Raw genomic sequence first — 121896 nt, 5'->3', positions numbered from 1 at the left:
TCTTGCATTGTGTCCAGAAGGGCAATGAAGCTGGTGAGGGGTCTGGAGAACAAGTCTTACGAGGAGCGGCTGAGGGAGCTGGGATTGTTCAGCCTGGAGAAGAGGAGGCTCGGGGGCGACCTTATCACACTCTACAGGTACCTTAAAGGAGGCTGTAGCGAGATGGGGTTGGTCTATTCTCCCACGTGCCTGGTGACAGGATGATGGGGAATGGGCTAAAGTTGTGCCAGGGGAGGTTTAGGTTGGATATTAGGAAGAACTTCTTTACCGAAAGGGTTGTTAGGCATTGGAATGGGCTGCCCAGGGAAGTGGTTGAGTCACCATCCCTGTGGAGGTCTTTAAAAGACTTTTAGATGTTGAGCTTAGTCATACGGTTTAGTGGAGGACTTGATAGCGTTAGGTCAGAGGTTGGACTAGGTGATCTTGGAGGTCTATTCCAACCTAGATGATTCTGTGATTCTATATCTCAGCACCCTCCTCTTCATCTAGGAGACCTGTATGTTCTGTTAAAGCAGAAAAATACAGCTAGGGATAAATGTTCAGTTATTTGTGGAACAGCTCTCTCAGACCCTCATCGGAGAGGTGCTGCTCCACCTACACCATTTTTACTCGGCTGCTGCCACACCCACTCCCGCCCCGCCCCGCCCCGCCCCGCCCCGAGGCGCGGCCGCCATTTTCTGGGCCGGATCCCCCGAGATGGCTCCTCCCACCGCAGAGCCCTCAGCGCCTGGGGTTGGGTATACGTCTCGCCTTCTAATTGGACAACGCGCTTGAAGAGACAGCACCAGCGCCCAATCGCATTCCAGAGATGGCGTGTGGGGGCGGGACTTCTCGGCGTGAGGAGGCGGTGCCGGGCGGGCAGCGGCGCAGAGCAGGCCGTTAGTATGGCCGCAGCCGCCGCGTCGCTGTCGGACAAGGAGAGGTAATGCGGGTGGGTTGGCACCCTGCGCCCCGCCGCCGCCCCTCGCGTCGTGGCCAGAGCCCTACGGGGGTGGGGGGACTGCGGCAGAGCGAGGCCGGGGCCTGCGGTGGGGCAGCGTGAGGGGCGTTATAGCGCGTCCGTTAAAAATGGCGTGCTGTGGTCCGGGGACACGCTCCTCTGTGGTCTCGTCCCGTCATGGTCGTTCTTCGGCCTCTCCTTGTGGGCCTCAGCCGCGGTTTTTTGTGCCGGATGGGAGCGTAACTGGGGCTTTGTCAGTGTTGTCCCTGTGCTTGACATGATGGGATGTCTCAAAAAATCTCAGTTTAACGTAATCGAGTCTTTAAGCATGTGTTTTTTCACTTACATAATTTATCAATGTAAGTTACCTAAACCTGGCTAGCATTGCTGCGTGAATAGGCAAATTGCTAATACGTAAGAAAAAAGTGATTCTCACTTTTATCAATAACATAATCATCAACAAGGGTACTACAACCCTTTGAGGGAACTTTCATTAATTCTCAGTGAAAGGGAATGTATCTGATATATTTTCTTCTCATAGCTTTCTGGGTTTTAAGAAATGGGTTAAAACATTTTTTTTCAGTCTCCTTTTCTTCTCAGAGCAAATATCCCCACCCTGCGTGCGCTCTCTGCCCCCAAAAGTGGTGTCACACAAATGGGGTTTCTGCCAAATGGTCAGGCAGCGTACTGAGTAACTGAAATGGGGTTTTGCAACATCTTAAAAATAAGTGAGGGAAAATAAGTGGTTGTTTAAAATTGCTGTGGAAACTTCATATGTTTTAGCAGTAACATTTTTTTTTTAACTAGGAAAATAATGCATAAACGGTGTTAGGAGTTGATGTTACTTAATTAAAACTTGCTGTTTTCTCTCTTTTTTTTTCTAGATTTATCTGCATTTATCCAGCATATTTAAACAACAAAAAGACAATAGCAGAAGGAAGAAGGATACCTATAGACAAAGTAATTTTGTGGGTGGCAGGGAAATATGATGTTTTGTTTTGCTGTGTAGTGGTGTGCAAAGAACTAGAAAATGAAACTAAATTTCAAAGTTACTGATCTTTCCTATCCCCCATGGCAAGTAGCTTGATAACTAGAAATTACAGTATGTTTGACAATAATCTAATGTGAATGTGTTAATTTGGTAGAGGAGTGCAGGGTTAATGCATCAATTTTCATGTGAGCAGCAACCTTGGCAAAAAGGTGAAGTAATGAAAACCAAACGCGCTCAATCTATTACAAAATTGATTTGCCAAATAAGAGAGTGATGCAGAAAATAATACTTAGCTAGTGATTGCGTGCTTGGTGACTGGTTTGTCAAAACATGCCCATATTCTGTGCTCTGCCCTCTTTGCTGCTGTCTGTCAAAGATCAGAGCTTATCTATGAGCTTAGGCCATGCTGTGGCATGTAGATTTGTTAGTTGCTCTTTCAATCTGTATGGAAATAGTTTTCATCATGTCCCTCTTTATAGCATTTTTAACAAGCAATGCTGGGAATTTTAATGGCTTTTCTCACTGCTTAGGAAGTTTTGGTGGTGTTTTGTTTTTCTTTCTCCTGATAATAGTTTAAAAAAAAAAAGTGAAAATTAAAAAAGTGAAAATAATTCTTGAGCATATACATTGCCAAAGATCTATTTATGGGATGAATCTGCTGCCCCAGGCCTAAAAAGTTTGCCTTAAAAGAGGAAAAAAAAAGTTTACCTGCAATCCTTGCTGTAATTTTGCCTTTATTAATTTATATTTTTTTGGTTCTGTATAAATATAATTAATGTTGTTTCAGTTATTTTTCACAGGCAATTCTATTACCTTCTCCTGAGTCCTAAACAATTGTGTCTCATCTGCTTTGTTTTACTGATACCTTATGTGTTCTTTTTGATGTTTTCTAATCTGTAGGAGGGCAGTAGATTAGTCACTATTTGAAGTGTCATTTCTTTGCCCATCTGCTTTTTCTAGCTATAAAGGTATAGAGTGGGAAACCACTAACTATTTCTGTATAGGTAGTTAGTTCATCACTGAAAAATGTGTAACAGTAGTATGTTGTTTCAACAGGCTGTTGAAAATCCCACATCCACAGAAATCCAAGATGTGTGTGCAGCAGTTGGATTCAACGTGCTATTAGAGGTAATGTGAAACAAACAAACAAACCTCCCCCAAACAAAAAACAAACCAATCAAAAAAAGCTACCTTGGTGTGTGTCTCCTATCATTTTGTTTTTTGTTGCAGGCAGGATAAGTTGCAACTGAGAAGTTTTTGTTAGTAGCCATAAAGATATTTGATTGGTTTTGAGTAATAATGAAGGAAATGTTTGAAAACTCTGTGCAAGGCAAGAATAACTTGAATCTCTGAGTTAATGTCACTTTTTAAGCTTATAAAAAGATCATTCTTAGTTACCTATTCTGGAAAGATTATCTTAGTTTCTTAAAAGTTCTTTGTAGAGTAAGAGTAGAAGGAAATTTTGCAAGGTGTAACTCTAAAAACATGCTTTTTAAAGTTTAATTTGCAATGAGAGTTCATTATCTGTTGGAATGAGTGTCTGATAGGAATAGGATTCTGCTGCCACTTAAAATTTTCAGGGTCCTTTGGAGTTACATTATAGCTAGTGGTGCAAATAGCATTTAAGCTATTAACTGCAATACCTGCTTGGTATTTAATTGGTTGGTTACTTTCTCCTAGTGGAATGAGTCTGCATTTGTAGTGAGGTAACTTTTCACATTTCATTTTCTGAAGTGATTATTAATTTATCAATTTAAAATACTGTTGGCAAAATACTTGGGGGATGACATGGCTGGAGAGCTACAGGTCTGGGATGGATCCGCTCAGAATTCCAGTATGCTGTGACAGATCAGATGCCTGACAATTTTTGTAGAAAATGACTCCAGTACTTCATACCTAAGCAAGTTTCTCCTCCTTTGTGACAGAAAAATAAGATGTATCCCAGAGAGTGGAACCGTGATGTGCAGTACAGGGGTAGAGTACGAATTCAGCTCAAACAAGATGATGGCAACCCATGTTTACCTCAGTTTCCAACACGTGAGTAGAGTATCTGGGTTAGACGCTTTACCTGTTACTAGAATAGAAAGACTTTGTTTTGTTATCAGCTTGTTTAATTAGTTCTACTGTTAACAAATTTTAGAATGTTACGTTAAATCTCTTCACCTCTGAAAATCAACAAAATCAAGTCCATGTATGAACAGTGAGAGGAGTTTTTAAAGATGCTGTTGTCTTTGATAGTGCTCTTTCTTCAGTGCTTGAATCAAAAAGAAGTTTGTGGAGTGTTGTGTGATAACTATAGTGAATTAATCACCCTTCCAGTTTTGGCTTACCCTTTTCTTGACAGTCAAAACAGAAGATTTGGGATTAAAATGGCTCAATTCCACCCCTTTTTCTTATGCTATGTACATCAATTAGGCGTCATTACAGGTGCCAGATAGGTAAAACACAACACTGAGTGCACAGTTCAGTTTTCTACTGGCTGTTTTCAAAAACTAACAATGAAGGGCAGGTCATGAAGCAGCTCCCTGTAAATTACGTGTCATTCTTGAAGAGCTATTCTTGTTAATTGGACTTGTGCATTTTTCTTGACCAGGAATCAAGTTGTAAAAGGCAAGCAAATATGTATCTGAAGAAGCATGTATCTTAAGGAAAGAGCAAGAAGAATACTAAAATGAGAGCAGCGGAAGAGTACTGTTAATCAGAAGGAAAAAAATTCAAACCATGTTACAGTAGGAAAATGGTAGTGTCTTTGTAAAAATACTTGTAGCTGTTTGCTAGTCGTTTTGTACCAAGTATTTCAGGCCATTAAGAATTGAGGGGAGAGAGAAACAGGAAGGATGTGGATACTTTGGGTATTGTCAGGTGATGTGCCAGTTCTGGTCTGCTGTAATACCAATTTCTGACATGACTGATTCCTGTGCTTAAAAAATAAAAAATAAAATTAAAAAAAAAGACGTTCCTTCAAAACTTCCAGCTACAGATGGAAGGAAACTGAACTCCTAGGCTTTATATCGAGTTTAACAGAAATCTGAATCTGAAATGCGTTTAATAGAAATCTGAAATGGGGTTGAAGTTTCTGTCTGAAGATGATGTGGATGCTGTTAACACAGCAGGTGTATGCAGTGATCTCTCTCTGTATTTTTAGGTAAATCAGTGATGCTATATGCAGCAGAAACCATTCCCAAACTGAAAACAAGAACCCAGAAGATGGGAGGTAGCGATCAAAGTCTTCAGCAAGGAGAGGGAGGCAAGAAAGGTAAAGGGAAGAAAAAGAAATGATCCCACATCTGGAGTAATTGTAACATCATATAGTTGTGGTTATGACAGACATGGATGTACACGTTACCCTACTGCAACTTTGAAGTGAAAGATACAGGAAAGAAAGAAACAGGTCAAGCCAAATTGAACTGCTGGCTTATTTTGGAAGTGGAATGCATGTACCTGCTTTGCATCTGTAACCATGAATCTATCTTCACACACAACCTGCGAGTCTGAAGCTAGCTTCCAGTTTTAAAAGTGGAGCAACATAAGCAAGTCATGTGGAGGGGGGAAATATTTTTTCCAAAAGAAATATGCAGCTTTTTTTAAAAAAAAATGTAAAATCTTATGCAGACTAGATAGGCAAATGTTTTTTCAGCCTGGTTAACCATTTATTTTTGCTAGTCTTGTTTCTGGAAGGTCTGTATCACCAGCTACAAAATGTACGTCAGTGACATTATGACTTTGTAAACTTCCTTGCTAATCATCTTTCACAATTGTCAGTATACTAATAAAGGTGGCACATGAATTTTGAAAACTTTGTATAGTTACTTTTGTCAAAAGTGTTAACTTCCTTCAACAACCCGTTTAAATAAGTCAATGACATATTGTAGTGTTTATTATTCTGTTTATGATGACTGAAAACTGAACACAAAAATTAGCTTGCTCTTTTTTTTGTCTTTTTATAGATATGAAATACTGTATTATCCTATTTTTGGTTGTTATTTGAGAGTTTATGAAATGCACTTTCTAGATTTACTTTCTACCTGTCAAATACTATTTCAGATGTCTGAGCCTTGCAATATCTGGTAATGTAAAAAATACATACTCCAAATATATATATATGTAGTGCATGGATGGGAACAGGAATTTATCTGGAGAAGATTAATTGATCCGAACAGCTGTCAGTAGCAAGGAGCCTTAGAAGCATTTTAAATATGTACTGTACAAGCCGAATGAGGGATACTTAATATAACAAGACTGAAAAGGAAACAGTGCTACCTGTTGCGAGTTTAAAAAAAATTCCTCGTGAGCTTTTCTAATACTTACTGTATGAAAACAGAGTCAGTTGAATGTTTACGCAGATGAGTACTAGAAACAAGTTATCTGAGTAGTCTGATAATTTTTTCATGTAGCAGTATTCTCTTTTCGGGTTTGTTTCATCTGTCTGTCAGGTATGTTCTCCGGCATCCCTTTTTTCCCTGTTTTAAAGATAAGCAGCATTCAAAATTCATCTAAACATTTAATGACCGTGAGTCTAAAGTAATGAAAGTTGTTAAGTTCTTACTTGATGGTATCTTTGCTCAAGTTACTCATGCTTGTGTTCTGGGTTTTATACTCTTCCTCCTTGTTCCACCCAACCACTTTTTTTCAAGTGGGCAGTAATTTACCAGTGACCCTTGAAGCTGATGCTGGTTGGTACCCACAGCAAAGGACTTGGAGTCCCCTGCCTGTGAGTGGTTCAAAGTATGCTTTATTTCCTTTCTGTGAGGCTTTTTAAGTGTGGCTCTTGTATGGCAGTGCTGCACATAGGACGCATACTTAATCTCACAGCAGCTGCACCAAATCCTGAGGCTGCCATGATGAGTTCCCCAGCCTGAGCCCCATGGCTGTGGGAGGAACAGAGGCTGCCTCTGCAAAATGACTTTGCAGAGGAAATCCTGTGCTCTAAGGCTGTAATTGGGTATGGCTCTGTAGGAGCAGATACTTTTTTTTCTGCTGACAAAACAGTTTGCACAAGCTACCTTTGGATTAGCCGACCTTGAACATGTAAATGCTGAGATGTCAGCTGAAGGGTGTTGCTGTCTGAGCTGATGGAGTGCTGTGTGGCAGAGACAGCAGCATGGACATTGCTGGGAGCAAGCAAAAGGTTTGTTACAGGGAACAACTGGACGAGGTCAGAGGTTACTTAGTCACTACTGCTCTGTGAAGTAGAAATAGCAAGTGAGAGAAGCAAGAATGCAATATACAGTTGTATGGAAGACAGTAACTGCTCACTGATTTGGGGCCTCAAGTTATTCCTGGCTTTTCCTGATCACTGAGTAACTTTTCTGAAATATTTAAAGTGAGAGCTCTGTGAAAATTAAAGGATTGTACAAACAAGCTGAGATCAATTTCTCCAAAGACTACTATTAACCTCAGATATATAAAACTGATTTAATAAATGAAAAAAGCTCTGGGTATTTTGGGTAAGGCTGGCTTATTTTAAGCAAATTATGCACTACTAGGAAATCAGCTGATTAGTACCATTAGGGATTCAAAACCTAATTCTCACAACCTCTGCCTGCTTCTCCCCTCATCTGTGAGCTGAGGGGAGTTCTGCTTCTTTTGGTCTACATTTTGCTTTTTCATTTTCTGTTTGGCTTTTAACTTGGTACTCTGTGAGCAATGCTGGCTCTTTTGTCTCATTTGAGACATTGGACAGTGCAGCACAACTCCCCCTTTACTGGCAGAGTTAAGCACACAAACCAGTCTTCCATTTGTGGATTTCTTAATTTTTAACAAGTAGAGTTACTTAGAGGATAAAAACAAACAGGCCAAGATAGAAAGTCAAATTCCTCTGCAGGGCTTCCCTTCTCTTCAAAACCTTTCTTCCCTCTCCTCAGTTGCTGGGAATAGAAAAAACTGGAAGAGTCCCATGGGACTGGAAGTAGAGGCAAGGGTGCTGTAAAATCCAGAAAAATACTGGAAATGTTGGTCTCAGTGCTATTAATAGAAAACCACCTTTTCAGGGAAAAACTGGCCGATAATTGATTTATTTTTTTTAAAGGTATCTGGAGATCTTTTTATTTCAACTGTCTTGCTTTTACTGTCTTCCGTAAGAATTTGCTGCAGTAGTTGCCGAGAGGACGCTAAGACGTGTGGTTTCCAGTAGGTGGCAGCGTTAACAAGGATACACATCGCTCGGTGAGAATTTACGTCCAAGATGCGAGGAATCTGGATATAGGGCTGGCGTTTCTCCACTAGTCAAGATTTTTGAAAGTATATCCTCGTTATTTTCCTTTACTTCTAGGGGAAGGCACCTAGGCAGAGGTGAAACATTTGAAGCGGACGTGCAAGCTCCAAACCCTTCTAGCAGTCCTTACAACCGTGACAGCGCTAGGTGGGGAACACTGAGGTAGCCAATGAGCAGCTCTGGAGACACAGACAAACAGCAAAGAGGTGACTAAAAAAATGAAAATTCAGTGCTGTTTTGAGATAGATGCTTTGTTCTTTCAGCTGCGTGAAAGGTTGCACGTAGCTGCTGTCACAGAAGCACAACCACTGTTACTCAGTTCCTAACATAAAAAAAGTGAGTTTCCAAAGCTTAGTTTGAAATATGTTTTAATTGGAAGATGACACCAGTGTATGAGCGTATATAGTTTTCTACCTTCAGTCATGAAATAAATTTCACAAACAGGTTTGGGGAAAACAGCTGTTCTTAAAAAGACGTGTGTGTACATCCTGTTCGTTGTGCATGTTTAACGATTGGAGCCTTTTAGCTAGCACTGCCTTTTGGGGCAGCAGCTGCAGCTGGGATGTTCTTGTGTGATGCACTGAGAGCATGAGAGACCCAGTGGATCTCGTTTCATTCTCTGTCAGCAGCTGCAGGTGTAGCTGTTCTTTAATGTATTTAGCTTCTTCCTGTTGCAAACTCGACTTTATGTCATATGTGTTATTTTATGTCTTAGTATAGCTTTTCAGAGACATCTTTTCCTAAAGAAAAAAGGCTTGATACAAATGCTCTCTTCATCTATTGCATTATAACCTTTGAGTTATACCTGTTGATTCACTTCGTTGAAATAATACAAAGACAAGTTCACGAAAAGTTCACAAAAAGACAGTGAGTTGTCTTAAGTGACGAAAAACCATTCTATGTCCCAGATGGAACATGGAAAGTCAAGGAGAATGAACGTTTATCCCTTCTGGTTGGCACTCCTTTTTATAGGATTTTATAATAGAATACGTGTATATATATATATATTTTTTTTAAAAAAAGAATAAAAGCACGTAATTATATTCACAATTATTTTTTAAATACAGTAACAATAGCAAGGATGAGATGAAAAGTATTTATACACCATTATAGTGTCAAGGTATGTCCCATACATTAGTAACAGTCAGAGGATTCATTTTGGAGAACAAAAGATATCTTTAAATAAGTAAATAAATAATTAAATATATATGCATATATATATATACGTACAGAAACCTAAGAAACTGCTATGCAGGTTAGCTTCTTGCTCTCTTTTCTGAAAGTTACAGTCAATACAGCATCAGTGTGTGTTACAAACATTACCCTCAGTCCACCACAGATACACACGAGAGGTCAGTCTGCAGGTTCCGGAGGCAAAGAAACTGCTCTGGCTTGATGCGAAGAGCCAAGACATAAGTTGCTGTCAGAGAAAAGATGCTGTCAAAGTGTGTCACGTATATGCTAGAGCATCTCTACCACCATCTATACTGCATCTATATTCAATCTATACTAGAGCATCTCTACTTATCCAGTCTGGGTGATCTTAGGAGCATTCTGAAGACCCAGAGGAGGGTCTGTTTGTCATTTCTGTTTTTATAGCCAGTGAAAATTCTTATAATTTTACACAGCGTGAATGAAAAACACTAAGCGTACTTGCAATTTTCACAACTTCTAAGCAAGTGGAGATGAGGTTGTGGAATAAGCAAATAAACTGTTGATCTGGAAGCAGCCTAAAGATTGTCTTTAACCAGGGCCTTGTATTGTCCTTATGGCTGATCTGCCAGGAATTAAAGAAAGTCTCCCTGGGAACCCAGCCCTGGAGTCACCCAAAACTTGTTTAAACCCATGAGATTTGAAATGAGACAGTTGGACTCAATAAACTGCATGTTTATTTTTTTTTTTTCAGAGCTTAATTTGATTAGCTGTACAGGTTGGCAGCTGCCTACAGACAGATACCTTATCAGTAGTCTAAACAACGTGATTGCTCTAACTGAGAAAAATGAATTGTATTTGACGGACTTATGAAGTGTTTCCAACTAAACTTTCTACCACTACAGAAATGCACCTGCTCCTTTCACAAAACTTACGGGTGGTAATTGGAAATATTCATCAGCATTCTCTATTTCCTTCCTCATCTCAATTCTCTTCTGGCCTGTGAAGCTTTTCAGATCAGAGATGAAGATCAGCTATAATATGGAGTTTTGGATGCTGCAAAGGAAAAGAAGAATCATACTGAAAACTCTTTTCAACCTCACCTGCGATCATCAAAGGAAAGAATACCAAAAGAATACCGCTTTATCATGGTAAGCATAAATTTGAGCATAGGTCTCCTATAACAGTAGCGAGGTTAAACAGGTTCCAGACAAGGTTAAGGAGCACACCCAAAATCATTTCCATAGAACCGTGTTTTCAAACAAATGGTTTAAAGATTTAGATTTTCTTACAAGTGAAGAAGAAAAAAATAAAAAAAAAAAATACCAGGACATACAGTTTTCCTCTAGCTTGCTTTGCCTCGTTCAGAATCTGAGTCGGGTCACAATCAGGGAGCAGCATTGTACAGAAATGCCAAAGCCTCCCCAGACTTGTTATATCTTCATCAACAGGGCTTTGATACTGTTGCCTCCTCAGCAACATCAGCAATTTACTAGGAAAGTTGGTGTCCACCGGGTCACATTAGGAGTAGGAAATCCCTCTTGCCACAACTTCACGCTCACACCGGAAGCCCCCGTGGCGGTGGCGGCTGTTGGCGTTGGCGGCGCCGCTCCCCCGCCGATGCGGTGCGGGCAGAGGGCTGCGGGCCCGTGCTCTTCGGGGGCGGGTCGGCTGCCGCGGCTCTGCCATGGGGCATCCGCTGCGGGGCTGCTGAGGCGGCGGGGGGGCTCCATGGCGTAGCGGGAGGGCGACGTGCGCTGGGACGGGCTGTGTGGCCACGAATGAGGCAGCTGTTCCAAAGCGCCACTGTGACATGATTCAGTTCTGTTTCGGAAGTCGTTACCGTAGGCCCCTTGCAATGACAACCAAACACTCTCTGTTGCTGATGTGTATGTCTCAGAAACAATTAGAGAAGTACCGCTATCCCCCAATTCACTTTAATTAGATTAGTTCAAAAATTATTCTCTACTACCATACGTCTGTGGAAGGCGTGTGATAAATCTTTTCCTTAAGAAAGGATTCCAGACAAAAAGAGCTTGATTCTGATGCATTCCTCTTACTTTTAGAGCTGTTGACCTTTTATTTCCCTGTAAGAAAAAAGAAGGTGAAATCAACAATTCTCTTCCTCCAAGTTGGGAATATGAAATAACCACAGTTACCCAGGAAGCCTTAAAAGGAAACTACATACTTCCTTGTTAAACACCTTGTTTCTCTGAAAAATTTTCCAGTATTTTGTCCCTCCCACGGGATGCCATCCTTCCCGAACTGATCCTGAGGGCGCTGCCCACAGGCAGCAGCTCTTCAAGAACTGCTCCCACATGGCTCAGTACCACGGGGTCCATCCGTCCCCCAGGAGCAAACTGCTCCAGCACGGGTCCCCCCAGGGTGGGCGGCAGCTCCCGCCAGACCCCCTGCTCCTGCGTGGGCTCCTGTCCACGGGCTGCAGCTCCAGCCCGGGGCCTGCTCCTGCGGGGGTCCTCCACAGGCTGCAGCCTCCTCCAGGCCACATCCACCTGCTCCACCGGGGGCTCGTCCACGGGTTGCAGTGTGGAGATCTGCTCCATGTGGGACCCATGGGCTGCAGGGGGACAGCCTGGTTCACCATGGTCCTCACCACAAGCTGCAGGGGACTTCTGCTCCGGCGCCCGGAGCACCTCTTCCCCCCTTCTTCTTCACTGACCCTGGCGCCTGCAAGGCTGTTTCTCACTCCTCTCTCTCTCCCAGCTGTTGTGAAGCAGTCTTTTTTGTTATTTTTTTTCCCCTTTCTTAAATGTGCTCTCACAGAGGTGCAAACAACATAGCTTATTGGCTCAGCTCTGGTCAGCAGCTGGCCCTTATCTAACGTGGGGCAGCTTCTAGATTCTTCTTACAGAAGCCACCCCTATGGCCCCCTGCTACCAAAACCTTGCCACGTAAACCCACCAGAGCAACCCTTTCGGTGAAGAAATTTTTCCTAATAACCATCCTAAACCTCCCCTGGCGCAACTTAAGGCTTTTTGCTCTTATCACTTGGGGCTTGGGAGAAGGCAATGATCCCCACCTCTCTGGAGCCTCCTTTAAGGTTACCGTAGAGCACAATAAAGTCTCTGCTGAACCTCCTTTTCTCCAGGCTAACCAACCCCAGCTCCCTCAGCCGCTCCTCACAAGACTTGTTCTCTAAACCCCTAACAAGCTTCAGAGCCCTTCTCTGGACACGCTCCAGCACCTCGATGTCTTCGATGAACACAGTACTCAAGGTGCGGCCCTCACTAGAGCCGAGCACAGAGGGACAATCACTTCCCTAGTCCTGCTGGCCACTCTATTTCTGATCTCATTTTTGAGGGTGGAAAAACCGTCATTCGAATAGAATAACAGAAAATCAACACTGCATTACACCTGAATTACATTTTAGCAAGTTTAGAAATAAAAAAGTCTTAACAGCATACGTATATCATCTTCTTTATTTTTTTACATACGGGTAATATACAACTGATTCTTGCACGTGTGATAAAACTGTTTCCTCAGCTGAGTGTCTCTGAGCTCCACCTTCCCTTGTGGCTGTAAAGACCATTACTGAGGTATAGATTTCAGTCTCCCTAAGCTCGCTGTCCATGATAAAACAGAAGAAATCCCTGTGTACTTGACAGAAGCATGAATGATGTATTTTGTTAGAATTTGGAGATTTTTGAGGAAACGGGAGCCTCCAAAATACGGACTGGTTCAGAAGAAATGAACCTGATCTTGCGAGAGCAGTCTGTTGTGCTGGATCATGAAGAATGCTATCAGAGTGATCCTGGCTTCACACCAATGTTTTAGTTATTGCTGAGAAGGCCTTGCACAGTGTTAAGGCCTTTTCCTTTTCCTTTTTTTTTCCTTTTTTTTCTTCACATTGCCCTGCTTTTGATGCAGCCCAGGATACAGCTGGATTCCTGGGTTGCAAGTGCATATTGCTGGCTCCTGTTGAGCTTCTCATCAACCAGTACCCCCAAGTCCTTCTCCACAGAGCTGCTTTCAAGGTATTTCTCACCTAGTCTATACTGGTGTTTCAGAGAGCCCCTCTGCTCATGCATTAGATTGGGAGGCTGGGCATCTGGTTTGGATTGCTGGGACCCGTAGCTTTAAGAAGAATTAAAATTGAGTGTTGGACATCTAGAACAGTAAAAAGGCATTTTCTCCTGCTTCTGTGCTAGGCAATGGGCATAGCTGAAACACATCTGAAACAAAACTATTACCAGCTCGTACTGTTCCAGACAGACCCTGGATGATATATGGGTCAACCCCTGTGCTGCCAATTGTACAGACCTCCTAGTATTATTTTTTCAAAGGCAGTTAAACTTAATAAGCAATGACTTTTACTGGAACACTAAAGAAAGTCTATTCATCAAAGGCTGCATCTATATTAGATGTGGAGATGGAGCAATAATGTAGTTTTGCAACAAACGAATATTACAGCAAGGAGTATTTGTTATTGGTGCTCTGTGAGTGAATGAATGAAGTGGCCCTGTGGCTGCCACACCTTCTGTGATGATGGTAGCAAGGGAGACCCATGTTCCTGCTGGAGCTCTTTCTAGACTGTGAATTTATCCAAACTGTGTTGTGTTCCCTTGGAGGTATAGCAACAAGCAATGTAGTCCAGTTGGAGAAGATCAGTAGATCAAAGCAGCTAAGGCTAAAGGCCTTACATATTCGTCATGTGGTTCCAGCATCTAGGAGCTTTGGACTAGATTCATTTGGAGCCATTGGACAAAAATGCCTGCAAACTTTGATTCAACTCTAGCCGAAGAACAGGTGATTAGTTTGGGTTTTTATATCCCCTTTCGGGGTTGCAATACATTGATCTTGCACCTGAAACAGATCTTTAATTTCTGTTTCTTTAGAGAGAACATTCATTCAAGTACCACTAATCCTCTGTGAAACTGCAACTGGATGGAGTAAATGTGATTACTGGAGTTTTATTGCAAAACTACATTCTTGCTCCATCCCAGCATCTAATAGAGATGCAGCCTTTAGTGTTCTAAGAAGAGCTGCAGCTAAATAAACTGGGTTTCTCCTAGAGCAGTCAAGCTGGATTCTGCCATTTGTCAGCAGAACTTTACATAAACTTTTACTGAGTACAGTCTATATGGATAGAATATAACTTCCTCCATCCAGCCAAACGAATGAGTATTTTATTTTAAAAGACTAAGCATCTTTCTTTCTCTTTTTTTTTTTTTTTTTTTTTTTTGGAGTGGGGTCTGTTTTCTAGACTTTACAAAATAGATCACGGCAACATTCTATTGAAAAATATGAAAACAGTTATCTTAAGCAACAAAAATGTATACCAGCTAAGTGTACTAACCAGTGAAAAGCTTTTTACCAGTTGAACTTGAACCAAAAGAGACAGGAGAATTCTGCAGAAAACAAAGACAAGGAATCAGGGTGTCTTGGTCAATCTGATGTGACGGAAAGCCAGCAAGATTTAGAGTGAGCGTTTTTTCATCTGCTGTAATAAAAATAATAAAAAAATCTGTTTAATATGCAACAAATTCAATTTAGATGATCAAGCTGGGGATTGGTCTGCATGAAAATGATACACAATCGGTGGTAGATATTTTAAAGAAAAAGTTAAATAAGTCTGGGTTGCTGTGATATCATTGACGCTGCCTGAAGAAAGTTATTGACCAGGAGGTTTCTTAAGTTTTTCACAGGTGTCTTAATTCAAGGATTGCATTGCTTTGCCAGAGAAATGAACTTTAGGAAGAAAAGAAAAACCGAGGGCAGTGAGAGCAGGAAGGCTTATACCATGTGGAAAAACCGAATATCCCGGGATAAATGCTTCGTTTTACAGATGAAATGAGGTTTCCATGCAGGGAAATTGTTTGCCTGAATTTTCTGTAAGAGTTTCCCAGTGACTAAGGAAATTAATGGGAAAGGACTCGCTTGAGAATGCACTTTGTTCTTACAGGTCCCATTTCAATACATACTATGATACGTCCAGAGGTAAATCTGCTTCATCGTCATTTGGTTTACTTTCCTGTGAGTCTGATCAATGGAGACACAGGACAGCCATACACAGTAGTCCTCTCAGGTAAGAAAGCGTTCTCCTTCCAACAGGGAGGTTAGAGTGAGCTCTGCAGGGAGATGGGGAACAAAGTAAAGGATGGTGATTCGTAGGTCTTAGCTAGCCCAATTGTGTCTTAGAAACTGAAGTAGAAGATTCTGAGATCGATAAGCAATTAATTGAAGATGTAAATGGAAAGTGTTACCTACAGGTTTAACAGAAATAAGTGGGACGTTTGGGAAGAAGATTGGGAGAAGGCGGTAAAAACGTGCAATAAAAGGTTTGGGTGGAAACTGAAACAAGGGACAGTAACTAATAAGGAATAGAAATGATAAAAAAGGCGGGATAGGAAATCAAGGAAATGGGCAATACCCAGAACAAAGCCGTTTTAAAGAAAAGCCCCCTTGGGTGCATACTGGCACATTGGAAGGATATTGTCGGATGTGGGGGCGCAAAAAGCAAGAGGACTCTCATCAAATATTGCAGTCAAGGGTGGCCACTATACAAGCTTGAGGATGGAGCTAAATGGCCACTTTATGGATGAATCGACTATAATGCTATCTTGCAATTAGTGCTGTTTTTGAGGAGAGAAGGAGAATGGGATGAAATGTTGTATACTGCTATGTTGTTTCACCATCCTGGAGGGAAGAAGGTATGGAATTAAGTTGGCCCCTGACTGAGCCTTTGGTGAAAGTACAGGCTGGAGAAAGATTAAAAAAAAAAAGTGTTGGAAGGGTTATTGAAGGTGCTAAAGGTGTGGCATGTAGTATTTGACAGAGCTGTATTCGAACACAAACAGAGGCAATTGGCTAGCCTCTTTCTAGGACAGTCGTCCCCTGATATCAGAAAGAAATTGTCTTAGGTTGCAGGATAAACTTGCAACGGTCAGAGCAGGAATGCTGGGGACCTGGGGCATGTAGCCTAGCAGATCCACTGGTTGAAAGAAAGCTAGGGAATGAAGAGAGAGGCATGGATTTTTAGGTTGGATATGGGAGCTTCTTTCTTTGTGTTAATCCAAAAGTTGATTCTGGAAAAGCGCTAGGTCTGTCAATGCAGTAGGAGCAACTGGCCAAAAGGAAAAGGCCTTTTTTTTTTTTTGCAGTGCTTAAGATTGGACTTGGGGAAAAATGATGGGAATCCATCCGTTTTTCTACTTACCCAATTTGCTTAGGCCCTTCTTAGGAAGGGACGTGCTGGAAAAATTGGATGCAAAAGTTTCTTTGGAACAAGGGAAAATGGAAATCAAAGTAACATCTTAAGCTCTGAAGTCTATCTATCCGTGGCGAGTCCAGAGAAAGCTCCAGATAGGACTCCCTGGATGGGTGTAATTATGAAGCAAGTGTATCTGGGAGTTTGGGCTACAGGACTAGCTGGGGGAGCAAAGAATGTAGTACCTGTAAAAAAGTTGATTTAAAGGAAAATGCTCCGAAGGTATGCTAAAAGCAATACACACTAAAGGTGAAAGACAGAAGGGGAATGGAAGGAATAATCAATAACTTGCTTAAGTATGGACTATTAGTAGAATGTGAGTCAGAATATAATACTCCATATAGGCCCGGTTAGAAAGGCAGATGGAACCTACCGTATAGTTCAGAATTTAAGGACCATCAATAGGATCACAAAAGATTTATACCCTGTAGTAGCCAACCCCTACAGCCTTTTGGCAAAATTAGAAAAGAGTCAAGTTTGGTCCACGGTACTAGATTTAAAGGATGCCTTTTTGTGCCTGCCAGTGGCACCTGAAAACCAGAAACTCTTTGCCTTTGGATGAGAAAATCCTAATAGAGGACGAAAAACTCAGCTTACTTGCACTGTGTTAGCACAGGGGTTCAAGAATAGCCCCACCATATTGAGAAACCAACTAGCCTGGAATCTTGAAGCTTGGAAAAGCCCTTCAGGGAAAGGGGACACTTGCAATACGTAATTGACCTGTTGATAGCTCCTCAAGAAGAAAAGGAATGTGTAGAATGGGCTATTAGTTTCCTAAATTTTTTTGGCATTAATTCTGTGAACGCAGCCTCTTTCCTTAGGAACAGAGTTTACTGCATCAAGACCATGGACACGATATACTGCAGCCGACCACCCCTAGAAGATGCAGAGGATTGGTACGTAGATGGCAGCACCTCGTCCGCCAGGGATATGCGGTACCTCCCAGGATATGCGGTAACAACCATCAGCCCAAAAGGCTGAAATCATCGCCTTGGTAAGAGATCTTGAGCTGGCAAAAGGGAAAAGAATTAACATTTGGACAGATTAGAAATATGCCTTTGGTGTGGTGCATGCACATGGGGCAATTTGGAAGGAGAGAGGGCTCTTATCATCCTCAGTTAAACATGCAGAAGAGCTACAGTTGCCGTTTTGCACTGTAAAGGACATCAAACAGGGGATGCTGATATTGAAAGAGGAAATAGATTGGTGCGGAAGCCAAAGGGGAAGCAGAACGGGCATCTGAGAGTCAAATTTCAGTACTAGTAGCAGGAACAGAAAAGCAGGCATTAACAAAAGTCTTAGAAAATGAAGCAGAATATTCTAAGATTGATAAGCAATTAATTGAAGATGTAAACGGAAAGTGTTACCTACAGGTTTAACACGAATAACTGATGGGAGAATTGTGATACCGTATGATATTGGATGGTAATTGGAGAACATAAGAAAGCATGCTGGGGAGCTGAAATATTATAACAGTTTTTAAGTATGAAAATGGATAGGACCTAGTTTGTATTCCATTGTTTGACAGGCATAAAAGTAAACCACAGACAGGAATCAAATCCCAGACAGGAACAATAGGGAAGGGAAATGTTCCTGAGAAACAGTGGCAAATCAATTTTTTCGAACTCTCAGGAAAAGCGGGGTTTAGATGCCTCTTGGTACTACCAGACACTTTTTCCAGATGGCCAGGAGCATTCCCATGCAGAACTAACAAAGCCAGAGAAGTGTCCAAAGTATTGTTGAATGCAATTATACCGAGCTTTGGCGTACCCTCAGTAATGTCATCTGACAGGGGACCACACTTGACTGCAAAACTGACCCAACAAGTCAGCAAAGTGCTGGGGATCGATTGGCAACAACACACTCTGTACAGGCCACAGGCAAGTGGCCAAGTGAAAAAACCACGAACCATTTGATAAAAAAACAGATTGGTAAAATCTGTCAAGAAAGCAATATGTATTGGTAAAACTAAGCCCCTTTTGAGATATTGGATGGCAGGCCTTACCAAATGCTGTACAAAGAAGCTCTAACACAAGTAGGAAACCAATATTTGTAACAACATATTATAGTTCTGGGCAAGCAACTAGAACAAATCAATAAGAACGTTTTAGGCACTAGACCTTTGATTTGCCTCCCAAGGAGAAGTATGCACTTGAATAAATATTAGTTGCTGTATGTATGTAAATGAGGCAGGACGAATTGAGAATGATCTCTCTCTGTATATATATATATACGAATTTGAGAAGACCTATATACGTATATTGAAGACTACCTACATAAGGTAGCTCAAGATGACACCTCACGGGGTTTTCGAGAATTATGCAACAAAACAACCTCTTGGTTAACGACTACCCAAGGACTCCAGTACCCATACGAGTAGAGACGGGAACCTACCTGACTGATTCTTCAGAGACCTGATGACTATGCAAGAGACTTACGGGGAAATGAAAAGAAGATGGATTTGTGCCACTAACAGAAGCACACTGCCAGCAACTGTTGGTGCGCAAGTTAGGTGGAGCTATCCCCCTTGCGGCCAGCGTGTGTGCGCACGCCGAATAAACATACCTGCTTTATAACCATTCTGAGGTTACAGGTAGAGTCTGACTGCCACAAGTCAGTAGCTGACCAATACTGTAGAGCTCAGAACAGACTTCAAGCGACTGATCAGGGAATTTGATTAGCTAATATGACTGATTAGCTCTAACTACCAGGACTAAAAGTTTGGTATTTCTGGAGAATATCATGTAGATGAAGGAGTGTTCAAATGATGATGTACTGGTTTTGAAGCCTACAAGTATATTCTACCACACTTTCTAAAAATAAATTTCATGTTAGGCCAATTGTAATGAAATTTTTCTATTATTTCTACAAAGCTGTCGCAGTCTGGAAACTTGAGACAGTTCAGTGTTGGGTAGTCATCTGTCTCAAAATGCTGAGAAGATGGGGCTGCATTCATTTGCAAACTGGCTGTCATAAAGGCCTTAAACTTTGCATTATGTTGAGGCAGTGGTGATCTCAGCCTTCTTGTATTTGTCTGAGTAATGTAGCTCCCAAAAGAGATCCCAAGGTCCAGAAAAGACATGGAAATAATTGGTGGCTTGTAAGGAAAAATCATATTCCATCACACAGCAACACCAGAGCTGTCTGTAGAGTTTAGAAGTCAGCTGAAGTTATTTATGTTTCATCTGAAGGGAGTAAGACAAGAGCAGTTAATATAAAAGAATGCATGTCTGACAATCATACAAGCGGATGGGAGCCTGTTTTATCTGGGTCTGTGGATTTTCTATCTGTATGCTGTTGAGGAGATTGTCAGAATTCTGATTAGAGAATAAGGAACCTACAGAAAGTGCAGTACGCAAATGCTGGAGAGCACGGGTCAAAGTTTTACGCTTCCTGGGACTGCCTAGCATATTAAGAGGTCTAGGGAAAAAATGGCTGTGTTTCAACATTAATAGCACATTGACAAGTGTGATTTAAACCTATCCACATCTAAATCAGTCAGCCCTACTGAAATCTTCAAATACTTAAGAGGTAACCCGTAGCCAATGGTGTCAAAAAGTGCTGTGAGATTTGAGAAAGTAACCTGCATTTCTCTCCCATAACAGTTTTGTCCTTGTGTGAGAAGCAAGTGAGGGATTTTGCTGCCCTTGTGTCTTTTGTTTAACCTCTGTCAGCACCACGTGTAGTAAACTGCTACTGTCTTAACTAAATGTTACATCTTTGAGAAACAAATTAGATGGCAAATAATGTGTTAAGAGCTGACTGCCTTCTTCCCCCCAGACAGTTGAGATGCATCTCTCTTTCCCTCTCTCAAGCATTTGCTGCTTTGCACTTCCTTTTCTTTCATTGGAGAGTCAGATAAATCGGTTGCTTTGCACTAGTATATGTTCCTTGGAAAGCCGCTTAAACTCTCTTCAAACACTGCACTACCTATAAATTGATTGCTTCCTCTAAGTGGCACTTCTGCTCTAGCTGGATCCTCTAAATCCCATTTTACTGCTTCTGCTTACTAAGCAGGTGAGAGAAACTTTCATAACTGGAGAGCAGAGAAGGAGTTGTAGTTCTGTTTAAAGGAAATGTTTGGAAGTTTTGAAGCTGTTTCCCCTGCTCAGCTGCCATCCCTATGTTAATCAATTACCTGATCTTTTGCATTACAGCAGAAGTCTTGATTCAGTTATTAAGGAAAGTTATTTCTGAAAATACTCAGCCCCCTCTGTGCATGCCAAACCTTTAATGGCACTGTGCAATACGCACATTGCAGTGATAAATCAGGTTGTGGAATGAATGGCAACATAAATATTTGGCTCCAGATCCAAAATGTCATTTATTTGACCATTTTATTTATGGTAGCACTCCCCTCCCATTCCCTCCCTCCCCTCCACTCCCTTGCCCTATGATCCCCTCCCCTACGCTCCCCTCCCCTACACTCTCCTCCCCTACACATGTCCCTTCAGTACCCTACCCACCCCTCCCTTCCCTTCCCTTCCCTTCCCTTCCCTTCCCTTCCCTTCCCTTCCCTTCCCTTCCCTTCCCTTCCCTTCCCTTCCCTTCCCTTCCCTTCCCTTCCCTTCCCTTCCCTTCCCTTCCCTTCCCTTCCCTTCCCTTCCCTTCCCTTCCCTTCCCTTCCCTTCCCTTCCCTTCCCTTCCCTTCCCTTCCCTTCCCTTCCCTTCCCTTCCCTTCCCTTCCCTTCCCTTCCCTTCCCTTCCCTTCCCTTCCCTTCCCTTCCCTTCCCTTCCCTTCCCTTCCCTTCCCTTCCCTTCCCTTCCCTTCCCTTCCCTTCCCTTCCCTTCCCTTCCCTTCCCTTCCCTTCCCTTCCCTTCCCTTCCCTTCCCTTCCCTTCCCTTCCCTTCCCTTCCCTTCCCTTCCCTTCCCTTCCCTTCCCTTCCCTTCCCTTCCCTTCCCTTCCCTTCCCTTCCCTTCCCTTCCCTTCCCTTCCCTTCCCTTCCCTTCCCTTCCCTTCCCTTCCCTTCCCTTCCCTTCCCTTCCCTTCCCTTCCCTTCCCTTCCCTTCCCTTCCCTTCCCTTCCCTTCCCTTCCCTTCCCTTCCCTTCCCTTCCCTTCCCTTCCCTTCCCTTCCCTTCCCTTCCCTTCCCTTCCCTTCCCTTCCCTTCCCTTCCCTTCCCTTCCCTTCCCTTCCCTTCCCTTCCCTTCCCTTCCCTTCCCTTCCCTTCCCTTCCCTTCCCTTCCCTTCCCTTCCCTTCCCTTCCCTTCCCTTCCCTTCCCTTCCCTTCCCTTCCCTTCCCTTCCCTTCCCTTCCCTTCCCTTCCCTTCCCTTCCCTTCCCTTCCCTTCCCTCCCGTCTTCTCCTCCTCTCTGCTCTCTTCTCTCCTGTCTTCTCCTTTCTTTCATAAATTTGAATGCAGAACAGGGAGAAGCGTAACTTCAAATTGCTTCAGTTGTTCTCGTAGCTTGTATCACTAGCTGATTCATGGGAATCCATCAGCAGTAATCATAAGCGTTCCGGCTGCTGTCTTACTAGTCAAAGAACAGTCTCAAACTGGGAATCGCCGACTTCTTTCTGTAGCTCGGACAGTTGGTTTTCAATTCCACCCTGCCTTGGCCATGTCCTCTTGCTATGTCCCCACCTACAGTGCAGTTCTGCTTAGAAGTAGAAGCACGGTTTTGAAGTAGTTCCACTACTTCCATTTTCAATGAAACTTGGCTTGGCTATCCAAGTGGTTTCTGTAAAGAGAACACAATCAAGAGATTTTGGTTAGAAACAACTAACTGAGCAGTTCCTTTCCACATGGGCAATGAATATTTACCCTTTCCTAATGGAGACTACAGTGTAAGAGATAATGACAGATCATTCAGAGAGCTTTGAAATAGCCCTTGGGGATGCTTAGTCCAGAGGAACAGAGTAAATCTGCCTAAAGTACACCATGGGATCACTCTGAATTACTTCCTAACAGAAGCATGTCCTTACTATGTCTGATATGGTGGCTTCAGCTGGTTTTGGGCTTCTTTTTCACCTAATACCTAAATTAAGCTAAGAGTTCTAAATGAAGATGGAAAGATTGAGAAATATAGAAATCACTGATGAAAAGTGCTTTGAGAACTTTGGCCATTAGCCCTGGAAAGCATCAAAGTACTGTCCTACGAAGCAAATACCTTATTCTCTTGATATCTAAGGAGGTAAATAAATCCAAGGTTGGAACATTAAGGATAGGTTAGAAAAGTAAACACTAAAAACAAGTTAAGGAGAAGACCAAGTAAGCAATTGCAATGCCTATGGGGTAACTGCAGGGTTAGGCAAAGAACTATTGTGCAATGAAATCTTGTTATAAAAGAAATATGTGAATTTTTACTGTTTTTACTTTGTTGAGCTATATTTGGAAGGGAGTGAATCTATCAGGATTAGATATCTAATTTAGAAATAAAAGTTGGTTTCTCTTTCCTTTTGAGTTCAGTTTGCTCTGGCCGAACTGCATTTAATGTACTTAGGGCTCTGGGGAGGCCTCATTGCAGTCTTCCAGCACCTAAAGAGGGCCTACAGAAAAGCTGGGGAGGGACTCTTTGTCAGGAAGGAAAGGGGAAATGGCTTTAAACTAAACAAGGGTAGGCTTAGATTAGATATAAGGAAGAAATTCTTTACTCTGAAGGTGATGAGGCAGTGGAACGGGTTTCCCAGAGAAGCCATGGATGCCCCATCCCTGGAGGTGTTCAAGGCCAGGCTGGATGGGACTTTGGGCAACCTGGCCTGGTGGGAAGTGTCCCTGCCCATGGCAGGGGGGTTGGAACTGGTCTTTAAGGTCCCTTCCAACCCAAACCATGCTCTGATTCTGTGATTCTATGATGTTACATCATCCTGCAAAGATGCAATAATAAAAATAGAAGGTATATAAAGCATTTTTATTTGTTTTGTGGAATTCCATTTGCCTCACCAAACACATCAACCACGTATCCTTCCAAAAGATGCTAAATTCAACGAAGTTCATCTTCAATTGCTTTTACTTGACTGTGTCATGGGATTGTGTATTTGTGCTGGGTCTGGCTGGGGGGGTGAGTCACCTTTCCCTGCAGCAACCCATACAGTGCTGTGCTCTGCACTCGTAGCTAGAACAGCAGTGGTATCACACCAGTGTTGTGTCTGCTGCTGAGCAGCGCTGGTGCCACATCAGGACTCCCTCCAACACCCCCAAGAGCCAGCAGGCTGGGGGTGGGCAAGAGATGGGGAGGGGACATGGCCATAGCAGCTGACCTAAACTGACCAAAGGGAAATTCCATGCCATGTGGTGTCACACCTAGCAATAAAAGGTAGGGAAGTAGCGGGGGGGTGGGGGTGGAGAGGGTGGTGAGCTCTTGTTAGGAAGACATTCATCCTCCCAAACAACCATTACACTCATGGAGGCCCTGCTTCCTGGGATATGGCCAAACATCGCTCCTTGATGGGAAGTAGAGAGTAATTTCTTTTCTGCTCTCTGTGCTTCCATGCAGCCTTTTTTTTTCCCCCTCTTCCTGTCCAAAGGAACATTTAATTAAAGGAATTAAATTATCCTTATCTCAACCTATGAGGTTTTTCTTTTTCTTTCCAGCATACTTTCTCCTCCCCCTCTTCTTAGGATGGTTAGTGAGAGAGCAGTTGTGGTGGAGTTCAGCTGCCCAGCTGGGTAAAACCACCACAATAGTCAATAGAGGTTTGTTGTTTGTTTGTTTACTTGCTCAGAAACATCTTACTGGTTTATGTGCTAGGAAGAAATCTATTCTTCACAAAGTAGGTGGTTGCACAGCCAAGGGACTCCCTTAGTATTCTCCAGGTGGGTATTCCTTAAGTACTGCTTCATTCCATCACACTGGATGTAGAATCTCTCTGGAAATACCAGACTGATGTTCACTCTGATTACATGCTTGCTAAACTTGCAGTTTACATAAAACACTGTTTCTGAATAATCATGGATTTAGCACCACAACCTTCCCTCTAAGATCTGCTGCAGGAGTGTAACTTCTACAAGATTATCCTTTGTCCATAGACAGATGATTGTTTTAACCTAAAAACCACAATTTAATATACTTCTGTGTACTATCATGAAGTAGAGGAATTAGTAATTTCATTTTATTAAACTTTGTTCTTCCTGCTTTGTGTAAGGAAGTCGATGGAGTTTGAAGTGGGGATTAGGGAGTAAGTGAGGAATTAGTCATACGTCTGTATTGATTTAACTAGACTGTTTAAACAGAAGGCTTGTACAGAGTTAGTAAGACTGGAATGGAAACTCAAGACACTTTCTTAGTCAAACTAAGGAAATGGTGAGGGTTTGACTTGGCAATTAGTCACATCTTCCACTACTTATAAGAATTTTTGTTTGTCAACTATCTTGCTTTGGTTTGAAGAATTTAGTTTTGTTTTAGTATCTTTAGTGGTGACTGAATTATGTTTTCTCACAGGTTTTTCCTCTAAGAATGTTTTTCTTTTTTGATGAGTTTGGAAATGTGCGTGATAAAGGTGAAGAAATGTCCAACTTACACTAGTAGCTGGAGGAACCGTAAGTGCAACCACCCTCATCTGCCCCTGTGAGAAACACTCCGTAGCCAATAACTTAGGCTCAGGTGAGGATCTCAGTGAAGTAGTAATTTATTCGCGATTGCAATGGCGGGCGCCCCACAAGCAGGAGAGCGCCCCTACTAGTTCCAAAACACGGTTTATATACTTTTTGATGACAGAAACCTCCCCTGTTTCCCCACTGGAGTGGGTAGTCCGGGTTCACAATCTATCTGATGCTTCATAGACAATACATGGCCTTCAGTTGCCGGTCTGTTTTTGAGATGGTAATGTCTCCCCTTATCTGGCTTGACTTAACATAGTGATTTTCACCTGATTGCTCTAAGGAGTCTGGTTGTCTGCATTTTACGAGGTCACCTGCTGAGCTTTCTTATCACTGTAAGCATATCTCAATACCACATTCCTTCCTTCTAAACAATGTAACACTGCAAAAACAACATTTCTATTCCCACAAGCCGACCACCCCTAGAAGATGCAGAGGATTGGTATATAGATGGCAGCACCTTCGTCCGCCAAGGACTTCACCTCCCAGGATATGCGGATGGTTATCAGCCCAAAAGGCTGAAATCATCGCCTTGGTGGCAAAAGGCAAAAGAATTAACATTTGGACAGATTAGAAATATGCCTTTGGTGTGGTACATGCACATGGGGCAATTTGGAAGGAGAGAGGACTCATCATTGTGGAAATAAAAATGTTGTTTTTGCAGAGTTACATTGTTTAAAGGTAAGGAATGGGGTATTGAGATATGCTTGCAGTTATAAGAAAACTTAGCAGGTGACCTTGTAAAATGCAGACAACCAGACTCCTTAGAACAATTAGGTGAAAATCATGGTGTTAAGTCAGATAAGTGAAGAAACATTACCACTTCAAACAGTAAAAGAGTCAAAAGAAATTTGAAATTTAACAGGTCAGCAACTGAAGGCCAGGCATTGTCTGTTAAGCATCAAATAGATTGTGAACCTGGATTAGCCACTCAGTGGGGAAACGGGAGGGTCTTGTCACCAAAAAGTATATAAACTGTGTTTTGGAACCAGTAGGGTGCGCTCCTGCTTGTATGGCACCTGCCATTGCAGTTGCGAGTAAATTACTACTTCACTGAGATCCTCGCCTGAGCCTAAGTTATTGGCTACGGAGTGTTTCTCACAATCTGGGGGCTCGTCCGAGATCCAGTCACCTATCGGGGAGCCCCACGACCGTAGCAGCAGGAAGGCATGTCCCGCCGATTTCAGCGGTCCTGTGCATCGACAGTGGCGGTGCTGCAGAGAGCTGACAGAGGGCTCGAGACTGATTAAAGAGGCAGGATCCGTGAAGTAGTGGGTAAGGGAAGAAGGTAGGCACTCCGGGTTTGAGAACTGATCCAGTAACTCTGTGCACAGACCAAGGTAAGAAATATTAAGTATTGCCTTGGGGGTCGGGTGTGACGTGTGATTGAGACATACTTTTGTACGAAGCGAGTGTGGAGTCCTGATCCACGGTTCCGTAGCTCCGCGAGGGGCACGGCCGGAGACGGACGAAGCGTGAGATAAGGGAGAGAAAAGAAGAGTCTCGGGAAATTTGGTGTACGGTAAGCCCTTGCACAGGGAAGTGCTTGGGAATACGCCAGGGAAATTTGGTGTACGGTAGCCCTTGCACGGGGAAGTCCTTGGAAGTACACCAGGGAATCTGGTAAACTCATAGGTGTGCAGTACCTCTTGCACAGTGAAGTGCTTGGCAGCACACCCCCACTTTCCAGAATTGGAACGTTAGTGTGTGGTACCCTGCAGGAGGGAAATTTCTGTAGCAGCACACTGACAAGGGCTAGGAAAAATGGGAAATATGAGTTCCAGGGGACAGGGAAATATCCCTGGGGGGAGTGCCTACCAAAAGTTCTTCGTGAAGAATTATAAGAAATTGGAAAAATAATCTCAGAATTAGAGGAGATGATAAAAGAAAAAAAAAAAAGAAAAGGTTAAATATTGTGTATTAGTCTGGACAAAAGAACCAATTAAGGAAACAGCAGTATTTTGGCTAAAATACGGGCCTGATGAAAATTCAGGCTTTAAATTTATGTGTAAAAAATAAGATTCCTTTTTTTTCGGAGGAGGAGCCAAGTTATGCTCCCTATAATCCTAATATTGCACCGGTGGCAGCAGCAGTCGCTCCAGGAGGGGAGACAGGGACTGCAATTAACACTGTCCCTAGAGAAGAGCGTACTCTAGGCTCTTGCAAGAATTAGAACAAGGTAGAAGAGGTACTGAGAATTTTGCCTTCCCTGATACTAACAGTACTCACACTAACTGTGTCTCCTCTTAAGTGAACTTCCCCCCTTCCTTACCAGCAGAGAGGTTAGGCGTTTTCAGGAGATGAAGTTTTTAATTGAGGACCCCAACAGGCTAGCTGAACTATTAGACCAGTTCCTAGGACCTAACTTGTACTCTTGGGGGAGGAATTATGTATAAAAATATGTTGTTTACAGGTGTAAGAAATGGTCCAGCAATTCGTGCCACTAAGGGGTTTTGAAGGGTTAACATTGAGGCCTGGGTTTAGGCGAGAAAAGAACAAAGGGATTTCTTCGGAGAAAAACTGCTGACTTTGCACGGATGTGCAGTAACTTCTGACAGCCGGCCAAGAGACCACTAGATAAGGAGGAAGAATAAGAGCCTTCCTGTCTCCCTGTCTCCCTGGACCACTAGATAAGGAGGAAAAATAAGAGCCTTCCTGTCTCCCTGTTCGAGCGGCCCCTGAGAAAGTAACAGAGACTGATAAGCAGGCGACATCGGATTCGGGAAACCAATTATAATAACCTCGCCTCTTTTAGAAGTAGTAATAAATATGTATTAGCCTAGGAGTATAAAAAAGTAGATGCCTTACGTAACGGGTGTGCGTCCCGGTGGAGCAGAGACTCCCGGCGCACCCAGCGCTGTTTGCTTGCCTCTATTCGTTTAATAAATTGTAAACTCTGATTGTAATCCTATTTGGGACTCAGTCATTTATAACAATTGGGGGCTCGTCCGGGATGGTCTTGGTTCCTGAATTCTGACTTGATCTAGGAGGGGCGCCCCCACCATTTGGTGGCTCCTGTTCGAGTCAGGTCAGGGCTAATGCCATCCTGAACCTGAATAAGGGCAAGCAAAGATTTAGATTTTTTTATGAGCTCCCTTTGCCGGCTGCAGCACTATATTTTGCCCGTAATTCTGCGCGCGAAGATCCGAACGAAGACGACGGAGTCGTAAGTATTTAAGGCGTATACCGTTCGGTTGGGTGGGTTTCGGTTGCCTGTGTGTGTGAGAGTGTGACTGAGACGGAACGTAGTTCCGAAGCGATTGTGGAGGTCTTCTAACCGCGGTTCCAATCTCCCGCGAGGGACTTGGCCGGTGAAGGACCGAAGCGATTCCTATAGGATTCGTGGGTGGGTGATAGGTCCTAAACCCCCTGCAAGACACTCTCACTAAGGCAACCAAGGGCTGTAGGAATTGCCACAGTAAAATTCCTAGATGGGTCAGACAAAATTGAAGACCCGGGACCAGAGAAAAGGGAGCAAATTACCAGACATACCACCAGAAAGTCCATTAGGGATAATGATTAGAAATTGGAACGATAGGGGCCCCAGAAAAGGAAAAAAGTAAATTAAAAATGGTTCAGTATTGTATGACAGAATGGCCGAAGGAGCCTTTAAGACCACATGTCTTTTGGCCCGTTTTCGGATCCTTTGAAGACTGGGTTTGCCAGGCCTTAAATATACATGTTAATTCAAAGGAACCTTTTAGCCAGGAGGAAAGTGATTATGCAGGATTATGGATCAGGATCTCACGTCCTTTTCCAGCCTCAATATTTACACTAAAAGCAGACGAGAAGTTTGATGAAGAAGAGAACAAAAAAAAATAAAAAAATAAAAAAAAAAAGGAAAAAGAAAAAGATGATGAATGGGAGTCATTGGATAACCTACCACCTCTATATCCTAACAATCCACCCCCGGTGGTGCATCTTGTAATCCTGTTTTGTTCTTAAATGTTTTGACTGTGTCAAGGAGGAAGGTGGGAGCATTATCTAAGTAACAGTTTAGAAGTTTGGGTATATTCGCGGTGGTGTTCGGTCAGTTTCCCAAGTATCGGGGGAGGGGGGCTGACTGATTATCAAAGTGGTAGAACGGAGAGTCACTTCTTTGGTGGTTCGGGCCTGAGCCCTGGGAATTCGGTAAGAAGGGGGAGAGCGAATTTATTTAGGCCTCAATACCTTTTTAAACCCCCATCTTGACGGATACACAGGAGTGATTCCTTGTTTGGTGTAGGCTTACTAACAAAGTGCATGAGAAAAATTAGCATTTGGCTTGAAATTCGGTCTTATTGAAATGTAAATTTTGTGAAAAAGGTGGTATTGTTTGTCTAGAAGACAGAAGGCTGAGTGCTTCAGGTGTTTTTCCGAAGTCCTGCGGATTTATGATTGGAATGGGGCTCATTAATAATCTGAAATAGTGAAGTTTGTATGTGGAAAGAAGAGTTTAATCCCAGAGGACTGGGACATTTGGGAAGAAGATTAGGAAAAGATAGTAAAAACCTGCAATAAAAAGGTTTGCGTGGAAATTGAAACAAGGGACAGTAACTAATATAAATAAATAAAAGGGAATGGGAAATCAAGGAAAAGGGGAAAATCCAAAAAAAAAAAGACGTCCTAAAAAAAAAAAAAAAAAAAAAAGCCTCCTTGGGTGCATATGGGCACATTGGAAGGATATTGTTAGAAATGGGGGCACAGAAAGCAAGAGGACTTCCACTAAGTATTGCAATCAATGGTGGCCACTATATAAACTAAATGGCCACTTTATGGATCAATCGACTATAACAGTGTCTTGCAATTAATGTTTTTGAGGAGAGAAGGAAAATAGGATGAAATGTTGTATAGTGATATGTTGTTTCAGCATGTTGGAGGGAAAAGGTTTGGAATTAAGTTGGCCCCTGACTGAGCCTTTGGTGTTGGCATTAGAAAAGTACAGGCTGGAGAAAGATAAAGGAAGTGTTAAAAGGATTGTTGAAGGTGTTAAAGGTTGTGTGGCATGTAGTATTTAACAGAGCTGTTTGATGCTGAATGAGCAGGGAAAGAGGATGTAGGAATGTTAATAGTTCCGTCTCAACCCGAGGCTGAGATCTCTAAATCGCGGTGTGAGCCCTCTGGGGCAGGGGGACCGTGATGGGTCCGAGAGAGTTGTCGTGGAAACAGAAAAGCAGCTAACTCTTGAAACAACCTGAGTTCCTGTGTGAGCTCAGATTGCCAATGGGACCGCTCAGGGAACTGTCAACGATTGCATTCCCCTGACCGACCCCCTCACTGAGACCCTAATCACCCCGGAAATTATGTAAATACCAAAATCTGGTTAAATTGGCTATTGGGAATTGAGAATCTGTTCCAACAAGGTCCAAAAGAAACCCCTATGGAATTTTTGAATTTTTGGACCAACTTTGAAATGCAATGAGAAAAAAAAATGGACCTGGCTTAAAAACAAACAAACAAACAAACAAACAAACAGAGGCAACTGGCTAGCCTCTTTCCAGGGCAATCGGCCCCTGATATCAGAAAGAAATTGTCTTAGGCTGCAGGACAAACTTACAACAGTCAGGAATGACGGGGACCTGGGGCATCTACCCTAGCAGGTCCACTAGTTGAAATAAAGCTAGGAAACGAAGACAGGCTTGAATTTTTTGTTGGTTATGGGAGCTTCTTTCTCTGTGTTAATTAGGCTGTAAATGTAATAGGAGCAACATATTCAGTGTTAAATAGTTTAAAAGGACGATTAGGAACTAAGACAACTACAATAATTGGAGCCACAGGGAAAGAGGAAGAATGGTCATTCTTACAACCCCTTGATTTGCGTTTTGGGGGTGAGGAACTAACCCATAAATTTTAGTATGTACCAGAATGCCCGATGCCACTCTTGGGACGGGATCTATTAGCCAAATTAGATGCAACAATAACCTTTGAGGACGGAGAATTAATAATGAAGGTACCTGAGTCCAAAGTAGGCCAAATCCTAATGATCAAAGATAAACCCTTTGTTAATATTCCAAGAGAAGTAGAAAATGCAGTTATAGCAACAGTACGGGAAACAGATGTACCAGGGAAGTCGAAACTGGCACAACTGGTAAAGGTGGAATTAAAGGAAGGAGCCAAACCTGTTTGAATCAAACAATATCCACTTAAGATAGAAGCTAGGCACGGGAATGGTGAAAATTATTGACAAATTTCTCAAATATCAGATTCTGGAAGAATGTAAATGGGAATACAATACTCCAATTTTTCCAGTAAAGAAGCCGAATGGCGAGTATAGATTTGTACAAGATCTTAGAGCAATAAATGAAATAACAAAGGATATTCACCCGGTAGTAGCTAATCCTTACACATTGTTAACATCTGTAAAAGAGAAATATAAATGGTTTACCGTGATAGATTTAAAGGATGCCTTCTTTTGCATACCTCTTGATAAAGATAGTAGAAAATTATTTGCCTTCAAATGGGAAAACATATTGAAGTTTTTGGACCACATATGGTAACAACCGTTTTGGAACAAAGGGGGGGGGCACTGGTTATCACCCAGCCGGATGATGAAATATCAGGCAATCCTAACTGAACAAGATGACATAACCTTGAAAACGACTAACCTGTTATATCCAGCAGTATTTCTAGGAACCGTTCCAGAAGAAGGACCGTTGGAACACAATTGTGTGGAAATAATCGAACATACGCCAGCCACAAAGATTTGAAGGATGTACCCCTTGAAAGGTATTCAGTGGGAATACCACACTCCGTGGCACCCACAAAGCTCAGGGAAAGTAGAAAGGATGAATCAAACAATAAAACAACAATTGGCTAAGTTAATGATCGAGACACAGCTGCCCTGGACGAAATGCTTACCATTGGCACTTTTAAACATAAGAACTAAACCACACAGTGAGACTGGATTATCATCATATGAAATGTTATATGGTATGCCTTATTCTCAAGGGATGCCCCTAGGGAACAATGTAGTTGAGGATCATAGTATCCAGAAATACATAATTACCATTGGAAGGAGATTACAGGAGATAAGAGAAATTGGGATGATGACTCAGACACCACCTTTAGGATTTGCTATTCATAAAATAGAACCAGGAGACAAGGTCTTAATAAAAACCTGGAGAGAAGAATCATTGAACCCCCGATGGGAGGGACTGTACCTTGTTTTACTTACTACTGAAACAGCTGTGAGAACAGCAAGAAGGGGTTGGACCCACGCATCCAGAATAAAAGGACCAATAACTACCGAAGCCTGGAGGGTTGAGTCCACTCCTGGGGAACTGAAACTGAGACTAAAGAGGAACTGATATCCCAGCAATGAGGTTCTGCATGAATTAAGGGCACTGGATAAAGAGGACAAGGCTGAAGGGAGGAAAGGGAGAAGGCAAGACCGGGGTAGGACCCTCCACTGCGGCGTGTATGGTCTACCGAGGGAGGCAACCCCTATGGGTATTGACCGCCGAGTGAGAGTGCCTCGACCGGACTTCTCCTACACCAAGATCAGTTTGTCCTGAGAAAAATAACATGAGAACCTTTTAAACCCATAATAAAATTGTGATTAGTTTTTCCAGGAGCTGGATCACCCTGAAGGGCTGAATGGTAACACAAGCTCTGAAAGCGGGCCCAACCCCATGATTGAAGGCGCTTCCCACACTCTCAAGATTGGACGGCGAAAAAGGCTTATAATATGACAGGTCGCCAAAGAGAACTGAATTGTGACTGTAAGTGGAAACCCAACGTGGGAGCTTGGAAGCGTGCATATACGAGTACAAACGGGGCAGACATTGTAACAGGACCACTCGGTAACAAGGACACTCTGTATTATCACGCCCCAAAGGGTAAAGATGGATGGGATGGTCATTTTCCAAACGGGACGTGGGCCCTAAAGGGACATTATTGGGTGTGTGGCAAACATGCTTACAAGAGGCTACCTGGAAACTGGTCGGGAATATGCTATGGGGGGTACATAAGACCCTTGTTCTTTTTATTGTCACAAACACAAGGAAATCATTTAGGAATAAGATTATATGATGACCTGAACAGAGTAAAACGATCTATTGATACTTCCTTATCCGGGGATAGTGCCCAAAAATGGGGAAAGGATGAATGACCTCCTGAAAGAATCATACAGCATTATGGGCCAGCCACCTGGAACTCAAATGAGTTGATATCAGGAGCCCGAGAACCTATTTATAATTTGAACCGAATAATTAGGTTGCAAGCTATCCTCGAAGTTGTAACAAATCAAACAGCGACAGCCTTGGATCTTTTGGCTGACCAATCCACTCAAATGAGAAATGCTATATTCCAACATAGAATGGTCTTAGACTATTTACTAGCAGAAGAAGGGGGAGTATGTGGAAAACTGAACGATTCTAATTGTTGTCTACAGATTGATGATAATGGAAAAGTGGTCAAGCAGATAACAAAGGAAATTAGAAAGCTAGCCCACGTCCCAGTACAAAACTTGGAAGGGTATGGATTGGGATTTCTTTTCATGGTTGCCTGGTGAACCATGGGTTAAAAGGATGCTGTTTTTATTTTTATGTGGTGTAATGACATTATTGTTTATACCTTGTATGATACCTTGCTTTACGTTGTTGATACGGCGAGTAATAAATAGCACCCAATTTGTGATGACTTCAGTGGAGAGAAAAGGTGACGTGTCGATAATGATGCTTAAGAAGTGGACACCCCGAGAACTGACTGATGAAATCCAATTGTTACTGACAAAGGTTGAAGGAGGGACACGAATTGATGATTAAAAAAAAAAAAAAAAGGAGGAATTGTAAGAAATGGTCCAGCAATTCGTGCCACTAAGGGGTTTTGAAGGGTTAACATTGAGGCCTGGGTTTAGGCGAGAAAAGAACAAAGGGATTTCTTCGGAGAAAAACTGCTGACTTTGCACGGATGTGCAGTAACTTCTGACAGCCGGCCAAGAGACCACTAGATAAGGAGGAAGAATAAGAGCCTTCCTGTCTCCCTGTCTCCCTGGACCACTAGATAAGGAGGAAAAATAAGAGCCTTCCTGTCTCCCTGTTCGAGCGGCCCCTGAGAAAGTAACAGAGACTGATAAGCAGGCGACATCGGATTCGGGAAACCAATTATAATAACCTCGCCTCTTTTAGAAGTAGTAATAAATATGTATTAGCCTAGGAGTATAAAAAAGTAGATGCCTTACGTAACGGGTGTGCGTCCCGGTGGAGCAGAGACTCCCGGCGCACCCAGCGCTGTTTGCTTGCCTCTATTCGTTTAATAAATTGTAAACTCTGATTGTAATCCTATTTGGGACTCAGTCATTTATAACACAGGGAAAGAAATGGGAATGATCAGGAGGAGAGTTGCTATACAAAAATGGGAAAGAGCTCATCCTCCAGGACCGGGGGTAATACCGGCAGGGCAGGGGTGCCCACTTGCCAGTCCTGGCTGGAATAATAATAGTGTGCAACACAGAAATCATACAAGAGACTTGGGGTCAGAATGAGAAAGTACTCGTGGATGAATCCCGAGGACCCGGTATCCCAAGAGCTCTTGAAAGTTCATTTTGTGATTAAAGACTCGCAAGATACACAGAAAAAGCTCCAGAAGGTGGGGGGATGTAGTGAACAGTCACTGTGGGGCCCTCCTGCGGGAGGCCCTGAAGGTGTGTGTCAGTAGGGGAGATGAGAAGGAAAAGCAGAGAGTGAAACTAATGGTATTGACAGTGTAGCAGGTAGTCAGGCAGAGGGTTGGAGAAAGAGGAAGAAAATTTTCAGGAGTCAGGGCCAGGATGGAAAGAAGAGGAAGAGAGATTAAGAAATGGCAGACAAGGAAAGAATAGGAGGAGAGAAGGAAAATGGGAAAGTACAGGCTGGAGAAAGACAGCAAGAAGTGTTAAAAAGGGTTATTGAAGGTGTTAAAGGTGTGGTATGTAATGTTTGACAGAGCTATTTTTTGAATGAGTTGGGAAAGTTGAATGAGCAGGGAAAGAGGATGTAGGCATTATCTAAGTAACCATCTAGAAGTTTTGGTATATTTGCTGTGGTGTTTGGTCAGTTTCCCAAGTACCGAGAAGGAGGGGGGGGAGGGGGGGGCAGCCTTCTCCACCAGGGGCTTCTCCACAGGCCGCAGGGGACTTCAGCTCCCTCGCCTAGAGCACCTCCTCCCTCTCCTTCTGTGCTGACTTTGGTGTCTGCGGGGAGGTTTCTCGCTCCTCGCTCTCCCACCTGCTGTTGAGCAGCAGGTTTTTGTTTGTTTGTTTGTTTTCTTGGATGTGCTCTCACAGAGGCACAGACTGTGTTGCTCATGGCTTGGCTCTGGGCAGCGGTGGGCTCTTTTGGGGCGGGATGAAATTGTCCCTTATCTGACATGGGGAGGCTTCTGGATTCCCCCCCCCCGAACCTTGCCATCGAACACAATACACTGGGACAGCTAGGTCATCACTGGCTTGTAAACTGTCAGGGATTAAATTAACTAATGAAACCCTAAAAAGTGGTGGGGGTAGAAGGGGCTGGGATAACAGTGCCACCTTTGGGGGATACCAAGCTGAGACTAGGGGATAAAATGATCTCTGGGCAATTATTGTATGTACCTAAGGCAGGGACTAACTTGTTGGGAAGGGATTTGATGATGAAATTGGGCATTCAAATAGTAAATTGTTAGACTGGAATAACAGTGTTATTAATGGAGTGCTCTCAGGCCCTGAAAGCAAAGATATATTCACCTCTGACTGGAAAGACCCTGAAATGGGGGCAGAAGCAAAAATACAGATGGACAGTTTTACCTCAGGGGTTTACAGGGCCACCAATTTATTTGGGCAAGTTCTAGAACAGATTTTGGACCAATTACAACCTCCCGAGGAGGTATTACTGTTACAAATATGTGGATGATCATTTATTGTCAGGACAGGAGAAAACAGTTGTGAAGGAAGCTACTAACAAGCTATTCAACTTTCTCGGAAAGCAAAGCTTGGGCGTATTGAAAAATAAATTACAGTATGTAGAAAGAGAAATCAGGTATTTAAGGCACCTAATGTCTGAGGGAAAACGGAGAATAAATCCAGAGAGGATTCAGGGAATTGTTGAAAACTAAGAAAGAACTAAAAGGTTTTAAGAGAAAGATTTTTTTTTTTTTAAGGAATCAGGAACCACGAAGTCTGAGGGAAAATGGATACTCCCTGATGGGAGAGAAATGCTGAATAAAGCGCCAGTGAGGCAAATATGATGTTTCTCTTCAAGAGGGTCACTGGGAGGTGCAAACAATGTGTGATGTTGTGCTAAAAAAAAGTATGTCTGTGTAGGAATATACACTTTAGTGAAGCAAATATGCAGAGGATGTACCATATGTCAAAAGGCAAATAAAAAGGTCATTCGTAACTCACCTAGAGGGGGACGGGAGCCAGGGATTCGACCTTTACAAAGTATACAGGTAGACTTTACTAAGTTACCTAGAGCAGGGAGACTTAAGTACTTGTTTGTCCTAATTGACCACGTGACTGGATGGGTGTAAGCTTTCCCCTCCGTATCTGCCACTGCGAACACAGTGGCTAAGGTATCACTGGAGCAAATAGTCCCTAGATATGGGATAGCTGAAAACATTGATTCAGATCAAGGAAGTCATTTCACTTCACAAGTACTTCAAGTGTTAATGCAGGTCTTAGAGATTGAGTGGGATTTTTAAACCCCCTGGCACCCCTCCTCTTCTGGGAAGGTAAAGCGAATGAACCAGACATTAAAGAAGCAATTAACTAAATTAGTGTTAGAAACTCAACTTCCTTGGGTAAAATGCTTACTCCTACAGGTTCAAACAGCACCAAGAAAGGATATAGGAATTTCACCATATGAGATGCTGTTCGGATTGCCCTATCTAGGCAGAAGGGATGAGATATCACAATTCGGAACAAGAGAGTTTTCTTAAGAACTGTATTCTGGGGTGTCCTCTTCTTTGTCATCTCTCAGGACCCGTGGGTTTTTAGCTCAAACCCCACCTTTGGAATTCCGCATTCACCACCATCACCCGGTAAATTGGGTCCTGATTCAGACTTGGAAAGTATCAACTCTGGCCTGAATGGGAAGGACCATTACTAACCGCTGAAACAGCCGTAAGGACTGCAGAAAAAGGTTGGAATCAGTATACTCGAGTGAAGGCATCCGTCGACCCTAGTACCTGGGAATCTGTTCCTACAGAAAACTGGTTGAAAGTTAAAATCAAAAAGAAAAATCGCATAATAGACTCTGAGCAGGATAAAAGCTTGCAATCGTAAACTAACCTTTTATTTTCACAGGTAACTAGTGAGTGTGACTTTTGATTGAGAGAAAGGACAGACCTATAGTGAATTGAAGTGCTCCCAAGGGGGGGTTTGTTATAGTAGTAGTGTACATCTTATTCTTTGCATTGATAATTATTTGGAAACCTAAGGTTTAAAAATAATGACAGGGAAAAATCAGTTATTAATTTTGTTTTTAGTGATTGTAGGCCTCAGAGAAGGCCTTCATCAATTGGCAACTTGGAAAAGGCATGACCAGATAATAGTAAGACGGGATACCCCGTAAAAATATGAGTGAATGTGACAGAGGGTTATGTACCACAATCTGTCATATTTGATGCTTGTGAGGTGTTAGCTTGTGGAGATTTAAATGCCCAACGACAATTGAGCAGAGAGAACAAATAACTGGGAGAGACCCAACAGCCAGATTGAGAATAGCTGTATGGAAACGATCCTCTATTGCCATCAGAGAAAGGGAGAAACTCAAGGAGAAAACAGGAGAGAAAACAGGAGTCCCTCTTTGAAATGCAGCAGTTCAAACATTTGAGATTGAAACAGGGTATGGGCATGTGAATGCCTGGATAGAATGGATCAAATATACTGTCCAGAGTCTCAACCATAGCAATTGCTATGCTTGTGCCTCGGGATGACCGATTGCCCAGATAATGCCCTTCCCATTGGGGTGGCCCAAGGATTCCCAGGGGATGCGATGTATGAGTGCATTGTACCAAGAAAAGACTGCCTGGAGAAATGAGGCCTATAATTCTCTCTCTTTGCTGTTCCCTTCCTTGCATGATAGCAATATCAGGGTTCCCCCTGCATTCTCTACAGCTGTAGGTAACCATACAGCTTGCCTCTCACGGCAGGGTGTGAGCGCTACCCGGCATCTGGGAGAATTTGCCTTGTGCACGAGGACCTTGAATGCTACCAAGGACTTGATGGGAAACTACTCAAGACTTGAAATCCCCAAGGCAGATCTCTGGTGGTACTGTGGAGGGAAGACCTTACGGTCCACCCTACCATCTAACTGGGGAGGCACTTGTGCACTTGTTCGATTAGCTATACCCTTCACCCTGGCATTTGAAAGAGAAACATCACAAATACCCAGAAGAAGTAAAAGAAGCTTAGGAGTATCATTTGATGATAGAGCGTACATAGAGTCTATTGGGGTGCCTAGAGGAGTTCCCGATGAACAGGAAGCCAGCAATCAAATTGCTGCAGGGTTTGAGTCACTGTTCTGGTGGGTAACAATCAATAAGAATGTGGATTGGATTACTTATATTTATTATAATCAGCAGAGATTAGTAAATTTTACAAGGGATGCAATACGAGGAATCGCTGAACAACTAGATGCCACCAGCAAAATGGCTTGGGAAAACAGACTAGCATTAGATATGATGCTTGCGGAGAAAGGAGGTGTGTGTGTGATAACTGAGCAACCATTGTTGCACTTTTATACCTAACAATACTGCCCTGGATGGCACAGTAACTAGAGCATTGCAAGGGTTTACCACCATTGCCAGTGAATTGGCAGAAAAATTAGGCATATTTACATCCTTGATCGTAGTAGCAAGAGTTTTGACAGCCGTTGGTTGTTGCATTATCCCCTGTGTAAAAGGACTAGTACAGTGGTTAACTGAAACTGCACTGTTGAAACAAATGACCGTGGAGCCACCACCTTACTCAGATAAGAGGATGGTATTAGAGGAGATGGAAAGCAAAGAAGGTGAAGAAGAGGAAGATACCTACCAAATTACACCTTAGGGAAAAATCTTGCAAAAATCAACAATTTATAAAAAAAGAAAAGGGGGGAATTGTGGGAATGAAAATGTTGTTTTTGCAGAGTTACATTTTTTAAAGGTAAGGAATGGGGCATTGAGATATGCTTGTAGTGATAAGAAAATTTAGCAGGCGACCTTGTAAAATGCAGACAACCAGACTCCTTAGAACAGTTAGGTGAAAAATCACGGTGTCAAGTCAAGTCAGATAAGTGAAGAAACATTACCACTTCAAACAGTAAAAAAAAGTCAAAAGAAATTTGAAATTTAACAGGCCGGCAACTGAAGGCCATGTATTGTCTGTGAAGCATCGGATAGGTTGTGAACCTGGTTTACCCAGTCAGTGGGGAAACAGGAGGGTCCCAGTCATCGAGTAATGAAGTATATAAACCTTACTGTGTGACTAGTAGGTGCTCTCCTGCTTGTGGGACGCCCGCCATTGCAATCGCGAATAAATTACTACTTCACTGAGATCCTCGCCTGAGCCTAAGTTATTGGCTACGGAGTGTTTCTCACAGGGGCAGATGAGGGTGGTTGCACTTACGGTTCCTCCAGCTACTAGTGTAAGTTGGACATTTCTTCACCTTTATCACACACATTTCCAAACTCATCAAAAAAGAAAAACATTCTTAGAGGAAAAACCTGTGAGAAAACATAATTCAGTCACCACTAAAGATACTAAAACAAAACTAAATTCTTCAAACCAAAGCAAGATAGTTGACAAACAAAAATTCTTATAAGTAGTGGAAGATGTGACTAATTGCCAAGTCAAACCCTCACCATTTCCTTAGTTTGACTAAGAAAGTGTCTTGAGTTTCCATTCCAGTCTTACTAACTCTGTACAAGCCTTCTGTTTAAACAGTCTAGTTAAATCAATACAGACGTATGACTAATTCCTCACTTACTCCCTAATCCCCACTTCAAACTCCATCGACTTCCTTACACAAAGCAGGAAGAACAAAGTTTAATAAAATGAAATTACTAATTCCTCTACTTCATGATAGTACACAGAAGTATATTAAATTGTGGTTTTTAGGTTAAAACAATCATCTGTCTATGGACAAAGGATAATCTTGTAGAAGTTACACTCCTGCAGCAGATCTTAGAGGGAAGGTTGTGGTGCTAAATCCATGATTATTCAGAAACAGTGTTTTATGTAAACTGCAAGTTTAGCAAGCATGTAATCAGAGTGAACATCAGTCTGGTATTTCCAGAGAGATTCTACATCCAGTGTGATGGAATGAAGCAGTACTTAAGGAATACCCACCTGGAGAATACTAAGGGAGTCCCTTGGCTGTGCAACCACCTACTTTGTGAAGAATAGATTTCTTCCTAGCACATAAACCAGTAAGATGTTTCTGAGCAAGTAAACAAACAAACAACAAACCTCTATTGACTATTGTGGTGGTTTTACCCAGCTGGGCAGCTGAACTCCACCACAACTGCTCTCTCACTAACCATCCTAAGAAGAGGGGGAGGAGAAAGTATGCTGGAAAGAAAAAGAAAAACCTCATAGGTTGAGATAAGGATAATTTAATTCCTTTAATTAAATGTTCCTTTGGACAGGAAGAGGGGGAAAAAAAAAGGCTGCATGGAAGCACAGAGAGCAGAAAAGAAATTACTCTCTACTTCCCATCAAGGAGCGATGTTTGGCCATATCCCAGGAAGCAGGGCCTCCATGAGTGTAATGGTTGTTTGGGAGGATGAATGTCTTCCTAACAAGAGCTCACCACCCTCCCCACCCCCACCCCCCCGCTACTTCCCTACCTTTTATTGCTAGGTGTGACACCACATGGCATGGAATTTCCCTTTGGTCAGTTTAGGTCAGCTGCTATGGCCATGTCCCCTCCCCATCTCTTGCCCACCCCCAGCCTGCTGGCTCTTGGGGGTGTTGGAGGGAGTCCTGATGTGGCACCAGCGCTGCTCAGCAGCAGACACAACACTGGTGTGATACCACTGCTGTTCTAGCTACGAGTGCAGAGCACAGCACTGTATGGGTTGCTGCAGGGAAAGGTGACTCACCCCCCCAGCCAGACCCAGCACAAATACACAATCCCATGACACAGTCAAGTAAAAGCAATTGAAGATGAACTTCGTTGAATTTAGCATCTTTTGGAAGGATACGTGGTTGATGTGTTTGGTGAGGCAAATGGAATTCCACAAAACAAATAAAAATGCTTTATATACCTTCTATTTTTATTATTGCATCTTTGCAGGATGATGTAACATCATAGAATCACAGAATCAGAGCATGGTTTGGGTTGGAAGGGACCTTAAAGACCAGTTCCAACCCCCCTGCCATGGGCAGGGACACTTCCCACCAGGCCAGGTTGCCCAAAGTCCCATCCAGCCTGGCCTTGAACACCTCCAGGGATGGGGCATCCATGGCTTCTCTGGGAAACCCGTTCCACTGCCTCATCACCTTCAGAGTAAAGAATTTCTTCCTTATATCTAATCTAAGCCTACCCTTGTTTAGTTTAAAGCCATTTCCCCTTTCCTTCCTGACAAAGAGTCCCTCCCCAGCTTTTCTGTAGGCCCTCTTTAGGTGCTGGAAGACTGCAATGAGGCCTCCCCAGAGCCCTAAGTACATTAAATGCAGTTCGGCCAGAGCAAACTGAACTCAAAAGGAAAGAGAAACCAACTTTTATTTCTAAATTAGATATCTAATCCTGATAGATTCACTCCCTTCCAAATATAGCTCAACAAAGTAAAAACAGTAAAAATTCACATATTTCTTTTATAACAAGATTTCATTGCACAATAGTTCTTTGCCTAACCCTGCAGTTACCCCATAGGCATTGCAATTGCTTACTTGGTCTTCTCCTTAACTTGTTTTTAGTGTTTACTTTTCTAACCTATCCTTAATGTTCCAACCTTGGATTTATTTACCTCCTTAGATATCAAGAGAATAAGGTATTTGCTTCGTAGGACAGTACTTTGATGCTTTCCAGGGCTAATGGCCAAAGTTCTCAAAGCACTTTTCATCAGTGATTTCTATATTTCTCAATCTTTCCATCTTCATTTAGAACTCTTAGCTTAATTTAGGTATTAGGTGAAAAAGAAGCCCAAAACCAGCTGAAGCCACCATATCAGACATAGTAAGGACATGCTTCTGTTAGGAAGTAATTCAGAGTGATCCCATGGTGTACTTTAGGCAGATTTACTCTGTTCCTCTGGACTAAGCATCCCCAAGGGCTATTTCAAAGCTCTCTGAATGATCTGTCATTATCTCTTACACTGTAGTCTCCATTAGGAAAGGGTAAATATTCATTGCCCATGTGGAAAGGAACTGCTCAGTTAGTTGTTTCTAACCAAAATCTCTTGATTGTGTTCTCTTTACAGAAACCACTTGGATAGCCAAGCCAAGTTTCATTGAAAATGGAAGTAGTGGAACTACTTCAAAACCGTGCTTCTACTTCTAAGCAGAACTGCACTGTAGGTGGGGACATAGCAAGAGGACATGGCCAAGGCAGGGTGGAATTGAAAACCAACTGTCCGAGCTACAGAAAGAAGTCGGCGATTCCCAGTTTGAGACTGTTCTTTGACTAGTAAGACAGCAGCCGGAACGCTTATGATTACTGCTGATGGATTCCCATGAATCAGCTAGTGATACAAGCTACGAGAACAACTGAAGCAATTTGAAGTTACGCTTCTCCCTGTTCTGCATTCAAATTTATGAAAGAAAGGAGAAGACAGGAGAGAAGAGAGCAGAGAGGAGGAGAAGACGGGAGGGAAGGGAAGGGAAGGGAAGGGAAGGGAAGGGAAGGGAAGGGAAGGGAAGGGAAGGGAAGGGAAGGGAAGGGAAGGGAAGGGAAGGGAAGGGAAGGGAAGGGAAGGGAAGGGAAGGGAAGGGAAGGGAAGGGAAGGGAAGGGAAGGGAAGGGAAGGGAAGGGAAGGGAAGGGAAGGGAAGGGAAGGGAAGGGAAGGGAAGGGAAGGGAAGGGAAGGGAAGGGAAGGGAAGGGAAGGGAAGGGAAGGGAAGGGAAGGGAAGGGAGGGGAAGGGAGGGGAAGGGAAGGGAGGGGTGGGTAGGGTACTGAAGGGACATGTAGGGGAGTGTAGGGGAGGAGAGTGTAGGGGAGGGGAGCGTAGGGGAGGGGATCATAGGGCAAGGGAGTGGAGGGGAGGGAGGGAATGGGAGGGGAGTGCTACCATAAATAAAATGGTCAAATAAATGTTAAATATAAAATATAAGTTCCAACCTTGGATTTATTTACCTCCTTAGATATCAAGAGAATAAGGCATTCTTATTATTATTATTAATTATTATATATTAATATTTTATATTTTATATATTATATATTTTATATAATATTTTATAAATACTTATTAATTATTATTATATAATAATTAACATTCAACTCATGGGCTATTCTCACCCAGTATTAAATCCCCTTGAGGTACACACCGGACCTCCCTTCTTTTGCATTACCCACCAAGTGCATCCAGGTCCCTGAGCAAAAGCAATTCAACGAATGGGTTTGCCTTTTCCTGAGGCAGGAGTAGCCCAGACTGTTTTACCCAGCATGTTTCTTACGTGCACTACAGGAACTTTATCCCCTTCTACAGTGCGTAACAGGTTTGATTGGGCAGGTCCAGCTCGGTTGGCAGATCCCCTAGTATTGACTAACCAGGTGGCCTTTGCCAAATGCGTATCCCAATTTTTGAATGTCCCAGCACCCATTGCTTTCAGTGTAGTCTTCAACAGTCCATTGTATCGTTCAACTTTTCCAGAGGCTGGTGCATGATAGGGGATGTGATACACCCACTCGATACCATGTTCTTTGGCCCAAGTGTCTATAAGGTTGTTTCGGAAATGAGTCCCGTTGTCTGACTCAATTCTCTCTGGGGTGCCATGTCGCCATAGGACTTGCTTTTCAAGGCCCAGGATAGTGTTCCAGGCGGTGGCATGGGGCACAGGATATGTTTCCAGCCATCCGGTGGTTGCTTCCACCATCGTAAATACGTGGCGCTTGCCGTTGCGGGTTTGAGGGAGTGTGATGTAATCAATCTGCCAGGCCTCTCCATATTTATATTTCAGCCATCGTCCTCCATACCAAAGAGGCTTTGACCGTTTGGCTTGCTTGATTGCAGCACATGTTTCACAGTCATGAATAACCTGTGCTATAGTGTCCATGGTCAGGTCCACCCCTCGATCACGAGCCCATCTGTAGGTTGCATCTCTACCTTGATGGCCTGAGGTGTCATGGGCCATCGGGCTATAAATAATTCACCTTTATGTTGCCAGTCCAGGTCCACCTGAGCCACTTCAGTCTTAGCAGCCTGATCCACCTGCTGGTTGTTTTGATGTTCTTCAGTAGCCCGATTCTTGGGCACATGAGCATCTACATGGCGTACCTTTACAACCAGGTTCTCTACCCGGGCAGCAATATCTTGCCACAATGCAGCAGCCCAGATGGGTTTGCCCCTGCGCTCCCAGTTGACGAATTAGCTTATGGATGGGAATCAGGGAGTCTCGGTTGGTGCGATATTGCCGCCGGTGCACAGTTGTGGTAGCGATTGGCACTTGCTGTTCTTCAACCCTCAGCAACCCCACAACAGAAGGGTCCTCTGAGAGACCGGGCAAAGTAGACAGCTGTTTAATGTCCTCTGTCTCTAAGGCAGCTATGCCAAAAGCCCAGCGGAACCCTTTTGGGTCCCTGAAATATCCTCCTCTAAGATAGTCTATGCCAAGGATGCATGGAGCATCCGGGCCAGTCACAATACGGTGCTTTTGCCACTCATTACCGGTTAGACTCACTTCAGCCTCCAATACAGTTATCTGCTGGGATCCCCCCGTCACACCATAAATACAGATGGGCTCTGGCCCTTTACAGCTTGATGGCATTAGAGTACATTGTGCACCGGTGTCTGCTAAAGCCTTATACTTCTGTGCATCTGACGTGCCAGGCCATCGAATCCACGCAGTCCAATAATCTCGGTTGTCCCTTTCCTCCCCCTGGCTGGAGGCAGGGCCCCTCTAGTCCTGGTCAGAATCTTCGTTTCTGTGTTTAAAGGACTGCCTGCTGGAAGTTGGAACAGCAAACCTTTCAGAGAACCCCTTTTTCCCAATTGTTTTCTTTTGCAACTCACGTACCCGTGCCTCTAGGGTCGCAGTAGATTTTCCATCCCATTTTCTCACGTAGGTAAAACCACAGGGTGGCGCGGGGGGTGTGCCCACCATATTGTCTTCCTTGCACAGATGAACGTTTACCCCTAATAGCTGAGACACTGGTTTGTACAGGTGGGGAGGAAAATAAACTCTCTTTAAGTCGGCGGACCTCTTCAGAAAGTTTCTCCAAAGTATTCTCTTTTAGCTGGTGGACACTGGTGCGTTCAGGTGGAGGGGAAGATAAATTCTCTTTGAGTTGGTGGAACTCTTCAGAGAGTTTCTCCACAGCTGAGACGCAGGCCTGTAGGGAAGAGGAGAGACTTTCTTCGTACTGCCAGAGTTGTTTAGCCACTTCATCCACTGTGGGTCCCTCATTCTCTTTCCAGGTTATTATTGCCAATGAGCCGGCATATGAAGATTGGTGCACTCCGTACAAACTTCTGCCACATGGGTCGTGTACCCTGGACTTCATCTGGATCTGTGGATGTTTGTGCGCCGTCTAGGTCCTTATAAATTACTTCCCGTACGGCTAATTCCCTCAGGTACTGAATTCCCTTCTCCATGGTGGTCCACTTGCCTGGTAGACATACAAGTTCTTCCTTGAAGGGATACCTTTCCTTCACAGCTGACAGGGGATGCCTCCAGAGGCTGTGAGATCGTGCTCCATCTTCAATTGCTTTGTCAATGCATGCGTCCCTAGCAAGGGATCCCAGCCGCCTGGCTTCCCTGCCCTCTAATTCCACACAATTGGCTCCGGTGTCCCAGCACTGGAGCAGCCAGGTGACAAGCTGCTCACCTGTACAGCGACCAAAATCTTTTCGCACGTCTCGTAGCTCACGCTGGTATAGGGTTCAGGTAGTTACTGTTGATTTTTCGACATCCCCATCCTCATCTTCATCCTCCTGCACATTTGATGGCCCAGCCTCGTCTTCTCTATACCCAGACCTAGCAGAAGACTGTCTGCGTTCTAAACGACCTGAGTATACCATTTTTTCACCTTGTCTACAGGGGCAACTTGCACTGCTACAGCTCGCTTCTCTGACCCAGCCACAGGGTCTGCCACAGGGCTTGGAATACCCTCTGCAGGGGCAACTTGGACTGCTACAGCTCACTTCTCTGACCCAGCCACAGGAGTGGGAGCAGCTGCAGGAGCTGGAGTGGCTGCAGGAGCTGGAACTGGGACGGCTGCAGGAGCTGGAACTGGGACGGCTGCAGGGAACTGGGACAGCTGCAGGAGCTGGAACTGGAGCGGCTGCAGGAGCTGGAACTGGAGCGGCTGCAGGAGCTGGAACAGCTGTGGGAGCTGGAGCGGCTGCAGGGTCTGTCACTAGGTTGATAGTAGCATCAATTGCAGCTCGATAGGCACAAGCCAGACCCCAGCACGCTACAGTGTTTTGTGTCACTTTGGAACTGCCAGAGTCATGACGCCTTTTTTTCAAGCATTCTGCCAGCTTTTTAGGATTTTGCAGTTGTTCAGGGGTGAATGTCCAAAACACTGGAGGTGACCACTGCTCTAGAAACCTGCCCATATCCTCCCACACTCCGTGCCACTCGCAACTATCCCGCCTCAAGACAGATCTCTGGATGAGATTCCTAAGTAGTTGTCTAACCCTCAACAAAACCTGAAGCGCATTCAGGAGACATAACAACAAGAGCAGGCTGGTCTGAGTATCCCAAGGATATTCAACATCTCGGAGAACCACCATAACTAGCTCGGGGGATAAGAGGGTGGTGAAGGAGAAAGGGAGAGTGAACAGGTAGGGAAAAATGTCTTCCCCTGTCCCCTCCACGGCTTGGCTCCCTGATGAAAAAAGGCAATAGGTGTAATTGCTAATAGTTTCTGAGACATGGCTTCCAAAGTATAGAGTCGACGACAGTGCTGAGTACAAATACCAGGTTAGAGTCATGACCAGAAATTTCATCATTCCATAAGCCATTGTTACACCGCACAGTACCATAACAATCTTAAACCAGGGCCCAGAAAGGATAAACAGTGCAACAGGGAGCACATACAGAAAGTAACGTGCTAAAAAACTCAATTTGGAAAACAGGCACAGCAGACTGGAGATTAAGGCAACCAACATTGTGACTAGCAACTATTAAGCAGGTCCAATACTTATACCAATTGTAGTTTAACACACTCTGGTCAAATCTGTCGATATGTCAACCCTTCGAGCCCCATGTTGGGCGCCAAAAGGACTGTTGTGGTTTAACCCAGCTGGCAGCTAAACACCACACAGCCGTTCGCTCACCCTCCCCCCTCCCTCTCTGGGATGGGGGAGAGAAACGGGAAAGTGAAGCCCGTGAGTTGAGATAAAGACAGCTTATTAAGACAGGAAAATAATAATAACAATAATAATAGTGATAATGATAATAGTATTAATAATAATAATGTGTATGAAAAAAGTGATGCACAATGCAATTGCTCACCACCTGCTTCTTCCCCTTTCTCTTTCAGGAGGGAGAGTGAGAGAGTGGCTGTGGTGGAACTCGGCTGCCCACACGATTAAAACCACCACAGCCGCAAAGTACTGGAAAATTTTTCAGAAGAAACAAGGTGTTTAACAAGGAAAAATATAGTTTCCTTTTTAAGGCTTCCTGGATAATTGAGGTTATTTCATATTCCCAACTCGGAGGAAGAGAATTGTTGATTTCACCTTCTTTTTTCTTACACGGAAATAAAAAGTCAACAGCTCTGGAAGTAAGGGGAACGTATCACAATCAAGCTCCTTTTGTCTTTAATCCTTGCTGAAGGACAAGATTTATCTCACACCTTCCACGGATGTATGGTAGCAGAGAATAATTTTGGAACTACTCTAATTAAAGTCAACTTGGGGATAGTGGCACTTCTCTAATTGTTTCTGAGACATACGCATTAGCAACAGAGAGTGTTCTGTTGTCATTGCAAGGCCCCTACGGTGACGACTTCAGAAACAGAACTGAGTGATGTCACCATGGCAATTTGGGAGCAGCTGCCTCTGTGCAGGTTTAGCTAGGAGGGACAGAGAAGCATGCTGGATGTGATGAAATCACGTGAGGATTTGTGGATCCCACCTTGAGGTGCATAGAGAGGGCCCATGCCCTTCTGTAAGTGGTTTGATGCTTGGCTGAGGCAAAAGATGTGTTTTTATTGTGAATACTTCGTTTTAGTATACTGTAGTTTGTGTAAAGTCCTTTCACAAGCATTAAGTTTGGTACTTTTGCTCAGTGATGTAGCTGCACAGAGTGACAGATGCAATGTATGGGTGAGGGCCTCTGCACGTTCTCTTTTTCCTGGTCTGTGTGAGAATGATACAGAATCTGTGTTAGCTATTTTAAAGAAAAAGTTAAATAAGTCTGGGTTGCTGTGATATCATTGACGCTGTCTGAAGAAAGTTATTGACCAGGAGGTTTCTTAAGTTTTTCACGGGTGTCTTAGGAAGAAAAGAAATGAAAAACGGAGGGAAGTGAGAGCAGGAAGGCTTATACAATGTTGAAAAACTGAATATCCCGGGATAAATGCTTAGTTCTACCAGAGCAACTGGCCAAAAGGAAAAGGCTTTTTTTTTTTTTTTTTTTTTTTGGCAGTGCTCAAGATTGGAATTGGGGAAAAAATGATGGGAATCCATCCGTTTTTCTACTTACCCAATTTGCTTAGGCTCTTCTTAGGAAGGGACGTGCTGGAAAAATTGGATGCAAAAGTTTCTTTGGAACAAGGGAAAATGGAAATCAAAGTAACATCTTAAGCTCTGAAGTCTATGTATCCATGGCGAGTCCAGAGAAAGCTCCAGATAGGACTCCCTGCAACTGTTGGTGCGCAAGTTAGGTGGAGCTATCCCCCTTGTGCCCGGCGTGGGTGCGCAGCGCCGAATAAACAGACCTGCTTTATAACCATTCTGAGGTTCTAGATAGAGTCTGATTTCCGCAAGTCAGTAGCTGACCAGTGCTGTAGAGCTCAGAACAGATGTCACCAACAGACTTCATGTGACTGATCAGGGAATTTGATTAGCTAATACGACTGATTAGCTCTAACTGCCAGGACTAAAAGTTTGGTATTTCTGGAGAATATCGTGTAGATGAAGGAGTGTTCAAATGATGATGTACTAGTTTTGAAGCCTACAAGTATATTCTAGCAAACTTTTTAAGAATAAATTCCATGCTAGGCCAATTGTAATGAAATTTTTCTATTATTTCTACAAAGCTGTCTCAGTTTGAAACCTTGAGACAGTTCAGTGTTGGGTAGTCATCTGTCTCAAAACGCTGAGAAGATGGGGCTGCATTCATTTGCAAACTGGTTGTCATAAAGGCCTTAAACTTTGCATTATGTTGAGGCAGTGGTGATCTCAGCCTTCTTGTATTTGTCTGAGTAATGTAGCTCCCAAAAGAGATCCCAAGGTCCAGAAAAGACATGGAAATAATTGGTGGCTTGTAAGGAAAAATCATATTCCATCACACAGCAACACCAGAGCTGTCTGTAGAGTTTAGAAGTCAGCTGAAGTTATTTATGTTTCATCTGAAGGGAGTAAGACAAGAGCAGTTAATATAAAAGAATGCATGTCTGACAATCATACAAGCGGATGGGAGCCTGTTTTATCTGGGTCTGTGGATTTTCTATCTGTATGCTGTTGAGGAGATTGTCAGAATTCTGATTAGAGAATAAGGAACCTACAGAAAGTGCAGTACGCAAATGCTGGAGAGCACGGGTCAAAGTTTTACGCTTCCTGGGACTGCCTAGCGTATTAAGAGGTCTAGGGAAAAAAATGGCTGTGGTTCAACATTAATAGCACATTGACAAGTGTGATTTAAACCTATCCACATCTAAATCAGTCAGCCCTACTGAAATCTTCAAATACTTAAGAGGTAACCCGTAGCCAATGGTGTCAAAAAGTGCTGTGAGATTTGTAAGAAATGGTCCAGCAATTCGTGCCACTAAGGGGTTTTGAAGGGTTAACATTGAGGCCTGGGTTTAGGCGAGAAGAGAACAAAGGGATTTCTTCGGAGAAAAACTGCTGACTTTGCACGAATGTGCAGTAACTTCTGACAGCCGGCCAAGAGACCACTAGATAAGGAGGAAGAATATGAGCCTCCCTGTCCGAGCGGCCCCCGAGAAACTAACAGAGACTGATAAGCAGGCGCACCTGGGAGGACTTCGGATTCGGGAAACCAATTATAATAACCCTGCCTCTTCTAGAAGTAGTAATGAATATGTATTAGCCTAGGAGCATAAAAACCAGCCGCCTTACGTAACAGGTGTGCGTCCCGGTGGAGCAGAGACTCCCGGCGCACCCAGCGCTGTTTGCTTGCCTCTATTCATTTAATAAATTGTAAACTTTGATTGTAATCCTATTTGGGACTCAGTCATTTATAACAATTGGGGGCTCGTCCGAGATGGTCTTGGTTCCTGAATTCTGACTTGATCTAGGAGGGGCGCCCCCACCATTTGGTGGCTCCTGTTCGAGTCAGGTCAGGGCTAACACCATCTTGAACCTGAATAAGGGCAAGCAAAGATTTAGATTTTTTTATGAGCTCCCTTTGCCGGCTGCAGCACTATATTTTGCCCGTAATTCTGCGCGCGAAGATCCGAACGAAGACGACGGAGTCGTAAGTATTTAAGGCGTATACCGTTCGGTTGGGTGGGTTTCGGTTGCCTGTGTGTGTGAGAGTGTGACTGAGACGGAACGTAGTTCCGAAGCGATTGTGGAGGTCTTCTAACCGCGGTTCCAATCTCCCGCGAGGGACTTGGCCGGTGAAGGACCGAAGCGATTCCTATAGGATTCGTGGGTGGGTGATAGGTCCTAAACCCCCTGCAAGACACTCTCACTAAGGCAACCAAGGGCTGTAGGAATTGCCACAGTAAAATTCCTAGATGGGTCAGACAAAATTGAAGACCCGGGACCAGAGAAAAGGGAGCAAATTACCAGACATACCACCAGAAAGTCCATTAGGGATAATGATTAGAAATTGGAACGATAGGGGCCCCAGAAAAGGGAAAAAGTAAATTAAAAATGGTTCAGTATTGTATGACAGAATGGCCAAAGGAGCCTTTAAGACCACATGTCTTTTGGCCCGTTTTCGGATCCTTTGAAGACTGGGTTTGCCAGGCCTTAAATATACATGTTAATTCAAAGGAACCTTTTAGCCAGGAGGAAAGTGATTATGCAGGATTATGGATCAGGATCTCACGTCCTTTTCCAGCCTCAATATTTACACTAAAAGCAGACGAGAAGTTTGACGAAGAAGAGAACAAAAAAATAAAAAATAAAAAAAAAAAAAAAGGAAAAAGAAAAAGATGATGAATGGGAGTCATTGGATAACCTACCACCTCTATATCCTAACAATCCACCCCCGGTGGTGCATCTTGTAATCCTGTTTTGTTCTTAAATGTTTTGACTGTGTCAAGGAGGAAGGTGGGAGCATTATCTAAGTAACAGTTTAGAAGTTTGGGTATATTCGCGGTGGTGTTCACTCAGTTTCCCAAGTATCGGGGGAGGGGGGCTGACTGATTATCAAAGTGGTAGAACGGAGAGTCACTTCTTTGGTGGTTCGGGCCTGAGCCCTGGGAATTTGGTAAGAAGGGGGAGAGCGAATTTATTTAGGCCTCAATACCTTTTTAAACCCCCATCTTGACGGATACACAGGAGTGATTCCTTGTTTTGTGTAGGCTTACTAACAAAGTGCATGAGAAAAATTAGCATTTGGCTTGAAATTCGGTCTTATTGAAATGTAAATTTTGTGGAAAAGGTGTTATTGTTTGTCTAGAAGACAGAAGGCTGAGTGCTTCAGGTGTTTTTCCGAAGTCCTGCGGATTTATGATTGGAATGGGGCTCATTAATAATCTGAAATAGTAAAGTTTGTATGTGGAAAGAAGAGTTTAATCCCAGAGAATTGGGACATTTGGGAAGAAGATTAGGAAAAGATAGTAAAAACCTGCAATAAAAAGGTTTGCGTGGAAATTGAAACAAGGGACAGTAACTAATATAAATAAATAAAAGGGAATGGGAAATCAAGGAAAAGGGGAAAATCCAAAAAAAAAGGCGTCCTAAAAAAAAAAAAAGAAAAGCCTCCTTGGGTGCATAGTGGCACATTGGAAGGATATTGTTAGAAATGGGGGCACAGAAAGCAAGAGGACTTTCACTAAGTATTGCAATCAATGGTGGCCACTATATAAACTAAATGGCCACTTTATGGGTCAATCGACTATAACAGTGTCTTGCAATTAATGTTTTTGAGGAGAGAAGGAAAATAGGATGAAATGTTGTATAGTGATATGTTGTTTCAGCATGTTGGAGGGAAAAGGTTTGGAATTAAGTCGGCCCCTGACTGAGCCTTTGGTGTTGGCATTAGAAAAGTACAGGCTGGAGGAAGATAAAGGAAGTGTTAAAAGGATTGTTGAAGGCGTTAAAGGTTGTGTGGCATGTAGTATTTAACAGAGCTGTTTGATGCTGAATGAGCAGGGAAAGAGGATGTAGGAATGTTAATAGTTCCGCCTCAACCCGAGGCTGAGATCTCTAAATCGCGGGTGTGAGCCCTCTGGGGCAGGGGGACCGTGATGGGTCCGAGAGAGTTGTCGTGGAAACAGAAAAGCAGCTAACTCTTGAAACAACCTGAGTTCCTGTGTGAGTTCAGATTGCCAATGGGACCGCTCAGGGAACTTCCAACGATTGCATTCCCCTGACCGACCCCCCCCACTGAGACCCTAATCACCCCGGAAATTATGTAAATACCAAAATCTGGTTAAATTGGCTATTGGGAATTGAGAATCTGTTCCAAGAAGGTCCAAAAGAAACCCCTATGGAATTTATGGAATTTTTGAATTTCTGGACCAAATTTGAAATGCAATGAAAAAAAAAAAAAATGGACCTGGCTTAAAAAAAAAAAAAAAAAAAAAAAAAAAGAGAGAGAGGCAACTGGCTAGCCTCTTTCCAGGGCAATCAGCCCCTGATATCAGAAAGAAATTGTCTTAGGCTGCAGGACAAACTTACAACAGTCAGGAATGATGGGGACCTGGGGCATCTACCCTAGCAGGTCCACTAGTTGAAATAAAGCTAGGAAACGAAGACAGAGGCTTGAATTTTTTGTTGGTTATGGGAGCTTCTTTCTCTGTGTTAATTAGGCTGTAAATGTAATAGGAGCAACATATTCAGTGTTAAATAGTTTAAAAGGGCGATTAGGAACTAAGACAACTACAATAATTGGAGCCACAGGGAAAGAGGAGGAATGGTCATTCTTACAACCCCTTGATTTGCGTTTTGGGGGTAAGGAACTAACCCATGAATTTTAGTATGTACCAGAATGCCCGATGCCACTCTTGGGACGGGATCTATTAGCCAAATTAGATGCAACAATAACCTTTGAGGATGGAGAATTAATAATGAAGGTACCTGAGTCCAAAGTAGGCCAAATCCTAATGATCAAAGATAAACCCTTTGTTAATATTCCAAGAGAAGTAGAAAATGCAGTTATAGCAACAGTACGGGAAACAGATGTACCAGGGAAGTCGAAACTGGCACAACTGGTAAAGGTGGAATTAAAGGAAGGAGCCAAACCTGTTTGAATCAAACAATATCCACTTAAGATAGAAGCTAGGCACAGGAATGGTGAAAATTATTGACAAATTTCTCAAATATCAGATTCTGGAAGAATGTAAATCGGAATACAATACTCCAATTTTTCCAGTAAAGAAGCCGAATGGCGAGTATAGATTTGTACAAGATCTTAGAGCAATAAATGAAATAACAAAGGATATTCACCCGGTAGTAGCTAATCCTTACACATTGTTAACATCTGTGAAAGGGAAATATAAATGGTTTACCGTGATAGATTTAAAGGATGCCTTCTTTTGCATACCTCTTGATAAAGATAGTAGAAAATTTTTTGCCTTCAAATGGGAAAACATATTGAAGTTTTTGGACCACATATGGTAACAACCGTTTTGGAACAAAGGGGGGGGGGGCACTGGTTATCACCCAGCCGGATGATGAAATATCAGGCAATCCTAACTGAACAAGATGACATAACCTTGAAAACGACTAACCTGTTATATCCAGCAGTATTTCTAGGAACCGTTCCAGAAGAAGGACCGTTGGAACACAATTGTGTGGAAATAATCGAACATACGCCAGCCACAAAGATTTGAAGGATGTACCCCTTGAAAGGTATTCAGTGGGAATACCACACTCCGTGGCACCCACAAAGCTCAGGGAAAGTAGAAAGGATGAATCAAACAATAAAACAACAATTGGCTAAGTTAATGATCGAGACACAGCTGCCCTGGACGAAATGCTTACCATTGGCACTTTTAAACATAAGAACTAAACCACACAGTGAGACTGGATTATCATCATATGAAATGTTATATGGTATGCCTTATTCTCAAGGGATGCCCCTAGGGAACAATGTAGTTGAGGATCATAGTATCCAGAAATACATAATTACCATTGGAAGGAGATTACAGGAGATAAGATAAATTGGGATGATGACTCAGACACCACCTTTAGGATTTGCTATTCATAAAATACAACCAGGAGACAAGGTCTTAATAAAAACCTGGAGAGAAGAATCATTGAACCCCCGATGGGAGGGACTGTACCTTGTTTTACTTACTACTGAAACAGCTGTGAGAACAGCAGAAAGGGGTTGGACCCACGCATCCAGAATAAAAGGACCAATAACTACCGAAGCCTGGAGGGTTGAGTCCACTCCTGGGGAACTGAAACTGAGACTAAAGAGGAACTGATATCCCAGCAATGAGGTTCTGCATGAATTAAGGGCACTGGATAAAGAGGACAAGGCTGAAGGGAGGAAAGGGAGAAGGCAAGACCGGGGTAGGACCCTCCACTGCGGCGTGTATGGTCTACCGAGGGAGGCAACCCCTATGGGTATTGACCGCCGAGTGAGAGTGCCTCGACCGGACTTCTCCCACACCAAGATCAGTTTGTCCTGAGAAAAATAACATGAGAACCTTTTAAACCCATAATAAAATTGTGATTAGTTTTTCCAGGAGCTGGATCACCCTGAAGGGCTGAATGGTAACACAAGCTCTGAAAGCGGGCCCAACCCCATGATTGAAGGCGCTTCCCACACTCTCAAGATTGGACGGCGAAAAAGGCTTATAATATGACAGGTCGCCAAAGAGAACTGAATTGTGACTGTAAGTGGAAACCCAACATGGGAGCTTGGAAGCGTGCATATACGAGTACAAACGGGGCAGACATTGTAACAGGACCACTCGGTAACAAGGACACTCTGTATTATCACGCCCCAAAGGGTAAAGATGGATGGGATGGTCATTTTCCAAACGGGACGTGGGCCCTAAAGGGACATTATTGGGTGTGTGGCAAACATGCTTACAAGAGGCTACCTGGAAACTGGTCGGGAATATGCTATGGGGGGTACATAAGACCCTTGTTCTTTTTATTGTCACAAACACAAGGAAATCATTTAGGAATAAGATTATATGATGACCTGAACAGAGTAAAACAATCTATTGATACTTCCTTATCCGGGGATAGTGCCCAAAAATGGGGAAAGGATGAATGGCCTCCTGAAAGAATCATACAGCATTATGGGCCAGCCACCTGGAACCCGAATGAGTTGATATCAGGAGCCCGAGAACCTATTTATAATTTGAACCGAATAATTAGGTTGCAAGCTATCCTCGAAGTTGTAACAAATCAAACAGCGACAGCCTTGGATCTTTTGGCTGACCAATCCACTCAAATGAGAAATGCTATATTCCAACATAGAATGGTCTTAGACTATTTACTAGCAGAAGAAGGGGGAGTATGTGGAAAACTGAACGATTCTAATTGTTGTCTACAGATTGATGATAATGGAAAAGTGGTCAAGCAGATAACAAAGGAAATTAGAAAGCTAGCCCACGTCCCAGTACAAACTTGGAAGGGTATGGATTGGGATTTCTTTTCATGGTTGCCTGGTGAACCATGGGTTAAAAGGATGCTGTTTTTATTTTTATGTGGTATAGTGACATTATTGTTTATACCTTGTATGATACCTTGCTTTACGTTGTTGATACGGCGAGTAATAAATAGCACCCAATTTGTGATGACTTCAGTGGAGAGAAAAGGTGACGTGTCGATAATGATGCTTAAGAAGTGGACACCCCGAGAACTGACTGATGAAATCCAATTGTTACTGACAAAGGTTGAAGGAGAGACACGAATTGATGATTAAAAAAAAAAAAAGGGAGGAATTGTAAGAAATGGTCCAGCAATTCGTGCCACTAAGGGGTTTTGAAGGGTTAACATTGAGGCCTGGGTTTAGGCGAGAAGAGAACAAAGGGATTTCTTCGGAGAAAAACTGCTGACTTTGCACGAATGTGCAGTAACTTCTGACAGCCGGCCAAGAGACCACTAGATAAGGAGGAAGAATATGAGCCTCCCTGTCCGAGCGGCCCCCGAGAAACTAACAGAGACTGATAAGCAGGCGCACCTGGGAGGACTTCGGATTCGGGAAACCAATTATAATAACCCTGCCTCTTCTAGAAGTAGTAATGAATATGTATTAGCCTAGGAGCATAAAAACCAGCCGCCTTACGTAACAGGTGTGCGTCCCGGTGGAGCAGAGACTCCCGGCGCACCCAGCGCTGTTTGCTTGCCTCTATTCATTTAATAAATTGTAAACTTTGATTGTAATCCTATTTGGGACTCAGTCATTTATAACAGATTTGAGAAAGTAACCTGCATTTCTCTCCCATAACAGTTTTGTCCTTGTGTGAGAAGCAAGTGAGGGATTTTGCTGCCCTTGTGTCTTTTGTTTAACCTCTGTCAGCACCACGTGTAGTAAACTGCTACTGTCTTAACTAAATGTTACATCTTTGAGAAACAAATTAGATGGCAAATGATCTGTTAAGAGCTGACTGCCTTCTTCCCCCCAGACAGCTGAGATGCACCTCTTTTTCCCTCTCTCAAGCATTTGCTGCTTTGCACTTCCTTTTCTTTCATTGGAGAGTCAGATAAATCGGTTGCTTTGCACTAGTATATGTTCCTTGGAAAGCCGCTTAAACTCTCTTCAAACACTGCACTACCTATAAATTGATTGCTTCCTCTAAGTGGCACTTCTGCTCTAGCTGGATCCTCTAAATCCCATTTTACTGCTTCTGCTTACTAAGCAGGTGAGAGAAACTTTCATAAGCGGTGAGCAGAGAAGAAGGAGCTGTAGTTCTGTTTAAAGGAAATGTTTGGAAGTTTTGAAGCTGTTTCCCCTGCTCAGCTGCCATCCCTATGTTAATCAATTACCTGATCTTTTGCATTACAGCAGAAGTCTTGATTCAGTTATTAAGGAAAGTTATTTCTGAAAATACTCAGCCCCCTCTGTGCATGCCAAACCTTTAATGGCACTGTGCAATACGCACATTGCAGTGATAAATCAGGTTGTGGAATGAATGGCAACATAAATATTTGGCTCCAGATCCAAAATGTCATTTATTTGGCCATTTTATTTAGGGTAGCCCTCCCCGCCCCTCCCATTCCCTCCCCCTCCCATTCCCTCCACCTCCCTCCCCTCCCCTCCCTTACACTCCCCTGCCCTACACTCCCCTGCCCTACACTCCCCAATACTCCCCTACGCTCCCCTCCCCTATACTCCTCTCCCCTACTCTCCCCTCCCCTACAATACCCTACCCTACACTCCTCTCCCCAGCACTCTCCTCCCCCACACTCCCTTCCACTACACTCCCCTACACTCCCTTATACTACCCTCCCCTACACTCCCCTCCCCTACACACCCCTACACTCCCCTATACTCCCCAACACGGCCCTCCCCTGCCCTGCCCTCCCTTTTCCTGCCCTCCCCTCCCTTCCCTTCCCCTCCCTTCCCCTCTCCTTCCCTCCCCTTCTCTCCCCTCTTGTCTCTCTTCTCCTCCTCTCCTCTCTTCTTCTCCTCTCTTCTCCTTTCTTTCACAAACTTGAATGCCGAAGAGGGAGAACCGTCACTTCAAATCGCTTCAGTCATTCTCGTAGCTTATATCACTGGGAATAAGCTATTCATGGGAATCCGTCAGCGGTAATCATAAGCGTTGCAGCTGCTGGGTCACTAGTCAAGCAAGAGTCTCAAACTGGGAATCGCTGACTTCTTTCTGTGGCTCAGACAGGTGACTTTCAATTCCACCCTGCCTTGGACACATCGTCTTACTGTGTCCCCAGCTACAGTGCAGTTTTGCTTAGAAGCAGAAGCACGCTTTTGAAGTAGTTCCACTACTTCCATTTTCAATGAAACTTGGCTTGGCTAGCCAAGTGGCTTCTGTAAATAGAACACAATCAAGAGATTTTGGTTAGAAACAACTAACTGAGCAATTCCTTTCCACATGGGCAATGAATATTTACCCTTTCCTAATGGAGACTACAGTGTAAGAGATAATGACAGATCATTCAGAGAGCTTTGAAATACCCTTTGGGGATGCTTAGTCCAGAGGACCAGAGTAAATCTGTCTAAAGTACACCATGGAATCACTCTGAATTACTTCCTAACAGAAGCCTGTCCTTGTGTCTGCTATGGCTGTGTCTGCTATGCTTGTGGCTGCTATGACCTGTGTCTGCTATGGCTTCAGCTGGTTTCAGTGTTCTTCTTCACCTAATACTTCAGTTAAGAGTTCTAAAGGAAGATGGAAAGATGGAGAAATATCTAAATCACGGATGAAAAGTGCTTTGAGAACTTTGGTCATTAGCCCCGTAAAGCATCAAAGTGCTGTCCTATGAAGCAAATGCTTTATTCTCTTGATATCTAAGGAGGTAAATAAATCCAATGTTGTAACATTAAGGAGTGGTTAGAAAAGTAAACCTTGAAAACAAGTAAAGGAGAAGACCAAGTAAGCAATTGCAGTGCCTGTGGGGTAACTGCAGGGTTAGGCAAAGAACTATTGTGCAATGCAATCTTGTTATAAAAGAAGTATTATGTGAATTTTTACTGTTTTATTTCTTGAGTGTTCTATATGAAAGGGAGTGAATCTATCAGGTTTAGCTGTTTAATTTAGAAATGTAATGAAAATTGGCTTCTCTTTCCTTTTGAGTTCACCCCTTTTTATAGGATTTTATAATCGAGTAAGTAGGTATTTTTTTAAAACAGAGTAAAAGCGGGTAATTATGTGCACAATTATTTTTAAAATACAGTAACAATAGCAAGGATGAGATGAAAGGTATTTATACACTATTATGCTGTCACGGTATGTCCCATACATTAGTAACAGTCAGAGGCTTCATGTTAGTGAACAAAAGATGTCTTTAAAAAAGTAAATAAATAACTAACTAACTATGCATATGGGTAGATAAATTGACAGATAGATAGACAGACAGACAGGCACCTAAGAAACTGCTGTGAAGCTTCTTGCTCTCTTTTCTACAAGTTAAAGTGAATACAGCATCAGGGTGTGTTACAAACATTACCCTCAGTCCACCACAGATACACACGAGAGGTCAGTCTGCAGGTTCCAGAGGCAAAGAAACTGCTCTGGTTTGATGTGAAGAACCAAGACGTAAGTTGCTGTCAGAGAAAAGATGCTGTCAAAGTGCGTCACGTCTATGCTAGAGCATCTCTGCCACCATCTGTAGTGCATCTATATGCACCTATACTGGAGCATCTCTGCTTATCCAGTCTGGGTGATCTTAGGAGCATTCTGAAGCCCCAGAGGAGGGTCTGTTTGTCTTTTCTGCTTTTATAGCCAGTGAAAATTCTTCTAAGTTTACACAGAGTGGATGAAAAACACTAAGTGTACTTCCAATCTTCACAGCTTCTAAGCAAGTGGAGATGAGGTTGTGGAATAAGCAAATAAAGTGTTGATCTGGAAGCAGCCTAAAGATTGTCTTTAACCAGGGCCTTGCATTCTTCATTTTTATACCATTACTTGCCTTCAAGTGCATGATCATTATTTTATTAACTTTCTACCGCTACAGAAATGCACCTGAGTCTTTCACAAAACTTACGGGTGGTAATTGGAAATATTCATCAGCATTCTCTATTTCCTTCTTCATCTCAATTCTCTTCTGGCCTGTGAAGCTCTTCAGATCAGAGATGAAGATCAGCTATAATACGGAGTTTTGGATGCTGCAAAGGAAAAGAAGAATCATCCTGAAAACTCTTTTCAGCCTCACGTGCAATCATCAAAGAAAAGAATACCAAAAGAATACCGCTTTATCACGGTAAGCATAAATTTGAGCATAGGTCTCCTATAAGTGAAGCGAGGTTAAACAGGTTCCAAAGAAGGTGAAGGAGCACACCCAAAATTATTTCCATAAAACTGTGTTTTCAAACAAGTGGTTTAAAGATTTAGATTTTCTTACAGGTGAAGAATGAAAATATACAATAAAAGAAAATAAAAAATTACCAGGACATACAGTTTTCTTCTAGCTTGCTTTGCTTCATTCAGAATCTGAGTCTTGGGTCACAATCAGGGAGCAGCATTGTACAGAAATGCCAAAGCCTCCCCAAGCTTTTTCTATCTTCATCAACAGGGCTTTGATACTGCTGCCTCCTCAGCAACGTCGGCAATTTAGTAGGAAAGTTGGTGTCCACCAGGTCAAATTAGGAAGAGGAAATCCCTCTTGCCACAACTTCACACTCACAGCAGAGTTGGCAGGACAGAGCGATGGACAGAGAAGTATCTATGAGAGTGTTAGAAAACAGACTTTAGAGCAGATTTCCATCAACCCAGGAAAAATTACTTGCTCATCCCGTCAAACTAAACTCTAAGTAGAAGTTGGTGATCCCAAGCTGCATTCCTGACATCTATGCTGCAAAGTCATCCAATGTGACATGTTACTATACCAGCCTGTTAGGAAGACAAACAAGAGTTTTGAGTTTATGATGTTTGTTTAGAATTAAGCTCAAAGCGTTAGTCCTTTGATATGTTTTTGTCTGCAAGTGTTTTCACTGTTTCCCAGACAGTGTCTCCAGCAAGCTAGCTGCTTGTTTCATTTGGCCAGATATTTGGCCATATCTGGCCAGATATTTGCTTTCTTAGTCAATAACCAAATCTGTCAAGTTAAGAACATGTAATTAATGAGAAGGAAATCCTTTTATTTTGATCTGAGGTCACTTTTTTGTTTGTTGTTTTTTTGTTTTTTTCTTTCTAGACCAAGAATGAATCACGGAGAACCAGCAAAACTGAGGTGAAAAATTAAATGAAAAATGTTAAGGTCAGGCAGCTTGCTCACTGCAAGTGCTAATCTGGAAGCAGATGGAGTGCATCTTCATACACCACATCCTGAGACACTCAACAGGTCAGCCCATTTGATGAAGTACATTGCTGTCCTGAATTTTAATGTGACAGGGGTACTTTTAAGTCTCTTGTTTATGCTTTAGTACTTGAGGCGTATGGCAGGAGCACAGCACACTCTTATTTGTCCACCCTTATCTGTTGATCGTGTGTAGGAAAAAGAGAACGTGCAGAGGCCCTCACCCATACATTGCATCTGTCACTCTGTGCAGCTACATCACTGAGCAAAAGTACCAAACTTAATGCTTGAGAAAGGACTTTACACAAACTACAGAATACTAAAACGAAGTATTCACAATAAAAACACATTTTTTGCCTCAGCCAAGCATCAAACCACTTACAGAAGGGCATGGGCCCTCTCTATGCACCTCAAGGTGGGATCCACAAATCCTCACGTGGTTTCATCACATCCAGCACGCTTCTCTGTCCCTCCTAGCTAAACCTGCACAGAGGCAGCTGCTCCCAAATTGCCATGGTGACATCACTCAGTTCTGTTTCTGAAGTCGTCACCGTAGGGGCCTTGCAATGACAACAGAACACTCTCTGTTGCTAATGCGTATGTCTCAGAAACAATTAGAGAAGTGCCACTATCCCCAAGTTGACTTTAATTAGAGTAGTTCCAAAATTATTCTCTGCTACCATACATCCGTGGAAGGTGTGGGATAAATCTTGTCCTTCAGCAAGGATTACAGACAAAAGGAGCTTGATTGTGATACGTTCCCCTTACTTCCAGAGCTGTTGACTTTTTATTTCCGTGTAAGAAAAAAGAAGGTGAAATCAACAATTCTCTTCCTCCGAGTTGGGAATATGAAATAAGCCCAATTATCCAGGAAGCCTTAAAAAGGAAACTATATTTTTCCTTGTTAAACTCCTTGTTTCTTCTGAAAAATTTTCCAGTACTTTGCGGCTGTGGTGGTTTTAATCGGGTGGGCAGCCGAGTTCCACCACGGCCACTCTCTCACTCCCCCTCCTCAAAGAGAAAGGGGAAGAAAATGCGATGCAAACGGCTCAAGGGTTGAGATAAGGACGGGGAGATAGCCCCCTGCTACCAAAACTTTGCCACGTAAACCCACCAGAGCAACCCTTTCAGTGAAGAAATTTTTCCTAATAACCACCCTAAACCTCCCCTGGCGCAACTTAAGGGTTTTTGCTCTTGTCTTGTCATGTGGGGCTTGGGAGAAGAGAACGATCCCCACCTCTCTGGAGCCTCCTTTAAGGTTCCTGTAGAGCACAATAAAGTCTCTGCTGAACCTCCTTTTCTCCAGGCTAACCAACCCCAGCTCCTTCAGTCGCTCCTCACAAGACTTGTTCTCTAAACCCTTAACAGGCTTCAGAGCCCTTCTCTGGACACGCTCCAGCACCTCGATGTGTTCGATGGACACAGTACTCTAGGTGCGGCCTCACTAGAGCCGAGCACAGAGGGACAATCACTTCCCTAGTCCTGATGGGCACTCTGTTTCTGATACAAGCCAGGATGCCCTTGGCCTTCCTGGTCACACTTCTTGACCACATGTTCCACAAGAACAATTTTCATTTTTGAGGGTGGAAAAACTGTCATTCAAATAGAATAACAGAAAATCTCGCTGCATTACACCAGAAGTATGTTTTCGCCAGTTAAATATATAATAAAATAAAATAAAATAAAATAAAATAAAATAAAATAAAATAAAATAAAATAAAATAAGGTAAAATAAAATAAAATAAAATAAACAAAACAAAACAAAACAAAATAAATAAAACAAGATAAAATAAAACAACACAAAAAATAAAATAAAATAAAATAAAATAAAATAAAATAAAATAAAATAAAATAAAATAAAATAAAATAAATAAACAAAATGAAATAAAATCTTAAGAGTATATGTATATCTTCTTTTTGATTTTATTTTTTTACAGACGGTAACAATAATAATGGTAATGATAATAATAACCATAGCAATGCAAACTACCGTTCATTGTTTTTCTTTATGTAATTTCTCAGTGTCTGAGAAGATCTCAGTTGAGGAAGGGGAAGAAAATGCAATGCAAAGGGCTCAAGGGTTGAGATAAGGACGGGGCGATAGCCCCCTGCCCCTGCTCCACGTGGGGTCCCTCCCACGGGATGCCGTCCTTCCCGAACTGAGCCTGCGGGGGCTGCCCGCAGGCAGCAGCTCTTCAAGAACAGCTCCCACATGGCTCCATACCACGGGGTCCATCCATCCCCCAGGAGCAAACTGCTCCAGCACGGGTCCCCCCAGGGTGGGCGGCAGCTCCCCCCTCAGACCCCCTGCTCCTGCGTGGGCTCCTCTCCACGGGCTGCAGCTCCGGCCCGGGGCCTGCTCCTGCGGGGGCTCTCCATGGGCCGCAGCCTCCTCCAGGCCACCTCCACCTGCTCCACCGGGGGCTCCTCCACGGGCTGCAGCGTGGAGATCTGCTCCATGTGGGACCCATGGGCTGCAGGGGGACAGCCTGCTCCACCAGGGGCCTCTTCACATGCTGCAGGGGACTTCTGCTCTGGCACCCGGAGCACCTGTCCCCCTCCTTCTTCGCTGATGTAAGTGCCTGCAAGGCTGTTTCTCACTCCTCTCTCTCTCCCTGTGAAGCAGCCTTTTTTGTTATTTTTTCCCCACTTCCTTAAATATGCTCTCACAGAGGTGCAAACAACGTAGGTTATTGGCTCGGCTCTGGTCAGCAGCAGGGCCCTTATGTGACATGGGGCAGCTTCTAGATTCTTCTTACAGAAGCCACCCCTATGGCCCCCTGCTACCAAAACCTTGCCACATAAACCCACCAGAGCAACCCTTTTGGTGAAGAAATTTTTCCTAATAACCAACGTAAACCTCCCCTGGCGCAACTTAAGGCTTTTTGCTCTTGTCTTGTCACGTGGGGTGTGGGAGAAGAGAAACGATTCCCACCTCCCTGGAGCCTCCCTTAAGGTTCCTGTAGAGCAAAATAAAGTCTCAGCTGAAATTCTTGGAATAGAATAACAGAAAATCTCGCTGCATTACACCAGAAGTACGTTTTTGCCAGTTAAAATAAAATAAAATATTAACAGTATACGTATGCCTTTTTTTTTCTTTTTACATACGGTAACAATAATAATGGTAATGGTAATTATAACCATAGCAATGCAAACTACCGTTCATACTACATTGTTTTTCTTTATGTTATTTCTCAGTGTCTGAGAAGATTTGGAACAGTTGATGTATTATAGCATTAAGTACTAATTGCTTTCCCACTCAGTAATTTGTCTAACGTAGGAGAAGCTGAAGAAGTGAGGTCTTCACCAAGACAATAAGCTAACTGTGAAACAACACAACTGACTCTTGCACGTGTGATAAAACTGTTTCCTCAGCTGAGAGTGTCCCTGATCTCCCTTGTGGCTTCCCTTGTGGCTGTAATGACCATTACTGAGGTATAGATTCAGTCTCCCTAAGCTCGCTGTCCATAATAAAACAGAAGAAATCCGTGTGTGCTTGACAGAAGCACGAATGATGTATTTTGTTAGAATTTGGAGATTTTTGAGGAAATGGGAGCCTCCAAAATACCGACTGGTTCAGAAGAAATGAACCTGATCTTGCGAGAGCAGTCACTTGTGCTGGATCATGAAGAATGCTATCAGAGCAAACCTGGCTTCACTCCATTGTTTTAGTTATTGCTGAGAAGGGCTTGCACAGTTTTAAGGCCTTTTCCATTTTTTTTTTATTTTTTTTTTTCACATTGCCCTGCCAGTGAGGAGGCTGTGGTTGCAAAAAAGCTGGGAGGCAACACAGCCAGGACATCTGAGCCAAACTGGCCAAAGGGATATTCCCTACCATATAGAATCATAGACCGGTTTAGGATGGAAGGAATCTTAAAGATCATCAAGTTCCAACCCCCTGCCATGGGCAGGAACACCTCCCACCAGAGGAGGTTGCTCAATGCCCCATCTGTCCTAGCCTTGGACACTTCCAGGAATGGGGCATCCACAGCTTCTTTGGGCGACCTCTTCCAGTGTCTCCTCACCCTCATAGTAAAAATCTCTTCCTTACCTGAGTCTATCCTCAGCCTGTCTTCACAGGAGAGGTACTCCATACCTCTGATGATCATTTTTGTGGCTCTGCTCTGGACCAACTGCAGGTCCAGGTCTCTCTTGTGCTGGGAGCCCTGCTACTCCATGCCCCGGACTCTGGAGGGCAGAGCAGAGGGGGACAATCACCTCTCTCGCCCTGCTGGCCACTCTGCTTTTGATGCAGCCCAGGATACAGTTGGATTTCTGGGTTGCAAGTGCATATTGCTGGCTCCTGTTGAGCTTCTCATCGACCAGTACCCCCAAGTCCTTCTCCACAGGGCTGTTTCAAGGTATTTCTCACCTAGTCTGTACTGGTGTTTCAGAAAGCCCCTCTGCTCATGCATTAGATTGGGAGGCTGGGCATCTGGTTTGGATTGTTGGAACCGCTAACTTGAAGAAGAATTAAAATTGAGTGTTGGACATCTAGAACAGTAAATAGGCATTTTCTCCTGCTTCTGTGCTAGGCAATGGGCATAGCTGAAACACATCTGAAACAAAACTATTACCAGCTCGTACCGTTCCAGACAGACCCTCGATGATATATGGGTCAACCCCTGTGCTGCCAATTGTACAGACCTCCTAGTATTATTTTTTCAAAGGCAGTTAAACTTAATAAGCAATGACTTTTACTGGAACACTGAAGAAAGTCTATTCATCGAAGGCCGCATCTATATTAGGTGTGGAGATGGAGCAATAATGTAGTTTTGCAACAAACGAATATTACAGCAAGGAGTATTTGTTATTGGTGCTCTGTGAGTGAATGAATGAAGTGGCCCTGTGGCTGCCACACCTTCTGTGATGATGGTAGCAAGGGAGACCCATGTTCCTGCTGGAGCTCTTTCTAGACTGTGAATTTATCCAAACTGTGTTGTGTTCCCTTGGAGGTATAGCAACAAGCAATATAGTCCAGTTGGAGAAGATCAGTAGATCAAAGCAGCTAAGGCTAAAGGCCTTACATATTCGTCATGTGGTTCCAGCATCTAGGAGCTTTGGACTAGATTCATTTGGAGCCATTGGACAAAAATGCCTGCAAACTTTGATTCAACTCTATCGGAAGAACAGGTGATTAGTTTGGGTTTTTATATCCCCTTTCGGGGTTGCAATACATTGATCTTGCACCTGAAACAGATCTTTAATTTCTGTTTCTTTAGAGAGAACATTCATTCATGTAGCACTAATCCTCTGTGAAACTGCAACCGGATGGAGTAAATGTGATTACTGGAGTTTTATTGCAAAACTACATTCTTGCTCCATCCCAGCATCTAATAGAGATGCAGCCTTTGAGGAATAGATTTTCCTTAGTGTTCTAAGAAGAGCTGCATCCAAAGGAACTGGGGTTCTCCTAGGACCACTACAGAAATATTTCTGCTCTCCATAGCTTGTCCAGCACAGGTAGTGTTGGTCAGAGCACAGTTGCCTCTGACACTTGGTGCATGACACTTGACATAGACTCACAGTTTACACTGAGGTCAATCTGAAAATGAGAATCATGTTGGAGATGAGAAGAAGGTGACAGAGATGTACTTAGGGTAAATGAGTAATTTCTGTGCCCATTTCCTCCAAGCTGAATAAGAACAAAGTGAATTAATTTAACAGTTGTCAGTAACTTAGATCACGATAGATTTTATTTCCTAATTGTTCTGACAGTACGTTCTCGTGTCCACTGTGGGTCTGTTCCACTTCCTAGAGCAGTCAAGCTGGATTCTGCATTTGTCAGCAGAATTTTCCATAAACTTCTCCTGAGTGCAGTCTACATGGATAGAATATAAAGCGTGTTTAACTTCCTCCATCCAGCCAAATGAAGAAGTATTTTATGTTAAAGGACTAAGCATCTTTTTTTTTTTTTTTTTTCTGGGTGGGGTGGGGGTGGGGCTTGGGGTTGGGGGGGTTCTTTTTTTCTAGACCTTACAAAATAGATCATGGCAACGTTCTATTGAAAAATTTGACAACAGTTATCTTAAGAAACAAAAACGTATAGCAGCTAAGTGTAGTAACCAGTGAAAAGCTTTTTGCCAGTCGAACTTGAACCAAAAGAGGTGGGAGAATTCTGCAGAAAGCAAATAAAGACAGGGAATCAGGGTGTCTCAGTCAATCAGATGTGATGGAAAGCCAGCAAAAGAGTGAGCGCTTTTTTCATCTGCTGTAATAAAAATGATAAGAAAATCTGTTTACTATAAAACAAATTCAATTCAGATGATCAAGCTGGGGAATGGTCTGCGTGAGAATGATACAGAATCTGTGTTAGCTATGTTAAAGAAAAAGTTAAATAAGTCTGGGTTGCTGTGATATCATTGACGCTGTCTGAAGAAAGTTATTGACCAGGAGGTTTCTTAAGTTTTTCACGGGTGTCTTAGGAAGAAAAGAAATGAAAAACGGAGGGAAGTGAGAGCAGGAAGGCTTATACAATGTCGAAAAACTGAATATCCCGGGATAAATGCTTAGTTCTACAGACAAAATGAGGTTTCCATGCAGGGGAATTGTTTTCCTGAATTTTCTGTAAGAGTTTCCCAGTGACTAAGGAAATCAATGGGAAAGGACTCACTTGAGAATGCACTTTGTTCTTACAGGTCCCATTTCAATACATACTATGATACGTCCAGAGGTAAATCTGCTTCATCGTCATTTGGTTTACTTTCCTGTGAGTCTGATCAATGGAGACACAGGACAGCCATGCACAGCAGTCCTCTCAGGTAAGAAAGCGTTCTCCTTCCAACAGGGATGTTAGAGTGAGCTCTGCAGGGAGATGGGGAACAAAGTAAAGGATGGTGATTCGTAGGTCTTAGCTAGCCCAATTGTGTCTTAGAAACTGAAGTAGAAGATTCTGAGATCAATAAGCAATTAATTGAAGATGTAAATGGAAAGTGTTACCTACAGGTTTAACAGAAATAGGTGGGACGTTTGGGAAGAAGATTGGGAGAAGGCGGTAAAAACGTGCAATAAAAGGTTTGGGTGGAAATTGAAACAAGGGACAGTAACTAATAAGGAATAGAAATGATAAAAAAGGCGGGATAGGAAATCAAGGAAATGGGCAATACCCAGAAAAAAGCCGTTTTAAAGAAAAGCCCCCTTGGGTGAATACTGGCACATTGGAAGGATATTATCGGAAGTGGGGGCACAGAAAGCAAGAGGACTCTCCTGAAGCATTGCAGTCAAGGGTGGCCACTATACAAGCTTGAGGATGGAGCTAAATGGCCACTTTATGGATGAATCAGCTAGAACGCCATCCTGCAATTAGTGTTGTTTTTGAGGAGAGAACGAAAATGGGATGAAATGTTGTATACTGATATGCTGTTTCACCATCCTGGAGGCAAAAAGATATGGAATTAAGTTGGCCCCTAACTGAGCCTTTGGTGAAAGTACAGGCTGGAGAAAGATCAAAAGAAGCGTTAACAGGGTTATTGAAGGTGCTAAAGGTGTGGCATGTAGTATTTGACAAAGCTGTTTGAAGCTGAATGAGTAGGGAAAGAGGAAATCACAGGTGTGAGCCCTCTGGGGCCTCTCGTAAATACCAAAATCTGGTTAAACTGGGAATTGAGAATCTATTCTAACAAGGTCCAAAAGAAACCCCTATGGAATTTTTGGCCCAGCTTTGAGATGCAGAGAAGAAAAAAAATAGACCAGTTTGGACCTGGCTTCGGAAGACAAACAGAGACAATTGGCTAGCCTCTTTCTAATCAGCTCCTGATGTCAGAAAGAAATTGTCTTAGGTTGCAGGATAAACTTGCAAGAGTCAGAGCAGGAATGACGGGGACCAGGGGCATCTATCGTAGCAGATCGACTGGTTGAAATAAAGCTAGGAATGAAGAGAGAGGCATGGATTTTTAGGTTGGATATGGGAGCTTCTTTCTTTGAGTTAATCCAAAAGTTGATTCTGGAAAAGCGCTAGGTCTGCCAATGCAGTAGGAGCAACTGGCCGAAAGGAAAAGGCTTTTTTTTTTTTTTTGCAGTGCTTAAGGTTGGAATTGGGGAAAAATGATGGGAATCCATCCGTTTTTCTACTTACCCAATTTGCTTAGGCCCTTCTTAGAAAGGGACTTGCTGGAAAGAGTGGATGCAAAAGTTTCTTTGGAACAAGGGAAAATGGAAATCAAAGTAACATCTTAAGCTCTGAAGTCTATGTATCCGTGGCGAGTCCAGAGAAAGCTCCCCATAGGACTCCCTGGATGGGTGTGTAATGGGTAAAGCCTTGTTTATTCATTAAATGTTGCTCATAGGGGGTTTCAACGGTTGACTGCTTATACCCCCCAATATCCTGTTGAAGGAAAAAAACAAGTATAGGAATTTTCTGTTCAGTTAACAATTGCAGTAGAAACCAGCTCCAAAAAAGGGCAAAATGGCATTCCCCCTCGCATGGGAACACACATATCAGCAGCAAAGTCATGACCGCAACGCAGAGGACGACGACGATCTTCAACCCCACGACCACCAGAGGACTGATGAATACCCCCTAGCATCAGGCCGCGCAGTCGTAGAAGACACCAGGAAGTGCTACTAAACCTGGAACTACTAGGCTATAAATCGAGACTCTGGCGGGCTTAGGTGTGTGCCGTTGGCGGAGCAGGAGACTCCCCGGCCGCCCAGCGCTGTTTTACTTATCGCTGCTTGCTGAATTGCTCAAATAAATTGAAATTGGATATACCTTACCCACGATGTGTCGGGAATGATTTCTACCAAAATTAATTTATAATAAATTGGTGCCGTGACTCGGTAAGTGGTAGCTTGGCTGGATCCCTCCCAGGGGAGGCACGCCCGGCTGATTCTGCGGTCCCTGTCTGGAGGTCCCCAAGCAAAGGCATCCCTACCGACGAACCTAAAGTTCCAGCGGCAAGTAAATAAACAACCAGTAACGCCTTAATCTTTGTGCACGAAGCTCCGAACGAAGACTCAGGAGTGAGTAAGTATAGGCCGCTTATCAGTTCGGTTGGGGTTGGGAATCCCAGAGTGTGCCTGTGTGAGACGTCCAATCAAGGACGAAGCGAGTGCGGACTCCCTGGTAGTGCGGTTCCAACCTCCCGCGAGGGACTGGGCCACGAACGGGAGGCGAAGGTGGTCGAGGGTGGTCGAGGGAAAAAGGAGGTCAGGATATGCAATTATCAATGGAGAAAACTTCTCTGTAATAGAGTCAGGACCTCTGAGTCCCAGTTGGTCGGCCCAAGCATGTGAACGATATGCAGTATTAAGGGCCCTACAAATGGTAAAAGGTAAAACTGGAACCATATAGCCTGATTCCAAGTATGCCTTCAGGGTAGTGCATACTTTTGGAAAAATTTGGGAAGACAGGGGCCGAATAAACTCTCAAGGTAAGGGATTGATTCATCAGGAATTGATCAGTGAAATTTTGCAGGCTTTGAGAGGGCCAATAGGAATAGCAGTAGTACATTTGAGAGGACACCAAAAGGGACTGAACCCATTAGTTAGGGGAAATAACCTAGCTGATCATGAAGCTAAAAGGGCAGCGCTGATGGTGATATATACCAAGGAGAATCGGAAAGATTGCCCATCCTGTGGGAAGAATTTAACCGAGTTCCCCTGTTATGATTGTTGGAAGGATTATGGAATAGAGGCAGTGCACTGTAGATATAACAACCCCCGATATAGCTACTGCCGTCTCCATGGGGAGCAACATTTCATCCTCAGCTTCACTGTGCAAGAGAAAGACAAAGTAACTCAAATGGGTGTGAAGGAACTAACTGAAGGTAAATGGGAACTCCCTGATGGTCGAGAGGGTCTCCCGAAATCTTTGGCCCTGAGGGTTATGCAGAAATTCCATGAAAAAACTCACTGGGGAACTCAAGCGTTGGTGGACCAATTTGCTACGAAGTATATGTGTATTGGTATATACAATATCGCTAAGAGAATAGTTAATGAATGTATGATCTGCTTAAGAGTAAATAAGCAACAACTAAGAGAGAGACCTTTAGGGGGAAGAGAATTAGCCCACAGACCATTTGCTAGAATTCAAATAGGTTTCACAGAGCTACCAAAGGTGGGACGATATAGATACTTACTGGTAATGGTTGACCACCTAACTCATTTTGTGGAAGCCTTTCCAGTAGCCCGAGCTACGGCCCAGACGGTGGTAAAGATACTGTTGGAAAATATAATCCCCAGATACGGATCGATCGAGGCAATAGACTCCGACAGAGGGCCGCATTTTGTCTCAAAGTTAGCCAGAGACACTCTCTCCTCCCTGGGGACCAAATGGGAATATCATACCCCGTGGCATCCACAAAGCTCGGGAAAGGTAGAAAGGATGAATGGGGAAATAAAAAAACAATTAACCAAGTTAATGACAGAAACAAAAACCTCATGGGTAAAATGCCTCCCATTGGCTTTACTAAACATAAGAACCCAGCCTCGAACAGATGTAGGAATATCCCCTTTTGAGATGTTATACGGGATGCCGTATGATTTAGAGCTCCCAACTGATCATCCTCAGTTGGAAGAGTCGCAAATACAATCATATATAGTATCGCTTATGATTAGGAGGAGGCAGCTGCGTGAAAAGGGATTAGTGGTACAACGCCCCCCCCCCCCCCCAGAGGTGGCCATACACAGGATCAAACCAGGAGACCAGGTTCTGATAAAATCCTGGAGAGAGACCTCTTTAACTCCTCGTTGGGAAGGACCCTACCTTGTTTTACTTACCACTTACCGGACACAGCTGTCCGGACAGCCGAGAAAGGATGGACTCATGCCAGCCGAGTTAAAGGACCAATACCGGAGGAACGGTGGAGAGTGGCCAGCCGACCTGGAGACTTGAAACTGACCCTGCGAAAAGGGATTGAGGAGTGAATTCGTGATCGTATGACTCATAGCCCTCTCTAAGAAATCAACAGGTCCATTGTAAACAGGAACTGGGAAGTGGGGGGAAAGAGGGGAAATTCCTTAATGTGCCTAACCCCATACATCAGAAGGGTAACGCGCCTAAGGAGGAGTGAGCAACTGGGACTGGGAGTGGCTGGAACAGGAAAATCGGTACCTAGGCCCCTGAAGATTACTCTTGCTGCCGTGAAGAAAGTAAACCCCGCTGCTTGAGGCAACCAAGTAGGTGGGCGAGGCAGAGGGGTACAACGGTGGGGCGGATTATGTGGTACCCACCCCTATTTTGGATAATGGGATCCGGCCGAATAAACTGCCCTGGTACCCACCGTGACTTGAAACAACCTCCCCAGAATTATAAATGGATGTTGCCCTTCTGGTGTATGTTGGCGCTACCTCTCCTACTGAATATCCCCTGTCCAGCTGGGGCCGACGGGGGATATTCGCACCAGCCCTTTAAGTGGACCCTGGGTAGCTGGGATGACTCGAAGATCCTCAAAACTAATATTACGGCAGGTGCACCTTCTTTCAACATAACCAATTGCGAATTACTCGGGACAGTACTAGGATGCGGAGGAAAAACGGAACACCACCTGTGTAGTCCCCTGAGACAATACTTCTGGGGGGGCTTCCAATGCAAAGGCTACCTATTGGTGTCCTAGCTCAAAGCCAGGAAAAAGTTACTGTAACTATCCAAAGCACTATTTTTGCGCAAACTGGGGCTGTGAAACAATAGCTACTCCGAGGTGGTGGAGACACCCTCCCGATAAGTATCTCAATGTTACTTGCATACCAGAAGGTTGCCGTGAGCCTACTTACAGTTATGACGGTAGCGTAAACAACGCCGGAACTTGTAAATCTCTGAGGGTTACAGTATTACAGCCTAACGATCGAGGATGGGAGATAGGGAAAACCTGGGGTGTAAGGTTCTGGGAACCTGGAACCGATAGAGGAGGCTTCATATTCATAAAAAAGGAGGTCGCTCCACCAGATCCTCCTGAATCAGTGTGGCCCAATCCTGTATTGAACCCAAGCTTGGATGAAGAGGGTATCAAGAAAAATATTGGAAATTTTACTGTTAGTAATGACACCATCATCCGGAATCCCGGAAATGACAATGGGAAAACTTCCCTGTGGAAATTTATGCAGGTAAGCTACCAGCTGTTAAATGCCACCAGCCCTAACCTGACTAAGCGGTGCTGGCTCTGTTATGGGGTAAGGCCGCCCTTTTATGAAGCTGCAGGGGTCAATGAGAAGGCCCGGTGGGTAAATGGATCCAATCCCTTGCAATGTACGTGGGGGAAAGACAGTCAGGGCATAACGACGATCCAAGTAACTGGGAAGGGGAGATGTGTGGGAGAAGTCCCGCCCGATAAAATGCACTTGTGTGCAAATCAAACTAACGTCGGAAGTATAAAAAAAAAGGCGAAATGGTTATTACCTGCAGAGAACGCTAGGTGGGTATGCTCAAAGACAGGAATTACCCCTTGTCTATCCCTGGACTTGTTCGATGCGTCTGTAGAATTCTGTGTTAAAGTAATAATTATTCCAAAGAGACTCTACCACCCACAGAGTTTTATGTATGACAAAAAATCAAGAACCCGATTTGACAAAACGGGAACAAATTTCCACATTGACCGTGGCTACCCTAATAATTTGGGGGGGGGGGGGGTGCAGGGGTAGGCACAGGGGTTGCCTCGTTAATGAAACAAGGAAAAGGGATCACCTCTCTGAGAACGGCTGTGGATGAAGATTTAGCCAGAATTGAAAAATCTATCAGCGCTTTAGAAAAAATATATAAGATCGTTATCCGAAGTAGTATTACAGAATCGGAGAGGACTAGATTTATTGTACTTACAACAAGGAGGGTTGTGCACCGCACTCAGGGAGGAATGTTGTGTATATGCTGACCATACTGGAATTGTGAGAGATACCATGACCAAACTTAGAGAAGGATTGGAAAAGAGAAAAAGAGAGCGGGAGGCCCAGCAAAGCTGGTACGAGTCCTGGCATAATCACTCGCCGTGGCTCACCACTCTCTTGTCAACAATAGTTGGCCCGCTGATTTTATTAACCCTAGGACTGACGTTCGGTCCTTGTATCCTTAACAAAGTCATAGCTATTGTTAAAGGTAGACTGGAGGCTGCTCATCTGAGGCTTATGAGGACAAAGTACGAATCTATAAATGAAAGACCCATGCTAGAGGAAACATTAATCCTGAGTCAATTAGAGCTAAATAGATTTAATGAACAAAATGATACAGAGAAAAAGGGGGGATTGTAACGGGTAAAGCCTTGTTTGTTCATTAAATGTTGCTCATAGGGGGGTTTCAACGGTTGACTGCTTATACCCCCCAATATCCTGTTGAAGGAAAAAAACAAGTATAGGAATTTTCTGTTCAGTTAACAATTGCAGTAGAAACCAGCTCCAAAAAAGGGCAAAATGGCATTCACCCTCGCATGGGAACACACATATCAGCAGCAAAGTCACGACCGCAACGCAGAGGACGACGACGATCTTCAACCCCACGACCACCAGAGGCCTGATGAAGACCCACTAGGAACAGGCCGCGCAGTCATAGAAGACACGAGGAGGTGCTACTAAACCCGGAACTACTAGGCTATAAATCGAGACTCTGGCGGGCTTAGGTGTGTGCCGTTGGCGGAGCAGGAGACTCCCCGGCCGCCCAGCGCTGTTTTACTTATCGCTGCTTGCTGAATTGCTCAAATAAATTGAAATTGGATATACCTTACCCGCGATGTGTCGGGAATGATTTCTACCAAAATTAATTTATAATAAATTGGTGCCGTGACTCGGAAAGTGGTAGCTTGGCTGGAACCCTCCCAGGGGGGCACGCCCGGCTGATTCTGCGGTCCCTGTCTGGAGGTCCCCAAGCCAAGGCACCCCTACCGACGAACCTAAAGTTCCAGCGATAAGTAAATAAACAACCAGTAACGCCTTAATCTTTGTGCACGAAGACTCAGGAGTGAGTAAGTGTAGGCCGGTTATCAGTTCGGTTGGGGTTGGGAATCCCAGAGTGTGCCTGTGTGAGACGTCCAATCAAGGACGAAGCGAGTGCGGACTCCCTGGTAGTGCGGTTCCAACCTCCCGCGAGGGACTGGGCCACGAACGGGAGGCGAAGCCCGTGTGTGCGTGTGAAGGCACTCTGGAAGATGGGACAGAAGAAGAGCAAGTCTTCTGGTCCCATGGGTGGGTCAGAACCTAAGGTTAGGTTGCCCCCGATACCATCGGAAAGCACGTTAGGGTTAATGATTAAACATTGGAATGATTACCCCTCTAGGCGGGGTAAGGACAAAGTTAAGATGATACATTATTGGCCAGTGTTTGGATCCCTTGAGGATTGGACCTGTCAGGCTCTAAATATTTATGTGAATTCGAAGGAGCCTTTCAGCCTAGGGGAGAGTGAGTATGCACACTTACGGATAGAATCTGAGACCCGAGCCAACTTGTACCCGTTAAGAGAAAAAGGGGGGAGGAAAAGGAATGAACGAAATGAGGAGGAAGTCCCGCTTTCACCCCCCCCTTATTTGTCCCGTTCTCTACCTCCAGCTCCCCCTACGGCTCCGAATTACCATACTGATTCCGATTTGACCACGGACACCCCTCGGAGGACTAGACGGGTAACTCGGAGCCAAACTAGAAATCGAGAAGACGGGGGTAAACTATATCCCCTAAGAGAGGTTGCAACGGGAGGGCCCCAACCCAGCATGGGATACGCCTCCATCCCCCTAAATATGGGAGACGACAGAGAATTCAAGAAGGAAATGGGAAATCTATTAGAAGATCCTCTTGGAGTCTCTGAGCGAGTAGACCAGTTCTTGGGGCCTAATGGTTACAGCTGGGAAGACCTCCAGGACATTTTAGGTATATTATTCACTGCAGAAGAGAGGAACATGATCCGGAGGGCTGGAATGCGAATATGGGACCAGCAACACCAGCAGGGTCCTGCGGGAGACCTTAAATGGCCCCTACAGAGGCCTAACTGGCATAACCAAAATGAACAAGATAGGGTTCATATGCAGGATTTAAGGACTATTATTGTACAAGGTATAAGAGAGTCAGTCCCTAGAGGACAAAATATAAATAAGGCCTTTAGTGAATATCAGGAGAAGGATGAAACGCCCACCGAATGGCTGAAGAGATTAAGGAAGAGCCTCCAGCTCTGTTCGGGACTGGACCCCGGTACACCGGTGGGACAGGCCGTGTTAAAAACGCAATTTGTGGCAAAATCATGGGGGGATATCAGGCGGAAATTAGAAAAATTAGAGGCTTCGCAGGATAGAGGGATGGATGAACTGCTGAGAAAACGGGGCAATCCTACCTGCTATCGTCCTGGTACTCCTCGCTCTCCCATCCCTACAAATCCTCTACATAATGGACGAAATCGATGAACCAGACCTCACCCTAAAAGCCATCGGCCACCAATGATACTGAAGCTACGAATACACAGACTTCAAAGACCTATCATTCGACTCCTACATAGTGCCCACCCCAGACTTACCCAGTGCACTCACTGGACTCACTTCTCTGCATTCCCAGTGGTGCCAGTGAAGTCTCTGGACTCACTGCACTGCATCCCCAGTGGTGCCAGTGCACTCACTGGACACACTGTACTGCATCACCAGTGGTGCCAGTGCACTCTGTGGACTCACTGTACTGCATCCCCAGTGGCGCCAGTGCACTCTCTGGACTCACTGCACTGCATCCCCAATGGTGCCAGTGCACTCTCTGGACTCACTGCAGTGCATCACCAGTGGTGCCAGTGCACTCTCTGGACTCACTGCACTGCATCCCCAGTGGTGCAAGTGCACTATCTCGAGTCACTGCACTACATCCCCAGTGGTGCCAGTGCACTCACTGGACTCACTGTACTGCATCATCTGTGGTGCCAGTGCACTCTCTGGACTCACTGCAGTGCATCCCCAGTGGTGCCAGTGCACTCTCTGGACTCACTGCACTGCATCCCCAGTGGTGCCAGTGCACTCTCTGGACTCACTATACTGCATCACCAGTGGTGCCAGTGCACTCTCTGGACTCACTGCACTGCATCCCCAATGCTGCCAGTGCATTCACTGGACTCACTGGACTGCATCTCCAGTGGTGCCAGTGCACTCTCTGGGCTCACTGCAGTGCATCCCCAGTGGTGCCAGTGCACTCTCTGGACTCACTGTACTGCATCCCCAGTGGTGCCAGTGCACTCACTGGATTCACTGCACTGCATCCCCAGTGGTGCCAGTGCACTCTCTGGACTCACTGCACTGCATCCCCAGTGGTGCCAGTGCACTCTGTGGACTCACTGTACTGCATCCCCAGTGGTGACAGTGCACTCTCTGGACTCACTGCACTGCATCCCCAGTGGTGCCAGTGCACTCTCTGGACTCACTGCAGTGCATCCCCAGTGGTGCCAGTGCACTCTCTGGACTCACTGCACTGCATCCCCAGTGGTGCCAGTGCACTCTCTGGACTCACTGCAGTGCATCCCCAGTGGTGCCAAAGCACTCTCTGGACTCCCGGCACCGCATCCCCAGTGGTGCCAGTGCACTCTCTGGACTCACTGCACTGCATCCCCAGTGGTGCCAGTGCACTCTCTGGACTCACTGCACTGCATCCCCAGTGGTGCCAGTGTACTAACAGGATTCACTGCACTGCATCCCAGTGGTGCTAGTGCACTCTCTGGACTCACTGCACTGCATCCCCAGTGGTGCCAGTGCACTCTCTGGACTCACTGAAGTGCATTCTCAGTGGTGCCAGTGCACTCTCTGGGCTCACTGCAGTGCATCCCCAGTGGTTCCAGTACACTCACTGGACTCACTGCAGTGCATCCCCAGTGGTGCCAGTGCACTCTCTGGACTCACTGCACTGCATCCCCAGTGGTGCCAGTGCACTCTCTGGACTCACTGCACTGCATCCCCAGTGGTGCCAGTGCACTCTCTTGACTCACTGCAGGGCATCCCCAGTGGTGCCAGTGCACTCTCTGGACTCACTTCACTGCATCCCCAGTGGTGCCAGTGCACTCTCTGGACTCACTGCACTGCATCCCCAGTGGTGCCAGTGAAGTCTTTGGACTCACTGCACTGCATCCCCAGTGGTGTCAGTGCGCTCTCTGGAGTCACTGAAGTGCATCCCCAGTGGTGCCAGTGCACTCTCTGGACTCACTGTACTGCATCCCCACTGGTGCCAGTGCACTCACTGGACTCACTGCACTGCATCACAAGTGGTGCCAGGGAGCTCTCTGGTCTCACTGCACTGCATCCCCAGTGGAGCCCGTGCACTCTCTGGACTCACTACACTGCATCCCCAGTGGTGCCAGTGCACTCTCTGGACTCACTGCACTGCATCCCCAGTGGTGCCAGTGCACTCTCTGGACTCACAGTACTGCATCCGGAGTGGTGCCAGTGCAATCTCTGGACTCACTGTAGTGCATCCCCAGTGGTGCCAGTGCACTCTCTGGACTCACTGCAGTGCATCCCCAGTGGTGCCAGTGCACTCTCTGGACTCACTGTACTGCATCACCAGTGGTGCCAGTGCACTCTCTGGACTCACTGCAGTGCATCCCCAGTGGTGCCAGTGCACTCTCTGGACTCACTGCACTGAAGCCCCGGTGGTGCCAGTGCACTCTCTGGACTCACTGCACTGCATCCCCAGTGGTGCCAGTGCACTCTCTGGACTCACTGCACTGCATCCCCAGTGGTGCCAGTGCACTCTCTGGACTCACTGCACTGCATCCCCAGTGGTGCCAGAGCACTCTCTGGACTCACTGCACTGCATCCCCAGTGGTGCCAGTGCACTCTCTGGACTCACTGCACTGTATCCCCAGTGGTGTCAGAGCACTCTCTGTAGTCACTGAAGTGCATCCCCAGTGGTGCCAGTGCACTCTCTGGACTCACTGCACTGCATCCCCAGTGGTGCCAGTGCACTCTCTGGACTCACTGCACTGTATCCCCAGTGGTGCCAGTGCAATCTCTGGACTCACTGTAGTGCATCCCCAGTGGTGCCAGTGCACTCTCTGGACTCAATACACTGCATCCCCAGTGGTGCCAGTGCACTCTCTGGACTCACTGCACTGCATCCCCAGTGGTGCCAGTGCGCTCTCTGGACTCACTGCACTGCATCCCCAGTGGTGCCAGTGCACTCTCTGGACTCACTGCAGTGCATCCCCAGTGGTGCCAGTGCACTCTCTGGACTCACTGCACTGCATCCCCAGTGTTGCCAGTGCACTCTCTGGACTCACTGCACTGCATCCCCAGTGGTGCCAGTGCAATCTCTGGACTCACTGCACTGCATCCCCAGTGGTGCCAGTGCACTCTCTGGACTCACTGTACTGCATCTCCAGTGGTGCCAGTGCAATCTCTGGACTCACTGCAGTGCATCTCCAGTGGTGCCAGTGCACTCTCTGGACTCACTGCACTGCATCCCCAGTGGTGCCAGTGCACTCTCTGGACTCACTGCAGTGCATCCCCAGTGGTGCCAGTGCACTCTCTGGACTCACTGCACTGCATCCCCAGTGGTGCCAGTGCACTCTCTGGACTCACTGCACTGCATCCCCAGTAGTGCCAGTGCACTCTCTGGACTCACTGCACTGCATCCCCAGTAGTGCCAGTGCACTCTCTGGACTCACTGCAGTGCATCCCCAGTGGTGCCAGTGCACTCTCTGGACTCACTGCACTGCATCCCCGGTGGTGCCAGTGCACTCTCTGGACTCACTGCACTGCATCCCCAGTGGTGCCAGTGCACTCTCTGGACTCACTGCACTGCATCACCAGTGGTGCCAGTGTACTCTCTGTACTCACTGCACTGCATCCCCAGTGGTGCCAGTGCACTCTCTCGAGTCACTGCACTACATCCCCAGTGGTGCCAGTGCACTCACTGGACTCACTGCACTGCATCCCCAGTGGTTCCAGTGCATTCACTGGACTCACTGTACTGCATCTCCAGTGGTGCCAGTGCACTCTCTGGACTCACTGCACTGCATCCCCAGTGGTGCCAGTGCACTCTCTGGACTCACTGCACTGCATCCCCAGTGGTGCCAGTGCACTCTCTGGACTCACTGCACTGCATCCCCAGTGGTGCCAGTGCACTCTCTTGACTCACTGCAGGGCATCCCCAGTGGTGCCAGTGCACTCTCTGGACTCACTTCACTGCATCCCCAGTGGTGCCAGTGCACTCTCTGGACTCACTGCACTGCATCCCCAGTGGTGCCAGTGAAGTCTTTGGACTCACTGCACTGCATCCCCAGTGGTGTCAGTGCGCTCTCTGGAGTCACTGAAGTGCATCCCCAGTGGTGCCAGTGCACTCTCTGGACTCACTGTACTGCATCCCCACTGGTGCCAGTGCACTCACTGGACTCACTGCACTGCATCACAAGTGGTGCCAGGGAGCTCTCTGGTCTCACTGCACTGCATCCCCAGTGGAGCCCGTGCACTCTCTGGACTCACTACACTGCATCCCCAGTGGTGCCAGTGCACTCTCTGGACTCACTGCACTGCATCCCCAGTGGTGCCAGTGCACTCTCTGGACTCACAGTACTGCATCCGGAGTGGTGCCAGTGCAATCTCTGGACTCACTGTAGTGCATCCCCAGTGGTGCCAGTGCACTCTCTGGACTCACTGCAGTGCATCCCCAGTGGTGCCAGTGCACTCTCTGGACTCACTGTACTGCATCACCAGTGGTGCCAGTGCACTCTCTGGACTCACTGCAGTGCATCCCCAGTGGTGCCAGTGCACTCTCTGGACTCACTGCACTGAAGCCCCGGTGGTGCCAGTGCACTCTCTGGACTCACTGCACTGCATCCCCAGTGGTGCCAGTGCACTCTCTGGACTCACTGCACTGCATCCCCAGTGGTGCCAGTGCACTCTCTGGACTCACTGCACTGCATCCCCAGTGGTGCCAGAGCACTCTCTGGACTCACTGCACTGCATCCCCAGTGGTGCCAGTGCACTCTCTGGACTCACTGCACTGTATCCCCAGTGGTGTCAGAGCACTCTCTGTAGTCACTGAAGTGCATCCCCAGTGGTGCCAGTGCACTCTCTGGACTCACTGCACTGCATCCCCAGTGGTGCCAGTGCACTCTCTGGACTCACTGCACTGTATCCCCAGTGGTGCCAGTGCAATCTCTGGACTCACTGTAGTGCATCCCCAGTGGTGCCAGTGCACTCTCTGGACTCAATACACTGCATCCCCAGTGGTGCCAGTGCACTCTCTGGACTCACTGCACTGCATCCCCAGTGGTGCCAGTGCGCTCTCTGGACTCACTGCACTGCATCCCCAGTGGTGCCAGTGCACTCTCTGGACTCACTGCAGTGCATCCCCAGTGGTGCCAGTGCACTCTCTGGACTCACTGCACTGCATCCCCAGTGTTGCCAGTGCACTCTCTGGACTCACTGCACTGCATCCCCAGTGGTGCCAGTGCAATCTCTGGACTCACTGCACTGCATCCCCAGTGGTGCCAGTGCACTCTCTGGACTCACTGTACTGCATCTCCAGTGGTGCCAGTGCAATCTCTGGACTCACTGCAGTGCATCTCCAGTGGTGCCAGTGCACTCTCTGGACTCACTGCACTGCATCCCCAGTGGTGCCAGTGCACTCTCTGGACTCACTGCAGTGCATCCCCAGTGGTGCCAGTGCACTCTCTGGACTCACTGCACTGCATCCCCAGTGGTGCCAGTGCACTCTCTGGACTCACTGCACTGCATCCCCAGTAGTGCCAGTGCACTCTCTGGACTCACTGCACTGCATCCCCAGTAGTGCCAGTGCACTCTCTGGACTCACTGCAGTGCATCCCCAGTGGTGCCAGTGCACTCTCTGGACTCACTGCACTGCATCCCCGGTGGTGCCAGTGCACTCTCTGGACTCACTGCACTGCATCCCCAGTGGTGCCAGTGCACTCTCTGGACTCACTGCACTGCATCACCAGTGGTGCCAGTGTACTCTCTGTACTCACTGCACTGCATCCCCAGTGGTGCCAGTGCACTCTCTCGAGTCACTGCACTACATCCCCAGTGGTGCCAGTGCACTCACTGGACTCACTGCACTGCATCCCCAGTGGTTCCAGTGCATTCACTGGACTCACTGTACTGCATCTCCAGTGGTGCCAGTGCACTCTCTGGACTCACTGCACTGCATCCCCAGTGGTGCCAGTGCACTCTCTGGACTCACTGCACTGCATCCCCAGTGGTGCCAGAGCACTCTCTGGACTCACTGCAGTGCATCCCCAGTGGTGCCAGTGCACTCTCTGGACTCACTGCAGTGCATCCCCAGTGGTGCCAGTGCACTCTCTGGACTCACTGAAGTGCATTCTCAGTGGTGCCAGTGCAATCTCTGGACTCACTGCACTGCATCCCCAGTGGTGCCAGTGCACTCTCTGGACTCACTGTACTGCATCCCCAGTGGTGCCAGTGCAATCTCTGGACTCACTGCAGTGCATCTCCAGTGGTGCCAGTGCACTCTCTGGACTCACTGCACTGCATCCCCAGTGGTGCCAGTGCACTCTCTGGACTCACTGCAGTGCATCCCCAGTGGTGCCAGTGAACTCTCTGGACTCACTGCACTGCATCCCCAGTGGTGCCAGTGCACTCTCTGGACTCACTGCACTGCATCCCCAGTAGTGCCAGTGCACTCTCTGGACTCACTGCAGTGCATCCCCAGTAGTGCCAGTGCACTCTCTGGACTCACTGCAGTGCATCCCCAGTGGTGCCAGTGCACTCTCTGGACTCACTGCACTGCATCCCCGGTGGTGCCAGTGCACTCTCTGGACTCACTGCACTGCATCCCCAGTGGTGCCAGTGCACTCTCTGGACTCACTGCACTGCATCACCAGTGGTGCCAGTGTACTCTCTGTACTCACTGCACTGCATCCCCAGTGGTGCCAGTGCACTCTCTCGAGTCACTGCACTACATCCCCAGTGGTGCCAGTGCACTCACTGGACTCACTGCACTGCATCCCCAGTGGTTCCAGTGCATTCACTGGACTCACTGTACTGCATCTCCAGTGGTGCCAGTGCACTCTCTGGACTCACTGCAGTGCATCCCCAATGGTGCCAGTGCACTCTCTGGACTCACTGCAGTGCATCACCAGTGGTGCCAGTGCACTCTCTGGACTCACTGCACTGCATCCCCAGTGGTGCAAGTGCACTATCTCGAGTCACTGCACTACATCCCCAGTGGTGCCAGTGCACTCACTGGACTCACTGTACTGCATCATCTGTGGTGCCAGTGCACTCTCTGGACTCACTGCAGTGCATCCCCAGTGGTGCCAGTGCACTCTCTGGACTCACTGCACTGCATCCCCAGTGGTGCCAGTGCACTCTCTGGACTCACTATACTGCATCACCAGTGGTGCCAGTGCACTCTCTGGACTCACTGCACTGCATCCCCAATGCTGCCAGTGCATTCACTGGACTCACTGGACTGCATCTCCAGTGGTGCCAGTGCACTCTCTGGGCTCACTGCAGTGCATCCCCAGTGGTGCCAGTGCACTCTCTGGACTCACTGTACTGCATCCCCAGTGGTCCCAGTGCACTCACTGGATTCACTGCACTGCATCCCCAGTGGTGCCAGTGCACTCTCTGGACTCACTGCACTGCATCCCCAGTGGTGCCAGTGCACTCTGTGGACTCACTGTACTGCATCCCCAGTGGTGACAGTGCACTCTCTGGACTCACTGCACTGCATCCCCAGTGGTGCCAGTGCACTCTCTGGACTCACTGCAGTGCATCCCCAGTGGTGCCAGTGCACTCTCTGGACTCACTGCACTGCATCCCCAGTGGTGCCAGTGCACTCTCTGGACTCACTGCAGTGCATCCCCAGTGGTGCCAAAGCACTCTCTGGACTCCCGGCACCGCATCCCCAGTGGTGCCAGTGCACTCTCTGGACTCACTGCACTGCATCCCCAGTGGTGCCAGTGCACTCTCTGGACTCACTGCACTGCATCCCCAGTGGTGCCAGTGTACTAACAGGATTCACTGCACTGCATCCCAGTGGTGCTAGTGCACTCTCTGGACTCACTGCACTGCATCCCCAGTGGTGCCAGTGCACTCTCTGGACTCACTGAAGTGCATTCTCAGTGGTGCCAGTGCACTCTCTGGGCTCACTGCAGTGCATCCCCAGTGGTTCCAGTACACTCACTGGACTCACTGCAGTGCATCCCCAGTGGTGCCAGTGCACTCTCTGGACTCACTGCACTGCATCCCCAGTGGTGCCAGTGCACTCTCTGGACTCACTGCACTGCATCCCCAGTGGTGCCAGTGCACTCTCTTGACTCACTGCAGGGCATCCCCAGTGGTGCCAGTGCACTCTCTGGACTCACTTCACTGCATCCCCAGTGGTGCCAGTGCACTCTCTGGACTCACTGCACTGCATCCCCAGTGGTGCCAGTGAAGTCTTTGGACTCACTGCACTGCATCCCCAGTGGTGTCAGTGCGCTCTCTGGAGTCACTGAAGTGCATCCCCAGTGGTGCCAGTGCACTCTCTGGACTCACTGTACTGCATCCCCACTGGTGCCAGTGCACTCACTGGACTCACTGCACTGCATCACAAGTGGTGCCAGGGAGCTCTCTGGACTCACTGCACTGCATCCCCAGTGGAGCCCGTGCACTCTCTGGACTCACTACACTGCATCCCCAGTGCTGCCAGTGCACTCTCTGGACTCACTGCACTGCATCCCCAGTGGTGCCAGTGCACTCTCTGGACTCACAGTACTGCATCCGGAGTGGTGCCAGTGCAATCTCTGGACTCACTGTAGTGCATCCCCAGTGGTGCCAGTGCACTCTCTGGACTCACTGCAGTGCATCCCCAGTGGTGCCAGTGCACTCTCTGGACTCACTGTACTGCATCACCAGTGGTGCCAGTGCAATCTCTGGACTCACTGCAGTGCATCCCCAGTGGTGCCAGTGCACTCTCTGGACTCACTGCACTGCATCCCCGGTGGTGCCAGTGCACTCTCTGGACTCACTGCACTGCATCCCCAGTGGTGCCAGTGCACTCTCTGGACTCACTGCACTGCATCCCCAGTGGTGCCAGTGCACTCTCTGGACTCACTGCACTGCATCCCCAGTGGTGCCAGAGCACTCTCTGGACTCACTGCACTGCATCCCCAGTGGTGCCAGTGCACTCTCTGGACTCACTGCACTGTATCCCCAGTGGTGTCAGAGCACTCTCTGTAGTCACTGAAGTGCATCCCCAGTGGTGCCAGTGCACTCTCTGGACTCACTGCACTGCATCCCCAGTGGTGCCAGTGCACTCTCTGGACTCACTGCACTGTATCCCCAGTGGTGCCAGTGCAATCTCTGGACTCACTGTAGTGCATCCCCAGTGGTGCCAGTGCACTCTCTGGACTCAATACACTGCATCCCCAGTGGTGCCAGTGCACTCTCTGGACTCACTGCACTGCATCCCCAGTGGTGCCAGTGCGCTCTCTGGACTCACTGCACTGCATCCCCAGTGGTGCCAGTGCACTCTCTGGACTCACTGCAGTGCATCCCCAGTGGTGCCAGTGCACTCTCTGGACTCACTGCACTGCATCCCCAGTGTTGCCAGTGCACTCTCTGGACTCACTGCACTGCATCCCCAGTGGTGCCAGTGCAATCTCTGGACTCACTGCACTGCATCCCCAGTGGTGCCAGTGCACTCTCTGGACTCACTGTACTGCATCTCCAGTGGTGCCAGTGCAATCTCTGGACTCACTGCAGTGCATCTCCAGTGGTGCCAGTGCACTCTCTGGACTCACTGCACTGCATCCCCAGTGGTGCCAGTGCACTCTCTGGACTCACTGCAGTGCATCCCCAGTGGTGCCAGTGCACTCTCTGGACTCACTGCACTGCATCCCCAGTGGTGCCAGAGCACTCTCTGGACTCACTGCACTGCATCCCCAGTGGTGCCAGTGCACTCTCTGGACTCACTGCACTGTATCCCCAGTGGTGTCAGAGCACTCTCTGTAGTCACTGAAGTGCATCCCCAGTGGTGCCAGTGCACTCTCTGGACTCACTGCACTGCATCCCCAGTGGTGCCAGTGCACTCTCTGGACTCACTGCACTGTATCCCCAGTGGTGCCAGTGCAATCTCTGGACTCACTGTAGTGCATCCCCAGTGGTGCCAGTGCACTCTCTGGACTCACTGCACTGCATCCCCAGTGGTGCCAGTGCACTCTCTGGACTCACTGCACTGTATCCCCAGTGGTGCCAGTGCAATCTCTGGACTCACTGCACTGCATCCCCAGTGGTGCCAGTGCACTCTCTGGACTCACTGCACTGCATCCCCAGTGGTGCCAGTGCACTCTCTGGACTCACTGCAGTGCATCCCCAGTGGTGCCAGTGCACTCTCTGGACTCACTGCACTGCATCCCCAGTGTTGCCAGTGCACTCTCTGGACTCACTGCACTGCATCCCCAGTGGTGCCAGTGCAATCTCTGGACTCACTGCACTGCATCCCCAGTGGTGCCAGTGCACTCTCTGGACTCACTGTACTGCATCTCCAGTGGTGCCAGTGCAATCTCTGGACTCACTGCAGTGCATCTCCAGTGGTGCCAGTGCACTCTCTGGACTCACTGCACTGCATCCCCAGTGGTGCCAGTGCACTCTCTGGACTCACTGCAGTGCATCCCCAGTGGTGCCAGTGAACTCTCTGGACTCACTGCACTGCATCCCCAGTGGTGCCAGTGCACTCTCTGGACTCACTGCACTGCATCCCCAGTAGTGCCAGTGCACTCTCTGGACTCACTGCACTGCATCCCCAGTAGTGCCAGTGCACTCTCTGGACTCACTGCAGTGCATCCCCAGTGGTGCCAGTGCACTCTCTGGACTCACTGCACTGCATCCCCGGTGGTGCCAGTGCACTCTCTGGACTCACTGCACTGCATCCCAAGTGGTGCCAGTGCACTCTCTGGACTCACTGCACTGCATCACCAGTGGTGCCAGTGTACTCTCTGTACTCACTGCACTGCATCCCCAGTGGTGCCAGTGCACTCTCTCGAGTCACTGCACTACATCCCCAGTGGTGCCAGTGCACTCACTGGACTCACTGCACTGCATCCCCAGTGGTTCCAGTGCATTCACTGGACTCACTGTACTGCATCTCCAGTGGTGCCAGTGCACTCTCTGGACTCACTGCACTGCATCCCCAGTGGTGCCAGTGCACTCTCTGGACTCACTGCACTGCATCCCCAGTGGTGCCAGAGCACTCTCTGGACTCACTGCACTGCATCCCCAGTGGTGCCAGTGCACTCTCTGGACTCACTGCACTGTATCCCCAGTGGTGTCAGAGCACTCTCTGTAGTCACTGAAGTGCATCCCCAGTGGTGCCAGTGCACTCTCTGGACTCACTGCACTGCATCCCCAGTGGTGCCAGTGCACTCTCTGGACTCACTGCACTGTATCCCCAGTGGTGCCAGTGCAATCTCTGGACTCACTGTAGTGCATCCCCAGTGGTGCCAGTGCACTCTCTGGACTCAATACACTGCATCCCCAGTGGTGCCAGTGCACTCTCTGGACTCACTGCACTGCATCCCCAGTGGTGCCAGTGCGCTCTCTGGACTCACTGCACTGCATCCCCAGTGGTGCCAGTGCACTCTCTGGACTCACTGCAGTGCATCCCCAGAGGTGCCAGTGCACTCTCTGGACTCACTGCACTGCATCCCCAGTGTTGCCAGTGCACTCTCTGGACTCACTGCACTGCATCCCCAGTGGTGCCAGTGCAATCTCTGGACTCACTGCACTGCATCCCCAGTGGTGCCAGTGCACTCTCTGGACTCACTGTACTGCATCCCCAGTGGTGCCAGTGCAATCTCTGGACTCACTGCAGTGCATCTCCAGTGGTGCCAGTGCACTCTCTGGACTCACTGCACTGCATCCCCAGTGGTGCCAGTGCACTCTCTGGACTCACTGAACTGCATCCCCAGTGGTGCCAGTGAACTCTCTGGACTCACTGCACTGCATCCCCAGTGGTGCCAGTGCACTCTCTGGACTCACTGCACTGCATCCCCAGTAGTGCCAGTGCACTCTCTGGACTCACTGCACTGCATCCCCAGTAGTGCCAGTGCACTCTCTGGACTCACTGCAGTGCATCCCCAGTGGTGCCAGTGCACTCTCTGGACTCACTGCACTGCATCCCCGGTGGTGCCAGTGCACTCTCTGGACTCACTGCACTGCATTCCCAGTGGTGCCAGTGCACTCTCTGGACTCACTGCACTGCATCACCAGTGGTGCCAGTGTACTCTCTGTACTCACTGCACTGCATCCCCAGTGGTGCCAGTGCACTCTCTCGAGTCACTGCACTACATCCCCAGTGGTGCCAGTGCACTCACTGGACTCACTGCACTGCATCCCCAGTGGTTCCAGTGCATTCACTGGACTCACTGTACTGCATCTCCAGTGGTGCCAGTGCACTCTCTGGACTCACTGCAGTGCATCCCCAATGGTGCCAGTGCACTCTCTGGACTCACTGCAGTGCATCACCAGTGGTGCCAGTGCACTCTCTGGACTCACTGCACTGCATCCCCAGTGGTGCAAGTGCACTATCTCGAGTCACTGCACTACATCCCCAGTGGTGCCAGTGCACTCACTGGACTCACTGTACTGCATCATCTGTGGTGCCAGTGCACTCTCTGGACTCACTGCAGTGCATCCCCAGTGGTGCCAGTGCACTCTCTGGACTCACTGCACTGCATCCCCAGTGGTGCCAGTGCACTCTCTGGACTCACTATACTGCATCACCAGTGGTGCCAGTGCACTCTCTGGACTCACTGCACTGCATCCCCAATGCTGCCAGTGCATTCACTGGACTCACTGGACTGCATCTCCAGTGGTGCCAGTGCACTCTCTGGGCTCACTGCAGTGCATCCCCAGTGGTGCCAGTGCACTCTCTGGACTCACTGTACTGCATCCCCAGTGGTGCCAGTGCACTCACTGGATTCACTGCACTGCATCCCCAGTGGTGCCAGTGCACTCTCTGGACTCACTGCACTGCATCCCCAGTGGTGCCAGTGCACTCTGTGGACTCACTGTACTGCATCCCCAGTGGTGACAGTGCACTCTCTGGACTCACTGCACTGCATCCCCAGTGGTGCCAGTGCACTCTCTGGACTCACAGCAGTGCATCCCCAGTGGTGCCAGTGCACTCTCTGGACTCACTGCACTGCATCCCCAGTGGTGCCAGTGCACTCTCTGGACTCACTGCAGTGCATCCCCAGTGGTGCCAAAGCACTCTCTGGACTCCCGGCACCGCATCCCCAGTGGTGCCAGTGCACTCTCTGGACTCACTGCACTGCATCCCCAGTGGTGCCAGTGCACTCTCTGGACTCACTGCACTGCATCCCCAGTGGTGCCAGTGTACTAACAGGATTCACTGCACTGCATCCCAGTGGTGCTAGTGCACTCTCTGGACTCACTGCACTGCATCCCCAGTGGTGCCAGTGCACTCTCTGGACTCACTGAAGTGCATTCTCAGTGGTGCCAGTGCACTCTCTGGGCTCACTGCAGTGCATCCCCAGTGGTTCCAGTACACTCACTGGACTCACTGCAGTGCATCCCCAGTGGTGCCAGTGCACTCTCTGGACTCACTGCACTGCATCCCCAGTGGTGCCAGTACACTCACTGGACTCACTGCAGGGCATCCCCAGTGGTGCCAGTGCACTCTCTGGACTCACTTCACTGCATCCCCAGTGGTGCCAGTGCACTCTCTGGACTCACTGCACTGCATCCCCAGTGGTGCCAGTGAAGTCTTTGGACTCACTGCACTGCATCCCCAGTGGTGTCAGTGCGCTCTCTGGAGTCACTGAAGTGCATCCCCAGTGGTGCCAGTGCACTCTCTGGACTCACTGTACTGCATCCCCACTGGTGCCAGTGCACTCACTGGACTCACTGCACTGCATCACAAGTGGTGCCAGGGAGCTCTCTGGACTCACTGCACTGCATCCCCAGTGGAGCCCGTGCACTCTCTGGACTCACTACACTGCATCCCCAGTGGTGCCAGTGCACTCTCTGGACTCACTGCACTGCATCCCCAGTGGTGCCAGTGCACTCTCTGGACTCACAGTACTGCATCCCAAGTGGTGCCAGTGCAATCTCTGGACTCACTGTAGTGCATCCCCAGTGGTGCCAGTGCACTCTCTGGACTCACTGCAGTGCATCCCCAGTGGTGCCAGTGCACTCTCTGGACTCACTGAACTGCATCACCAGTGGTGCCAGTGCACTCTCTGGACTCACTGCAGTGCATCCCCAGTGGTGCCAGTGCACTCTCTGGACTCACTGCACTGAAGCCCCGGTGGTGCCAGTGCACTCTCTGGACTCACTGCACTGCATCCCCAGTGGTGCCAGTGCACTCTCTGGACTCACTGCACTGCATCCCCAGTGGTGCCAGTGCACTCTCTGGACTCACTGCACTGCATCCCCAGTGGTGCCAGAGCACTCTCTGGACTCACTGCACTGCATCCCCAGTGGTGCCAGTGCACTCTCTGGACTCACTGCACTGTATCCCCAGTGGTGTCAGAGCACTCTCTGTAGTCACTGAAGTGCATCCCCAGTGGTGCCAGTGCACTCTCTGGACTCACTGCACTGCATCCCCAGTGGTGCCAGTGCACTCGCTGGACTCACTGCACTGTATCCCCAGTGGTGCCAGTGCAATCTCTGGACTCACTGTAGTGCATCCCCAGTGGTGCCAGTGCACTCTCTGGACTCAATACACTGCATCCCCAGTGGTGCCAGTGCACTCTCTGGACTCACTGCACTGCATCCCCAGTGGTGCCAGTGCGCTCTCTGGACTCACTGCACTGCATCCCCAGTGGTGCCAGTGCACTCTCTGGACTCACTGCAGTGCATCCCCAGTGGTGCCAGTGCACTCTCTGGACTCACTGCACTGCATCCCCAGTGTTGCCAGTGCACTCTCTGGACTCACTGCACTGCATCCCCAGTGGTGCCAGTGCAATCTCTGGACTCACTGCACTGCATCCCCAGTGGTGCCAGTGCACTCTCTGGACTCACTGTACTGCATCTCCAGTGGTGCCAGTGCAATCTCTGGACTCACTGCAGTGCATCTCCAGTGGTGCCAGTGCACTCTCTGGACTCACTGCACTGCATCCCCAGTGGTGCCAGTGCACTCTCTGGACTCACTGCAGTGCATCCCCAGTGGTGCCAGTGAACTCTCTGGACTCACTGCACTGCATCCCCAGTGGTGCCAGTGCACTCTCTGGACTCACTGCACTGCATCCCCAGTGGTGCCAGTGCACTCTCTGGACTCACTGCACTGCATTCCCAGTAGTGCCAGTGCACTCTCTGGACTCACTGCAGTGCATCCCCAGTGGTGCCAGTGCACTCTCTGGACTCACTGCACTGCATCCCCGGTGGTGCCAGTGCACTCTCTGGACTCACTGCACTGCATCCCCAGTGGTGCCAGTGCACTCTCTGGACTCACTGCACTGCATCCCCAGTGGTGCCAGTGCACTCTCTGGGCTCACTGCAGTGCATCCCCAGTGGTGCCAGTGCACTCTCTGGACTCACTGCACTGCATTCCCAGTGGTGCCAGTGAAGTCTCTGGACTCACTGCACTGCATCCCCAGTGGTGCCAGTGCAATCTCTGGACTCACTGCACTGCATCCCCAGTGCTGCCAATGCACTCTCTGGACTCACTAAACTGCATCACCAGTGGTGCCAGTGCACTCTCTGGACTCACTGTACTGCATCCCCAGTGGTGCCAGTGCACTCTCTGGGCTCACTGCAGTGCATCCCCAGTGGTGCCAGTGCACTCTCTCGAGTCACTGCACTGCATCCCCAGTGGTGCCAGTGCACTCTCTGGACTCACTGAACTGCAGGCCCAGTGGAGCCAGTGCACTCACTGGACTCACAGTACTGCATCACCAGTGCTGCCAGTGCACTCTCTGGACTCACTGCACTGCATCCCCAGTCGTTCCAGTGCATTCACTGGACTCACTGTACTGCATCTCCAGTGTTGCCAGTGCACTCTCTAGACTCACTGCAGTGCATCCCCAGTGGTGCCAGTGAGCTCTCTGGACTCACTGCACTGCATCCCCAGTGGTGCCAGTGTACTAACAGGATTCACTGCACTGCATCCCCAGTGGTGCTAGTGCACTCTCTGGACTCACTGCACTGCATCCCAAGTGGTTCCAGTGCACTCTCTGGACTCACTGAAGTGCATTCTCAGTGGTGCCAGTGCACTCTCTGGACTCACTGCACTGCATCCCCAGTGGTGCCAGTGCACTCTCTGCACTCACTTCACTGCATCACCTGTGGTGCCAGTGCACTCTCTGGACTCACTGCACTGCATCCCCAGTGGTGCCAGTGAAGTCTTTGGACTCACTGCACTGCATCCCCAGTGGTATCAGTGCACTCTCTGGACTCACTGCACTGCATCCCCAGTGGTGCCAGTGCACTCTCTGGACTCACTGCACTGCATCCCCAGTGGTGCCAGTGCACTCTCTGGACTCACTGTACTGCATCTCCAGTGGTGCCAGTGCACTCTCTGGGCTCACTGCAGTGCATCCCCAGTGGTGCCAGTGCACTCTCTGGACTCACTGCACTGCATCCCCAGTGGTGCCAGTGCAGTCTCTGGAGTAACTGCAGTGCATCCCCAGTGGTGCCAAAGCACTCTCTGGACTCCCGGCACCGCATCCACAGTGGTGCCAGTGCACTCTCTGGACTCACTGCACTGCATCCCCAGTGGTGCCAGTGCACTCTCTGGACTCACTGCAGTGTATCCCCAGTGGTGCCAGTGCACTCTCTGGACTCACTGCAGTGCATCCCCAGTGGTGCCAGTGCATTCTCTGGACTCACTGCAGTGCATCCCCAGTGGTGCCACTGCACTCTCTGGACTCACTGCAGTGCATCCCCAGTGGTGCCAGTACACTCACTGGACTCACTGCACTGCATCCCCAGTGGTGCCAGTGCACTCTCTGGACTCACTAAACTGCATCACCAGTGGTGCAGGTGCACTCTCTGGACTCACTGCAGTGCATCCCCAGTGGTGCCAGTGCACTCTCTGGACTCACTGCACTGCATCCCCAGTGGTGCCAGTGCACTCTGTGGACTCACTGCAGTGCATCCCCAGTGGTGCCAGTGCACTCTCTGGACTCACTGCAGGGCATCCCCAGTGGAGCCAGTGCACTCTCTGGACTCACTGCACTGCACCCCCAGTGGTGCCAGTGCACTCACTGGACTCACTGTACTGCATCATCTGTGGTGCCAGTGCACTCTCTGGACTCACTGCAGTGCATCCCCAGTGGTGCCAGTGCACTCTCTGGACTCACTGCACTGCATCCCCAGTGCTGCCAGTGCATTCACTGGACTCACTGGACTGCATCTCCAGTGGTGCCAGTGCACTCTCTGGACTCACTGCAGTGCATCCCCAGTGGTGCCAGTGCACTCTCTGGACTCACTGCAGTGCATCCCCAGTGGTGCCACTGCACTCTCTGGACTCACTGCAGTGCATCCCCAGTGGTGCCAGTACACTCACTGGACTCACTGCACTGCATCCCCAGTGGTGCCAGTGCACTCTCTGGACTCACTAAACTGCATCACCAGTGGTGCAGGTGCACTCTCTGGACTCACTGCACTGCATCCCCAGTGGTGCCAGTGCACTCTCTGGACTCACTGTACTGCATCCCCACTGGTGCCACTGCACTCTCTGGACTCACTGCAGTGCATCCCCGGTGGTGCCAGTGCACTCTCTGGACTCACTGAAGTGCATCCCCAGTGGTGCCAGTGCACTCTCTGGACTCACTGCACTGAAGCCCCAGTGGTGCCAGTGCACTCTCTGGACTCACTGCAGTGCATCCCCAGTGCTGCCAGTGCATTCACTGGACTCACTGGACTGCATCTCCAGTGGTGCTAGTGCACTCTCTGGGCTCACTGCAGTGCATCCCCAGTGGTGCCAGTGCACTCTCTGGACTCACTGCACTGCATCCCCAGTGGTGCCAGTGCACTCACTGGATTCACTGCACTGCATCCCCAGTGGTGCCAGTGCACTCTCTGGACTCACTGCACTGCATTCCCAGTGGTGCCAGTGCACTCTCTGGACTCACTGTACTGCATCCCCAGTGGTGACAGTGCACTCTCTGGACTCACTGCAGGGCATCCCCAGTGGTGCCAGTGCACTCTCTGGACTCACTGCAGTGCATCCCCAGTGGTGCCAGTGCACTCTCTGGACTCACTGCACTGCATCCCCAGTGGTGCCAGTGCACTCTCTGGACTCACTGCACTGCATCCCCAGTGGTGCCAAAGCACTCTCTGGACTCACTGCAGTGCATCCCCAGTGGTGCCAGTGCACTCTCTGGACTCACTGCACTGCATCCCCAGTGGTGCCAGTGCACTCTCTGGACTCACTGCACTGCATCCCCAGTGGTGCCAGTGCACTCTCTGGACTCACTGCACTGCATCCCCAGTGGTGCCAGTGCACTCTCTGGACTCACTGCAGTGCATCCCCACTGGTGCCAGTGCACTCTCTGGACTCACTGCACTGCATCCCCAGTGGTGCCAGTGCAATCTCTGGACTCACTGAAGTGCATTCTCAGTGGTGCCAGTACACTCTCTGGACTCACTGCAGTGCATCCCCAGTGGTGCCAGTACACTCACTGGACTCACTGCACTGCATCCCCAGTGGTGCCAGTGCACTCTCTGGACTCACTAAACTGTATCACCAGTGGTGCCAGTGCACTCTCTGGACTCACTGCACTGCAACCCCAGTGCTGCCAGGGCATTCACTGGACTCACTGTACTGCATCTCCAGTGGTGCCAGTGCACTCTCTGGGCTCACTGCAGTGCATCCCCAGTGGTGCCAGTGCACTCTCTGGACTCACTGCACTGCATCCCCAGTGGTGCCAGTGCACTCTCTGGACTCACTTAAGTGCATTCTCAGTGGTGCCAGTGCACTCTCTGGACTCACTGCAGTGCATCCCCAGTGGTGCCAGTGCACTCTCTGGACTCACTGAACTGCATCCCCAGTGGTGCCAGTGCACTCTCTGGACTCACTGCACTGCATTCCCAGTGGAGCCAGTGCACTCACTGGACTCACTGCACTGCATCCCCAGTGGTGCCAGTGCACTCTCTGGACTCACTGCACTGCATCCCCAGTGGTGCCAGTGCACTCTCTGGACTCACTGCACCGCATCCCAAGTGGTGCCAGTGCTCTCTCTGGACTCACTGCAGTGCATCCCCAGTGGTGCCAGTGCACTCTCTGGTCTCACTGCACTGCATCCCCAGTGGTGCTAGTGCACTGTGTGCACTCACTGTACTGCATCCCCAGTGGTGCCAGTGCAATCTCTGGACTCACTGCAGTGCATCCCCAGTGGTGCCAGTGCACTCTCTGGACTCACAGCAGTGCATCCCCAGTGGTGCCAGTGCACTCTCTGGACTCACTGCACTGCATCCCCAGTGGTGCCAGTGCACTCTCTGGACTCACTGCACTGCATCCCCAGTGGTGCCAGTGCACTCTCTGCACTCACTGCACTGCATTCCCCAGTGGTGCTAGTGCACTCTCTGGAGTCACTGCAGTGCATCCCCAATGGTGCCAGTGCACTCTCTGGACTCACTGAAGTGCATTCTCAGTGGTGCCAGTGCACTCTCTGGACTCACTGCAGTGCATCCCCAGTGGTGGCAAAGCACTCTCTGGACTCCCGGCACCGCATCCCCAGTGGTGCCAGTGCACTCTCTGGAGTAACTGCAGTGCATCCCCAGTGGTGCCAAAGCACTCTCTGGACTCCCGACACCGCATCCCCAGTGGTGCCAGTGCACTCTCTGGAGTCACTGCGCTGTATCCCCAGTGGTGCCAGTGCACTCTCTGGACTCACTGCACTGCATCCCCAGTGGTGCCAAAGCACTCTCTGGACTCCCGGCACCGCATCCCCAGTGGTGCCAGTGCACTCTGTGGACTCACTGCAGTGCATCCCCAGTGGTGCCAGTGCACTCTCTGGACTCACTGCAGGGCATCCCCAGTGGTGCCAGTGCACTCTCTGGACTCACTGCACTGCATCCCCAGTGGTGCCAGTGCACTCTCTGGACTCACTGTACTGCATCATCTGTGGTGCCAGTGCACTCTCTGGACTCACTGCAGTGCATCCCCAGTGGTGCCAGTGCACTCTCTGGACTCACTGCACTGCATCCCCAGTGGTGCCAGTGCACTCTCTGGACTCACTATACTGCATCACCAGTGGTGCCAGTGCACTCTCTGGACTCACTGCAGTGCATCCCCAGTGCTGCCAGTGCATTCACTGGACTCACTGGACTGCATCTCCAGTGGTGCCAGTGCACTCTCTGGGCTCACTGCAGTGCATCCCCAGTGGTGCCAGTGCACTCTCTGGACTCACTACACTGCATCCCCAGTGGTGCCAGTGCAGTCTCTGGAGTAACTGCAGTGCATCCCCAGTGGTGCCAAAGCACTCTCTGGACTCCCGGCACCGCATCCACAGTGGTGCCAGTGCACTCTCTGGAGTAACTGCAGTGCATCCCCAGTGGTGCCAAAGCACTCTCTGGACTCCCGGCACCGCATCCACAGTGGTGCCAGTGCACTCTCTGGACTCACTGCACTGCATCCCCAGTGGTGCCAGTGCACTCTCTGAACTCACTGCAGTGTATCCCCAGTGGTGCCAGTGCACTCTCTGGACTCACTGCACTGCATCCCCAGTGGTGCCAGTGCACTCTCTGGACTCACTGCAGTGCATCCCCAGTGGTGCCAGTGCACTCTCTGGACTCACTGCATTGCATCCCAAGTGGTGCCAGTGCTCTCTCTGGACTCACTGCAGTGCATCCCCAGTGGTGCCAGTGCACTCTCTGGTCTCACTGCACTGCATCCCCAGTGGTGCTAGTGCACTGTGTGCACTCACTGTACTGCATTCCCAGTGGTGCCAGTGCAATCTCTGGACTCACTGCAGTGCATCCCCAGTGGTGCCAGTGCACTCTCTGGACTCACTGCACTGCATCCCCAGTGGTGCCAGTGCACTCTCTGGACTCACTGCACTGCATCCCCAGTGGTGCCAGTGCACTCTCTGGACTCACTGCACTGCATCCCCAGTGGTGCCAGTGCACTCTCTGCACTCACTGCACTGCATTCCCCAGTGGTGCTAGTGCACTCTCTGGACTCACTGCACTGCATCCCCAGTGGTGCCAGTGCACTCTCTGGACTCACTGAAGTGCATTCTCAGTGGTGCCAGTGCACTCTCTGGACTCACTGCAGTGCATCCCCAGTGGTGGCAAAGCACTCTCTGGACTCCCGGCACCGCATCCCCAGTGGTGCCAGTGCACTCTCTGGAGTAACTGCAGTGCATCCCCAGTGGTGCCAAAGCACTCTCTGGACTCCCGACACCGCATCCCCAGTGGTGCCAGTGCACTCTCTGGACTCACTGCACTGCATCCCCAGTGGTGCCAGTGCACTCTCTGGAGTAACTGCAGTGCATCCCCAGTGGTGCCAAAGCACTCTCTGGACTCCCGAGACCGCATCCCCAGTGGTGCCAGTGCACTCTCTGGAGTCACTGCGCTGTATCCCCAGTGGTGCCAGTGCACTCTCTGTAGTCACTGAAGTGCATCCCCAGTGGTGCCAAAGCACTCTCTGGACTCCCGGCACCGCATCCCCAGTGGTGCCAGTGCACTCTGTGGACTCACTGCAGTGCATCCCCAGTGGTGCCAGTGCACTCTCTGGACTCACTGCAGTGCATCCCCAGTGGAGCCAGTGCACTCTCTGGACTCACTGCACTGCATCCCCAGTGGTGCCAGTGCACTCTCTGGACTCACTGTACTGCATCATCTGTGGTGCCAGTGCACTCTCTGGACTCACTGCAGTGCATCCCCAGTGGTGCCAGTGCACTCTCTGGACTCACTGCACTGCATCCCCAGTGGTGCCAGTGCACTCTCTGGACTCACTATACTGCATCCCCAGTGGTGCCAGTGCACTCTCTGGACTCACTGCAGTGCATCCCCAGTGCTGCCAGTGCATTCACTGGACTCACTGGACTGCATCTCCAGTGGTGCCAGTGCACTCTCTGGGCTCACTGCCGTGCATCCCCAGTGGTGCCAGTGCACTCTCTGGACTCACTACACTGCATCCCCAGTGGTGCCAGTGCAGTCTCTGGAGTAACTGCAGTGCATCCCCAGTGGTGCCAAAGCACTCTCTGGACTCCCGGCACCGCATCCACAGTGGTGCCAGTGCACTCTCTGGGCTCACTGCACTGCATCCCCAGTGGTGCCAGTGCACTCTCTGGACTCACTGCAGTGTATCCCCAGTGGTGCCAGTGCACTCTCTGGACTCACTGCACTGCATCCCCAGTGGTGCCAGTGCACTCTCTGGACTCACTGCAGTGCATCCCCAGTGGTGCCAGTGCACTCTCTGGACTCACTGAAGTACATTTTCAGTGGTGCCAGTGCACTCTCTGGACTCACTGCACTGCATCCCCAGTGGTGCCAGTGCACTCTCTGGACTCACTGCACCGCATCCCCAGTGGTGCCAGTGCTCTCTCTGGACTCACTGCAGTGCATCCCCAGTGGTGCCAGTGCACTCTCTGGTCTCACTGCACTGCATCCCCAGTGGTGCTAGTGCACTGTGTGCACTCACTGTACTGCATCCCCAGTGGTGCCAGTGCAATCTCTGGACTCACTGCAGTGCATCCCCAGTGGTGCCAGTGCACTCTCTGGACTCACTGCACTGCATCCCCAGTGGTGCCAGTGCACTCTCTGGACTCACTGCACTGCATCCCCAGTGGTGCCAGTGCACTCTCTGGACTCACTGCACTGCATCCCCAGTGGTGCCAGTGCACTCTCTGCACTCACTGCACTGCATTCCCCAGTGGTGCTAGTGCACTCTCTGGACTCACTGCACTGCATCCCCAGTGGTGCCAGTGCACTCTCTGGACTCACTGAAGTGCATTCTCAGTGGTGCCAGTGCACTCTCTGGACTCACTGCAGTGCATCCCCAGTGGTGGCAAAGCACTCTCTGGACTCCCGGCACCGCATCCCCAGTGGTGCCAGTGCACTCTCTGGAGTAACTGCAGTGCATCCCCAGTGGTGCCAAAGCACTCTCTGGACTCCCGACACCGCATCCCCAGTGGTGCCAGTGCACTCTCTGGACTCACTGCACTGCATCCCCAGTGGTGCCAAAGCACTCTCTGGACTCCCGAGACCGCATCCCCAGTGGTGCCAGTGCACTCTCTGGAGTCACTGCGCTGTATCCCCAGTGGTGCCAGTGCACTCTCTGGACTCACTGCACTGCATCCCCAGTGGTGCCAAAGCACTCTCTGGACTCCCGGCACCGCATCCCCAGTGGTGCCAGTGCACTCTGTGGACTCACTGCAGTGCATCCCCAGCGGTGCCCGTGCACTCTCTGGACTCACTGCAGGGCATCCCCAGTGGAGCCAGTGCACTCTCTGGACTCACTGTACTGCATCCCCAGTGGTGCCAGTGCACTCTCTGGACTCACTGTACTGCATCATCTGTGGTGCCAGTGCACTCTCTGGACTCACTGCAGTGCATCCCCAGTGGTGCCAGTGCACTCTCTGGACTCACTGCACTGCATCCCCAGTGGTGCCAGTGCACTCTCTGGACTCACTATACTGCATCCCCAGTGGTGCCAGTGCACTCTCTGGACTCACTGCAGTGCATCCCCAGTGCTGCCAGTGCATTCACTGGACTCACTGGACTGCATCTCCAGTGGTGCCAGTGCACTCTCTGGGCTCACTGCAGTGCATCCCCAGTGGTGCCAGTGCACTCTCTGGACTCACTACACTGCATCCCCAGTGGTGCCAGTGCAGTCTCTGGAGTAACTGCAGTGCATCCCCAGTGGTGCCAAAGCACTCTCTGGACTCCCGGCACCGCATCCACAGTGGTGCCAGTGCACTCTCTGGGCTCACTGCACTGCATCCCCAGTGGTGCCAGTGCACTCTCTGGACTCACTACACTGCATCCCCAGTGGTGCCAGTGCAGTCTCTGGAGTAACTGCAGTGCATCCCCAGTGGTGCCAAAGCACTCTCTGGACTCACTGCACTGCATCTCCAGTGGTGCCAGTGCACTCTCTGGACTCACTGCAGTGCATCCCCAGTGGTGCCAGTGCACTCTCTGGACTCACTGAAGTACATTCTCAGTGGTGCCAGTGCACTCTCTGGACTCACTGCAGTGCATCCCCAGTGGTGCCAGTACACTCACTGGACTCACTGCACTGCATCCCCAGTGGTGCCAGTGAGCTCTCTGGACTCACTGCACTGCATCCCCAGTGGTGCCAGTGCACTCTCTGGACTCACTGTACTGCATCCCCACTGGTGCCAGTGCACTCTGTGGACTCACTGTACTGCAACCCCAGTGGTGCCAGTGCACTCTCTGGACTCACTGCACTGCATCCCCAGTGGTGCCAGTGCACTCTCTGGACTCACTGAACTGCATCCCCAGTGGTGCCAGTGCACTCTCTGGACTCACTGCACTGCATTCCCAGTGGAGCCAGTGCACTCACTGGACTCACTGCAGTGCATCCCCAGTGGTGCCAGTGCACTCTCTGGACTCACTGCACTGCATCCCCAGTGGTGCCAGTGCACTCTCTGGACTCACTGCACCGCATCGCAAGTGGTGCCAGTGCTCTCTCTGGACTCACTGCAGTGCATCCCCAGTGGTGCCAGTGCACTCTCTGGACTCGCGGCACTGCATCCCCAGTGGTGCTAGTGCACTGTGTGCACTCACTGTACTGCATCCCCAGTGGTGCCAGTGCAATCTCTGGACTCACTGCAGTGCATCCCCAGTGGTGCCAGTGCACTCTCTGGACTCACTGCACTGCATCCCCAGTGGTGCCAGTGCACTCTCTGGACTCACTGCACTGCATCCCCAGTGGTGCCAGTGCACTCTCTGGACTCACTGCACTGCATCCCCAGTGGTGCCAGTGCACTCTCTGCACTCACTGCACTGCATTCCCCAGTGGTGCTAGTGCACTCTCTGGACTCACTGCAGTGCATCCCCAGTGGTGCCAGTGCACTCTCTGGACTCACTGAAGTGCATTCTCAGTGGTGCCAGTGCACTCTCTGGACTCACTGCAGTGCATCCCCAGTGGTGGCAAAGCACTCTCTGGACTCCCGGCACCGCATCCCCAGTGGTGCCAGTGCACTCTCTGGAGTAACTGCAGTGCATCCCCAGTGGTGCCAAAGCACTCTCTGGACTCCCGACACCGCATCCCCAGTGGTGCCAGTGCACTCTCTGGAGTCACTGCGCTGTATCCCCAGTGGTGCCAGTGCACTCTCTGGACTCACTGCACTGCATCCCCAGTGGTGCCAAAGCACTCTCTGGACTCCCGGCACCGCATCCCCAGTGGTGCCAGTGCACTCTGTGGACTCACTGCAGTGCATCCCCAGTGGTGCCAGTGCACTCTCTGGACTCACTGCAGGGCATCCCCAGTGGAGCCAGTGCACTCTCTGGACTCACTGCACTGCATCCCCAGTGGTGCCAGTGCACTCACTGGACTCACTGTACTGCATCATCTGTGGTGCCAGTGCACTCTCTGGACTCACTGCAGTGCATCCCCAGTGGTGCCAGTGCACTCTCTGGACTCACTGCACTGCATCCCCAGTGGTGCCAGTGCACTCTCTGGACTCACTATACTGCATCACCAGTGGTGCCAGTGCACTCTCTGGACTCACTGCAGTGCATCCCCAGTGCTGCCAGTGCATTCACTGGACTCACTGGACTGCATCTCCAGTGGTGCCAGTGCACTCTCTGGGCTCACTACAGTGCATCCCCAGTGGTGCCAGTGCACTCTCTGGACTCACTACACTGCATCCCCAGTGGTGCCAGTGCACTCTCTGGAGTCACTGCGCTGTATCCCCAGTGGTGCCAGTGCACTCTCTGGACTCACTGCACTGCATCCCCAGTGGTGCCAGTGCACTCTCTGGAATCCCGACACCGCATCCCCAGTGGTGCCAGTGCACTCTCTGGACTCACTGAAGTACATTCTCAGTGGTGCCAGTGCACTCTCTGGACTCACTGCAGTGCATCCCCAGTGGTGCCAGTACACTCACTGGACTCACTGCACTGCATCCCCAGTGGTGCCAGTGCACTCTCTGGACTCACTGCACTGCATCCCCAGTGGTGCCAGTGCACTCTCTGGACTCACTGTACTGCATCCCCACTGGTGCCAGTGCACTCTGTGGACTCACTGTACTGCAACCCCAGTGGTGCCACTGCACTCTCTGGACTCACTGCAGTGCATCCCCGGTGGTGCCAGTGCACTCTCTGGACTCACTGAAGTGCATCCCCAGTGGTGCCAGTGCACTCTCTGGACTCATTGCACTGAAGCCCCAGTGGTGCCAGTGCACTCTCTGGACTCACTGCACTGCATCCCCAGTGGTGCCAGTGCACTCTCTGGACTCACTGCACTGCATCCCCAGTGGTGCCAGTGCACTCTCTGGACTCACTGCAGTGCATCCCCAGTGGTGCCAGTGCACTCTCTGGACTCACTGTACTGCACCCACAGTGGTGCCAATGCACTCACTGCACTGACTGCACTGCATCCCCAGTGGTGCCAGTGCACCCACTGGACTCACTGGACACATCCCCAGTGGTGCCAGTGCACTCTCTGGACTCACTGCACTGCATCCCCAGTGGTGCCAGTGCACTCTCTGGACTCACTGCACTGCATCCCCAGTGGTGCCAGTGTACTCACTGGACTGACTGCACTGCATCCCCAGTGGTGCCAGTGCGCTCTCCGGAGTCACAGCACTGCATCCCCAGTGGTGCCAGTGCACTCACTGGACACACTGTACTGCATCACAGGTGGTGCCAGTGCACTCTCTGCACTCACTGCACAGCATCCCCAGTGGTGCCAGTGCATTCACTGGACTCACTGGACTGCATCACCAGTGGTGCCAGTGCACTCTCTGGACTCAATGCACTGCATCCCCAGTGGTGCCAGTGCACTCTCTGGACTCACTGCACTGCATCCCCAGTGGTGCCAGTGCACTCTCTGGACTCACTGCACTGCATCCCCAGTGGTGCCAAAGCACTCTCTGGACTCCCGACACCGCATCCCCAGTGGTGCCAGTGCACTCTCTGGACTCACTGCGCTGTATCCCCAGTGGTGCCAGTGCACTCTCTGGACTCACTGCACTGCATCCCCAGTGGTGCCAAAGCACTCTCTGGACTCCCGGCACCGCATCCCCAGTGGTGCCAGTGCACTCTGTGGACTCACTGCAGTGCATCCCCAGTGGTGCCAGTGCACTCTCTGGACTCACTGCAGGGCATCCCCAGTGGAGCCAGTGCACTCTCTGGACTCACTGCACTGCATCCCCAGTGGTGCCAGTGCACTCACTGGACTCACTGTACTGCATCATCTGTGGTGCCAGTGCACTCTCTGGACTCACTGCAGTGCATCCCCAGTGGTGCCAGTGCACTCTCTGGACTCACTGCACTGCATCCCCAGTGGTGCCAGTGCACTCTCTGGACTCACTATACTGCATCACCAGTGGTGCCAGTACACTCTCTGGACTCACTGCAGTGCATCCCCAGTGCTGCCAGTGCATTCACTGGACTCACTGGACTGCATCTCCAGTGGTGCCAGTGCACTCTCTGGGCTCACTGCAGTGCATCCCCAGTGGTGCCAGTGCACTCTCTGGACTCACTACACTGCATCCCCAGTGGTGCCAGTGCAGTCTCTGGAGTAACTGCAGTGCATCCCCAGTGGTGCCAAAGCACTCTCTGGACTCCCGGCACCGCATCCCCAGTGGTGCCAGTGCACTCTCTGGACTCACTGCACTGCATCCCCAGTGGTGCCAGTGCACTCTCTGGACTCACTGCAGTGTATCCCCAGTGGTGCCAGTGCACTCTCTGGACTCACTGCACTGCATCCCCAGTGGTGCCAGTGCACTCTCTGGACTCACTGCAGTGCATCCCCAGTGGTGCCAGTGCACTCTCTGGACTCACTGAAGTACATTCTCAGTGGTGCCAGTGCACTCTCTGGACTCACTGCAGTGCATCCCCAGTGGTGCCAGTACACTCACTGGACTCACTGCACTGCATCCCCAGTGGTGCCAGAGCACTCTCTGGACTCACTAAACTGCATCACCAGTGGTGCCAGTGCACTCTCTGGACTCACTGCACTGCATCCCCAGTGGTGCCAGTGCACTCTCTGGACTCACTGTACTGCATCCCCACTGGTGCCAGTGCACTCTGTAGACTCACTGTACTGCAACACCAGTGGTGCCACTGCACTCTCTGGACTCACTGCAGTGCATCCCCGGTGGTGCCAGTGCACTCTCTGGACTCACTGAAGTGCATCCCCAGTGGTGCCAGTGCACTCTCTGGACTCATTGCACTGAAGCCCCAGTGGTGCCAGTGCACTCTCTGGACTCACTGCAGTGCATCCCCAGTGGTGCCAGTGCACTCTCTGGACTCACTGCACTGCATCCCCAGTGGTGCCAGTGCACTCTCTGGACTCACTGCAGTGCATCCCCAGTGGTGCCAGTGCACTCTCTGGACTCACTGTACTGCACCCACAGTGGTGCCAATGCACTCACTTCACTGACTGCACTGCATCCCCCGTGGTGCCAGTGCACCCACTGGACTCACTGGACACATCCCCAGTGGTGCCAGTGCACTCTCTGGACTCACTGCACTGCATCCCCAGTGGTGCCAGTGCACTCTCTGGACTCACTGCACTGCATCCCCAGTGGTGCCAGTGTACTCACTGGACTGACTGCACTGCATCCCCAGTGGTGCCAGTGCGCTCTCCGGAGTCACAGCACTGCATCCCCAGTGGTGCCAGTGCACTCACTGGACACACTGTACTGCATCACAGGTGGTGCCAGTGCACTCTCTGCACTCACTGCACAGCATCCCCAGTGGTGCCAAAGCATTCACTGGACTCACTGGACTGCATCACCAGTGGTGCCAGTGCACTCTCTGGACTCAATGCACTGCATCCCCAGTGGTGCCAGTGCACTCTCTGGACTCACTGCACTGCATCCCCAGTGGTGCCAGAGCACTCTCTGGACTCACTGCACTGCATCCCCAGTGGTGCCAGTGCACTCTCTGGACTCACTGCACTGTATCTCCAGTGGTGTCAGAGCACTCTCTGTAGTCACTGAAGTGCATCCCCACTGGTGCCAGTGCACTCTCTGGACTCACTGCACTGCATCCCCAGTGGTGCCAGTGCACTCTCTGGACTCACTGCACTGTATCCCCAGTGGTGCCAGTGCAATCTCTGATCTCACTGTAGTGCATCACAAGTGGTGCCAGTGCACTCTCTGGACTCACTGCAGTGCATCCCCAGTGGTGCTAGTGCACTCTCTGGACTCACTGCAGTGCATCCCCAGTGGTGCCAGTGCACTCTCTGGACTCACTGCACTGCATCCCCAGTGGTGCCAGTGCACTCTCTGGACTCACTGCAGTGCATCCCCAGTGGTGCCAGTACACTCAGTGGACTCACTGCACTGCATCCCCAGTGGTGCCAGTGCACTCTCTGGACTCACTGCACTGCATCCCCAGTGGTGCCAGTGCACTCTCTGGACTCACTGTACTGCATCCCAAGTGGTGCCAGTGCACTCTGTGGACTCACTGTACTGCATCCCCAGTGGTGCTAGTGCACTCTCTGGACTCACTGCACTGCATCCCCAGTGGTGCCAGTGCACTCTCTGGACTCACTGCACTGCATCCCCACTGGTGCCAGTGAACTCTCTGGACTCACTGCACTGCATCCCCAGTGGTGCCAGTGCATTCTCTGGACTCACTGCACTGCATCCCCAGTAGTGCCAGTGCACTCTCTGGACTCACTGCACTGCATCCCCAGTGGTGCCAGTGCACTCTCTGGACTCACTGCACTGCAGGTCCAGTGGAGCCAGTGCACTCACTGGACTCACAGTACTGCATCCCCAGTGGTGCCAGTGCACTCTCTGGACTCACTGCACTGCATCCCCAGTGGTTCCATTGCATTCACTGGACTCACTGTACTGCATCTCCAGTGGTGCCAGTGCACTCTCTGGACTCACTGCAGTGCATCCCCAGTGGTGCCAGTGAGCTCTCTGGACTCACTGCACTGCATCCCCAGTGGTGCCAGTGTACTAACAGGATTCACTGCACTGCATCCCCAGTGGTGCTAGTGCACTCTCTGGACTCACTGCACTGCATCCCCAGTGGTGACAGTGCAATCTCTGGACTCACTGCACTGCATCCCCAGTGGTGCCAGTGCACTCTCTGGGCTCACTGCAGTGCATCCCCAGTGGTTCCAGTACACTCACTGGACTCACTGCACTGCATCCCCAGTGGTGCCAGTGCACTCTCTGGACTCACTGCACTGCATCCCCAGTGGTGCCAGTGCACTCTCTGGACTCACTGCACTGCATCCCCAGTGGTGCCAGTGCACTCTCTGGACTCACTGCAGTGCATCCCCAGTGGTGCCAGTGCACTCTCTGGACTCACTGCACTGCATCCCCAGTGGTGCCAGTGAAGTCTTTGGACTCACTGCACTGCATCCCCAGTGGTGTCAGTGCACTCTCTGGACTCACTGCACTGCATCCCCAGTGGTGCCAGTGCACTCTCTGGACTCACTGCACTGCAGCCCCAGTGGTGCCAGTGCACTCTCTGGACTCACTGCACTGCATCACAGGTGGTGCCAGTGCTCTCTCTGGACTCACTGCACTGCATCCCCAGTGGTGCCAGTGCACTCTCTGGACTCACTGCAGTGCATCCCCAGTGGTGCCAGTGCACTCTCTGGACTCACTGCACTGCATCCCCAGTGGTGCCAGAGCACTCTCTGGACTCACTGCACTGCATCCCCAGTGGTGCCAGTGCACTCTCTGTAGTCACTGAAGTGCATCCCCAGTGGTGCCAGTGCACTCTCTGGACTCACTGCACTGCATCCCCAGTGGTGCCAGAGCACTCTCTGGACTCACTGCACTGCATCCCCAGTGGTGCCAGAGCACTCTCTGGACTCACTGCACTGTATCCCCAGTGGTGTCAGAGCACTCTCTGTAGTCACTGAAGTGCATCCCCAGTGGTGCCAGTGCACTCTCTGGACTCACTGCAGGGCATCCCCAGTGGTGCCAGTGCACTCTCTGGACTCACTGCACTGTATCCCCAGTGGTGCCAGTGCAATCTCTGGACTCACTGTAGTGCATCCCCAGTGGTGCCAGTGCACTCTCTGGACTCACTGCAGTGCATCCCCAGTGGTGCCAGTGCACTCTCTGGACTCACTGTACTGCATCACCAGTGGTGCCAGTGCACTCTCTGGACTCACTGCACTGCATCCCCAGTGGTGCCAGTGCACTCTCTGGGCTCACTGCAGTGCATCCCCAGTGGTGCCAGTGCACTCTCTGGACTCACTGCACTGCATTCCCAGTGGTGCCAGTGAAGTCTCTGGACTCACTGCACTGCATCCCCAGTGGTGCCAGTGCAATCTCTGGACTCACTGCACTGCATCCCCAGTGGTGCCAGTGCACTCTCTGGACTCACTGTACTGCATCCCCAGTGGTGCCAGTGCACTCTCTGGACTCACTGTACTGCATCCCCAGTGGTGCCAGTGCAATCTCTGGACTCACTGCACTGCATCCCCAGTGGTGCCAGTGCACTCTCTGGACTCACTGCACTGCATCCCCAGTGGTGCCAGTGCACTCTCTGGACTCACTGCAGTGCATCCCCAGTGGTGCCAGTGAACTCTCTGGACTCACTGCACTGCATCCCCAGTGGTGCCAGTGCACTCTCTGGACTCACTGCACTGCATCCCCAGTAGTGCCAGTGCACTCTCTGGACTCACTGCAGTGCATCCCCAGTGGTGCCAGTGTACTCTCTGGACTCACTGCACTGCATCCCCAGTGGTGCCAGTGCACTCTCTGGACTTACTGCACTGCATCCCCAGTGGTGCCAGTGCACTCTCTGGACTCACTGCACTGCAGGCCCAGTGGAGCCAGTGCACTCACTGGACTCACAGTACTGCATCACCAGTGCTGCCAGTGCACTCTCTGGACTCACTGCACTTCATCCCCAGTGGTTCCAGTGCATTCACTGGACTCACTGTACTGCATCTCCAGTGGTGCCAGTGCACTCTCTGGACTCACTGCAGTGCATCCCCAGTGGTGCCAGTGAGCTCTCTGGACTCACTGCACTGCATCCCCAGTGGTGCCAGTGTACTAACAGGATTCACTGCACTGCATCCCCAGTGGTGCTAGTGCACTCTGTGGACTCACTGCACTGCATCCCCAGTGGTGCCAGTGCACTCTCTGGACTCACTGCAGTGCATCCCCAGTGGTGCCAGTGCACTCTCTGGACTCACTGCACTGCATCCCCAGTGGTGCCAGTGCACTCTCTGCACTCACTTCACTGCATCCCCAGTGGTGCCAGTGCACTCTCTGGACTCACTGCACTGCATCCCCAGTGGTGCCAGTGCACTCTCTGGACTCACTGCACTGCATCCCCAGTGGTGCCAGTGCACTCTCTGGACTCACTGCACTGCATCCCCAGTGGTGCCAGTGCACTCTCTGCACTCACTTCACTGCATCCCCAGTGGTGCCAGTGCACTCTCTGGACTCACTGCACTGCATCCCCAGTGGTGCCAGTGAAGTCTTTGGACTCACTGCACTGCATCCCCAGTGGTGTCAGTGCACTCTCTGGAGTCACTGAAGTGCATCCCCAGTGGTGCCAGTGAACTCTCTGGACTCACTGCACTGCATCCCCAGTGGTGCCAGTGCACTCACTGGACTCACTGCACTGCATCACAAGTGGTGCCAGTGCACTCTCTGGACTCACTGCACTGCATCCCCAGTGGTGCCAGTGCACTCTCTGGACTCACTGCACTGCAGCCCCAGTGGTGCCAGTGCACTCTCTGGACTCACTGCACTGTATCACAGGTGGTGCCAGTGCTCTCTCTGGACTCACTGCACTGCATCCCCAGTGGTGCCAGTGCACTCTCTGGACTCACTGCACTGCATCCCCAGTGGTGCCAGAGCACTCTCTGGACTCACTGCACTGCATCCCCAGTGGTGCCAGTGCACTCTCTGTAGTCACTGAAGTGCATCCCCAGTGGTGCCAGTGCACTCTCTGGACTCACTGCACTGCATCCCCAGTGGTGCCAGAGCACTCTCTGGACTCACTGCACTGCATCCCCAGTGGTGCCAGAGCACTCTCTGGACTCACTGCACTGTATCCCCAGTGGTGTCAGAGCACTCTCTGTAGTCACTGAAGTGCATCCCCAGTGGTGCCAGTGCACTCACTGGACTCACTGCACTGCATCACAAGTGGTGCCAGTGCACTCTCTGGACTCACTGTACTGCATCTCCAGTGGTGCCAGTGCACTCTCTGGACTCACTGCAGTGCATCCCCAGTGGTGCCAGTGAGCTCTCTGGAGTCACTTCACTGCATCCCCAGTGGTGCCAGTGTACTAACAGGATTCACTGCACTGCATCCCCAGTGGTGCTAGTGCACTCTCTGGACTCACTGCACTGCATCCCCAGTGGTGCCAGTGCACTCTCTGGACTCACTGCAGTGCATCCCCAGTGGTGCCAGTGCACTCTCTGGACTCACTGCACTGCATCCCCAGTGGTGCCAGTGCACTCTCTGGACTCACTGCACTGCATCCCCAGTGGTGCCAGAGCACTCTCTGGACTCACTGCACTGCATCCCCAGTGGTGCCAGTGCACTCTCTGGACTCACTGCACTGTATCCCCATTGGTGTCAGAGCACTCTCTGTAGTCACTGAAGTGCATCCCCAGTGGTGCCAGTGCACTCTCTGGAGTCACTGCACTGCATCCCCAGTGGTGCCAGTGCACTCTCTGGACTCACTGCACTTTATCCCCAGTGGTGCCAGTGCACTCTCTGGACTCACTGTAGTGCATCCCCAGTGGTGCCAGTGCACTCTCTGGACTCACTGCAGTGCATCCCCAGTGGTGCCAGTGCACTCTCTGGACTCACTGTACTGCATCACCAATGGTGCCAGTGCACTCTCTGGACTCACTGCACTGCATCCCCAGTGGTGCCAGTGCACTCTCTGGACTCACTGAAGTACATTTTCAGTGGTGCCAGTGCACTCTCTGGACTCACTGCACTGCATCCCCAGTGGTGCCAGTGCACTCTCTGGACTCACTGCACCGCATCCCCAGTGGTGCCAGTGCTCTCTCTGGACTCACTGCAGTGCATCCCCAGTGGTGCCAGTGCACTCTCTGGTCTCACTGCACTGCATCCCCAGTGGTGCTAGTGCACTGTGTGCACTCACTGTACTGCATCCCCAGTGGTGCCAGTGCAATCTCTGGACTCACTGCAGTGCATCCCCAGTGGTGCCAGTGCACTCTCTGGACTCACTGCACTGCATCCCCAGTGGTGCCAGTGCACTCTCTGGACTCACTGCACTGCATCCCCAGTGGTGCCAGTGCACTCTCTGGACTCACTGCACTGCATCCCCAGTGGTGCCAGTGCACTCTCTGCACTCACTGCACTGCATTCCCCAGTGGTGCTAGTGCACTCTCTGGACTCACTGCACTGCATCCCCAGTGGTGCCAGTGCACTCTCTGGACTCACTGAAGTGCATTCTCAGTGGTGCCAGTGCACTCTCTGGACTCACTGCAGTGCATCCCCAGTGGTGGCAAAGCACTCTCTGGACTCCCGGCACCGCATCCCCAGTGGTGCCAGTGCACTCTCTGGAGTAACTGCAGTGCATCCCCAGTGGTGCCAAAGCACTCTCTGGACTCCCGACACCGCATCCCCAGTGGTGCCAGTGCACTCTCTGGACTCACTGCACTGCATCCCCAGTGGTGCCAAAGCACTCTCTGGACTCCCGAGACCGCATCCCCAGTGGTGCCAGTGCACTCTCTGGAGTCACTGCGCTGTATCCCCAGTGGTGCCAGTGCACTCTCTGGACTCACTGCACTGCATCCCCAGTGGTGCCAAAGCACTCTCTGGACTCCCGGCACCGCATCCCCAGTGGTGCCAGTGCACTCTGTGGACTCACTGCAGTGCATCCCCAGCGGTGCCCGTGCACTCTCTGGACTCACTGCAGGGCATCCCCAGTGGAGCCAGTGCACTCTCTGGACTCACTGTACTGCATCCCCAGTGGTGCCAGTGCACTCTCTGGACTCACTGTACTGCATCATCTGTGGTGCCAGTGCACTCTCTGGACTCACTGCAGTGCATCCCCAGTGGTGCCAGTGCACTCTCTGGACTCACTGCACTGCATCCCCAGTGGTGCCAGTGCACTCTCTGGACTCACTATACTGCATCCCCAGTGGTGCCAGTGCACTCTCTGGACTCACTGCAGTGCATCCCCAGTGCTGCCAGTGCATTCACTGGACTCACTGGACTGCATCTCCAGTGGTGCCAGTGCACTCTCTGGACTCACTGCACTGCATCCCCAGTGGTGCCAGTGCACTCTCTGGACTCACTACACTGCATCCCCAGTGGTGCCAGTGCAGTCTCTGGAGTAACTGCAGTGCATCCCCAGTGGTGCCAAAGCACTCTCTGGACTCCCGGCACCGCATCCACAGTGGTGCCAGTGCACTCTCTGGGCTCACTGCACTGCATCCCCAGTGGTGCCAGTGCACTCTCTGGACTCACTACACTGCATCCCCAGTGGTGCCAGTGCAGTCTCTGGACTCACTGCACTGCATCCCCAGTGGTGCCAGTGCACTCTCTGGACTCACTGCACTGCATCTCCAGTGGTGCCAGTGCACTCTCTGGACTCACTGCAGTGCATCCCCAGTGGTGCCAGTGCACTCTCTGGACTCACTGAAGTACATTCTCAGTGGTGCCAGTGCACTCTCTGGACTCACTGCAGTGCATCCCCAGTGGTGCCAGTACACTCACTGGACTCACTGCACTGCATCCCCAGTGGTGCCAGTGAGCTCTCTGGACTCACTGCACTGCATCCCCAGTGGTGCCAGTGCACTCTCTGGACTCACTGTACTGCATCCCCACTGGTGCCAGTGCACTCTGTGGACTCACTGTACTGCAACCCCAGTGGTGCCAGTGCACTCTCTGGACTCACTGCACTGCATCCCCAGTGGTGCCAGTGCACTCTCTGGACTCACTGAACTGCATCCCCAGTGGTGCCAGTGCACTCTCTGGACTCACTGCACTGCATTCCCAGTGGAGCCAGTGCACTCACTGGACTCACTGCAGTGCATCCCCAGTGGTGCCAGTGCACTCTCTGGACTCACTGCACTGCATACCCAGTGGTGCCAGTGCACTCTCTGGACTCACTGCACCGCATCGCAAGTGGTGCCAGTGCTCTCTCTGGACTCACTGCAGTGCATCCCCAGTGGTGCCAGTGCACTCTCTGGACTCGCGGCACTGCATCCCCAGTGGTGCTAGTGCACTGTGTGCACTCACTGTACTGCATCCCCAGTGGTGCCAGTGCAATCTCTGGACTCACTGCAGTGCATCCCCAGTGGTGCCAGTGCACTCTCTGGACTCACTGCACTGCATCCCCAGTGGTGCCAGTGCACTCTCTGGACTCACTGCACTGCATCCCCAGTGGTGCCAGTGCACTCTCTGGACTCACTGCACTGCATCCCCAGTGGTGCCAGTGCACTCTCTGCACTCACTGCACTGCATTCCCCAGTGGTGCTAGTGCACTCTCTGGACTCACTGCAGTGCATCCCCAGTGGTGCCAGTGCACTCTCTGGACTCACTGAAGTGCATTCTCAGTGGTGCCAGTGCACTCTCTGGACTCACTGCAGTGCATCCCCAGTGGTGGCAAAGCACTCTCTGGACTCCCGGCACCGCATCCCCAGTGGTGCCAGTGCACTCTCTGGAGTAACTGCAGTGCATCCCCAGTGGTGCCAAAGCACTCTCTGGACTCCCGACACCGCATCCCCAGTGGTGCCAGTGCACTCTCTGGAGTCACTGCGCTGTATCCCCAGTGGTGCCAGTGCACTCTCTGGACTCACTGCACTGCATCCCCAGTGGTGCCAAAGCACTCTCTGGACTCCCGGCACCGCATCCCCAGTGGTGCCAGTGCACTCTGTGGACTCACTGCAGTGCATCCCCAGTGGTGCCAGTGCACTCTCTGGACTCACTGCAGGGCATCCCCAGTGGAGCCAGTGCACTCTGTGGACTCACTGCACTGCATCCCCAGTGGTGCCAGTGCACTCACTGGACTCACTGTACTGCATCATCTGTGGTGCCAGTGCACTCTCTGGACTCACTGCAGTGCATCCCCAGTGGTGCCAGTGCACTCTCTGGACTCACTGCACTGCATCCCCAGTGGTGCCAGTGCACTCTCTGGACTCACTATACTGCATCACCAGTGGTGCCAGTGCACTCTCTGGACTCACTGCAGTGCATCCCCAGTGCTGCCAGTGCATTCACTGGACTCACTGGACTGCATCTCCAGTGGTGCCAGTGCACTCTCTGGGCTCACTACAGTGCATCCCCAGTGGTGCCAGTGCACTCTCTGGACTCACTACACTGCATCCCCAGTGGTGCCAGTGCACTCTCTGGAGTCACTGCGCTGTATCCCCAGTGGTGCCAGTGCACTCTCTGGACTCACTGCACTGCATCCCCAGTGGTGCCAGTGCACTCTCTGGAATCCCGACACCGCATCCCCAGTGGTGCCAGTGCACTCTCTGGACTCACTGAAGTACATTCTCAGTGGTGCCAGTGCACTCTCTGGACTCACTGCAGTGCATCCCCAGTGGTGCCAGTACACTCACTGGACTCACTGCACTGCATCCCCAGTGGTGCCAGTGCACTCTCTGGACTCACTGCACTGCATCCCCAGTGGTGCCAGTGCACTCTCTGGACTCACTGTACTGCATCCCCACTGGTGCCAGTGCACTCTGTGGACTCACTGTACTGCAACCCCAGTGGTGCCACTGCACTCTCTGGACTCACTGCAGTGCATCCCCGGTGGTGCCAGTGCACTCTCTGGACTCACTGAAGTGCATCCCCAGTGGTGCCAGTGCACTCTCTGGACTCATTGCACTGAAGCCCCAGTGGTGCCAGTGCACTCTCTGGACTCACTGCACTGCATCCCCAGTGGTGCCAGTGCACTCTCTGGACTCACTGCACTGCATCCCCAGTGGTGCCAGTGCACTCTCTGGACTCACTGCAGTGCATCCCCAGTGGTGCCAGTGCACTCTCTGGACTCACTGTACTGCACCCACAGTGGTGCCAATGCACTCACTGCACTGACTGCACTGCATCCCCAGTGGTGCCAGTGCACCCACTGGACTCACTGGACACATCCCCAGTGGTGCCAGTGCACTCTCTGGACTCACTGCACTGCATCCCCAGTGGTGCCAGTGCACTCTCTGGACTCACTGCACTGCATCCCCAGTGGTGCCAGTGTACTCACTGGACTGACTGCACTGCATCCCCAGTGGTGCCAGTGCGCTCTCCGGAGTCACAGCACTGCATCCCCAGTGGTGCCAGTGCACTCACTGGACACACTGTACTGCATCACAGGTGGTGCCAGTGCACTCTCTGCACTCACTGCACAGCATCCCCAGTGGTGCCAGTGCATTCACTGGACTCACTGGACTGCATCACCAGTGGTGCCAGTGCACTCTCTGGACTCAATGCACTGCATCCCCAGTGCTGCCAGTGCACTCTCTGGACTCACTGCACTGCATCCCCAGTGGTGCCAGTGCACTCTCTGGACTCACTGCACTGCATCCCCAGTGGTGCCAAAGCACTCTCTGGACTCCCGACACCGCATCCCCAGTGGTGCCAGTGCACTCTCTGGACTCACTGCGCTGTATCCCCAGTGGTGCCAGTGCACTCTCTGGACTCACTGCACTGCATCCCCAGTGGTGCCAAAGCACTCTCTGGACTCCCGGCACCGCATCCCCAGTGGTGCCAGTGCACTCTGTGGACTCACTGCAGTGCATCCCCAGTGGTGCCAGTGCACTCTCTGGACTCACTGCAGGGCATCCCCAGTGGAGCCAGTGCACTCTCTGGACTCACTGCACTGCATCCCCAGTGGTGCCAGTGCACTCACTGGACTCACTGTACTGCATCATCTGTGGTGCCAGTGCACTCTCTGGACTCACTGCAGTGCATCCCCAGTGGTGCCAGTGCACTCTCTGGACTCACTGCACTGCATCCCCAGTGGTGCCAGTGCACTCTCTGGACTCACTATACTGCATCACCAGTGGTGCCAGTACACTCTCTGGACTCACTGCAGTGCATCCCCAGTGCTGCCAGTGCATTCACTGGACTCACTGGACTGCATCTCCAGTGGTGCCAGTGCACTCTCTGGGCTCACTGCAGTGCATCCCCAGTGGTGCCAGTGCACTCTCTGGACTCACTACACTGCATCCCCAGTGGTGCCAGTGCAGTCTCTGGAGTAACTGCAGTGCATCCCCAGTGGTGCCAAAGCACTCTCTGGACTCCCGGCACCGCATCCCCAGTGGTGCCAGTGCACTCTCTGGACTCACTGCACTGCATCCCCAGTGGTGCCAGTGCACTCTCTGGACTCACTGCAGTGTATCCCCAGTGGTGCCAGTGCACTCTCTGGACTCACTGCACTGCATCCCCAGTGGTGCCAGTGCACTCTCTGGACTCACTGCAGTGCATCCCCAGTGGTGCCAGTGCACTCTCTGGACTCACTGAAGTACATTCTCAGTGGTGCCAGTGCACTCTCTGGACTCACTGCAGTGCATCCCCAGTGGTGCCAGTACACTCACTGGACTCACTGCACTGCATCCCCAGTGGTGCCAGAGCACTCTCTGGACTCACTAAACTGCATCACCAGTGGTGCCAGTGCACTCTCTGGACTCACTGCACTGCATCCCCAGTGGTGCCAGTGCACTCTCTGGACTCACTGTACTGCATCCCCACTGGTGCCAGTGCACTCTGTAGACTCACTGTACTGCAACACCAGTGGTGCCACTGCACTCTCTGGACTCACTGCAGTGCATCCCCGGTGGTGCCAGTGCACTCTCTGGACTCACTGAAGTGCATCCCCAGTGGTGCCAGTGCACTCTCTGGACTCATTGCACTGAAGCCCCAGTGGTGCCAGTGCACTCTCTGGACTCACTGCAGTGCATCCCCAGTGGTGCCAGTGCACTCTCTGGACTCACTGCACTGCATCCCCAGTGGTGCCAGTGCACTCTCTGGACTCACTGCAGTGCATCCCCAGTGGTGCCAGTGCACTCTCTGGACTCACTGTACTGCACCCACAGTGGTGCCAATGCACTCACTTCACTGACTGCACTGCATCCCCCGTGGTGCCAGTGCACCCACTGGACTCACTGGACACATCCCCAGTGGTGCCAGTGCACTCTCTGGACTCACTGCACTGCATCACAAGTGGTGCCAGTGCACTCTCTGGACTCACTGCACTGCATCCCCAGTGGTGCCAGTGTACTCACTGGACTGACTGCACTGCATCCCCAGTGGTGCCAGTGCGCTCTCCGGAGTCACAGCACTGCATCCCCAGTGGTGCCAGTGCACTCACTGGACACACTGTACTGCATCACAGGTGGTGCCAGTGCACTCTCTGCACTCACTGCACAGCATCCCCAGTGGTGCCAAAGCATTCACTGGACTCACTGGACTGCATCACCAGTGGTGCCAGTGCACTCTCTGGACTCAATGCACTGCATCCCCAGTGGTGCCAGTGCACTCTCTGGACTCACTGCACTGCATCCCCAGTGGTGCCAGAGCACTCTCTGGACTCACTGCACTGCATCCCCAGTGGTGCCAGTGCACTCTCTGGACTCACTGCACTGTATCTCCAGTGGTGTCAGAGCACTCTCTGTAGTCACTGAAGTGCATCCCCACTGGTGCCAGTGCACTCTCTGGACTCACTGCACTGCATCCCCAGTGGTGCCAGTGCACTCTCTGGACTCACTGCACTGTATCCCCAGTGGTGCCAGTGCAATCTCTGATCTCACTGTAGTGCATCACAAGTGGTGCCAGTGCACTCTCTGGACTCACTGCAGTGCATCCCCAGTGGTGCTAGTGCACTCTCTGGACTCACTGCAGTGCATCCCCAGTGGTGCCAGTGCACTCTCTGGACTCACTGCACTGCATCCCCAGTGGTGCCAGTGCACTCTCTGGACTCACTGCAGTGCATCCCCAGTGGTGCCAGTACACTCAGTGGACTCACTGCACTGCATCCCCAGTGGTGCCAGTGCACTCTCTGGACTCACTGCACTGCATCCCCAGTGGTGCCAGTGCACTCTCTGGACTCACTGTACTGCATCCCAAGTGGTGCCAGTGCACTCTGTGGACTCACTGTACTGCATCCCCAGTGGTGCTAGTGCACTCTCTGGACTCACTGCACTGCATCCCCAGTGGTGCCAGTGCACTCTCTGGACTCACTGCACTGCATCCCCACTGGTGCCAGTGAACTCTCTGGACTCACTGCACTGCATCCCCAGTGGTGCCAGTGCATTCTCTGGACTCACTGCACTGCATCCCCAGTAGTGCCAGTGCACTCTCTGGACTCACTGCACTGCATCCCCAGTGGTGCCAGTGCACTCTCTGGACTCACTGCACTGCAGGTCCAGTGGAGCCAGTGCACTCACTGGACTCACAGTACTGCATCCCCAGTGGTGCCAGTGCACTCTCTGGACTCACTGCACTGCATCCCCAGTGGTTCCATTGCATTCACTGGACTCACTGTACTGCATCTCCAGTGGTGCCAGTGCACTCTCTGGACTCACTGCAGTGCATCCCCAGTGGTGCCAGTGAGCTCTCTGGACTCACTGCACTGCATCCCCAGTGGTGCCAGTGTACTAACAGGATTCACTGCACTGCATCCCCAGTGGTGCTAGTGCACTCTCTGGACTCACTGCACTGCATCCCCAGTGGTGACAGTGCAATCTCTGGACTCACTGCACTGCATCCCCAGTGGTGCCAGTGCACTCTCTGGGCTCACTGCAGTGCATCCCCAGTGGTTCCAGTACACTCACTGGACTCACTGCACTGCATCCCCAGTGGTGCCAGTGCACTCTCTGGACTCACTGCACTGCATCCCCAGTGGTGCCAGTGCACTCTCTGGACTCACTGCACTGCATCCCCAGTGGTGCCAGTGCACTCTCTGGACTCACTGCAGTGCATCCCCAGTGGTGCCAGTGCACTCTCTGGACTCACTGCACTGCATCCCCAGTGGTGCCAGTGAAGTCTTTGGACTCACTGCACTGCATCCCCAGTGGTGTCAGTGCACTCTCTGGACTCACTGCACTGCATCCCCAGTGGTGCCAGTGCACTCTCTGGACTCACTGCACTGCAGCCCCAGTGGTGCCAGTGCACTCTCTGGACTCACTGCACTGCATCACAGGTGGTGCCAGTGCTCTCTCTGGACTCACTGCACTGCATCCCCAGTGGTGCCAGTGCACTCTCTGGACTCACTGCAGTGCATCCCCAGTGGTGCCAGTGCACTCTCTGGACTCACTGCACTGCATCCCCAGTGGTGCCAGAGCACTCTCTGGACTCACTGCACTGCATCCCCAGTGGTGCCAGTGCACTCTCTGTAGTCACTGAAGTGCATCCCCAGTGGTGCCAGTGCACTCTCTGGACTCACTGCACTGCATCCCCAGTGGTGTCAGTGCACTCTCTGGACTCACTGCACTGCATCCCCAGTGGTGCCAGTGCACTCTCTGGACTCACTGCACTGCAGCCCCAGTGGTGCCAGTGCACTCTCTGGACTCACTGCACTGCATCACAGGTGGTGCCAGTGCTCTCTCTGGACTCACTGCACTGCATCCCCAGTGGTGCCAGTGCACTCTCTGGACTCACTGCAGTGCATCCCCAGTGGTGCCAGTGCACTCTCTGGACTCACTGCAGGGCATCCCCAGTGGTGCCAGTGCACTCTCTGGACTCACTGCACTGTATCCCCAGTGGTGCCAGTGCAATCTCTGGACTCACTGTAGTGCATCCCCAGTGGTGCCAGTGCACTCTCTGGACTCACTGCAGTGCATCCCCAGTGGTGCCAGTGCACTCTCTGGACTCACTGTACTGCATCACCAGTGGTGCCAGTGCACTCTCTGGACTCACTGCACTGCATCCCCAGTGGTGCCAGTGCACTCTCTGGGCTCACTGCAGTGCATCCCCAGTGGTGCCAGTGCACTCTCTGGACTCACTGCACTGCATTCCCAGTGGTGCCAGTGAAGTCTCTGGACTCACTGCACTGCATCCCCAGTGGTGCCAGTGCAATCTCTGGACTCACTGCACTGCATCCCCAGTGGTGCCAGTGCACTCTCTGGACTCACTGTACTGCATCCCCAGTGGTGCCAGTGCACTCTCTGGACTCACTGTACTGCATCCCCAGTGGTGCCAGTGCAATCTCTGGACTCACTGCACTGCATCCCCAGTGGTGCCAGTGCACTCTCTGGACTCACTGCACTGCATCCCCAGTGGTGCCAGTGCACTCTCTGGACTCACTGCAGTGCATCCCCAGTGGTGCCAGTGAACTCTCTGGACTCACTGCACTGCATCCCCAGTGGTGCCAGTGCACTCTCTGGACTCACTGCACTGCATCCCCAGTAGTGCCAGTGCACTCTCTGGACTCACTGCAGTGCATCCCCAGTGGTGCCAGTGTACTCTCTGGACTCACTGCACTGCATCCCCAGTGGTGCCAGTGCACTCTCTGGACTTACTGCACTGCATCCCCAGTGGTGCCAGTGCACTCTCTGGACTCACTGCACTGCAGGCCCAGTGGAGCCAGTGCACTCACTGGACTCACAGTACTGCATCACCAGTGCTGCCAGTGCACTCTCTGGACTCACTGCACTTCATCCCCAGTGGTTCCAGTGCATTCACTGGACTCACTGTACTGCATCTCCAGTGGTGCCAGTGCACTCTCTGGACTCACTGCAGTGCATCCCCAGTGGTGCCAGTGAGCTCTCTGGACTCACTGCACTGCATCCCCAGTGGTGCCAGTGTACTAACAGGATTCACTGCACTGCATCCCCAGTGGTGCTAGTGCACTCTGTGGACTCACTGCACTGCATCCCCAGTGGTGCCAGTGCACTCTCTGGACTCACTGCAGTGCATCCCCAGTGGTGCCAGTGCACTCTCTGGACTCACTGCACTGCATCCCCAGTGGTGCCAGTGCACTCTCTGCACTCACTTCACTGCATCCCCAGTGGTGCCAGTGCACTCTCTGGACTCACTGCACTGCATCCCCAGTGGTGCCAGTGCACTCTCTGGACTCACTGCACTGCATCCCCAGTGGTGCCAGTGCACTCTCTGGACTCACTGCACTGCATCCCCAGTGGTGCCAGTGCACTCTCTGCACTCACTTCACTGCATCCCCAGTGGTGCCAGTGCACTCTCTGGACTCACTGCACTGCATCCCCAGTGGTGCCAGTGAAGTCTTTGGACTCACTGCACTGCATCCCCAGTGGTGTCAGTGCACTCTCTGGAGTCACTGAAGTGCATCCCCAGTGGTGCCAGTGAACTCTCTGGACTCACTGCACTGCATCCCCAGTGGTGCCAGTGCACTCACTGGACTCACTGCACTGCATCACAAGTGGTGCCAGTGCACTCTCTGGACTCACTGCACTGCATCCCCAGTGGTGCCAGTGCACTCTCTGGACTCACTGCACTGCAGCCCCAGTGGTGCCAGTGCACTCTCTGGACTCACTGCACTGTATCACAGGTGGTGCCAGTGCTCTCTCTGGACTCACTGCACTGCATCCCCAGTGGTGCCAGTGCACTCTCTGGACTCACTGCACTGCATCCCCAGTGGTGCCAGAGCACTCTCTGGACTCACTGCACTGCATCCCCAGTGGTGCCAGTGCACTCTCTGTAGTCACTGAAGTGCATCCCCAGTGGTGCCAGTGCACTCTCTGGACTCACTGCACTGCATCCCCAGTGGTGCCAGAGCACTCTCTGGACTCACTGCACTGCATCCCCAGTGGTGCCAGAGCACTCTCTGGACTCACTGCACTGTATCCCCAGTGGTGTCAGAGCACTCTCTGTAGTCACTGAAGTGCATCCCCAGTGGTGCCAGTGCACTCACTGGACTCACTGCACTGCATCACAAGTGGTGCCAGTGCACTCTCTGGACTCACTGTACTGCATCTCCAGTGGTGCCAGTGCACTCTCTGGACTCACTGCAGTGCATCCCCAGTGGTGCCAGTGAGCTCTCTGGAGTCACTTCACTGCATCCCCAGTGGTGCCAGTGTACTAACAGGATTCACTGCACTGCATCCCCAGTGGTGCTAGTGCACTCTCTGGACTCACTGCACTGCATCCCCAGTGGTGCCAGTGCACTCTCTGGACTCACTGCAGTGCATCCCCAGTGGTGCCAGTGCACTCTCTGGACTCACTGCACTGCATCCCCAGTGGTGCCAGTGCACTCTCTGGACTCACTGCACTGCATCCCCAGTGGTGCCAGAGCACTCTCTGGACTCACTGCACTGCATCCCCAGTGGTGCCAGTGCACTCTCTGGACTCACTGCACTGTATCCCCATTGGTGTCAGAGCACTCTCTGTAGTCACTGAAGTGCATCCCCAGTGGTGCCAGTGCACTCTCTGGAGTCACTGCACTGCATCCCCAGTGGTGCCAGTGCACTCTCTGGACTCACTGCACTTTATCCCCAGTGGTGCCAGTGCACTCTCTGGACTCACTGTAGTGCATCCCCAGTGGTGCCAGTGCACTCTCTGGACTCACTGCAGTGCATCCCCAGTGGTGCCAGTGCACTCTCTGGACTCACTGTACTGCATCACCAATGGTGCCAGTGCACTCTCTGGACTCACTGCACTGCATCCCCAGTGGTGCCAGTGCACTCTCTGGACTCACTGCACTGCATCC

The 121896-nt window shown here is 49.3% G+C and overlaps 1 protein-coding gene and 3 long non-coding RNA genes across 5 annotated transcripts; 2 read left to right on the top strand and 2 right to left on the bottom strand.

Annotated features, from left to right (window-relative positions):
• The first annotated feature begins 794 nt into the window (after positions 1-794).
• On the top strand, positions 795-5727 carry SRP19 (signal recognition particle 19). Its single transcript, XM_080573680.1, has 5 exons — positions 795-922; positions 1825-1900; positions 2988-3059; positions 3857-3968; positions 5077-5727. The coding sequence occupies exons 1-5, from the start codon at positions 885-887 to the stop codon at positions 5208-5210; spliced, it is 432 nt and encodes a 143-aa protein (XP_080429806.1). The 5' UTR covers positions 795-884; the 3' UTR covers positions 5211-5727.
• Positions 5728-12744: 7017 nt separating this feature from the next.
• On the bottom strand, positions 12745-15213 carry LOC308185496. The gene is made up of 3 exons (XR_013943418.1): positions 15192-15213; positions 14615-14755; positions 12745-13392 (listed from the first exon to the last, which is right to left on the bottom strand). It is a non-coding gene; the product is annotated as an uncharacterized lncRNA (long non-coding RNA).
• A 12258-nt stretch (positions 15214-27471) lies between these two features.
• Positions 27472-56420, top strand: LOC308185790. Of its 2 annotated transcripts, XR_013943757.1 has the most exons (6): positions 27472-28230; positions 31662-31769; positions 32606-34102; positions 50133-50755; positions 54202-54309; positions 55146-56420. It is a non-coding gene; the product is annotated as an uncharacterized lncRNA (long non-coding RNA). The 2 variants fall into 2 exon arrangements; XR_013943758.1 differs by having other exon boundaries at positions 27709-28230; positions 31662-34102.
• Positions 56421-59480: 3060 nt separating this feature from the next.
• Positions 59481-73394, bottom strand: LOC308185497. The gene is made up of 4 exons (XR_013943419.1): positions 72061-73394; positions 60502-60768; positions 60091-60211; positions 59481-59650 (listed from the first exon to the last, which is right to left on the bottom strand). It is a non-coding gene; the product is annotated as an uncharacterized lncRNA (long non-coding RNA).
• Between the last annotated feature and the right edge of the window lie 48502 nt (positions 73395-121896).

Source organism: Anser brachyrhynchus (genome assembly GCF_964034855.1).
Source record: "Anser brachyrhynchus genome assembly, chromosome: Z".
Taxonomy (NCBI): Eukaryota; Metazoa; Chordata; class Aves; order Anseriformes; family Anatidae; genus Anser; species Anser brachyrhynchus.
The sequence above is the reverse complement of the archived record's forward strand: the minus strand, read 5'-3'. Positions and strand labels throughout refer to the sequence as shown.

Coding starts and splice junctions, on each gene's coding strand:
- SRP19 (XM_080573680.1), top strand. CDS start 885: ATGGCCGCAGCCGCCGCGTCGCTGTCGGACAAGGAGAG. Junction 3,060..3,856: donor GATTCAACGTGCTATTAGAG/GTAATGTGAAAC, acceptor CCTTTGTGACAG/AAAAATAAGATGTATCCCAG. Junction 3,969..5,076: donor TTTACCTCAGTTTCCAACAC/GTGAGTAGAGTA, acceptor CTGTATTTTTAG/GTAAATCAGTGATGCTATAT.